The sequence below is a fragment of the Acomys minous genome, assembly GCF_964271855.1.
Source record: "Acomys minous genome assembly, chromosome: 6".
Taxonomy (NCBI): domain Eukaryota; kingdom Metazoa; phylum Chordata; class Mammalia; order Rodentia; family Muridae; genus Acomys; species Acomys minous.
Window position 1 is genome coordinate 105501621 of NC_140487.1, and position 142719 is coordinate 105644339.

The following is a 142719-nucleotide window of genomic DNA, read 5'->3' on the forward strand; positions in this document are numbered from 1 at the left end:
ACTGTTAGGGTAAAAATCACATTTATAACTTCCTTTTTTTCTTCCCAAGACAGGTTTCTCTATGTATTCCTAGCTGTCCTGGACTTGCTTGTAAACCAGGCTGGCCTCCAACTCACAGAGATCCGCCTGCCTCTGCCTCTGTGAGTGCTGGGATTAAATTGCAGCCATTGCTGGCAGCTTTTTCTTCTTGAGATAGGTAGGGACTCCTGTAGCCTAAGATGGCCTTGAACTCATTAGGTAGCCAATAATCTTGAGCACCTGACCTTCTTGGCTCTGTCTTCCCCAGCAAGTGCTGGGGTTATAGGCATATGTTACCATGCCGGCCAAAACTGATTCTCACAGACAAATCTTATTTAGTATTCTTCAGCAGCACTGATCTGGCTTCAACCCTGTCAAGACGACTGACTTCGTGCTTTTCTTTATGGGAGTGCTGGATCTCAAGGTCACACGGCAGAGGTTGATTTGAGAATGCTTGTTGGAAGCCGTGTGACCCAATGCTTTATGACTCCCTTGAGCTTCGGGGATTATCAAGGAGAAACTTTAAAACTTATACCAGGCAGTGGTGGCGCACACCTTTAATCCCAGCACTAGGGAGGCGGAAGTAGGTGGATCCCTGAGTTCGAGGCCAGCCTGGTCTACAGAGTGAGTTCCAGGACAGCCAGGGCTACACAGAGAAACCCTGTCTGGGTAAACAGAAGACTATCCTCTAATAGCCTGATAGACTGTCCCTCTACTGATGACCTAATGCCTTTTCCTGCGAGACATCTTGATCCACCTCCTTTGTCTTTGAGGCAGAGTTTCATATAGAGAGGCTGACCCTGATTTGCAGACTTGCTGTCTCTACAAAGCCAGTGTCTAGCTCACATGACTGAGGGCTGAACCAGGGCTTCATGCATGCCGGGCAAGGACTCTACCATCTCTATCCCGGCTCTCACGTGTACTTCCCAGTCCATGGCCACTCCAAACCAAAGAACACAATTTAGAACTTTGCAACAGGTTTTTATTTTTGCTTTGTATTTGCTATTACAGTGTTTGAACCCTAAAGAAATACATTTTCTCTTCAAATTTGGATGTGTATATAAATATCATTTGTCTGGACTCAGCACACTCAATGCCATGGTTTCTTGGCCTATCTTTGCTCTGAAATCAAGCTTTATTTGTCTACCCAGGGGCCCTGAGAACGTGAAAAAATAGAGTTTACAGTTCTTAGAAAAATAAAAGCAAATGAATTTGGAAAGCAAAACCTGTGAGGATTAAATTCAACTTTCTGGGGTTCTTACCTGGAAACCCAAGCTGTCCTTGGGCGATGTTCAGTCTGCTGGGTAGCTGAGACCTCATACCCACTCCATTTATTTAATAGGTTAAAAAAAAGCATCTTCCAAAAGAGTTGGCTAAAAAAGCCAATACCCACCTCCAGCTTCTGAGGGATCATGGTGTGAACCCCTGACTTAGGTTTCCAGGTAGATTTCCTTCACAGCTCCCTACACATGCTCTGTCACTTTCTTTCCCTAAACGTCAACATTAAAATCAGACTCCCAGAAGCACAGGGGTAGTGGGCGCCATCAGCATGTGCTAGTGTGAGCATTAGAAGTCAGGCTGGCCTACAAGTAGGTAGGTGAGCCCAAGCCCTTGAAGACACATCACACGAGCCTTTCCCCTCTGGGGTTCAGATTCCCCAATTCGTGGCTTTTTTCATAGCCAGCTTTGGTCCTGCACATAGTTCAGGCTTCAAGCAAGATGCTCTCTCAAAAGGAAAGTTAAGTTTTCATTCAGATTCGCTTGGCGCTGACCTTAGAGTCTTCCCTTGCCACGCATGTCTTACTCTGGGGTGGGACTGGGGATAGGCTGGGAGAGTGAATCAGTTATGAAGGCCTTTGGCCGAGGAGCAGCTGGTACCCCACGAGGAGCCTCAGAGGGGCAAATTTTCAGTTTGTTGGCTTAACAAAAGAATAATACAAAAGGTAAAACGGAAAGAAAATACTGGATGAGGTTGGTCTAGAATGTGCCAGAAGTCTGTCTCTTCCCACCTCGCAGGGAACTGCCACTGCTCAGAGTCTCCTAAGGTTCAGTGCACCAAGCCTGGCACCCTTCCCCAGCCTGCTAGGGAAGCTTGCCACCATCTTGTCTCCCTCCTGGCTCTGCAGGGACCTGGAGAAGCTCCACGTTTGCCTCTGAGAAGTTAGCATCTGAGCCTGAAGAATACTGAAAAGGATGGATGCCAAACGAGAGAGCCTGGAGGAGAAGAGGGGAGGTCTGAGCAGAGAGAGCAAGCAGAGGCCTTCAACGAGGATGTGGAGAGGGAGGACGATGGACTGCTAGGTCTGCAGGAGAAGTAGAAACAAGCCCCTCCGTGCAGGAAGTGTGTCTTTTTAGTGGCTTGGTTTCAGAGAAGAAAGAACCTTTTTTCCTCTCCTTCCCATGGTTAGCTTCAGCACACAGGCCTCCTGGGAGGTGACCTCCAAGTGCAGAGGGGAGCAGCAGTGGACACAAGGCCCCAGGTAAAGGGCAACAGCAAAGGTCCCCTACAACAGCCAGATAACCCTCCCCTTCCCTGTAGTACAGGCCCCAGGTCTGAAGCCAGAGAGATTGAGAAAGGGCCGGGAAGCAGGACATTTACACCCCACGCTGAGAACCTGGCTCTAGGTCAGGGCCTTAACTATTGCTTGAGATGGGTGGAGTAGCTCCCACTACAGTGGTCTGCTCTTCGGCCGATGGTGGTGACCGTGTTGTGGCCGGCTTTTCTTTAACTAGGAGCACAGATTGTAACAAAGCTTCAGGCCAGGTAAAACAAGGCCCTGCCCTCGCCTGCCTAGAAGGCCCGGGGCGAATAAGCAGCATCTGACTCACCAACATAGTCCGGTGTTAGCGGTTTCAGTGTCAGCTGGCAACCCTGAACTACCTTTTGAGAACGGATCTAGAGCAGGGCCTCAAAACTAAAGGGGGAGAAGGCGGACAGAAAACCAAAGGCCGACAGCAAGAGCCTGGACTTCACACCTGCAACTGTGGGCCACAGCTTTCCTGTGAGCCAAAGGGCGATGTGTGGGAACAGGAGTAAGAAGGGTGCTGTTCCTGGAGAAGGTGGGACACGTCTGTTTCACCACATGGGGCACCCAGCTCCCACAGCTTGGTTTTGGTGTAAAGTGTAACCAATAAGCATAGGCTGGCCAGCCTGAGACACTGAAGTGGCTTTACTCAGACAGAAGGCACCTGCATAACTGTCACGGGAAAGGGAAATCCAAGCAGGTACAAGGATCCTCAGAAGGGAGATGCTGAAGGTTCTCTTACAACAGGAGAGGCAGCTGTGTCGTGGCTTACGTGGGTAGCAGGGGCTGACACTGAGAAGGCAGGCTGCTCTCTGCTTAGAAGCAAGGACCAGACTTCACTGGGAGGCCCTCCTGGGCTCCCTTCAGGCCAGGGACAATCAGACCCAGCTGATACTTCATAAAGGCTGCAGACGTGAGCGCTAGTCCCAAGTAGGGGCCCAGAGCACAAGTGGAGAAGAGAAGGACCGAGTTCATCCTCTGAGCTGCACGCTTCTACATCTCTTTCTGGTCTTCCTCACAGTATCCCACCCACAGACGGCTGTCCTCCTAAGACCAATCAAGACTGACCTACTTAAAATATAGACTATAAAAAAAATACACAACTTTTGACATTCTCTCCTTTGGAAGTAAAATATACATGATCCAACTATGGCAGAAGGAAGGAGGCAGGCCAAAGGCAGGGATTCACAACTGTCCCGATACGCGACACTAACTCCAGCCTCCTCTGCAACTTAATAGGTCATCAGAGCAAGGACTTTCTCCTCAGGAGAAGGAAGGACCACAGCCCCCCATCTCAAGCTCAGGAGAAAACACAGCCACCTCAGAGGTTCCTTCAACTCTGAGGTGAATTTTCAAGTAAACAAATGAAGTTGGGTCGCACCATTTAGGAGGTGGGGAGGAAACAGGGTCAGTAGCTACACAGGGGAGGGCCTGTCTGAAGGCCCGTGCTCCTCCCTTCCACTCCCACTGGTATACTTACTCCAGGAGAGTGATGTGGGCCTCCCAAACTAAACAGGTCTTAGGCATAGGGTGAGAGGAGGGAGGGGCCTTTGTCTCATGGGTGCCTCCCCATTAGCCTCTATTTCCAGACAATGCTGGCAGCTGGGTTCCTAAAACCAGCTTTTTGAGAAGAACAACCTTAATACAAGAAAAATGTGCAAAAGAAATAATTAAATAATCCAAGCATACAAGATTAATATTAGGTCAGAGCAAGAACACTTTGTTTCTAACTTCACCCCTCCCCTCCCCCTCCCCCCTCTGGAATATTCCATCTGCTCAAGTACCCAAGACTTATACACATCAGGGCAGAGGATTGGGATGGATAAAGAAAGATAATTGGGAAGGAAGTCACCACTAAAGAAAATAAAAGAAAAAAAAATTTTAAAGGTGCAAATTGATTACCTCAGTCCTCCTTTGTCTACCCCTGGGCTCCTGGGTTAAAGACATGTGTGCAGCCAAAATAAAGTGTAAGGAAGAAAAACCCACACGTCCCCTTCTTGTCACAAAACCCAACGTGAGCCTCAGATGGTTCTGTCTGTCCAGAGGGTGCTCCCTCCAGGGAAGGGGACGAGCAGGTCTAGAGCACAGTCTCCAGGGCAGCACGTGTGTGTGGTGCTGGAAGGGTGGCTGTCCCCTGCCCACCAGAAGGCTGCTCCTCTGCTGGCTGGTGGTGCTTCCCGTGCCCTCCCCTCCCCGGAGGCAGACATTATAGCTGGAAGCCCTCCATGGGGGCCTCAGGCTGCTGGAAGATGAACTGCTGATGCGTTTCATCCACCTGAGGCGCCAGGCTGCTATCGTCGTCCTCTACACCAAAGTAGTGCTCAATGAGGTCAAAGGCCTTCTGGTAGATCTCCTGGTTCTCATGGCTCTGGAGAAACTCAATTTTATCCAAGCCTATAGTGGCAAGAAGAAAAACTTAGGTCCTTCTAACTTTCCTGATGTACAAGTTTCCAAACAAAGGTAGCAAGATCATACTAGTCCTTGACTTGAAAAAGGAGTCAAGATCTTTTCCCCAAACCACAGAACTGCAAAAGAAAAGGCATCAAAATGTCCACTGAAACCCTCAAACCGTGAGTATGCTGTCCAGACCCCAAGACCAGGTGCAGTGGCAGTCATTTGTAACCCTAGCAGGGGACGGGGGAGGGTACAGTTGGGACAAACTACGTGGGGCTTGCTGGGTTACTTGGCAGCCTCGCTTACTCAGTGAGCCCCAGGTCTGGGGGAGCAGTGCTCTCTCAGAAAACAAGGTGCACAGCTGTTGAGGGGCAGCACCTGAGGTTGACCTCTGGCCCCCACACACATGTACACATAAAGGGGTTCTCCTTTAAGCTAACTCTGAGAAAATAATCATTTGCCTCCTGTGGGATGGGTTGGTGAAGGCAGTGCAGTATTTGTCCAGAAGAGACTGCTGCAGTGTGTGGCCTCCAGCTCCCGGCAGGGTCAGGTCTGTGCTGCCCCTCCCTGCATCGTACCCTATCTCCTTCTGAGGTAGAGAGAGCCATGAGACCAACTGCCCTATTGCTCCTCTGCGACAAGGAGGCTTGGACACGATGGACTCCTATCTACTAGTCAGTGCATGCCAGTTACTCCCGAGGACAGGTCTGGGACAGGCACTTGTCACTGGCTGTCTAAGCACAGACTCAAGGGCTGCTGAGATGATTCAAGGGGTGAAGGTGCTTCCTGCTAACACCGTTCAATCCTTAAAGCCAACATGGTGGTAGGGCAGTGGTGGCGCACGCCTTTAATCCCAGCACTCGGGAGGTAGAGGCAGGTGGATCTCTGTGAGTTCCAGGCCAGCCTGGTCTATAAAGCGAGTCCAAGCCAGTCAAGGCTACACAGAGAAACCCTGTCTCAAAAAACCAAAAAATAATAAAAGTCCACATGGTGGAGAGAACTGACTCCCCAAGCTGTCCTCTGACCTCCGTACACACACGTGCCATATCACGTGTGCCCACACTCATACATGAATGGATAAATAAATGTAGTTAAAAAGAACAAAATAAATGGGCTGGAGAGATGGCTCAGAGATTAAGAGCATTGGCTGCTCTTCCAGAGGTCCTGAATTCAATTCCCAACAACCACGTGTTGGCTCACAACCATCTATAATGAGACCTGGTGCCCTCTTCTGGTGTGCAGTTGTACATACAGACACAACACTGTATACATAATAAATAAATAAATCTTAAAAAAAAAAAACCAAAATAAACAAAACAGGCCCAACATTCATAAAATGTATGGATGCGCCCCAACATCTTCCCCACTAACAGACATACATGAGGAGAGGGAGGGAACCTACCATAGGCTTCCTCGATGAGGCCGCAGTAGGGATTGACCCCTGAGCCACTGCGCTTGCCCTCTTGCTCTCCAAGCCGCAGTATGTTTTCTAGTCCATTGAGGGCCACTTGCACAATCTTTGAATCCATTACAGTCAGCAAGTCACACAGCGGTTTGATGCAGCCCAGTGACACCAGGTACCTGGGGCAGAGATGAAGCAAACTTCAAATTAACGCAGAACAACTGAAGGGCACCAGGTGCTTGGCCCTGGGGGTCTCCTCATACTCTCCACAGCGCACTCTTCCCAAGCTGGTGATCACCGGCCTGCACCCTCTCTCTGCCACTGATCTAGCTCCCTAATGAACAGAGTCATACTGTCACCTTGGCTACAATGTTATCACCCTGACACATTAAGAAATTCCTCAGGTTCCTTATTTCCCCATCACAACCTCTACTGTATGCTTGTCTACCACCTGGCTCCTACTTCTTTCGTTCCTTTCTGAGGTTATTAAATTGTAGTCAAATTTGTGAGGTTCTCCAGATTTCTGTTTTATTTAACAGACCTCCTATGAAATGCTGTATTTAGTCCCCACGCCCTCTTAAAAGATGGCTTCTCTATATAGCACTAGCTAGCCTGGGATTCTCATGAGCAGGCTGGCCTTGAAATCCTAGACATCTGCCTGTCTTTGCCCCAGATTCCCAGACTTAAGTTGCATCATATCCAGCTTCTATTTTCCTGTAGCGTTTAACTCAACGGCTCTTCCTTTCTCCCGAGGCTTTAGTGTGCATAGACTTTATTCCCCTCAATAGGTCAATTAGAGGGAAAGACACATCTAATTCCCACTGTTTTCCAGGCATGGTGGCGCATGTCTTTAATCTTAGCACTTGGGAGGCAGAGGAAGGATAGGTCAGCTTGTCTCAAGAAAAACAGCACTGTCAACCACACAGCAGTCTATCCCAGAGTCCAGGGCCATTTAGCAGCTTACCAGCCAGACCTTAATACATTAGAGCAGGCCACACCTATCCCATCAAAAGCCCTTTAGAATTATTTGAAAATCATGAACAAAGGATGGTGCAAATGCAGTCAAGATGGGGGAAGGGCTAGGTGGCGGCGACGCAGCCTTTAATCTCAGCACTCAGAAGGCAGAGGCAGGCAGCTCTCTGTGAGGCCAGCCTGGTCTACAAAGTGAGTCCAGGACAGCCAGGGCTGTTACACAGAGAAACCTCCATAAAAGACAAAACAAACCAGCCAAGCAAAAGATGTTGGGAAAGGAATCATACCTGATTTGCTCCGGGGTTCCCCCTGATGTGGCGTTGGTAATGGCCCAGGCTGCTTCTTTCCTTGTACGGAACTCTGCTTTCTGAAGGATTTCGATCAACACGGGGAAGATATTTGCATCTATGACAGCCTAAAAGAAAAAAGAGGAAGGAAGATGGAGGCAGAAAGATACTTTAAGGAGAAAAGTGAAAGGATCAGGCATGGTGACATATGCTTGTGTAACCCAACACCTGAAAGGTGGAGATGGAAGGATCAGGAATCCAAGGGCAGTTGAGGCTAGCCTGGGCTACATGAGACAGTGTCTAAGAGGAAAAGATGAAGAAAGAACAAACCTAGTACAAAATCATGTACTAGACTTTCCCCCGCTAACCCACCTGCAAGCTCTCCTTTGTTCTTCCGGGAAGGAACAAGGAGCCTTTGGCCAGCTGCTCAGGCTGCCTTCAATTGGTTTGGTGTGTTGGGCACTGAATCCTGGCCTTGTATACATTAAGCGAACATCTTATCACTGAGCTCCAATCTACTGAGAAACCAATACTTGTTTCTCTGTGTAGCCATGGCTGTCCCTGAACTCACAGAGATCTGCCTGCCTCTGCCTCCCCAAGTACTGGGATTAAAGGTGTGCGCCTGGCTTTTAAGTTTTGTTTGTTTTTTTGTTGTTGTTGAAACCAATGCTTTTTTTGGACACAAATCTACCTGTATTTGCGCCCTGTTGCCAGCAGTGATGTTTGAAATGGTCCAGCAAGCTTCCTTCCTGATTGATTCCTTAGAGCTGCTCAGCAGGTGGAGGAGGCAAGGGAGGGCTGAACAGTTAAGAATGACCTAGAACACAAAAGCACAAGTGTCAGAAAATTGGGTATTTAGAGTTAATAAATTAAATGGAGATGTGCATCAAGACCCATAACCAGTGCAAAGCAACCCTGCACAATGGGAGAAGCCCTGGCCGAACATGTATTGGTGGGAGTTATTAAGCAGCACATACGAGGAACCCCTATCCCGAGCAACCCAATGGGCTGGAAAGACATTTCTCCAAAAAGAAACACAGATTATCAACTAGCACACAAAGTAGGCTCAACTCAACTTCAGAGAGACAAAAAAGCAAACCATGAAACAGCACTTTATACTCAAGAGTGTGCTGGCTCACTCCTGCATTCCCAGCACTCGGGAGGCAGAGGCAGGTGGATCGCTGTGAGTTGAGACCAGCCTGGTCTACAAAGCAAGTCCAGGACAGCCAAGGCTACACAGAGAGACCCTGTCTCAAAACAAACAAGTAGTGTTATAAGGAAAAAAAAAAAAAAGACAGAAAATGAGATGCCCTGGAAAGAGAGGGAGAACCTGGGACATGGCACAGTGCTGGCAGAGACATAAAATGACCTAGCAGCTAAACCCATTAAAATTAGCATAAATTACCATGTTATCTAATCTTTTGCATATATATGACCAAAAGAAATGAAAGCAGAGACTTAAAAGCAGCATACCAGGATCCATAACAGAATAATTCAGAGTAGCTAAGAAGGAGACCCTTGAAGGCATTATGCTAACTAACTAGATGTAAAGGGCAAATATGATGTGACCCCGTTTATAATGAAGTATCTGTAACAACCAGGAAGTAAAGCTATACACCAACAGCCAGAGAAACTAGAGTGCACAGCAACTCATGGGGAATAAACCACATAGTACTTGACGACACTGGAAAGAAATCGCAGAGCTCTAACTTTTGATCTGGGGAAGCTTTCTGTGCACTCACTGGAGGGACCACTTACTTTATCATCATGTGATCCCGTGTGCTGCTCAGGCTGGTCTCTAGCCCCGAGCCTCCCCAGTAGAGGCAGCACTCTGATGCTGCTTTGTAAGAATTATTATTATTATTATTATTATTTTTTTTTTTTTTAGGAATTATTTTTTATATTTTTGCTTGAGATAGGGTTTTATGTAGTTGAGGATGGCTCTGAACTATGTGACCCTTCTGCCTCTAGCCCCTAAATGCTGCAGGTGTACGTCACATACAGCTACAAAGGTTAACATGATATTACCATGAGGGGATGTCTACGGGACCCTAAAGGTCTAGGTTCCACAGGAACCTAGGTCTCAAAGGGAACAAGGATCAGCCTTCATTCATTACAATGTCCCAGAAAACCCAGACATTCCATTTAGCTTTCTTTTTGTTTCCAATTAGTTTACAAGAGAACGAACTATGGCAATAGAGACTGACAATGCTAAAACACTTTATATATATATTGTGTTTTTTTTTAAAGATTTATTTTATTATGTATACAATGTTCTGTCTGCATGGACACCTGCAGGCCAGAAGAGAGCACCAGATCTCATTATAGATGGCTGTGAGCCACCATGTGGTTGCTGGGAATTGAGCTCAGGACCTTTAAAAGAGTGGTCTTAACCTGAGCCATCTCTCCAGCCCTCAAACATTTTATTTAAAGCTATGCTTTCTCTGCTTGTCCATGCAGCCTCTGTTAGTAGGAAGACTTGTGCACAGCTGATCTAAGATCCTGTCCTTACCTGGGTCTGGATGTCATCCCCAGTGACAATATTACCCACAGCTCTCAAGGCAGGAGACGCCACTTTGTAGTCGTTGTGCCTGCAGAGGAGAACAGCGTCAGCGGGGAAGCAGCACTCGTCATGGTCAGCCCTGCTGAGAGCCAGCGCTGGCAGCTCTCCTCCCACCCAGACCTGGACTGGGTCAGCAACCTGCTGCTGGCCGTAGCTTTTGTGCTTTGTGAGACAATCACTGCAGCCCAGACTGTCTTTGAATTTGTTATTCTCCTGCCTCAGGCTTCCCAAATGCTGGCATTCCAGCTGCTTTGCTTGGAGCTCTCTGAACTTTTACCCTCTTGAGCTAAAGCCACTCACATCAGAAGCTCTACCAGTCTCCGGCAGACTCCAGAGTCTATGACTGCCTGGATCTTCTCATTGGGGCCATCAGACAGGTAAGAGAGGGCCCAGCAGGCATCGGCCAGCAAGTCTGAGTCGCTGCTGAAGAGTAGGCGTGACAATACAGGCAGACAAGGAGAGACCTGTTGGAAGCAGAGAAAGCTCTGATAGCAGGGCCACATCAGCTCTGTCACCAAGCCTATGCTTGCCACCCTTCCCAACATGTAACTCTAGACCCTGGGAATGCCACCAAACCTGCAGCCCCGCCTTCTCACTTTCCTACCCTGGGGTCCACAGTTGCCTACCTCACTGACAATTGCCTTCTAGTGTCACATGACTTGAGACTCTCATGGGTCTTCCCAAACTTAAAAGAAATCCTATGACGGAATCTGGTATCACTTACAGTTAGTAAGTAGCTCTCACCTTTGCGAACTCTGGAGGAGGGTTCTTCCCTCGGCAGAGGTTTGACAGAGCCCAGACTGCATTCCGTGTCATCGTCAGTCTTGTGGACTTAGTAAGGAGTCTGTAATCAACAAAGCTATCATCTGAGCACTGATATTCTACACAGGGCTGTTACCAATAAACCCTAGAGGCTACCCCAGACCCTAAGGCTTTTTGTTCTTGAAAAGGGGTCACTGTGCAGGCCTGGCTAGTCTGAAACTTGCTATGTAGACCAGGCTGGCCTCCCAGTGCTAGGATTAAAGGTGTGCACCTCTACACTGGGCCTTATTTCTTTTGTTGTTGTTGTTCTTTTTTATTGAGACAGGATTTCTCTTTATTATCTTTTCTTTTTGTTTTGTTTTGTGATAGGGTTTCTCTGTGTAGCTTTGGTCATCTTGGCTTTGAACTCAGAAATCCGCTTGCTGAGGACTAAAGGTGTGTGCCACGATGCCTGGCTCAGGGCTGTATTATCTTAAGGGATCAAGTAAACTTCCCCCAATACACTGCCACTTAGCCACCCTACAGATAGATGCCCCAGGTACAAATGATGGCAATTACTCACGTTAACAAAGGATTAAGGATGGAACAATTCAAGACGTAATCTCTGCAAACCGAACTGTCTCCAGCTATGTTTCCCAGCGCCCAGACTGCCTGAAAAGGGGTGACGGGACTGTCATCTACAAAGCCTGGTAGCTTCTGTGATTACTATAATCAGTGCTATACAGTGCTTCATCAGAGCGAGGGCAGTGCTAGCGCTGGACAGCAAGCTCAAGCCATCTCCCTCCTGGAGATCTGGACCCCAGGGTCTAGACTTACTCTTGCTCTTACTATGTAAGCGCGTTTCCCCAGCAGGCCCTGGCTCAGTGGGGAGGACAGGCTGCCATCTGAACTGAAGCCAGAGACACCAAACTATCACTTCCTTATCCCTTCCTTAGAAAGGGAGAAAGAGACCAGAAAATTTAACTCTTTCTCCACCATGGACAAGATCTACATGAGACAAAGGAGAAAAGACCCCACCACCACTCTGCACTTCTGTGTAAGGATCACAGGCTAGCCCATTTTCATCCTTGGGGCATCACGCCTTCTCCATTTCTCCAAGTATGTATTAATTTTTTATTTTTATTTTTATTATTATTTTTATTTATTTTAAAAAATGTTTTTATTATACTATCAGTATACCATCAAAACATTAAATCTTGAGCGTTACCTGTTCTTGTACATCTTCAAAGTCTGAGTTAAGCAGTTCTATAAAAATGGGGACAGCTCCTGCTTCAATGACAATTTTGGTCTGCTGAGAGGTTCCAGAGGCAATGTTTGTTAGAGCCCAGGCAGCTTCAAACTGAAAGTGAGATGATGCCACAACTGAGGTCATGCCAGACAAAGCAGCCACACCTACCGCCTTCCTCAAAACAGTCAATCTCTAGCACGTAAAGAAACCAAAACCAAACACGTCTTCCCACCATCCTTTAAGTGACAGAAGAGCAGTAATGTGTACAATGCATGTGCACACTGCATATGCAAATGCAGACAGACTGCGCTTTAATGATCCAGGAGTTCAGAGCCAGGATGTGGCACCTATGGCTCACTGTCTCATTTCTTGAACCTGGGTTCTTTCAGCTCTGAAACAAGGGTAAGTGTGAGGGTGTGTTCCCCTAGCCAAGGCCTTCCTCTGTGGCCAAGGCTGGCCTTGAGCGTTTGCCTCTGTCCCTTCCAGGCTGGGACTACAGGCACGAATCAGCACACCTGGTGGAGATGGCTCTCAACCTATTCTCTGCTGTGTTCCTGACAAGTGCTGAGGGACCTACTCACTATCCGTCTCTGGGGAAGGGAGACTCGGCCACACTCGGTGATCGCAGCAGGTTGTGTAAGTGAGAGGTGCACCAGATTCCCTGACTTACGATGAAACTATACCACATTCTCCTTCTGCCATGCGTGTCCTGGGTTACGCTGTCAGCCTTCATCTGATGAGCCATTTCATTTGTGTGAGATTTCTTTTCTTTTCTTTTTTTTCTTTTTTAAAAAGGACACTCACTGTATAGACCAGGCTGGCCTCAAACTCAGAGATTTGTTCTCCTTTGCTGGTTGCAAAGGCTGTGCTGCCACACCAGCCCTGAAACTGTTGTTATGAAAGGTTCCTCAGCACTGATGGTTCCCCTTACAGTCCCCTCAGACTACTTCCCATTTCCTTCAGCTATGCCTGCAGACGCAACCCACTGTCCTGTGCAGAGCTTTTACCTGTAACGTACAATTCTCATTCCTCTTCAGAAACTCCACAAACCGATCAACTACTCCTGGAGTGTTAATGACTTCATCTATTGGAGGACTCGGCTCTAGAGGAGACAGGAGAGACATGAAAAGTCAGGAGAAGCTTTGACTGATCCATTCACAATCCTAGATGCTTTGGCCACTCTTACAAACACTCCAAAACTGCCCTTTGCTCATCTACAAACTGCACAATACCCTTGGCATGTCGCAAGCATAAAGGCAATCCTAATTTAGGAATGCTCACCTGGGGCTTGCTAAACATAAACACAGCAGAAAAGGAGAGCGAGAAAAGGCCACGGAGCAACCTTAGCCTATACATTTCCTTTCGGGCAAACATCACTGATCTTGCCGGGCAGTGGCGGGGCACGCCTTTAATACCAGCACTTGGGAGGCAGAGGCAGGCGGATGCTAATTTTTAGGCCGGCCTGGTCTACAGAGGCCAGTATAGTCTACAGAGGGAGTTCCAGGACAGGAGCGCTATACAGAAAACCGCTGTTTCAAAAGCAGCACCCACCCCACCCCACCCCTCCCCACCAAAAAGAAAATCACTGCGGTTTTCGAGAAGAATGAACTCAAGCAAGAGATCCTTCTGTGATCATGTGCCTCATTTTCAGGACTAATAACCAGATGCAGAGCCCTGTGTATCTGGTATATTGGATTTGTATAAGCAACCGTATGCACTGTACAGTTCTAGACACCAAGGACAGAAGAGTGAATAAAGCCCAAAGTCCCTGCACTCACAGAACCCTGCACTGCAGCAGAGAGACAGCTGGGACAAGCAGTGGCAAAGACACTGCTCCCTGTGTGTTTTTCAAGCCAGGGTCTCACTCACAAATCTGCCTGTTCCCGCCTCCACAGTGCTGGGATTAAAGGTGCTCACCACCAAAGCCTGGCTGTAAAGCCAGAACTGGAAAGGTTGAGGCAGAAGGATCTTGAGTTCAAGGACAAGATTATCTTTAAAAAAAATTGAAAAGAAAAAATTCCTGTCTGCAGACTTTCCTCTCTTCCTATTAGTCTATAAACAACACACTATAACAGGCAGGTGTAATCCCAGCACTTGGAGCGAGGCAGCTCCAGGTGTCTCTCCAGGGCTCAGGGCAGGCGCTGCTTTTGCAAAGTTCTGTTCTCAGCACCTGTCCGTGTCAAGTGGCTCACAACACATTATAACTCCAACTGCAGAGGACTGACATCCTCCTGTGGCCTCTGTGGCACACACACTCATGTGACATACATACATAATTAAAAACTCTCTAATTCTAGCACTTGGGCGGCCAAGGCAGGTGGATCGCTGTGAGTTCCAGGCCAACCTGATCTACAAAGTGAATTCCAGGATAGCCAAGGCTACACAGAGAACTTTGTCTCAGAAAATGAAAAGAAAAAGAAAGCCGAAGGAGGTGCTGTTAGATTTTTGGGAGGAGAGGATACTAAAAGGGGGAACACCAAATGTAAAAGTGTGAAATGCTGATTTACTCAGAGAACGCCTGGCCTGGAAGGCTAGCGTAGGGTGAGCAGTGGGGAGTAGTTAAATAAAAGCAGCAAGAGGGTAAACCGCATAGCCCCTCTCTGTGAAGGCCCAAGCTCTCTACCTTTGGAGAGGAGTTTCCGGAACTTCTGTGTGGTTGCTAACTGCAAGTCAGAGTCCTCAGAGAAGAGCATCTCCACCATCTCCCTTGTGATCACGCTCTCCTAGAACATAAAACAGGGTTATGACAGTGCAGATCAGTAATAAAGCCAGATGAGAGCGCATAACCCTGCATGGCACCCTGCTCCTTAGGACCCTCCATGAGAGGATGGCATAAGAGGTCCACGAAGACGGCTGGCCTATCTAACCCATGTCTGTTTGAAAGGATTCTTAGTCTGTGATGCAACTTTCCTAAATGTATGTCCAGGGATCTGCATCAGGGATGACTCCTTGCTGGCTGTCCACAAAGCTCAAAGAAGAGTTTAATATGACTACAAAGACCCGAGCCGGCATGGCCATGTGAGTTCTGCTGACAGCAGCTGTGTCCATGCCTTGAAGGGCTTACCCCAGTTGTAGAGCTCACGTAGGAATCCATCAGCAGACTGTCAAACATGGCAGCTTCTTCATTAATCAGCTCCACATTTCTCCGTTTAAAAAGCTAAAAGCAAAGTGAGGAGACAGAGGGTAACACTACTCACAAGCTGAAGAACAATAAGCTGAAGGTAGGTTATGATATAATGACAAAGAAATATTAGTATGAAAAAATGGGGCCAAATATTAGCAGACATAAAATATATTCAACAGCTTTACTTTCAGTCAGTGCTCTTAACCTCTGAGCCATCTCTATAGCCCCACCAGGCTGGCTTCTAACTCAAGAGATCCATCCACCTGCCTCTGTCTTCTGAGTCCTGGGATTAAAGGCATGTTCCCACCCAGGGGGGCTTGTTCTAGGGGCATTTAACACAGAACAGTCTTTTTTTTTTTTTAAAGATTTATGTTTATTATATCTACAATGTTCTGCCTGCATATGTGCCTGTACACCAGAAGAGGGGACCAGATCTCGTTATAGATGGTTATGAGCCACCATGTGGTTTCTGGGAATTGAACTCAGGACCTCTGGAAGAACAGATGGGGCTCTTAACAGCTGAGCCATCTCTCTAGGCCGACAGAACAGTCTTATGGAACCTGGATTTGGTTCCCAGCTTGAAAGTATTCAATGCCAGGGGATCCAGTGCACTCGTGCATTCCCCCCCCCCCCTTTTCGAGACAGGGTCTCTCTCTGTAGCCTTGGCTGTCCTGGACTCACTTTGTAGACCAGGCTGGCCTCCAACTCACAGTGATCCACCTGCCTCTGCCTCCTGAGTGCTGGGATTAAAGGCCTACGCCACCACCCGGTTTCAGTGCTCTCTTTTGACTGTACGGACAGCAGCATACACGAGGTACATATACATACACAAGACAAAACAGTCACACACATGAAATCAAAGTGCTTTTTTGTTCTGTTTTGGAGACAGTATCCTTCTTTGTAGCCCTGGCTGTTCTAAAACTCTAATTTTTAAAAACAGAAGATAGGGGGGCTGGAGAGATGGCTCAGAGGTTAAGAGCACTGACTGCTCCTCTAGAGGTCCTGAGTTTAATTTCCAGCAACCACATGGTGGCTCACAACCATCTGTAATGTTATCTGATGCCCTCTTCTGGCCTACATGTGCAGGCAGAGCACTGTATACATAATAATAAATTAAAAAATATTTAAAGGACTGGAGAGATGGCTCAGTGGTTAAGAGCACCGCCTGCTCTTCCAAAGGACCCAGGTTCAATTCCCAGCAACCACATGGCAGCTCACAACTGTCTGTAACTCCAAGACCTGACACCCTCACACCAATGGACATAAATTAAAATTAAGTAAAATATTTAAAAAAAAAAAAGCTTAAAAACAGAAGACAGATAGCCCAGAGTGACAGCTAAGCCTCTTATGGCCAAACCCTGACTGCAGTGTGTGCAGTGTGAAGACAAGGGCACAGGGGTGGAGGAAGTGCCATTTTCCCCAGACGGCATGGCCAGGTGACTTCTGCTGACCGAAGTGGTGTAGCCTAGGTACCATTAAATAACCTGCAGGCATGCTTCTGCAAATGACCCTAGTTAAACTCAGTGGGTTACAGAAGAAAAGAAAGAGAGACACGGGAGTAGGAAGACTTACTGGGAAGAAGGAGACTCAGCAGGAATGGCGTAAGAGATGGTACTGGAGGTAACTATGACCAAAACACCTCGCATGTGCATGTGGGATTACCCGAATGGCAGCCCTGGAACTCACTCTGTAAACCAGGCTGGCCTCACACTCAGAGATTTGCCTGTCTCTGCGTGTTGAGTGCTGGAATTAAAGATATGCACTACCGGGGCTGGAGAGATGGCTCAGTGGTTAAGAGCACCGTCTGCTCTTTCAAAGGACCCTGGTTCAATTCCCAGCAACCACATGGCAGCTCACAACTGTCTGTAACTCCAAGATCTGACACCCTCACACCAATGCACATAAATAAAAATTAAATAAAATATAAAAAAAAAAATAAAGATATGCACTACCAATGCCCAGCCAGAATAAAATTTTTAAAGCTTTTAGACTAAAAAAAAAAAAAAAAAAAAAAAAAAAAAAAAAATTTTAAAAAGTACACACATTAAATACACTTGTGTGTGCCCGAGTGAGTTGAGGTATAGCACATGCTTGTAGGAGCCCATAGAAACCAAAAAAGTGCATCAGATCACTTAGAACTAGAGTCATACCTGGCTGTAAACCACTGGGTACAAGTTAGAAACTGAATCTGGGTCCTCTGCAAGAGTAGTAAGCATTCTTAATAGCTGATCCATCTCTCCAGCCCCAAATTTATGTTAAAAGATGAACAAACAGCCAGGTGTGGTGGTGCACGCCTTTAATCTCAGCACTTGGAGGCAGAGGCAGGTTGATCACTGTGAGTTTGAGGCTAGCAGGCTAGCCAAGGCTACACAAAGAAACCCTGTCTCGAAAAACAAAACAAACAAACAAAAAAGAGGGCTAAGAGATGGCCTGGGGGCAAAGCGCTTGCTGAGCAAATGCGAGGACCCTCGTTTGAGTCCCAGCACTCATGTCAGGTAATCCCTGTGTGACCACAGTAAGATGGAAGGCCGCAATGGACAGGCACGCGCAGCAGTGAACAACACAAAACAAGCAAATCAATGAAGGAGACCTAGTCTCAAACAAGATGGAAGGTGAGGACTGAAACTTAGAGGCTGTTCTCTGATTTCCACAAGCATGCCAATACACACACACACACACACACACACACACACACACACACACACACACACACACACACACACACACACCCCTCAAGCAAGCAAGCAAAGAAAACTACAAAGAACAAGAAGCTAGAACTACAATGTAGGATAAAAATGATGCTTGAGTTGGTTTTATGAAAAGGAGGTAAGAAAACTAGTCTTTCCTTTCTCAAACTTTCCAATATTTCTTTAAAAAACCAAAAACCAAAAACCAAAACCAAAAAGCAAAACAAACCCTGGAAGGCTGGGGAGATGGATTAATGAGTAAAGAGCTTGCAAAGCATGAGGGCCTGAGCTCAGATCCCCAGCCCCACAGGGAGGGGAGGTGGAGCAGGGCCGGCCTACAGTCCCAGCCCCACATGGAGGGGAGGTGGAGCAGGGCCGGCCTACAGTCCCAGCCCCACAGGGAGGGGAGGTGGAGCAGGGCCGGCCTACAGTCCCAGCCCCACAGGGAGGGGAGGTGGAGCAGGGCTGGCCTACAGTCCCAGCACTGGGGAGGCAGGGTCTCTGCTCACTGGCTACTCAAGCCAATCAGAGGGTTCTAGGCTTTAAAAAGTTAAGGTGGAAAAGACTAACATCAATTTCTGACCATCGTGTGCACACGCAAACACACACAATTTACAATTTGCACACATACATACCCACCTACAAGCCAACAAAAAATCTGCATGATTAGCCTGCTAATAAATAAGTTACAAGCCGGGCGTGGTGGCGCATGCCTTTAATCCCAGCACTCAGGAGGCAGAGGCAGGCGGATCGCTGTGAGTTCGAGGCCAGCCTGGTCTACAAAGCGAGTCCAGGACAGTCAAGACTACACCGAGGGACCCTGTCTCAAAAAACAAAAACAACAACAACAACAACAACAACAACAACAACAACAAACCCAAAAAGTTACATTTCTCTATGCCAGTGGTTCTCAACCTGTGGGTCAAGACATAGATATTTACATTTTGATTCATAACAGTAACAAAGTTACAGTTATGAAGTAGCATGGAGAAGAATTTTATGGTTGGAGGTGTGAAGAACTGTATTAAAGGATCGCAGCGTCAGGAACGCTGAGAAGCACCGCCCAGGCAGAAGGTGAGGGTAGCTGCAGAAGCTGCAGTCTCCCTGATGGATGCCTCTGACAGCACTCCAGTTAGCTTACCTGCTGCTCTCGCTTCTGCTTCCGGAGCTGGATGCCCTCTTCCTCCCTTCTCCGTCTCATTTCCTCAGGGTTTAAGGCGTTGTTCTTATAGCTCTTCATTCGGTAATTGTCTTTCCCTGGGCTTGCCATGGTCTCTAGAAGGGAAGATATTGTCAGGAGCTGTGAGAACAGCATTTCCTTTTCACACATGAACAAAAAGAGAATATCAATAAAGAGAAAAAATAAGAAGATGGCAAACAAGTTCTGGACCTGAAAAAAATGAAATGAAAAAGCAAAGAAAGTGCCTCTGGCTGATCTCTGTAGGAGTGCCATAGAAGGCCACTTGGCAACCCGGGTGTGGTGGCACGCACCTTTAATCCCAGCACTCGGGAGGCAGAGGCAGGCGGATCTCTGTGAGTTCGAGGCCAGCCTGGTCTACAAAACAAGTCAAAACAGCCAAGGGTAACACAGAGAAACCCTGTCTCAAATAACCAAAACCAACAACGAAAAGAAGTCTACTTGGCAAAGTCCATGCAGATTTATTACTTTAAAGGTGGGGGAAGGGCAGGGCATGGCAGTCCTGGAGAAAGAGCTTAGTACCTAAGAGCATTTGCTGCTCTTGCAGAGAACCCAGGTTCAATTCCCAGAACCCATGTGGTGGCTGACAACTGCCTGTAACTCCAGTTTCAAGGGATCCAGTGCCATCTTCTAACCTCTGAATGTACCAGACACATAAAGTAAAACTAAATAAATCTACAACAAAAAACCTAACAAGAGAAGCTGGAGAGATGATCGATGGCTCAGTGGTTAAGAGCACTGACTGCTCTACCAGCACTGACTGCTCTACCAGAGGTCTCGAGTTCAATCCTGGCAACCACATGTCGTTTACAACCATCAATAATGTGATCTGATGCCCTTCTCTGGCCTGTGTACAAGCAGACAGAGTACTATATACATAATAAGTATACATTAAAATTAAAAAAAAAAAAAAAAGAGCAAGTGCTGCTCTTGTGAGCACGCAGGCTCAGTTTCCAGCACCCACATGGCAGCTCATCACCATCTGTAATTCGAGTTCCAGGGCATCTGATGTCTCTTCTGACCTCTCCAGGTCCCTGCACACATATGGGGCATCAGGTATATATAAACACACATGCACTAAAAATACAAAAATAGCCAGGCGTGGTAATGCACACCTTTAATCCCAGCACTCTGGAGGCAGAGGCAGGTGGATCACTGTGAGTTCGAGGCCAGCATGGTCTACAAAGTGAGTCCAGGACAGCCAAGGCTACACAGAGAAATGCTGTCTTGCAAAAAACCAAATAAAGTAAAATAAACAAAAATAAACAACAGAGCAAGCCATCAAGATGGCTCAGAAAGTAATGGTTCGTGCCTCCAAGCCTAGTGACTTAGTTCTGTCCCCAGGATCCACACAGTTAAAGGAGAGAATCAAACCCCTGCCAGCTGTCCTTTGTCTTCTACACCACACTCACACACTATGCCGAGTGCGCACACATCATAAGGACCTACAGTGGGCCCCCATGGGTTCCTGAACAGGCAGAGGCAGCCTACAAAAGGCCAGCCCCTGTGGAATGCTGTCCTCTATCACCTGACACATAGTTTTTCATGACTGAGCCTGTGCTGTCCCAGAGGCTGTCCTCCCCTTTGAGCACAGTTGACAGTTAAACTGAAATAGGAACCACTTTGCTTCTTTAGTTACCATGGTGATAAGTAACTATCACAAATATCTAGTTATGACTTCACTGGAGAAGCAGGTGAGAAAGAATAGAAGGATGGCCATCTGCAGAAGCACACGAGGAAACCTGTTACTTAGGACGAGTCCACCTCAAAGAGGACCCTCCGTTTGTTCCCTCTTGCTTAAGCATGCCCCACTTCATCCGTCACACCTGATTTGTAGGAACCCATTTTCACAAGGCAAACTTTTCTTTTACAGTAAATTCTCCCTGTAGAGCAAAGTCCAAGCAACAACAAATCTACAGTTAGTGTATGAGTCAACACCTACAACATTAGAACAATCAAATGAAAAATCCCCTAAGTACAAAGTTAGCTATAGTATAGGGACTTGAAGAGTGGGATGGTAGCAGATAACTAAAAAGTCAAAGCTGGTCACCTAAACTTAGTTTACCGTCTCACCAAAGTCAAAACAACCAGGCTGGCCCAGACTTTGTCTTCTGGCTAGTTATTACTATCAGTGAATATATGGTTGATAGCAAATATTTGGTATTATAGCCACGGAGAGCTCTGTGAGGCCCTGTCTCAAAAAGAAGAAAGGGGTTGGTGGGGGTTGAAATTGTGAGAGAGAAAAGGAGGGAACTACAAATGCAAAGATAGAAAGATAAAACTTGTGGAGGTCAGAGACAAATTCATAGAGCCAGGTCTTTCCTTGTACCTTTACATGGGTCCCAGGTCACCAGGCTTTTGTGGCAGTGGATTTACCAACTGAACCATTTTGCCAGCCTCTCGAGAGTAGTTCAAGAGCAGCACTGTCACGGCTCACAAAACCAAACCAAAATGTGTATCACCAAACTATGATGAACAGATGGTTGTGGCTAGAGGTTTCCCTTGAGTGCTAGATCTCAAAGCCAAATGGCAAAAGTTAATGTGAGAACTCCTGTTGGCTGACTTATCTGTCATTCACTATTTTTTATTTTTTCTTTCTTTCTTTCTTTTTTTTTTTTTGAGACAAGGTTTCTCTGTGTAGTGCTGTACACTTACTCTGTAGACCAGACTAGCCTCAAACTCAGAGATCCGCCTGCCTCTGCCTCCCAGCACTAGGATTACGTCTCTACCGCCAGGTTCTGTCATTCACATTTGATCTTCAGTTATTTAAAAAATTTATTGAGTTTGGTAATTATTACTAACAAATGTTTAAAAGGGTGGATGGGGGGAACTGTCACATGCACACACGTGCCATTAAAAAAAGATATACTCAGGCAGGGCGTGGCAGCACACGCATGAAATCCCAGCACTAGGGAGGCAGAGGCAGGTGGATCACTATGAGTTCAAGGCCAGCCTGATCTACAAAGTGAGTCCAGGATAGCCAAGGATACACAGAGAAACCCTGTCTCAAAAAAAAAAACAAAAACAAAAAATATATACTTGGGGCGGGGCTGGAGAGATGGCTCAGTGGTTAAGAGCGCTGGCTAGTCTAACAAAGGACCCAGGGTTAATTCCAGTACCCACATGTGGTTCACAACCCTCTGTGATTTCACAGAGGATCTCCATAGGCACTGCCATGATGCAGAAACATACATACAGACAGACAAAACACTGAAGCACATTAAAAAAGAAAAGAAAAAAACAAAAAACAAACAAAAGAACCAACACCAATAAACCTTAAAAAAAAATTCCTAGAACTGGTGAACCAGAGGCAGGAGATGTTTGTGAGTTCCAGGCTAGCCAGGGCCATGTAGTAAGTAAGGACATTTGATGGGCACAGTGGCTCACGACTGATACCCCAGCATTTGAGGAGACAGAGGCAGGCAGTGCTGAATTAAAGGCTTGCACCACCACCCGGCTTCCCCTACTGGAATTAAAAGCCTGCAGCAGCACTCTCTGTTGCCATTCCTTTAGTCTAATCTCTGCAGAGTCAGGTGCTATTTGTTTATTCTGTGGTTACTAGATATATAGATAAACAGACAAGAAAACCTCATTCCTCTTTACTTCTGTCTTCCCTTGTCTTTGGATGCCCTCCCTTGGAAAGCAGAGACATTCCAGATTGTCTAAATGTAGACACGCCAGTGCTACCATTCCTTCTGTTGCTCAAGCCAACAGCCCTGGAGTCACACCTTATCCTCACCCCTGCCCAGCTGCAGCCACCGCAGGAAACCAAAAGCCCCATGACTCAGATTCTCAACTTGCGTTCCCTTCTATATTGCCGCCCCAGTTCCCGGCCATCATCGTCGTCGTCTCTTCAAGGACCACCATGCTACTTAAGAGAATCTCCCAGTGGCAGGCCACTGAGACAGCACAGCGGGTCAAGGCGCTTACCAGCAAGCACTATACTGGCTGAACACAGTGACACGTGCTTTAAATCCCAGTTCTGGGGAGGTAGAGGCAGATCTATTTGAGTCTGAGGGTAGCCTGGTCTACATAGTGAATTTGAGGCCTGGTAGGATTGCATAGTGAAACCCGATCTCAAAGATGAAAGAAATAAAAAGTCTGCAGAGCTGGGGGTGGGGGATGGCACACACCTTTAATCCCAGTACTCAGGAGGCAGAGGCAGGGAGATCTCAATTAGTTCAGCTACCCTGGTCTACAAAGTGAATTTCAGGACAGCCAGGGCTACACAAAGAAACCCTGTCTTGAAAAACCTTCACAAAGCAACTCAGGAAAGACTGAAGTGACATCATACGGTGTCCAATTGCAATATAGAGAAGAAAAAGAAAAATGAAAAAAAAAAAAAAGCCATCAAAGACAGGTAAGGTTTTCTGCCTAGAGTTTGTGCTGATGTATACTGGGCCAGGAGAGGGGGCTTGATACTAATGAGCACTCACGTGATCGGTGCTCTACTGTCTTCTCTCAGGTAGCTGAATAAAACTAGGAGACTTAAAAAAAAAAAAAACAAAACAGCTGTTCTGGCTTACCTGGCTAGAAGCATTATCAGCTAAAAAGGTTCCATTATTTGCAGCCAAAAGCAAATTAGAAAATTTCATTGTCTTAGCACCAACATAAAGACAATTCAAAAGTTAGTTAATTTGGGGGCTGGAAAAACGGCTCAGAGGCCACTCTCAAGGCCCTAGGTACAATCCCCAGCGCCTACACGATAGATTCCAGGGAATCTGAATCTCTGGCCTCTGTACATGCCAGGAACACAAGAGGTACAGACATTCACACATACATCAAGCAAAGCAGAACACCAGCGCACATTGTAGGTTTTTCTCTTCTTTCCTTTTCTTGGTTTTTCCGAGACAGGGTTTCTCTATGTAGTCCTGGAACTCACTCTGTAGAATGGACTGGCCTCGAACTCACAGAGCTCTGCCTGCCTCTACCTTTCAAGTGCTGGGATTAAAGGCCTGTGCTGCCACCACTCTGCTCTTTGGCAGCTCAAAACATTATGGGGAGAGCTTCTCTCCATTTGTCTTCCGGAGCTAACTCTCGGTCTTATTTTGCCTAGGCTAGCCTTGAGGTTCTGATCTTCCTGCCTCTACCTATGCAACACTGGGATTACAGGTATTTGCCAGTATTTCTGTTTTATGAAATTCTGGGGATCACTTCTGCCAACTGAATGAGCTACAACCCTAACTCTACACTCAAGAACAATATTACATTTGTGTATTCCCATGTATGTGGACTGTGGTTTATGTGCAGAGGTAAAAAACGTGTAGGACTTTGGTATCTCCATCCTCAACGTGGGCTCTTGGACTTGGCAGCAGGTCCATCTTGCTGGGTCTACTCCCACCACCACTCCCCACCCCGCCATCCCCTACCCCCTGACCCCAGCTTTGGCTGTCCTGGACTCACTTTGTAGGCCAGGCTGGCTTTGAACTCACAGATATCCACCTGCCTCTGTCGCCTACCACACTTTTAAGCTATTATTTACAAATTATGCCTGATAATCTTGACATTGCTAATAGCAATTTCAGAGTCAAAAATGGCTTTTTCCAGAGATAGAACAGTGCCCTTAGTAGCCCATATTCTGATAATAATTATACTGATCTATTAATAGTCATAGCAATAGGATATGTCCTGAGAAATGTATCCTAACAGACTGCACCACTGTGTGAACATTGCAGGGTCTGTTTACATGATCCTACTAAGATGGTCTACTTTATTATACATCTAGGTCATATGATATAGCCCATGGCTCATAGGCTACAAAGCATGTTATGGTACAGAATACTACAGTAGGAACAAAGTAATAAGTGTTTACGCATCTAAAAATAAAAACAGGAGCCAGGCATGGTGGCGCACGCCTTTAATCCCAGTACTAGGGATGCAGAGGTAGGCGGAACTCTGTGAGTTCCAAGCCAGCATGGTCTACAAAGTTCCATTGCAGGGCTACACAGAGAAACCCTGTCTTGAAAAAAAAAATACTCCCCCCCCAAAAAATAAAAATAAAATTTAAAAAAAGTAGTATAGGAAAGGGGCTGGAGAGATGACTCAGTGGTTGAGAGCACTGACTGCCCTTCCAGAGGACCGGGTTCAATTCCCAGCACCCACATGGCAGCTCACAACTGTCTATAGCTTCAAGTTCTGACACCCTCACACAGATATGCAGGCAGGCAGAACACCAATGCACATAAAATAAAATTAAAAAAATAGTACAGGAAAATAATGTAGTACAAAGGGCACAGTGTAGTGGACACTCAGACTGACTGGAGACTGCAGTGCTTGCTAGAAGCTACTTGAGGTGAGTTAACAGTGCATGCTGCATCACCATGTGAACGCCTGGGATGCTGATGCTTACTTCCACAGTAAACAACACTATACCCAAACTTATTAAAGCCTTTTTCTTCTTGGCCCCAAAGAGATGTCTCAGGGGTTAAGAGCACTTACTGCTCTTATGGGGGATCCGGGTTTGATTTCCTGGATTTGTACTGGGTGGCTCACAAATGTCTATAAGTCTGTGCTTGGTGCCCTTAGAGGGTAAGTTGTAAGCCACCCATACTGGGAATGGAACCCGGGTCCTCTGCAGAAACAAGTACTCTATACCAGAGCCATCTCTCCAGAGGGAAAATAAAATAAGTCTTTTTCTTTCTTTCTTTTTTTTTTTTTTTTTTTTAAGTTTTTGAGACAGTGTTTCTCTGTGCAGCCCTGGCTGTTCTGGCCTTGCTTTGTAGACCAGGCTGGCCTCAAACTCACAGAGATCTGTTTGTTGAATTAAGTGCTGGTATTAAAGGCACTCCACTGTCTGTCTAATAAAATAAATATTAAGAGGTGCTGGAGATGCTGGGCGGTGGTGGTGCATGTCTTTACTCCCAGCACTTGGGAGGCAGAGGCAAGTGGATCCCTGTGAGTTCGCGGCCAGCCTGGTCTACAGTGCAAGTCCAGGGCAGCCAAGGCTACACAGAGAAACCCTGTCTTGAAAAACAAACAAACAAACAAACAAACAAACCAAAAGAGGTGCTGGAGAACAGGTTCAGCAGTTAAGAGCACTGCCTGCTCTTCCAGAGGTCCTGAGTTCAATTCCCAGCAACCACATGGTGGCTCACAACCATGGTAAACAGGCGTACATACAGATAGGGGACGTATACACAAAATAAATAAATGAAAATTTAAAATCTTAAAAATAATAGATCAAGTTTTCTCATCATTTTCACAGTATAAACTTTATATTTTTTAACAATGTTTTGACTATTTTGCAATAATAGCTTAAAATACAAAGACAGTATACAGTGCCGGGTCGTGGCGCAGAGGCAGGTGGATTTCTGTGAGTTTGAGGTCAGCCTGGTGTACAAAGAGTTCCAGGACAGCCAGGACTCTACAGAAAAACCCTGTCTTGAACAATCAAAACAAACACAGTATTCAGTTGTATAAAAATGTTCCCTTTCGGACTGGCATGGTGGCATGCTCCTTTAATCCAGTACTCAGGAGGCAGAGGCAGGCAGATTGCTGTGAGTTCGAAGCCAGCCTGGTCTACACAGAGAAACCCTGTCTCAAAAAACAACAAACAAAGCCGGGCGTGGTGGCGCACACCTTTAATCCCAGCACTCGGGAGGCAGAGGCAGATGGATCGCTGTGAGTTCGAGGCCAGCCTGGTCTATAAAGCGAGTCTAGGACAGCCAAGGCTAACACAGAGAGACCCTGTCTCAAAAAACCAAAATAAATAAATAAATAAAAAAAATAAAAACAACAACAACAAACAAGGTGAGCATATACAGGGGGAGGTAATCCCCCTCAGGAACAGTCATAGGGGAGGGGAATAAGGGGAAAATGGAAGGGAGGGAAGAATGGGAGGATACAAGGGATGGGATAACCATTGAGATGTAACAAGAATAAATTAATAAAAAAGATAAATTTTAAAAAAAGAGCAACAACAACAACAACAAACCAGCAACAAACAAGGGCTGGAGAGATGGCTCAGCAGTTAAGAGCACTTGCTGCTCTTCCAGAGGTCCTGAGTTCAATTCCCAGCAACCATGTGGTGGCTCACAACCATCTATTATGAGATCTGGTGCCCTCTTCTGGTGTGCAGGTGTGCATGCAGACACAACATTGTATACATAATAAATAAAATCTTAAAAAATAAACAAACAAAAAAGCTTTCTTTATAACCTTACTTTCTCTGAGATATGGCTGCACTGCATAATCCAGGCCAGCCTTGAACTCATGACAATTCTTCTTCAGCTTTCAAATACTGGGATTGTGAGCCGGGTGGTGATGGCACACACCTTTAACCCCAGCACTTGGGAGACAGGGGCAGGCAGATCTCTGTGGGTTTGAGGCCAGCCTGGTCTACATGATCTACAAAGCAAGTCGAGGATAGTCAGGGCTGTTACACAGAGAAACTTTGTCTAGGGGGAAAAAACCCAAAACACTGGGATTGTGGGAAGGAAAAAAAAAAATCAAGCATATACCATCATGCCCCACAATTGTCTCAATTGTTTTCTTTTTATCTGTGTGTGCATCTGTACAGGTATGTGGGTGACCACAGAGGCCTAGAATGTAATGTAGTTACAGGTTGGTGTGAGCTGCCTGAGGTGGGTGCTGGGAACTGAACTTGGATCCTGCACAGTAATAAATGCTGTTAAATTACTGAGCCATCTCTCTAGCCCCAAAAGATGTGTTCATTTTTCAGGAAAGTATGGTGGAGCTTGCCTATAATTCTAGCACAGGGGAATATGAGGTAGAAAGACCGAGTTCCAGGCTACTTGGTGCTACAGTGTAAGGCCTTGTTTCACAAAAAAGCCCAAGATATTAAAGTATCTTTTTTTTTTTAAAGTCGGCTTTTCTTTTTTAAGATGTTTATTTATCTATCATTTATACAGTATTCTGCCTGAATGTGTGCCAAAACACCAAACAAGGGCATCAGATCTCATTATAGATGGGTGTGAGCCACCATGTGGCTGCTGGGAATTGAACTCAGGATCTTTGAAAGAACAGACAGGTACTCTTAGTCTCTGGGCCATCTCTGCAGGCCCTAAAGTCAGCTTTTAAATAAGAAAGGTTGGCCAGGTGTGGTGGTGCACGCCTGTAATCCCAGCACTCGGGAGGCAGAGGCAGGCAGATCTTGAGTTCCAGGCCAGCCTGGTCTACAAAGTGAGTCTAGGACAGCCAAGGCTACACAGAGAAACCCTATCTTGGGGGGTGGGCGGGGAAGAGTACTATTTTCAGCCAGGTGTGGTGGTGCACACGACCTGTAATCAATCCCAGCACTCAGGGAGGCAGAGGCAGGTGGATCTCTGTGAGTTGGAGGCCAGCCTGGTCTACAAAATGAATCCAGGACAGCCAAGGCTACACTTAGAAACCCTGACTCAAAAACAAAAACAAAAACAAAATAGAACACCAAAAACCAAAACAAAACAAAAAGTACCGTTTTCCTTGAAATGTCCATTCACATTTTCTAGAAAGTGGCATTGTAAAGTTGATTCTGTTAAAAAAGTTATAAAGAGTTGAAGAGTGTCAGAAGCCACAGTCGGAGGCCAGCCTTGGCCACCTAAGAGCCATGGAAGAAGGCCGGGAGATGGCTCAGTAGGTAAAGTGCTTACTGTGCCTGAGTGAGGACCAGGCTTGGATCTCCAGCACACACGCAAAAGCCAAAATCAGTGGTGTGTGCCTGTGACCCAGGATGGAGACAGGTGGAGCTGAAAGTTTGGTGAGAGACCTTATCTCAAAAGAAGTAAGAAGTGGAGAGGGACAGAGAAGACACCTGAAGGCGACTTCTACCCCTACTCCTTCAAAAAAATAAATAAGAGGGTGTTGGAGAGCTGGCTCAGAGGTTACAACTACTGTCTGCTCTTCCAGAGGTCCTGAGTTCAATTCCCAGCCACCACATGGTGGTTCACAGCCATCTATAATGAGATCTGGTGCCCTCTTCTGGCCTGCAGGTATACATGCAGGCAGAACACTATATACACGTAATAAATAAATCAATCTTAAAATAATAAATAAATAAATAAGAGCCAGGTAACACAAGGCCAGTTGCTTCCTCTCCCTGTCTCTAGGCTGCAGGGCAGGTGCAGGGCTCCCTACCTCCTCCCCAGCTCTGGTGTCTGATGCCATTTCTCTCTCTCTCTGCAGCCACCTACCAGCCAGAGAGCCCAGGGAAGCAGTCCTTCCTTTACAATGAGGACAACAAATGGGTCCCAGCAATATAGTGACACCACAGGAGCTCATGGACAGGCTCCTCACACCAGCCCCACACCTCCACCCCCGCTCCCCAGGAGAGCCTGCCTTTCCTCTGTCACCCAGCCCAGGGGCACATACTATCTGGAGCTGCCTGGTGGAGACTGGCCCCCAGCCCCACCCCCTCGTCCCTCCCCTAAGAAGGAATGGGCAGAGCTCTCTGGCTACCTCTGCCTCAGCCTCCAAGCTGGTTCTGGTGACTCCCCTCCCCCAGAGTTAAGGGATCCCAGCTTCCTGCTGAGGCTGTGGGAAATTAGAGGGAGTCAGCCAGGGCGCTGAGACAACCAAGGCCACCCAGAGAAACCCTGTCTTGAAAAAGAAAGAAAGAAAGGTTCTTCCAGAAGCTTCCCAGACTTCCCTTCAGACCTAAGGAACCTAAAATCAACAACTGCTGAGGACGAGAGAATTACAGTGATGGCTGGCTTAGAGCTTACTTTAATTAAGACCCGTCCCCTGGATTTGGGGAGAGAATGCCAAATTCCCAGTTAGCAGCAGAGAGGAAACGGTGGCAAGACCGCCAGTACGCACTAGAATTCACTGGGGTGGGGTCTTTGCTAGAGCTGGTTAAGAGTCTGTAGTTGCATCACCAGCACAGGCAGCGGAGTCACCACAGGGGCTGTTAAAGAGAGTGAAGTGTGGCCTAGCAAACCCAGCAGGACACACTGGCCCCGGGAGCACACTGCTGTACCATAACCAGTAGTCAGCACTACTTACCCGGTCTTCTCAAAGCATCAATTTACTGTTGTCATGAGGATTACCCAAACTACCTAGGACTATAGGTTGTGATTAAATATATCCTTATATTAGTTTGATCACTGAAATTGAGTCACCTGACTATATACTAAAAATTCCTTCTAAGACTCTGGTCAGGTCTTGGTCTTGCACTGAGGAACCTTCATCTACAATGTAACAGAAAAACAAAACAAAAAACTAACTTCACTTAATACCTTAATGTTTGTTTTTGTTTTTCAAGACAGTGTTTCTCTGATATCCTGAAACTAGCTCTGTAGACCAGGCTGGCCTCAAACTCTCAGAGATCCGCCTGTCTCTGCTTCCGGGCACTGGGATTAAGGCATGCGCCACCACATCCAACACAAATCCTCCCCTCCCTCTGGTTTTTCCAGACAGGGTTTTTCTTTGTAGCACTGGCTGTCCTGGACTCACTGTGTAGATCAGGCTGGCCTCCAACTCGCAGAGATCCTCCTGCCTCTGCCTCCTTGAGTGCTGGGATTACAGGCGTGTGCCACAGAGCCGGCTTCTAAATCAATCTTCTACTCCCAGAGGATTCTGGGAACTATAGAGTGCTTTAGGGGAAAGAACTGCTATTATCAAAGGTGGGAAGAAAGCGATGTTGTTTACAGCGCTCCTGTCAGGCTCCACACACTCCCTGCCTAAAGATGTGAATGCTCAGAAATGATGATTATACTGTGTGTTGCACCTTGACAGACACCTTCTCTGTGCAGTTCTGTTTGTAAATTAAGTAACTGGAGGTCAGGCATGGGTTCCAGGACAGGCAGGGCTGTTACACAGAGAAACACTGTCTCAAAAAAAAAAAATTTTTTTTTTAAGTAACTGGAGGAGAGGCGTAGGACGTGGCAGGCCAGATGTGATTCTGAAATCACAGGCAGGGAAGATAATTTAGGTTTCCTCAGAATCGGAGATTGTACTGAATTTCAGAAATGCAAGGGCCACTCCTATATCAGATAGGGGTCAGCGATTCCCTCTGAACTTTTTCAGTTTCATTCAGACTAAAGGTTTCCAGCTGGACCCACAACAAAACACACCTTCGCAACTTTATGCAGGGTTAAAACTGTCCCTTTCTTCTTTTAGCCCACCACTAGAGGGCCAGGCCATAAAAGGCAGCAGTTTAATCCTAGGGCTCGGGAGTGAACACCCTGGTTTAATCACTGTGTGACCTTGGATAAGTTACTTGACCACTCTAAAGCCTCAGTTTCCCCATCTGTAAAGCAGGAATAAGAGCAGCAGCTATCTCCCTAGGTTGCGATTAGGTTAAAACAAGACACGCTAAGCATTGACGATAATGCCTGCACGTACAGATGAGCGAATTTAAACAGTTTCTACTTTCCTGATGCCAATAAATTACCAATGCTGGCTTTGTTTCTGAACTGAAAGACCACCATCATGTTCTTTTGGGCAACGGCTTTCGTATCCAGAGTCTCTCTTTTTTTTTTTTTAAAGAGAGATCAACAGGTCTCTCTTTCTCCTAACCAGAGTTGGCCCAGAAACCTCAAGTCTCTGGCCTGTCTATGCCAAGAAGTCTTGGCTCTGGGCTTCCTAACACTACGAAAAGGCTGTCACTGAGTCTTAGCAGAGCCACCCATTTCTGCGCCGACTGGGACTTTTTTTTTTTTTCCTGGCCTTCAGAGGCCCTAGCTCGGCTGGCCCCGGCCTGCCCTTGCTAACTGCTCCGGAGCTGCCCTGCCCTGCGTCTCCTCTCCAGAGGACTCTACCCTCTACGTAGGCAGGTAAGGACTTCAGCTCGTTCCGAAGCGCGTCGGGCCAAACGCCCATGGCAGCGGGCTCCCCGCCGCGGCGGCCAGGCCTGCCGCCCGGAGCCCGGCCCCCAGCAGGGCGAGAGGGCAGGGTGGAAGGGCTCTGTCTCCCCCCCGGGACGCACGAGCTCCGGCCCAGGGCCACCACGTGGGGACACCGGGGGCGCTAGGCATCCGGAACCAGCCCCCGGGGCTGCTCCCCCGTGTGGCCCCTACGCCGGCCCTTAAACTGGTCCGAGGGGCACTCCCGGCCTGATTTCTCCTCCTCCCATACCTATCTGGATGCTTCAGACATCTTCTTCAGACTAGAGGCACGCCCTCGCCAGACCCCGCTCCCCTTACACCTCGGCCCGGGCACCCATCTGCCGAGCCGCCACACTCACCCATCGCGGCTCCGCTCGCTCACACTTGGCGGCGGCCGCAGCGGTAGCTTCAGCGGCAGCTTCGGCAGACAATATGGCGGACCTGCCGGACGGCGGCCTGACGAGGACAAACGTTTTACACCGTACTAAACGCGTTCTTAACTCTCACGCCCCCTTCCCTCGAGGAGGTGACGGAGGACTGGCGCGCGTTTAAAGAGAACGCAGCCACTAAAGGTGACAATTAGGGACAGGCAAGGCTGAGGAGTGACTAGAAGGGATAGGTACTGAAGAAAGTGTGCCAAGTTCTCAGCTGTTTCTGTTTTTATTTCTTCTTTATGGCGAGGACTTCTTTCTCGGAAAGATATCCCTTCTATTTATAATTAAGCCAGTATAGACTGTGAATAAATAATTACCTAGAGAGAGGAAGTGATTCGTTCACCGATATGGAGATACGGAAAAGAAATGAAGGTTAAACTGGTATTTATTTAGTATTATTTTTTTAATTTTTAGTTTTTTGAGACATGGTTTCTGTGTATTCCTGGCTGTCCTGGACTCACTTTGTAGACCAGGCTGGGCTCCAACTCACAGAGATCCTCCTGCCTCTGCCTCCCTAGTGCTGGGATTAAAGGCGTGCCCTCACAGTTTCTTTTTCTTTTTCTTTTTCTTTTTTTTCTTCTTTTTTTGTTCTATACAAGGTCTCGCTATGTAACTCTGGCTAGCCTGAAACTCTACACAGACCAAACAGATCTCAACTTGACAAAGGTTTCACCTACCTGTGCCTCCCAAACGCTCAGACCAAAGGCTCCCAGGCCTTTTGTTTGTTTCTGGGAGGCAAGGTTTCAGGGATCCCAAACTCCAGACCTTGCCGCTTCCACTTCCGGAGTGCTGAGATTACAGGTGTTTGCTATCACACCAAGAGGCGTCTGCACTGATTCTCCAGCAGGAGTGTGTTGGGGGAGGGGCAAAGCCCACTAACCTTTGAATAGCAGGGCTCAGTTCTGCTTTGCATAACACTGTGGCCAACACCTTCCAAAGTCTGGGTTATGGCTATTGACTGAATAAACAAACAAACAAAATTAACAGGTTAATGAGCTCCCTGTTTTTAGCTATGAGGAATTTGAAGCGTGTGCCTTTTCTTTTGTTTTATTTTTTCTTTTCTTCTCTTTTCTTTTTCCGAGACAGAGTAGCCTTGGCTGTCCTGGAGCGTGTGCTTTTTGAATCAAGTTATTCGTGGCTAATACTTAGTAGGCCTTTTTTACATGATGGCGTGCCAATCTTGTCTTTTCACCTCCACACACAGAGCGGGGATTAAGTTCAATCTTTAGTCTCCATCTTTTGGAAGGAGATTGGCCTCAGGGCCTATCACAACAAATTGCCAACTCTACCCAGATGGCTGGCTGAGAAAGCAAATAAATCAGAAGTCACATTCTGTGACTGACTTGAGAAAAGGGACTTCTGTGGTCACCTCCCTTACCACCCTAACCTGCCCATCTCACAGATCTCCAGGCCCAATTTTTCTACTCTGTCTGCCTTTATTTATTTATTTTGGTTTTTCGAGACAAGGTTTCTCTGTGTAGCCTTGGCTGTCCTGGACTCACTTTGTAGACCAGGCTGGCCTCGAACTCACAGCGATCCGCCTGCCTCAGCCTCTCGAGTGCTGGGATTAAAGGTGTGCGCCACCACACCAGGTTTTCCCTGGCTGCGTTTAAAACCACAGACAGGGGGCTGGAGAGATGGCTCAGTGCTTAAGAGCACTGTCTGCTCTTCTAAAGGACCAGGGTTCAATTCCCAGCAACCACATGGAAGCTCACAACTGTCTGTAACTTCAGTTCCAGGTCATCTGACACCCTGGATACCCTCACACCAATGCACATAAAATTAAATAAATTATTACCCACAGGCATTTGAGGGGCAGAGGCAGGCCTGCCTGGTCTACAAAGTGAGTCCAGAGAAACCATGTCTCAAAACCAAAACAGAACAAAAAAGCAAAAATAAAACTCACAGTAAGGACCAGAGAGATGGCTCAGCAGGGAAAAGTGCTTCTGCCAATCTTGGATCCCTGGAATATCTGGTGCATAGAGACTTTTTTTTTTTGGTTTTGGTTTTGGTTTTTTGAGACAGGGTTTCTCTGTGTAGCCGTGGCTGTCCTGCACTCATTTTGTAGACCAGGCTGGCCTCAAACTCAGAGATCTGCCTGCCTCTACCTCCCGAGCGCTGGGATTAAAGGCGTGTGCCACCATGCCCAGCTGCACAGAGACTTTTAACTCCTGAAAGTTGTGTGCTATCTCTGCTCACCTGCTGTGATACAGTATCTGTACACACACACACACACACACACACACACACACACTCAAAAAAAATGAGTGTTTGTGTTAGAGATTTAGCTCAGTAGCAAAGTACTTGCCTAGCAAACATAGGGGCCTGGGTTTAGTCCTGAACTCTGGAAGAAAAAAAATCTGAAGAGAGCAACACAGGCCAGGTGTGATGGTGCACGCCTTTAATCCCAGCACTCGGGAGGCAGAGGCAGGTGGATCGCTTTGAGTTCAAGGCTAGCCTAGTCTAAAAGTGAGTCCAGGACAGCCAGGGCTACACAAAGAAACCCTGTCTCAAAAAAACCAAAAAAAAAAAAAAAAAAAAAAAAAAAAAGGTCAACACAGAAGAAAAGAAAGGCAATGCATACCTTAGTGTCACTCTTTTGCTTAGCAGTTTCCACTGCTGCCTGCTCTTGGGGACTTGGGGATGCCCAAACATCTCAGGCTGGCACCCAGGCTGGCTCTTGGGCCCACTCATCAACAGAAACCTCACACTCCAGCCATGCTTGAGGCACCCCTTTCCCTAAGCGGACTCCCTCTGCTTGGGATCCAGGTCCCTCTGCTTGGGATGCAGGTCCCTGTGCTTGGGATGCAGGTCCCTCTCTAGCCTTGTTTGACCACGTGATAAACTTTTCTCCCAGAGCCAGTTCAATTAACACACCTTCCAAGAAGCCTGTCTTCCTCCCGTCAGGGTATCCGTCCTTTTTGTTCCTTTTTTTTGTTTTTGTTTTTTTGAGACAGGGTTTCTTTCTCTGTGTAGCCCTGTTTTTTGGTTTTTCAAGACAAGAGTTTCTCTGTGTAGCCTTGGTTGTCCTGAAACTCTGTTTGTAGCCCTGGCTGGCCTTGAACTTAGAGATCTGCCTGCCTCTGCTCCCAAATACTAGGATTAAAGGCGTGTGCCCCCATGTCCGGCTCTTCCCCAACTTTGTTATCCCAATGTGTGACACAATGCCTGCTTAACAGAGGCATCAAAACTGTTGAGTCAAGGCGGCACACGCCTGTAATCCCAGCACTCAGGAGGCAGAGGCAGGCGGATCATTGTAAGTTCGAGGCCAGCCTGATCTGCAAAGTAAGTCCAGGAAAGCTAGGGCTACCCAGAGAAACTCTGTCTTGAAAAACAAAAAAAAAATAGGACTGTCAAGTCTGTATCATATTCTCTGGAGCTCATATGTACATCCTGTGGCAAAAACAGAAAGGCTGGCTCAGGTGGGCTTATTCCTTCTCCTCAGAGCACTCTTAACATTGCCTAGAGGGGCCACCTGACCCCCAGCTGACCCTTCGCACAGTTTTGTTTCCATTCAATGACTCAGGAGGCTTAAAATTACATTTCCTCTTATTCAGCCTCTGATTTTTCCAAAGACCATCCATTTTTCCACTGTCATGTGTTGGAACCACATTCTGCTAGCCCTCTCCCAACACACTGGAGCATCTCAGACCTTTGACCCTGCGCTCTCACTGGGATGGCTTTCCTCCGCATGCCCACCTGGTGCCCACTGCAACTACAACTGTGGCGTCAGAAGCACAGAGAGCACCAACAGCATCCCCACTCAAGAAATACAAATGGTAACACTACACTTACTGGGCTGGAGAGTTGACTCAGTGATTCGTAGCACCTGCTGCGTTTGCAGAGGATCAGGGTTTGATTCTTAGCAACTGAGTGGTGGCTCCCAAACCAACTGCAATCCCAGGCTCAGGGGGTTCAACGGCCTCTTCTAACCTCCAAGGGCACCAGGCACACTTACGGAGCATATACTTTATATACAGGTAAATCATTCATATACATAAATAATAAATCTAAAGAGATGTAAACTTACATTTACTTAATGTGTGTGTAGAGTGACGCTAGAGGCCTCTTACGGGAGTTGGCAGGTCTCTCCTTCCACCAAATTGGCCCCAGGGATTGAATTTGAGTTGTCAGGATTGAGGGGAAGTGCCTGGACCCTCTGACCCATCTCATCGGCACTCCCTCCCCAGTGTAGCTGTGCTCTGGCCTGGCGCCATTACCTGGTACAGGGCAGGGTTGCGCTGACTGCATCCTAGGAGAATCATGACATAATCTAGGACAACAGTGTCACCACTTTTCAGAGGGTTTTTACATTTTGTTTTGATGCCAGCTCTACCATTTCACATCTATGTTACCAGGAGCAAGTCACTAGTGCTCTGAGTTTCTGTTCACCTGTGGGAGGGACAACACACACCTTCCCAGGGCTGTGGAAATGAGGAGGAGAAGGCTGGAAGTAGCACCCACAGCAGCATCTGTACACAACTGGCCTCCAGTCAGCAGCAGCAGCCTCAGCGTCTGCCATCTCCTCATCTGCCAGCCCCTGCAGGAGGAGTTGCAGAAGCCACACGTGGAGCTTCCCAGCTCAAGATGCCCACACTTCTGACTCTGCCTGACAGGCAGGGACAAGAGAAAGAATCACAGACACAGGCTGGTTGGGAGTATAAAAATAAGACTTTTCTTCTTCTTATCACATCAATTATCAAAGAACGAAACATTACGTAACAAAAATACAAAGCTCTGGTGGATTTTTTTTGTTTTGTTTTGTTTTTTTGCCCCCACCCCCACCCAACCCCAAGAGCCCTTGGCCAGGAGGCCCCTGGGTCAAGCCCGGATGCTGTCTCCAGGTTCACACCCGAGGCTCAGGAGAACCGGTGGTCCAGGTCCCTCTGGGGGCTGGCCGAGTATGAGTAGGCTTTGCCCAATACCAGCCGGTCCCGGAGCAGCTTGAAGAAGGCGTAGTAGTTGCTGAAGAGGATGAGGGCCAGGGAGATGGTCTGGTGCCACTTTTCCGAGGACATTAAGGAGTACAGCTGGTAGACAATGACAGCGCCCTCCAGCAGCAAGAGGATGTTGAGGATCCTCAGGGGGTTGCTGAAAAAGAACTACCCAGGAGAGGGTAGGCAGAGGCCAGAGGGCATGCTCCAGGAGCCTGGTTCCCGGATCAGCGGGTCTTGGTGCGTGATAAAGGGGACACTCTCTAGGGGCCCCACGTGGCTCTGCCACCTCCTCCGTCTTTGCTAATGGCACTCTATCCTGCCGCTTCCAAACCAGCTATGGAAGCTACTTCTGGGAAGCCTTTTTCTCAGAGGTCTTGCTTGTTCTTTCTGGCCTAAAATCAACTTGTTTTTATCTGTTATTAGCCTGGCCTTGAACTCATAGAGATCAGCATGCTTCTGCCTCTGGAATGCTGAGATTAAAAACTTGCACTACCACACCCCACCCAACTTTTTAAAAACACTATCCTCTGCAGTATCGTGGGCCTGAACAAACTGGAATCTTTCTTTTTTTTTTTTCCCTTTTTTCTTTTTCTTTTCTTTTCTTTCTTTCTTTTTTTTTTTTTAACCCAAGCTTTTGTATATGCAACAGATTTTAGTTCAGCAAATCTTTTTTCTTTTTTTTCCCCCCAGACAGGGTTTCTCTGTGTAGCCTTTGCTGCCCTGGACTCACTTTGTAGACCAGGCTGGCTTTGAACTCACAGCATCTGCCTGCCTCTGTGCTGAGATTATAGGCATGCGCCACCACACCCAGCAAGCTCAGCAAATTTTATGTAATCAGCATGGAAATCCATTTATTTATTTATCTTAAAATATTTGTTATTTATTTATTATGTATACAGTGCTCTGCCTGCATATACACCTGTAGGCCAGAAGAGGGCATCAGATCACATTATAGATGGTTGTGAGCCACCATGTGGTTGTTGAGAATTGAACTCAGGACCTCTGGAAGTGCAGCCAGTGCTCTTAACCTCTGAGCCATCTCTCCAGCCACCCCACCCCCACCCCCGTTTATTTATTTTTAGTTGCTAGGCATCAAGAATCTGGAAAGCTATTATTCTCTACAGCCTGAGTACCTACCTACTACTTGCTCTGTAGCAACACCTCAGTGCTTTCCAAAAAAGAAACAAACAAACAAACAAAAAAGAGTGCAGAACTCAAAAAAAAAAAAAAAGCCGGGCGGTGGTGGCGCATGCCTTTAATCCCAGCACTTGGGAGGCAGAGGCAGGCGGATCGATGTGAGTTCAAGGCCAGCCTGGTCTACAAAGCGAGTCCAGGACAGCCAAGGCTACACAGAGAAACCCTGTCTTAAAAAACCAAAAAAAAAAAAAAAAAAAATCAAAGAAAGAAAAAAGAAACATCTCAGGATCTTAGTGTGCAGGAAAAGCACCTAAAGCTCACGGACTGCTTATAGGATGGGAAGAGGCACTAATAGTGGAGTTAAAGCGACCAGGATGCTGGGCTCAGGCCTGTGCTGAAATGCTGGGGGATGGGGAGCAAGTCTCTTCTCTCTCTGAGAAATGAAGGTAACTGGCCAGATCAACCATCTCCAAAACTGTTACTCTGAGTACCCCAGCTCCACATGGTCCCCAGCTGTGGCAGAGGATTCTAGGAAGGGAATTCAAGCTCCTTTAGAGTATTGCCATGAGGACCCTGTGGAAAGGGGGACTGGAGGCCAGCAGCTTTGCTGACTCACAGCAACCCTTCTCCCCATGCTGACTCAGGCTATCTGCATGCGTTCCCAAGTTTCTCAGTAAGGCACCCTTGAATAAGTTAAAAATACATGGCACACAGCACAGATCATCAGTATTGTCTCCACTGCTAGGATCTGTGTGTGTGTGTGTGTGTGTGTGTGTGTGTGTGTGTGTGTGTCTGTCTGTCTGTCTGTCTCTGTCTCTCTCAGTGCTGGGTTTAAAGGCACGAGCCATCAGGACCTGCAGAACCTCTTCTTTTATCGCCTGACCATCTCTCGTCTTCCCAGTCAGTTCTGCTCGCCTGCGCTGATACCCTTGGGCTGCACCTGCACGTGCACTGTCTCCCTCTGGGTTTTGGCAACAGTGGGAACAGCCACCACCATCCTCCCCGCTAAGGCAACCCACCTGAAGATCGGGCCCCACCCTCCTGCCCAGAAAAGAACACTCACGTGGAAGCGGAAGTGGGAGACATCAGAGGGGATGGCCACGTTGTAGTGGCCCACGGCTTTGTAGACGTTCTTGCTGTGCTTCACCAGCACACCCTGTGGCCACATGCACTCCTCAGTCCACCTGGAAGCACAGCCCAAGAGCATGATTTGTCTCCAGCTCATCTGGTAAAGTGGGTAAAGGACTGGGCCCGGGGCAGTCATTAGCTCTGACACTGTGACTCCTTTTCTGGGTCTCAGCTGCCTCCTCTATAAAATGGGGTAACAGCCATAAGCAAGCCACCACACTGGGATACCTAGATTATGAAGAAAGCACTTTATCTATCTATTTGCCTCAGTTGTAACTCCCGTGGGTTCACCACCCAGTTACCCAGGTGCCCCAGGGGCGTGTGGCTGTGCTGTTTAAAATGTGCTGAAGGCTTGAGTCTCTGTGAATCTGACACGGTTTCTTGAGATCCCATATGACATCCCTTGACTTCCACTACACTGCTCATGTCCCTGCGGAAGCCACGCCCTCTAAACAGACTAGTCTTCCTGATGCACTGTCCGGGCAGGATCTTTCCTTGTCTGGTTTTTGTTTTTGTTTTTCTGAGACAGGGTCTCTCGTGTAGCCCTGGCTGTCCTGGACTCACTTCGTAGACCAGGCTGGCCTTGAACTCACAGCGATCCACCTACCTCTGTTTCCCTAGTGCTGGGATTACAGGCGTGCAGCACCACGCCCAGCTTGTTTCCTTCTCGCTATCCACTCCTTTAGGAGGTGGACAGTATCTATTTCATGCTTGTGTCCTCAGAGTATGCCACAAAACCTGGCACTGAGAGGCTAAATGAACCCAAGGCTATACAGAGAGACCCTGTCTCAAAAAACCAAACTCCTCCCACCCCCCTAAAAAAACAAACAAACAAACAACAACAACAACAACAAAATGAAAAAGGAGAGAGGGAAGGCAAATGAGAGCAGAGAGTTTCCTTCTAAAGTCCTGTAAGATTCCAGGGACTTCAAGATCCGAGGCTAGAAACAGAGCTACAGCCATAAGCATCTCTTGTGTAATCCTATTCCTGCCTCACTGGTTTATTCTCTTAAAAACACACAACCACAAAAATTAACCTCACAGAAATAACACTGAGTGAAAGGAGCTGGACACAGGAGTGGCTATTTATAATTTCATTCATATAAAGTTCTATAATAGGACAAATCAACCTATTGTGAAAGAAAGATAGGGAGGGTATGTGTGTGTGTGTGTGTGTGTGTGTGTGTGTGTGTGTGCGCGCGCGCATATGTAAACTGAAAGAGGTTTACTGGGAAGAACATGAAGATGTTTTAAAATTATTTGTTTTTATTTCATGTACATTGGTGATTTGACTGCATGTATATCTGTGTGAGGTTGTTAGGTCCCCTGGACAGGAGCTGCAGACAGTTGTGAGCTGCAAGGTGGGAACTGAACCTGGGCCCTCTAGAAGAGTAGCCAGTGCTCCTAACGGCTGAGCCATCTCTCCAGCTCTGAGGATATTTCTATGGAGCTAGAAATGTTTTGTTCCCTTCATGTTGGTAGGTTACAAGAATATTCATGCCCTTGTTGGGTGTGGTGGTGCCACACACCTTTAATCCCAGCACTTGGGAGACAGAGGCAGAGTCTAAGGCCAACGTGATCTACATAGTGAGTTCCAGGACAGCCAGGGTTACAAAGAGAAACTCTGTCTCAAAAAAAGAAAGAAAGAAAGAAAGAAAGAAAGAAAGAAAGAAAAAACTTCAAAGACTTATAAAATTTGTAATTTATATAGTATATTTCACTTATGTAAATTTTATGTAAAAAAACTGACAGGGCTAGAGAAATGGCTCAGCAGCTAAGGGCACTAGTTGCTCTTGCAGAGGGCCTGGGTTCAAATCCAGCACCCATTTGATGGCCCCAAGCATCTGTGATTCCAGTTCCAGACAGTGACACCTTCATCTGACCTCTGTGGTCATCAGGCATGCAGGAAAAACACTCATAACCACAAATAAATCAATCTAAACTTTTTTTTTTTTTTTAAAGCCCACAAAACCCAGCCAGGCTCTCTAATGGGAGAGGGAGACAGCTGAGTGCTACACAGGCAAGAGCCATGGTTTCCAGAGGCTTCCAGGCAAGAGACAAAGGAACAGAAGAGAGCATGAGGTGGGTGGGGCACTTAATGGAAAGATCCTTCACAGAGCAGGGCACTTGACTAAGAGAGGATAGAAAGATTTCCCAATGCATCATGGGGAAAGGCTGGACTGGGGAGTGAAGAAAGCATATGAGAGCCCAAAGAGATTTGTCTGGCTGGAGGCAAAGTGCATGTTAGGATGCAGAAAGAAAAGGAAGGGCTCCCAGGCCCCAGCCGACCAGCCAGGAAGCGGTGCGAAGGCCTTGATCTTAGTGAAGGACTTGGATCAGATACAGACGGGCAGCGTTCTTTCCTTCTTTTTTGGTTTTCTTGAGACGGGGTTTCTCTGTGCAGCCTTGGCTGGCCTGAAACTTGCTCTGTCGACCAGGCCGGCTTCGAATTAAAGGTGTGAGGCACCACGCCCAGCGGCACTCCTTCCGTAGGGGCCACTAGTGGCTGATTCAGAAAGGTCAGCAGGTTCTCTCTGACCCTAAACAGAGCTCGAAAAGGCTCCTGCTGACCAGAGCATCAAGCAAGGGCACTTGGCCTCTGAGGTCTCGCCTTGGGCTTTGGCTCTGCTTGGCCTCCCTCTACAAGGCTGTCCTGGAGACTGGGATGTGGGAGCCTTCAATGAGGGGAGATTAGTACAACCAGGACAGGGACTCGCTGACGGCTGTGCGAGTGTCGGGCTGGTGAAGAAGGAGGAGGCTGCAGGAAGATCTGGCCAGCACCTCAGGGCTCCTGCGCAGGCCGACGGGAACTTCTGCTCTGGGAACAGTGTTAGCCTGCAGCTGTGCCTTTTGCCTCACTCATCAGAACTACTTTTTATGTGGTTACCCACCTCCACCCCCAAGCCTGTGAACCCGCTAAAGATTTCAACTGTTGTTTCACCCCTGAAGCTCCCCCTCCCTGGATAGATTTTCCCATGAGCTAGCAGGGAACCGTGTCTTGTTCTGACTGAGGTTCTGAAAAGCACACGCTGGAAAGGGTCTTTCTGCTGTTCACAGTCCTCTAGAACTCTCCTCAGCTTACAGGTTGAAGAGCAAGGGTTCTCTGCTTGACGCACAGGAGCCCGGGCTGTGGTGAGCAGCTACTGAGGGAACAGGCAGTGGAATGGTTGAGGATGTCAGCGAGCAGGTGACAGGAGTAAAGAACGAATGAGTGCACACATGAGCAGTCAGTCAGGGAGGGGACAAACGGGAGAGAGACAGAGATGTCCCTGCATCAGCACCTGGCCCCGCCCACGCCCAGTACACCTGCCAGCTCCCCACGGATGACGAGCAGGACCATCTAGCCCTACCATACTCCACTCTGGACCCAAGTCCACTATATAAGACAATGAATGCGTTAGAGCAAGATGGCGAGTGACCCCACCCCCTGGCCAGGGGACCTGGGGTTGGCTGCGCAAAGCAGGCTGAGTAACTCACGGGTGCTGCAGCACGTTAGAGCACAAAGCCGGATCCACCTTCTGCCAGCAGCCCAGGTGGGCAGCGGCCTTGTGCAGCAGGTCACAGTAGCTGGCAGGGAGCAGGTGCTGCATGAGGATCACAGAGGTGCTGATGGACACCAGCAGGAAGAGCTCGCAGGACCAACGCTTGTCATAGTAATGCGTATTCTGTGGAGAACAGGGGGTGTGCGTGAGGCTCAGGAGATCCATCATGGCCGCTCCGTCTCCCTTCCCCAAGTCCACCTAGAAGCCAGGACAGCACTGTGGAGATTTCAGGACAGCCTGAAACCAACAATGACACACCTCAGCAGGGCATCACAGACGCTGTGCCCACCAGTCAACTTTCTAGGGTGGAAAACTGCTCTGCTGCCCCCTATTGACATGGTGACTCACCTACAACTCCTGTTCCAGGGAATCCAACACCCTTTTCTGGCCTCCGAGGGCGGCAGGTACACAAGTGGTGCACAGACCAATACATGTAGGCAAAGCATGCATATCCATTCAATTAAAAAAGATTCTATGTGATGTGTATGACGTATGACTGTGTACCACGTGCGAGGCGGTGCCTGTCGGGACCAGAGGAAAGCACTGGATCCCCTGGAACTGGAGTTATAGACAGCTGTGAGCTGTCACGTGGGTGCTGCCACCTGACCCCAGGGCCTCTGGAAGAGCAGCCAACGCTCCTAACTACTTAACAATCTCTCCAGCCTCTAACCTCCAACCTTTAAAGTTTACCCTGGGGCCAGAGAGGTGGTTCAGGAGGTAAAGGCACCCGTTCTCAGACCTGATGTGACTTCAATCTCCAGGACCCAGACTGTGGGAGAACCAACTCCCACAAGCTGTCCACTGACTTCCACATACAACCTGAGCGCGCGTGCACACAGTCTCACACACACACACACACACAGACACACACACACACACACCCCGAGTGCGGCATGGGGGGCAAGAAGGGAGACATATAACAGAGTGCATCCTGGAGCACTGTTTCTAGTCTATTACAGCTAAAGACACTTAACGCAGAGAATAAACTGAGGTCGTTCAGCTCTGCTGACTCCTGGTTTCTTTCTTTCAAAATCTATTTCTTATATGTGTATCAGTATTCTGCCTGCATGTACATATGTGTACCACATGAAGCAGTATCTGCAGAGGCCAGAGAGGGCGGCAGAGCCTCTGGAACTGCAGTTACAGTTGTGAAGCACCATATGGGAATTGGGAACCGACCCTGGTCCTCTGCAGGTGCAGCAAGTGCTCTTTTTCTGTGTTTTTTGTTTTGTTTTTCTGAGACAGTGTTTCTCCATGTAGCCTTGGCTGTTCTGGACTCACTCTGTAGTCCAAGCTGGCCTCGAACTCACAGAGATCCACTTGCCTCTGCCTCCCAGAGTACTGGGATTACAGGTGTGCGCCACCCTGCTCAGCTCTGCAACCAGTGCTCTTAATTGCTGAGCCATTTCTCCTGCCCCAGCTCCTGGTTTCTTTATTCAGTGGCAAAGCAGGACACTCAGAGTACTTGGATAGGTCACTCCCTTTCAGGGGACCTTGCCTTCTGTATTCCAGATCTCCAGAGGAGAAACCCTATCAAAGCTGGCAGAGACGAGGCTGGGAGACGACTCAGATGGTGACATGCTTGATCAGACACAAGCATGAGGACCTGCGCTCTACTCCTCAGAGCCTTGGTAATAAGCTGCACGTGCTGGCTTGGTACCTGTATAGCCAGAGCCGGGAAAGCAGACAAAGGAAGATCTGTGGGTCTAGCCAAATCAGCAAGCTCCAGATTCAATGACAGACCAGCTCAAGAAATAAGGTGGAAGGCCAGGCATGGTGGCACACGCCTTTAATCTCAGCACGTGGGAGGCAGAGGCAGGCGGATCACTGAGTTCAAGTTAGCTTGTTCTACAAAATGAAGTCCAAGATAGCCAGGGCTACACAGAGGAACTCTGTCTTGAAAAACCAACAAACACATACATAAACACACAGATACACACATAGACATAGATACACATACCTACAGACACAGATACACACACAGACACTTACACTGACACACAGATATACATACAAACACACCTAGAAAACAAACAAATAACAAAAACCCCAAGAAGGCTGGGGAAGGGGGTGTGCCACTGAGGCACAGGGGGGCAGTGTAGGAGGGGGCAGCAAGCCACTTTGCTTTGTACCTTCACAAACCAAACAGGTACGAAGGCCACATAATAGGCACTGAGCATGGAGCTGACGAGCACTTCCTTCATGCGCCAGTTGAAGTCCATTTTGAGGAACTCCACCTCATTGCGAATGAGGCTTGGTGACAGGCAGCAGGCATGGGTGGGCATGGCTTCGGGGCCATACAGCTGTCGCGTGTGCTGCTTCAAAGTCTCCCGCAGCGTCAGCAGGTAGTCCCGGCTCCTCGCCAGGCCGCTGACTGCCTCTCGGGGCCCCATGGAAGCCACGTGGCTCAAGAGGTTTGTCTTTCGAAGATCATAGTTCAGCTGCAGGAACGGAATGTACATCCCAAACCTGCGGTGGACGACAGCGGTGAGGCCGGGCCGAGGGGCAGCGTCCCAGCCCTCACCCCAGGGTGGGGGGCCGGGTGGGACACGCGGATGTTCCCTCTGGCCTCAGCCCTTCAGGACCCCCCTAAGGGAAAATTTACTCTCCTCCTATCCCTCCACCTCTCCATCCAAGGCAATGGTTGGAAACATGTCTTAGTATGGAGGGCATGCTGGGACAGAGGAAACAGCAGGGGCAAGAGCCTGAGTTCTCTCCTGAATGGTGATAACTGACAATCACCATGGCAACCCGCACGCACTGGGCAGCCTGTGAGGCATGCTAAGTCTTGTACATGCACCCTCTTCTTCCTTAGAAGCATAACAGGCACTAGGTGCTGTGACTTTATCCCTTTCTCAAGGAAGCTGTGGGTCAGAGCAGTGTAGTTAGTTCTCAAAGGTGATACAATTAGTTCAGAAGGAATAGAGCCTAGCTTTAAGACCTAGAACTGGGGCTGGAGAGATGGCTCAGGGGTTAGGAGCACTGTTTGCTCTTCCAGAGGTCCTGAGTTCAATTCCCAGCAACCACATGGTGGCTCACAGCCATCTATAATGTGATCTGATGCCCTCTTCTGGCCTCCAGGTGTACATGCAGGCAGAGCACTGTATATATAATAAGTAAATCTAAAAAAAAAAAAAAGACCTAGAACTGTCTGGGACCAAAGAAATTAATTAAAAACAAATAAAACACAAAACACCTCCAATCAACTAAAAGCATAAGATGGGGAGCAGTCACGATGTGCCTTTGCAGAGGCAGCTGGATCTCTGACTACGAGGCTAGCCTGGTGTGCATAGTGAGTTCCAGGTTAGACAGGGCTATATAGAGAGACCATGTCTCAAAAAACAAAAACAAGCAAACAGGCAAACCTAAGATGAACACAGTGGCATGTGCCAGTAATTTCAGAACATGGGAGGCTAAGGCAGGAAGATCATGAGTTCTAGGCTAGCCTGAACTACATATTGAGACCCATCTCAAACAAGCAGCCCACAATGCCACAAAACAGATCTAGGCTGTATAACTGGGTGCATAGGTAAGGGAATGCTCTTCACTTTGCAGGGGAGAGCGTGCAGGAACAAGTTCTTATTCTGCGTCTATTATGTGCACATGTCCCCTGTTACAGTTATTTTTATAAAACTGTTTTTGTTTTTCAGTTTATCTCTTAACCTGACTATCACACAAATAATTGACTCTTTTATGTTTGTTTAATAATGCTTCACAACACAATAAGTGAGCAGTTATTACTCTATTCTTTTGTTGTTGTTTTTGTTTTTTTGAGACAGGGTTTCTCTGTGTTAGCCTTGGCCGTCCTGGACTCACTTTGTAGACCAGGCTGGCCTCGAACTCACAGCGCTCTGCCCGCCTCTGCCTCCCGAGCGCTGGGATTAAGGCGTGCGCTACCACGCCCAGCTGCTCCTCTATTCTCAACCCTGTAAACTAATCTGGCTTCCTCCCAGCATACATTCCAGAGATACTTGCACTGTGTAGCTTTCCTGTTTCAGCTCCTCTCTCCTTGCTATGTGGACAAATCTCAATATCCCCTGCCTCTGCCTACAATGTGCTCCGGTGTGTGCCACTAAGCCTGGAAGAAATGTTACATTCTCAACAACTGTACTGAATACTAAGCCTATAAAGGTCGTTAGCTGTTTCTTATTGAACATGTATAGTTTTCCCATTGGCATGCATCTCTAAACAATAGTTGGCAACTTTTAACACAGCATTTACACTGTATTAGGTATTAAAGGTAACTAGACAATGAGGTACAGAAAGATGTGTGAACTGTTTACCACTGCTATCCTCTCGTACATACAAGACTAAAGAAGCTGGGCGTGGTGGCGCACGCCTTTAATCCCAGCACTCGGGAGGCAGAGAGCGGCGGATCGCTGTGAGTTCCAGGCCAGCCTGGTCTACAAAGTGAGTCTAGGACAGGCAGGACTACACAGAGAAACCTTGTCTTGGAAAAACAAAAAACAAAAAAACAAAAACAAAACAACAATAAGAAAGAGAGCGAGAGACAGAGGGGAGGGGGGGGGGCGGGGGAAATCACTAAAGAAGCTTCAGATATAAAAAACATGATTACCAGGGGTGGGGATATCTCAAAATACTGAAAAACAAATTTTTGGAAATCTCTCTAAAGGCAAAATAAGAACCAGAGAGGCATATATAAAAGGAAACCATGAGAGAAAATGTAAGGAAAACAGATGATTAATCCACAAGGCCTGCTACCTGCCATCTAACTGATACATGTTCCGGAGAGAATAGAAAAAGCAAGAAATAATAGAAGAAAAATTCCCAGAGCTGGAGCTTAGGATACTGACAGATGAATAATGAAAGTTCTGCACCAGACACTTGTGCAATTGCAAATAATCAAAAGCTAGACTATTCTCAAAAACTCTTAGAAAAAAGCCATCTACAGGGGACCTGGAACCAAACTGTAATTAGACGACACACAAGCCACACTGTACACTAGAGGCAAAGGAATAACAGCCTCAAAACCTTGAGAAAATATGAATCTGAACTTAGAAATTTATATTCAGCCAAACCATCAATCAAGAAAAAGGGTGCAGGGAGCTGAGAGACAGCTCAATAGTTAAGAGTGCTGACTGCAGCTGGGGGGCGGCGGCAGCGGTGGTGGTGGCAGTGGCGGCAGTGTACGCCTTTAATCCCAGCACCCTGGAGGCAGGGGCAGGCAGATCTCTGTTAGTTTGAGGCCAGCCTGGTCTTCAGAATGAATTCCAGGACACCCAAGGCTACACAGAGAAACTTTGTCTCAAAAGAAAAGAAAACAAGACAAAACAAAAACAAAAAACAAATAAGGCCAGGCATGGTGGCACATGCCTTTAATCCCAGCACTCGGGAGGCAGAGGCAGGTGGATTGCAATGAGTTTGTGGCTAGCCTGGTCTACAAAGCCAATCTAGGACAGCCAAGACTACACAGAGAAACCCTGTCTCGAAAAAAACCAAACCAAACCAAATCAATAAACAAAAAAAGCGTGCTTGCTGCTCTTGCAGAGGACCAAATTCAGTTCCCAGCACCCACATGGTGGCTCAGTCACCTGCACATCCTGTTTCAGGAGATCCAATGCCCTCTTCTGGCCTCTGCAGGCTCCCACACACATGTAGCACACACAGATTCATAGGCTTAAACACATACATATAAATAAATGGAAACAAAAAAGATTCCGAAAGGAAAGCAAGAGTAAAGGTAGACTAAAGACATCTTTAGATAAGCGAGGACATAGGATGCATACCTCTCGACAGCCAGTGCAAGGGCCATTAGCTGATAATGCGCTCAGCAAACTAAGGGAGGGATCTAAGAAGGCCTGGGATCCAGGAACGCACGCATCTCGGGAGGGCAGCAAGGGAAGCCCTAGGCTGAGCAATACGGAAACCTACAGAGCAGCCACTCCATTCTAGAGCAGGAGGATGGAGGTCTTAAGGCGGGGTATCTTTGGCCAGGGAGGGAAGACTCCAGGTAACCGGCAGAATGACTGAGGGGCTGGATAACACGAGGATGTGCTGACGGCCCATCGTTCTTCCTTCCTTCCTGTTTTGGTTTTATTTATTTATTCATTTTTGAGACAGGGTTCCTTTGGGTAGCCTTGGCTGTCCTGGATTCACTCTGTAGACCAGGCTGGCCTCCATCTGCCTGCCTCTGCCTCCCGAGTGCTGGGATTAAGTGTGTGCACCACCACCACCTGGCTTGGACCATTATTCTTTTGTCAACAAGAAAAAAGAAACTCTAAGATAACTGAAAAGCCACATAAGGAAGTTATTGTTTAAATATGAAAGACTCTACAATATAGCATGATTTTAAGTAACTGATAGAATTTAAGAGAAACCGCCGGGCGTGATGGCACACACCTTTAATCCCAGCACTCGGGAGGCAGAGGCAGGCGGGTCTCTGTGAGTTTGAGGCCAGCCTGGCCTACAAAGTGGGTCCAGGCCAGCCAAGGCTACACAGAGAAACCCTGTATCAAAAAAACAAAAAAAACAAAAAAAAAACAAAAAAAAAACCCAAAAACAAAACCAAAAAAAAAAAAGAATTTAAGAGAAACCATTTGACGCTGAAACTAGCAATATTCTTTTCATGAGGCTCAAGACCGTCACTCAGAAAGTCTAGCAGTGAATGTTATTTTTCTATACTTACTAAAGCCACACTACTTAGTGGTACTTAAATTTTTAGAATTAGCATCAGAAAAAGGATGGAAAGCTGAAATGTGGTTATTAAAGAGAACGTGGCTGGGTGTGGTGGCACAGGCCTTTAATCCCAGCACTCAGGAGGCAGAGGCAGGTGGATTGCTGTGAGTTTCAAGTCAGCCTGGTCTATAGAGAGAGTCCAGGACAAGCCAGGGCGACACGGAGGAACCGTGTCTTGAAAAACCAATAATAAATAAATAAAATAAATTGTAAATAGAGACTGTGAACACCAACCTTGACAACATAGATGACCGCAGGTGCCAGGAAGTGAGAGGAGGAAAAGAAAGATGCGTCGGTAGGTTCCTAATATTGGGTTTTAATTCAAGAAAACTAATTACATGCGTACAGTTGTGAGCATATGTGAGTATGTGCATGTGTGACTACGGGTACTCCCAGTTTCCAGAAAAGAGCCGTGCCCCTGGAGCAGGAGTTACGGGTAGCTGTCAGCACACCCATGGGTGCTGGGACCTGATCTCCTGTCCTCAGGAGGAAGAATGTGCACTGCTAACTACTGAGCCATCTTCCCAGCTGTGGGTGAAATGAGAAAAACATTCTTTTGCAATGTCTGAGATGGAACATGCTAGAGTTTCATCTAGCAGAATTTTGCACATTTTTGTACAGACAAAAGCTGTACCACAGAGCAAAATATATTAATGACAGAAATAACCAATGATGGGGGGAGGAGCCAGTTATCAAATACTGGGAACAGTGGGGATGAGAGGATGAGCTACATCTATCTACTGCTGGAGGGAACCAGTGAGTGTGCTTACATGGTGTGTGGTGTCCTTGCATGCTGTGTGGATGCATTTGTGCTTGTATGGGTGTGTGCAGTGTGCTTGCACACTGCGTGCTTGCATGCAGTGTATGATGTGCTTGCATGATGCTGTCTGTGGTGTGCTTGCTTGGTGTGTGTGGGGTGCTTGCATGATGCTGTCTGTCATGAGCTTGTACAGGTGGTAATCACCTGTCCAGGATATGTACAAAAGCAGAAAGAGTGCTGAATACTCCTTAAAGGGGAAACCAGATGGCTGGGAGGCAGCAGTCAAGGGTAGGCTTTTCAATTTATGCTTTGACACCTTGTGTCTTTAAAATTTTATTTTTACTTCGTGTGTGCTTTCCCTGCAGGTTTGTCTGTGCACCTTATGCATACAGTGGCCGAGGATGCCAGAAGAGGGTGTTTGGGTCGTCTGCAACTGAAGTCATAGGCGGTTAGCCACTGTGCAAGTGCTGGGAATGGAACCCAGGGCCTCTGGAAGAACAGTTTCAAGTAGTAAACAAAGGGATTTAGTATTTTTATAATTAGCTACATAGGTTTTGCTTGTTTTGGGTTTGGAGTTTATTTTGTTGTTGTTGTTGTTGTTTTTCAGACAGGCTCTCCCTGTAGAGTTAAGAACTCTGGCTGCTTTTCAGGAGACCCATCATGGCCGCTCCTTCTCCCTTCCCTGAGTCTACCTAGAAGCCAGGACAGCACTGCGGGATGTCACGATGGCCTGAAACCAACAAGGACACACCTCAGAAGGGCAGCACAGACACTGTGTCCACCAGCCAACTTCCTATGGTGGAAAACTGCTCTGCTGCCCCTACTCCGAGTCGGAGCATGCTTGGGCATGCAAAGGAGAGGGTCAGTCTTGGCTCTGCAGCATATTAGTTATGTGCGACTTCTGGGAAAGAATTCAACTTGTCTCTTCTTTCCTTCCTCATCAGTTTGGTGAGGGGAAAGGGAACCACAGACAACTTAGGCATTAGAGAGATTGTTTGGTTTGGTTTTTTCTTTTCCTTTTTTTTTTTTTTAAAGATTTATTTATTTATTATGTATACAGTATTCTGCCTGCATGTACACCTGCATGCCAGAAGAGGGCACCAGATTACATTATAGGTGGTTGTGAGCCACCATGTGGGTGCTGGGAATTGAACTCAGGACCTTTGGAAGAGCAGAGAGTGCTCTTAACCACTGAGCCATCTCTCCAGCCCTGGTTTGGTTTTTTTCAAGACAAGGTTCCTCTGTGTTATGGCCATGGCTGTTCTGGACTCACTTTGTAGACCAGGCTGGCCCAGAACTCACAGAGATCTGCCTGCCCCTCCCAAGTGTTGAGGCAGGGTCTAATGCAGCCCCGGCTAACCTCAACTTTGCTGTGTAGCTAATAAAAATCTTCAACTCTTGATGCTCCTGGGTCACAGACATGAGGACAAGTCATAGAGGCTTTGCTTGACAAACTTCCAGAGACCTCAGACTGTCCAGCATGATCTCTAGACATCCAGAACAGCTGTTGAGCTTTGCTGGACAAAGTTCTAGAGACCTCCGGCTGATCACCACTGCCCCTAAATATTATGTATGGTCCAGGTGTAATGTTGTTTAGAAATCTGTTATTTTTCCTAAAACTGTTTTTTCTCTTTATTTTTCAGCCCTAAGGAAAACTTTTTCCCACAGAGAATGTTGAAAGAGAGCATCTGGCCAAAGGCTTGAGACAATGATAGATTTTCTGCTCTGACTGTGAGCACCCAGGCAGAAACTGCATGAGAGAAAGTTAAGACCAGGACATAGCAGTACCTGGCTAGACACTGTTGCCTATAGAAACGTTTCTTTAGAATCTGCTTTGCGAGCAATAGAAGGTGGGCTTGGACCATCATGCTTTACAGATATTTTACAATAGAGGACCCCTTGGCAGTTAGTTAGCCTAGGCTTGGATAGCACCTGTTGGTCTGAGACTGGAAGTCAGTCAAGTTTTTTCTTTAGGGGATATCTAGCTCAGGCTATGTTGCTATGACTATCTTGTAAATACATTGGCTTTAGCCCAGGAAAATTTATGATTAAATTTTCCTGAGTATTGTTTAAAGAGTAATAAGCAGGTAATGCTGACAGGTGTTTGGAAAATAATTGGTTTTTGTTGTATGTTTTGTTGTGGGTTATAGAATTTTTTGTACTTCCTTGTTACTCTGTGGATTTTTGATTGCCCTAGTGATTGTAATGATGAAAAAAAAAATCATGATGTAATCTGTAATGAAAAAAATCTGAACTTCATTTCAATAAAATACTGGGGTTGGCCCATGGAGACAGTTGATTGGACAAACAGACAGCAAGCAAGCACTAAGTTAGTTAGATAGAAAGCAGGGGCAAGCAAGCAAGAGCAAGAGGGACGGACAGAAGGACAATGGCAAAAAGACAAGTAAGTAACAGACACGAGAGAAAGAGAGAGAGAGAGAGAGAGAGAGAGAGAGAGAGAGAGAGAGAGCGCTAGAGTGAGCTGGGGACAGGGAAAGAGAAACAGATAGATGGAGACAAGCAAGCAAGGAGACAGGAAGATGGGTAACAGCAAACTAGATGGGTGGATGGATGGATAGATAGATAGATAGATAGACAGACAGACAGACAGACACACAGAAAGACAGGGAGCTAGTAAGCGAGCAAAGAGCAAGGAGTCAGACAGACAGCAAGTGAGACAGAGACGGAGACAGGTAGAGAAGCTCTCCTGGGCTTTGAGACCTTCAGCTTGTACCGCACATGCCCGAGTCTTCGAGCATGTCCTTTTCCTCCGCTCCTCAACCTCTCCTCAACAACTAGTCCCTTTAGCTAGCTGTTCAACCAACAGTTGGTTTCCCTTTTTTGGGGGGGGGGAGAGGGTTTCCAGACAGGGTCTCTCTGTGTAGCCTTGGCTGCCCTGGACTCACACTATAGACCAGGCTGGTCTCGAACTCACAGTGATCCACCTGTCTCTGCCTCCCAAGTGCTGGGATTAAAGGCGTGCACCACCAAGCCCAGCTGGTTGGTTTCCCTTAACCAGCTGTTCACCACCTGCTCAATTCTCCCTACCGGGGATCCACCTCTCTTCTCTCTTATTTGCCATTCCTGGAGCTGGCCTTGGGGAGCGGCAAGCCTGCCTCCCCCTCCTGGGTGCTGAGATTATAGGAATTACCATGACTCCCAGCTCAGAGACTTGCTTTATAGCTTAGAACTAAAAATCTGGATGGTAGGATTGGAGGCTACCGTTCTATCTTTTGTATTGCACTGTACTGTGTTGTATTTATTTGGAGTAGAGGGAGTGTGGAGAGGGATCCAGGCCCCAGCATCCCTGTGGAGATGAGAGCACAACCTGGAGGCGTTGCTTCTCTCCTTACACCTGTGGTTGTAGGGACCAGGCGGCCAGGCCGGCACCTTCACTCACTGAGCCGTCTCCCTGGCCCCATGTTAACATGGGTAACAAACACGTGGAACGCAGCCTTTGTGCAGCCATTCTATCTCTGGGATGTATTGTAGAGCAATGCTGTAAGTGTACAGAAATGCGTGTTCCTGTTGTAAGGAAAACACAGACTCTCAAAGTCTTACAAAGAATGACAAATCAAACGGTACAAATTCTAGGGCCAGTGAGATGGCTTTGCAGGCACAAGTGCTTGCTGCCAAGTCTGACACCCTAAGTTTGGTTCTGGGAACCCATATAGTAGAAGGAGAAAACCAAGACTTGAAACTTATTTTCTGGCAGACACACATACACTGTGGCACATGCAACATTCTATACATGTAAATAGATAAAATCCTTTTTTTTTTTTAAAAGAACCTCGGTCTGTAGTGAGAATTCTGGATTTCTTTTTAAAAATACAGAAATATTATAAGAATGTGCTTTCATTTTAATCCCAGGTATAGGGATGTGGGGCTGCTTTGGACTGTCTGCAGCAGCTGACTATGGTTTGCCTCGTGCTCTGGCAGAGACATGGTTTTGCCAGCTGCAGAGAGTGTTTGTGATTGTGTAAAGTTTGGAATTCTGGGAACTTTTCAAAGAGTATATAAAGGCTAGAGCCCCCTCGGTGGAGTCGGTGGTTGTTGGTCTTTTAGGGAGTTGGTCTCAGTTTGTTGGTAGTCATTGTCAAAGAAGAAACAAAAAGAAAGAAATTAGATGTAAAGATTTTCCTATTTCCTCTCTACCCTGTCTTCTTGTTTCTCTCCCATCTAGTGTAACGGGGAACAAGGAGATAAAGGGCGGGGAAAAAGAAGAACCCACAAATAGCACAGACCAGCTACCAGGGTCTCTCTTGCCAGGCAGTGATGGCACATGGCTTGAATCCCAGCACTCAGGAGGCAGAAGCAGGTGGAGTTCAAGGCCAGCCTGGTCTACAGAGCCAATTCAGAAGCAGCAGGGTTACATAGGGAAACCCTGTCTCAAACAACAACAACAACAACAGAAAGCATATATGATGAGAGGCACAGTATGAGGCTACTGTCGTATCTACTACCATGAAAACATCTAAGTTATTATTTAAAATTTTTTCAGTTAATGAAAAAAATTAAACTATCATATGAAAAAAGTTCCAGTACGTTATATTAACATCACAGGTACTATGATACGAGTATGTTTTTAAAAAGTGTAGTGATGGGCACGGTGCTCCAGAGGCAGAAGTAAAAACATCACGACTTCAGGGTCACCCCGAGCGATATGGAGCCAGTTTGGACTACTTGAAAGCCTGTTCCGGATAACCAAAACCAAACAAAATCAATACCGCTCTGTGGAGGGAAGGGGATGTAGGTCAGCTGGTGTGTGTGTGTGTGTGTGTGTGTGTGTGTGTGTGTGTAATGCACACACTCTCAGGTCTTATTTCCAGTACCACACAACTAACACAACAACAAAAAGGGGCTCTCACAGAGTCCAGTGGTTCTGTAAGATGTGTGTCAGTCACACAACTACAATCTAGAAAGGATGGGGTACAGTGCTCGCCTGGCATTCAGGGGGCTCTGTTGTGGTCCCCAGTACCACACACATTGGCCACGATGACCAAACCCTGTAATTCAGCACTCCTAAGGAAGAGGCAGGAGGGGCAGACTCAAAGTTAGCCTTGGCTACATAGCAAATTCAAGGCCAGGCTAGTATATAGAAAAACTATTTCTTGAGGAGTAGGGTGATGGTCCTATGGTTCAGAACACCTGTTGCAAGCCGGGGGGTGGTGGCGCACACCTTTAATCCCAGTACTCGGAAGGCAGAGGCAGGTGGATTGCTGTGAGTTTAAGGTCAGCCTGGTCTACAAAGCAAGTCCAGGACAGTCAAGGCTACAGAGAAACCCTGTCTCAAAAAAACCAAAACAAAAACAAAAAAACCAAAACAACATCAACAACAACAAAAGAACACTCGTTGCGGTGCTAGAGAGATGGCTCAGCAGTTAAGAGCACTGACTGCTCTTCCAAAGGCCCCGGGTTCAATTCCCAGCATCCACATGGCAGCTCACAACTGTCTGTAACTCCAAGATCTGACACCCTCACAGAGACATACCATGCATGCAGGCAAAACACCAATGCACATACAATTAAAAAAAATAAAATAAAAGAACACTTGTTGCTCTTTGCAGAGGACTTGGGTTCAGTTTCTTGCAACCACAAGGTAGCTGACCACTCTTCCTGTCTCCAATTGCACTTTATGAAAAATAGTCATACACATAAAGACATATATATGTGTGTGTGTATGTATGCATGTATGTACATATATATACAGCCCCTGAGGCAGGAACTCACTCTGTAGATCAGGCTGGCCTCAAAATCACAGAGGTCTGCCTGTTCCTGCCTCCCGAGTGCTAGGATTCTTGTTTGTTTGTTTGTTTTTGAGACAGGGTTTCTGTTTTAGCCCTAGCTGTTCCTTCTGGAACTCACAATGTAGACTGGGCTGACCTTGAACTCACAGAGATCCACCTGCCTCTGCCTCCTGAATGCTGGGATTAAAGGCGAGTATTACTACCACACAGCTGATAAATATATTTTAAATTCACAAAAAAACCCTACTCTACTACTTATAAGCAGTATGGCAGATCACCCAATCCAGCATATTCTCAGTCCTACAGGGTAGGAAAGCTGAGGCCCAGCTCTGACGCTTTCCAAGAGCCAGAACTGGCCCAGCGTGAGGATGTTCATGAACCAGAAAGGACAAGGTTGGGAGGTAACTGTTCATGACAGGCAGCCAGAAGCCTGCTTGATTCTGGACCAGAAAGGGGCAGTTCTGGGCTCTCCATCTTGAACAACTGAGTCTCTGGTGAGGCAGTGAAGCAAGCTAAGCAGACAGAGACAAACATACATGTCCCAAGACAGACATGTACACACACAGACATGCATAGAGACATGTAAACAAAGACATGGAGAAGCATCACGAAATTTCATAAACACGGAGGGGAGAGGGAGGAAAGGAGAAAGGGAAGAATACAGAGGAAGGCAGCCCAAAAGGGGGGCGGGAGCAAGACAGAGTGAGAGAGCGGCCCCTGCACTTCCATCTACAAACGTTCCCTTGGGTATTCACTCAGATCTGAATCCCATTCTAACCTCTCATTGGTAGAGACGCATGGAGCAGCTTATACCCACTTCAATTTCTTCTGCAAAAAAAAGGCTAATCGTCCTAATCTCGGGAGATGTCACCAGATGCTGCCTGCCTGCCTATGAGTCTTCCAGACACGGAGGCCTGATGACCCAGCCATGCAATGTCCGGCGCTCAGGGTGGGGGAGGGGTACTCACGGATAGCAGAGGAACAGGAGGTTCAGGAAGGAGTAGGTCCTGAAGAGGTGGATGAGGGACCGGCACAGACTCCAGCCTGTTGCCGTGAGAACGGTGAAGCGGGTGAGGAACAGCAGGATGGAGCGAAAGAGGGAGACCTTCCCCCTTTGAGAAGCCTGGGTCGGGGTGAGATACGACAGGACAGGGCCTTGGATGGAGGCCACCGCAGCTATGCCCAAATCCCACCGCACATGGCCTAGAACGCCACCCAGGGACAGGTGCATGGCCAGGAAGAACCCGGGAGGTCCATCTTCCTGGGGCCTAGTGGACTCGGAGAGCCAATGGGATACCATAACGTTCATCAAATAAGCCCAGGAGGAGCTCAGAGAAAATGCCTTTGGGCTAAGGGCAGGTGTGTCTCCATGGCAACCCAGGGGAAAAGGGAGTCCCAAAGCCCCCTGCCAGCCTCGAGACCCAGTCACCTCCTTCACGACGGACCCGATGAAGCGGCGGCCCAGGACAATGGTGGTCACCATGAGCAAGTTGAAGTCGATGAGGTGGAAGTTCTGTCAGGGGGCAGAGGCCTGGGGGTCACACGGGCCCCTTGTCCACACGCAGGCTTTTCCTGTCCCCACGACCTCCCCTGCCCAGTCCTTTCCACAGAGACTGTCCCCATTCTCTGACCTTCGTTGGCCTCCAGCTGACTCAGGCCAGGAAATTACCTAGAGGAGTAGAACAGGACCCAGAGAGGGGAAGGGGGACAGTCCCTGGGGATAAGAGAGTGGCTCTTGCTCTAACACCCGGGTCCCTGTCCCGGAACCTCTTTTTCTGCCGGGGGTTCCACCCCTGAAACATTCATACATCCCTATGACTTATCTCTCAGACAAGACTTGGGATCAAGTCTGTCAGATCCAACCCTGCCATCCTCACGATGGCCAGTAGAGCCCTAAGCACAGTAGAAATGGTTCAGAACTGTCAGTCTCCTGTTCCTTCTACAGCCATTATGCCCAGTATGGAGCCATGTATACAGTAGGCATACAGTGGTGCTTAAGCTATGTAACATACATGCACGCACGCACGCACGCACGCACGCACGCACGCACAGGACGCTTTGTAACACACGTACACGCGCACAAAGCGGACTCTGGTTGAGCACCTACCAGGGAGGTGTGGGAGGGTGGGTGTGAGGGTGGGTACCACCAGACTGTCTTATAGATGTTGATGTAGTGCACGAACAGCGCTATGAGCTGACAGAAGAAGAGCTGGAGCTCAAACAGGACGCTGGCCTGGACCGGCAGCTCGGGGATCTTGCAGTGCTGCAGAGGCACGACTGTCTGCGCGGCCAGCGGAGGGCTGGAGAGGCCTGTCCCAGAACTGGTCCTGGACACGGAGAATAACAACGTCAGGAGCTAACCGGAGAATCTGAGCAGGAAAAGCTCCAGGTGCCCCGGATTGCGCATTACATCAGAGAAGCAGCCCACAAGGATGAATGAAGTCTTCTTTGTGTTGCCTGTGTTGCCTGGTAGACACAAGGTGGGGGGGGGGAGGGCGAAGAGCCTTTCCTCTCCTGATTTTATGCAGGTCTTCCCACACTCCCCAGGAGGGAGTTATGAGGCTTGCTTTACAAATAAGGAAAAGGAGGTCCAGACGTACATGGCAACCTATGCGTAAGTCAGGAATGGAACCCCAACAGCAAATGGCTTGTGCTACCCAATTTCCAAGGAACCATCTACCCTCAGAGCTTGCTTTGATCTTGAAGATGATAAGTGCTGTCTAGCCATATACCCTACAACCCAGGAAGGACCAGCCTGGTCCGGTCCACCCTGCCACAGTTAGTGGGGAGGCACAGACATGGCTTACCTGGTTCGAGAACGGACGCTGGTCACTGATGCACTGGAGGTGTGGCCTCCGCCAGAGGTGCCAGAAGAGCCTGGCTCACAGAGCGGATTCCGACAATAAGATGTCCTGTTGGGACCTCTTCGTCCTCCTGTAGGGCAAATAACAAAGATGACAATAATGCTACCTTGTTAACTGGCACTTCATTTTCTCTTTCTCCTGCTTGTTTTTTGAGGCAGAGTCTCTTTATGTTAGCCTGACTGTCCTGGAACGTGCTAGGTTGGTGAGGCAGGATCACCTCACAGGCTACTGCCTGCCTCTGCATCACCTGCCATTCTCTGTCTCATGTTCCCACTGGACTTTGTGTTCTAGCTAGCAGCTAGGCACACTTGTCACCTCTTGCCTGCACGGTACGTTTTGTATGGAGTGCTCTCCTTTTTGTTTGATGTACTTTTCTTCTTCCAGTGGAGACTTTTGATTTTTAGTTGGTCTTGCTGTGTGTGTGTGTGTGTGTGTGTGTGAGAGAGAGAGAGAGAGAGAGAGAGAGAGAGAGAGAGAGAGAGAGAGAGAGAGAGAGAGAGAGAACGCTACATTGTGTACGTGGAGCTCAAAAGGCAACTTTTGGGAGCTGGGTTCCAGGGATTTAACTCAGGTCAGTAGGTCTGCACAATTCTCTACCTTATCGCTTGCTGCTCTGCTTACTTTCAAACAGGACCTCTCATTGGCCTGGGACTTACCAATTAGGTTAGGCTGGCTGGCCACTAATCCCCAGGAATCCATTTATCTCAATCTCCACAGTGTGGGGGCCGCAAAATCATGCCACCACACCCAACTTCAAAAAAAATATTTATTATGTATACAATGTTATACCTGCATGTACACCTGCACATCATACGAGGGCACCAGATCTCATCAGAGGTGGTTGTGAGCCACCATGTGGTTGCTGGGAATTGAACTCTGGACCCTTGGAAGAGCAGCCAGTGCTCTTAACCTCTGAGCCAGCTCTCCAGCCCCACACACCCAACATTTTAACATGGGTTTTGGATATCCAGCTCAGGTCCTCACACATGTGTGGCAAGCACATTAGGAGTAAGCTGTTTTCCCAACCCTTCTTTTTGATTTTTCTTCTTCTTGTTTTCTTTCTGAGACAGGGTTTCTCTGTGGAGCCCTGGCTGTCCTGGAACTCTCTCTATAGACCATAATGGTCTCAAACTCAGAGCTCCACCTGCCTCTGCCTCCTAAGTGCTGGATTAAAAGTGTGCATCACCACTGCCTGGCTTAAAATTATCCTTAAAAAAAAAACCCAATTTTTAAAATTTATTTTATGGGTATGAATGTTTTGCCTGTATATTTGCGTGTGCAGCACGTGTGCCCAGTGTGTGCAGAGTCAGAAGAGTGCTTCAGGTCCCTGGAGGTTTAAGTAGGGATGGCTTTGAGTCACAATGTGGGTGCTGGGAATTGAACCTCGGGCCTCTGCAAGAGTAACTAACATCTTAATGACCTTATCTGTTATGTTTGCTGTCTCTTGTACTAAAATGGAAGGTCAACAAATTCATGTTTTAAAACGACTCACTAGTAGCACCGGGTAGGTAGCCTCAAATTTACAATCCACCTGCCTCAGCCACAGCTTCCGCCCCCTCCCCACCCCCACCCCCCGCAGTGTGTTTGTCACTGTTTCCCTTTACTTCCAGTTCACTGGGGTCTCCATTGATAAGTGAATGGAGCAATTCATGAACGGCAGGATTTTCAGATTAGTAAACCGAGTTTATACGACCTCAGGGGCAGTAAACAGCAGGCTCCCAATACTGAGCTTCTCAGCTCTGAATTTGCTGTGTTTCTTCTGGATAGGAGTCTCCAGAAACTTATAATCTGGCCAGCTTTGTGACAAGGTTTTCCTCCAAGGCTCTGAGATCAAATTCAATGACTCAAGGTCTGAGCTTAATAACATCAGGATGGCCTCGAGAGTGCCGACGTTGAGAACCCAAAACCTAGATTTTTACAAAAGCTCTATCCCTAAGCTTTAGTGCTCTAGCCTAAGTCCCGAGGCAGCATCTTACACATAGCTCCCAACCCCCTTAATCGACAGCATAACTTGTTCATCTTCCTCATGGCAACAGAGAGAGAATATGAATTATAATGACTTATTCATACACACTGTGCCCAGGCTTCCCTAGCTCTGAAGGTTTTCTGACAGATCTTCAAAGTGCACGGTCCAAACCTCTGACCTTAAGCCCCTAGACGGGAAGCTATATTCACACAATGTTTTATTTGGCATGGAAACCCCCCACACGCTCCCTCAGCCCAGGAACTCTGCCCACGCCCACTCTCTTTTAGAAGCTCTGCACCCACAAAAAGTCCCTCGGCCCAGAAACCCCGCCCACACACAACTGTCAGCCCAAAGACCCCGCCCACAAGCCAGTCAACGCTCTCTAGGACTAGAAGCTTGCCTCAGAATGGGCTTCCTAGGTGGGCTAGGACTCCCTCCAGCCCCACCGCCCTCAGTGTAAGCCACTATAGTCCAGAAGGTTCTCTCCTACGTTGTCGACTACAAGCCTAAGGCCACACCCTTAGCTCGCAGCCCCGCCCACCAGGGTGCCCGGCCCCCGTTTCCAGCTGGGAGAACTGGGTCCCCAGAGGAAGCCCGAGCGAGCCTTGAGCCCCTCGGGGCCCTCTCCGTTTTGGAAGCTCCGCCCACTACGCAGTGACCCGCCCCTTCAGGACCGGAGGGGCGGGGTCCCGCCTGCGCTGTGTCCCTTCCCCTCCCCCAACCCGGGGCTCCGACCCGCGTGGGTCGGCGGTTAGCAGCCAAGACGCCCCTATCCCGCGACCTCGGAAGAGCCCAGCCAGCTCAGCTCACCCATCTCCTTCCCCCGGCGCTCTCCGCTCGCCGCCGCAGCTCCTGCGGGCAATATGTCGGAGGCGACGGCGGCCGGGAGAGGACTAACCACAGCAGCACAGGCCGAGTATCAGCCGCGCGCTCCCGCCGGCTGCTTAATTTGCATACTAGGCGGGCTGGGAGTCGGGAGCGCGCTTCTTAAAGGGGCCGTCTGGACAAAGGCTGTGCTTGCTCTCTTTGTCTTGCCTTCCCCATGCCTTTCCTGCAGCTGCTGCTGAAGAGATGATTCTGGAGCAGGCAAGCCCACCGCCTGTGTTTCTCCACCATGTACTGGCTAAAGGAGGACACCAGAGCGGCCTTCCGCTGAAATCCTATTCTTGAGCAATAGTCACCTCATACTCGGCGCGTACTCTCTGGTTTTATTGTACTTTGACTCACACCCGTCAAAACCTGGGAGTCATGGTCCCTTTCACTTCAAAACTCTGTATCCAGTCTTTGACCTAGTCTTGCTGTCCCTAAATTCTAGGCATTTTTCATGATTATCCCATTGTTCATTTCACTGCCACCACCTTAACTTAGAGCCCTGTGCCTTTTTCTTTCTCTTCCTTTCTTTTTTTTTTCTTTTCTTTTCTCACTTTGTAGGCCAGGCTGGCCTTGAACTCACAGCGATCCGCCTGCCTCTACCTCCCAAGTGCTGTGATTAAGGGCGTGCGCCACCACGCCCAGCTTTTTTCTTTATTATCTGTGTGTGTGTGTGTGTGTGTGTGTGTGTGTGTGTGTGTGTGTATTTTCGAGACAGGGTTTCTCTGTGTAGCCTTGGCTGTCCTGGACTCACTTTGTAGACCAGGCTGGCCTCGAACTCACAGTGATCCACCTGCCTCTGCCTCCCGAGTGCTGAGATTAAAGGTGTGTACCGCCACCGCTCGGCTGTGCCTGCCATTTTCAAGATTTGAAATTATATTCTTGGGTATTAATAATAATCACTTATTAGATTTCCATTTTAACATTTTAAGGTTTGGTGTGCTGGGTCGGGGTGTGCATGCAGTGGAGATGGGAGGACGGACAGCCTGGAGGAGTGGGGTGTGTCTACCATGTAGGTTCCCAGGAATCAATCTAAGGTTGTCGGGCTTGGAAGCAAGAACCGTTACTCGCTGAGCCATTTTGCCAGCCCTTTGACTTTGGTTTTTGAGATGAGGACTCTGATAGCCCAGACAGATGGCCTTGAGCTTGCTATGGATTGGAGGAATACCTTTAATGTGTGAGCCTTCTGCTTCAGAGTGTCAGATTTATTACTCCTGCTATGACAGGTTTATGCAGAGCCGGAAAGCAATCCTAGTGCAAGCACAGTTTACCTCATAGATGTTGAAGGTGAAGTGAGGTAATCCATGTGGTACCTATTTTTTTGTTTGTTGTTGGTGGTGTGTTTTTGTTTTTGTTTTTGTTTTTTTAGACAGGGTTTCTCTATGTAGCCTTGGCTGGCTTGGACTCGCTTTGTAGAACAGGCTGGCCTCGAACTCACAGCGATCCACCTGCCTCTGCCTCCCGAGCTCTGGGATTAAAAGGGTACGCCACCATGCCGGGCCGTAGTACCTGTTTTAATCAGTGTTAGCCATCATTATGTTTTGGCAACATTTAACAGAGGAAGCAAGTCTATAAAGGCCACTCTGTCCCATTTCTTCCCTTGCAAGACTGATAAGCAATACATGGGGGTAGGGTAGGGGCGTTGAAACTAGGGCCAACCACATGCTAGGCGTGTGTTGTATAACTTAGCTCTATGCCCAACCTCATAAGCAACCCCACTCACCCACCCACCCTCACAAGATAGGGTTTCTCTGTGTAGCCTTGACTGTCCTGGACTCGCTTTCTAGACCAGGTTGGCCTTGAACTCATAGAGATCCGACTGCCACACCTCCCCAAATGCTGGGATTATAGGTGTCAGGCATTTGTTTACTTATACAATATTCTGCCTGCATGTATGCCTGCAGGCCAGAAGAGGGCAGCAGATCTCATTATGGATGGTTATAAGCCACCATGTTCAGGACCTTTGGAAGAACAGATGGTGCTCTTAACCTCTGAACCATCTCCAGCCCCTCACAAGCAATCTTTTTTTTGTTTGTTTAATATTTTATTTAGTTTTAATCTGTGTGCACTGGTGTGAAAGTGTCAGATCTTGGAGTTACAGACAGTTGTGAGCTGCCATGTGGGTGCTGGGAATTGAACCCCAGTCCTTTGGAAGAACAGACAGTGTTCTTAACCTCTGAACCATCTCTCCAGCCCCTCACAAGCAATCTTAATCATCTTGTGACTTCACTGGTTATCACAATGGTTGGTACATATTAATAAAATGAATTATAAAATATTAATAGATTTCTACAGAGTTTAAATTATGGGACAAAGTTAGTACATTCTGTAGTATGTTAGAAGAGAATGTTAAACGAAAACCAGGAAAGGGTGTCTGAGTGCAAGTTTATGAGACTAACACACAACCTACTGTGCTAACAGGCTCTTTGGGTGCAAGTTTAAATAGGATGAGCAAAGCAGGTTTCACTGACATGAGTTAGCCAGAGGAAGTATCCAAAGAGAGAGAAGATTCTAGACAGAGGAACAGTGCAAGGGCACTCAGCCTAATGCATTTAAGAGGTAACAAGGAAAGCTGGATGTGATGGCACATGCCTTTAACTGCAGCACTCAGAAGGCAGAGGCAAGTGGATCTCTGTGAGTTTGAGGCCAGCCTGATCTAAAAAGTGAGTCCACGACAGCCAAGGCTACACAGGGAAACCTTGTCTCAAAAGACCAAAGGGAGGGGGACAGAAGCATATATTGCTTTTGCAGAAGACCCATAAGTTCAGCATCCCAGTGTGCACTTGACATAAGCCAGGGTCACATATGAGAAAATGACAATTGCATCCAGCAGATTGGCCCCATAGGCAAGCATGTGGGGCATTTTCTTGATTGATGTGAGAGGGCTCAGACCACTGTGGGCGATACTACCCCTGGGCAGGTAGGTGGTCCTGGGTTGTATAGGGTAGTTCCTGCCCTGATTTCTTTTCATGATGGACTACAATTCTAAGATAAAATAAATCATGTCCTCACCATGCTTTTGGTCATGGTGTTTATCACAGCAACAGAAACCTGACTAGACTAGGATCCAGGAGAGATGATGGGTTTGCACAACTTGGGATTCTTCTAGAAGACCCAGACTCACTTCCCAGCACCCACATCTGTCTGTACCTCCAGTTCTAGGGGATCTATCTGATGGCCTCCTCTGGTCTTCAAGCACCAGGCATGCACTGAAGCCAGGTCATTCCTGGAAATGTGTATGTGTGAGAGACCTGGCAACATTTTTAGTTACTGGTATATGCTGGGGACACAGATGATAATTTGCTACTATTAATGAAGTATAGTTATTGTATAGCATATGTAATTCAGAGGCAGGCAGAGGGTAGTATGGAAACAACTTCATAGAGGGGTCAGACCTGACTTCTGAGAAATAGCCTTGCTACAGCTCAGGGGTTTTGATCGAGGGTCCAGTGCCTCTCTGTTGTGGGTAAGACCCTGAGGTTTTTTTGTTTTTTGTTTTGTTTTTAATTAAATATTTGTTATTTATACAGTACTCTGCCTGCATGTGAGCCAGCAGGCTAGAAGAGGGCACCAGATCTCATTATGGATGGTTATGAGCTACCATGTGGCTGCCGGGAATTGAACTCAAGGCCTTTGGAGGAACAGATGGTACTCTTAACCTCTGAGCCATCTCTCCAGCCTAAGTTTTTGTTTACCCAAGTGTCTTTACTCCTGAATAGTTTAGTAAGGTGGTATGTACTCAGATAGCCCTGACTCCCTGAGGTTTTAATTTTTTCCGCTGAGGTTTTTAATGTGTCCTATATAGCACAAAACTGCCTGAGGAGTTGGTAGGAAAATGCCTTTCTATGAATCTGTAATGTAGAAGATGCTAGACCTTGGCAGTGACTTTCCCAGGAAATATTTACTGAACTGACTTGGCATATGTACAACTCAAGTGTGGGAAAGCAAGGGGACTCAGGACTCCAATTGACTTTGTATGACTGCGCGCTGCATGTCTATTCCTCGTCAGTAAGAAAACTGATTCTCTGCTCCTCAGTGGTGGCACACGCCTTTAACCCCAGCATTCTGTGAGTTCAAGGCCAGCTTGGTCTACAAAGCGAGTCCAGGACCGCCAAGGCCATCACAGGCATGTCCTTTCCTTGAATGTCATTGAGCCAGCTTTCTTGCAATTCCAAGCAGCAATGACTGGCAAATGAAAGCGTGCCAAGATTCCTGCTACTCCAGACAAGTGAGGGAGCTTGTCTGGAATAAGAAGCAGTGACCCAAGGTAAAATGAGGTATTTTCATAGTATATTTGCTAGACTATGAGGAAAGAATCTTGAGATCTCCTTGTGATGGCTTATCAAAGCAAAGGCATTGAAGAAATGTCACCTGGAGCCACCCCAGTTCCCAAGGTCTACTAGAAAGACACTTTCAACCTTGTTTTTTTTTTTTTTTTTTTTAAGATTTATTACATATAGTTTTCTGCCTTCATGTACACCTGTAGGCCAGAAGAGGGCATTAGATCACATTAGAGATGGGTGTGAGCCACCATGTGGTTGCTGGGAATTGAACTCAGGACCTGGAAGAGGAGGCAGTGCTCTTAATTGCTGAGCCATCTCTCCAGCCCTTAGAGCTGACTTCCAATACAAGAACGTTCAGGTCTTCATGTTCGTGCTCTAATCTCTTGCGCCATTTTTGTTCCATGTATAATTAGCCCTTCCATACATCAGCCCTCATGCTTCACGGCCACTATGTTCTTGTCACACTTCACATTTCATATGCGTTAGAGAATACAGCAAGCTACTGGGATTTTTTTTTAAAGATAGAGTTTCAATTTGGAGACCTGGCTGGCCTCCAGCCTCCGAAATACATCTGCCTCTTCTGGGATTAAAGGTACGCGCCAGCATGCCCTGCCCAAACAGAGTCAAGATAAACAAAGGCCTCATATTGTTTTGGTAGGCCTGTCGTCTGCAGTGGGCAAGTAGAGAGCAAAGGTTCTGGCTAAGCTCTGTTCCAAAAGTCTATTAGGCTCCAGAATAATTGTGATTAGTTTTGTCGACCTGACACACAACCTGGAGTAACTGTGGAAGAATCTCAGTGCAGCATTTTCTAGATCAGGTTAGTTTGTAGCGATTGTCTTCATGTTAAGGAATGGGGGGTGGGTGGGTGGGGGTACGGACAACATTTACTCATGCGCTGGGTGTGGGGTCCTGGACTGAAGAGTAAGTGAGGAGGGTAAGCACCCATTCTTTTTGCTGCCGACTGTGGATATGACTAGCTGCTTCAAGTTCCTGATGACTTGATTTTCCTGTGGTCTGTAATCTGGAACTATGTGAGATAAATAAACTCTCTCCCCAACGTGCTTCCTTACATCAATAGGAAACAAATCTGAGATAACTGAAGCTAGAAAACACTGGTAGGATCACCTGAGGACCCTAAACGCCACAAGGAGTTTCAGTTTGAGTCTATGTCTTCAAACCTATCCAATCTGAAAACTAGGATTGATTCCTATTCCTTATTGTGGGGATTAACAGAGAGCAGACAGCAGAGACAGCGTGGTCCCTCAGATTGGTCGCAGTGTCTCATGCCTGTTCTTCCCTCTCCTCTACCTACATCCCACTAGAGGGAGCCACATACAAAGAAACAGGACTTTGCAAGGCAATGAGCGCTGGGAGCTCAGAGCTGTCTGCTTTCTTCTCAGGCTAAGAGGTTGGGAATACTGTCTAAGAGACAACCAGGCGATGTAAGTCTAAAGGCTAGGCGTGTGTGTTTTACAGATTTTTGTATCTTAGGCCATAACACCCATGAACTGTTTCTAAATTCTAGGCCCAACTTGGATCCTGTGTTATCTAGATAGCCTCACTAGACATGAGAACAGAGCTTGGAACAGCCATGGTGGTGGTACATACCTTTGATTCCAACACTTGAGAGGCAGAGGCAGGCAAATCTGAGTACGAGGCTCAGGCCGCGCCAGGCCAGATAGGGATTTTTAATAAGAGCTGGAGCCAGAGCCAGGACTCAAGGCCAGCCTGAACTAAAGTGGGACCCTGTCTCAACAGAACACACACACACACACGCGAGCACATGCTGGAGTTACTGTATGAAGAGGAGAGAGAACATGTCTCTCTGTGGGAGCAGTATTATCCATGGGGCATTAGGATTCTAGCCTCAGCATCAGACAACCAGGACAAGGGCAGCCATGGTGCTAGTGTGTGCCTGCAATCCCAGCAGTCAGGAGGCTGAAGCCAGATGGGATTGTGTCCTCCCTTCCCCAACAAATAAAAAAAGTAATGGGGTTTAGTTCTTCTAATCACGATTTACTAGCAAAGCACAGAATCACAGATTTAGAATCTTTATTTTCCACTTACCTGAACAGATGAAGATTCCGCCACCCCACCTCTAGAGATACTAAAACAAAGGCCCAGAAAAATCCCACAGCTTACCTAAGACCAAAGATGGGCTTGAAAGCAACACAACAGCTAAAGGGCTCAAGGGAAGGCATGCAGGCAGAGAAAGGGCCTTCAGCTCGTAGGCCTGGCTCACAGCCAGGCCTCATCCTCAGCCCTCTAGAGCCGTCCTCCACACTCCCACCCCAGTCCCCTGAGAGTCCATCACCGTGGCAACAGCTACAGAAAGGCCCTTCTCAAATATTTATGGCTCAGAGCAGTCCAGAGGCTTGGGGAAAGCTGATGTCATCCTTCTCAGCTTGCAGGTGACTGACAAGCAGGGCAGCTGGGTGGGTGGGCCAAAACAAAAGATTCCCTAGGGCTCTAAATGGTAATGGGAGGTGTGACAGGACTTCCAAGATTAAGCCTGGAGGACAGAAACTTGAACGCTCAACAGCATTTTGTCCAGACCCAGTTTCTCAGATTTAAAATGCATTTGTTTCTCAGGTCCCATTCAGTGGGGAGGAATTACTTACGGAATAACAGGCCTTGGTAAATACATAAGCAACGAGCTGAAATTTGGGAATCCAGATGTTTGACCTCAGTTCTGAGCTTTCCTGTCAAATTATGATTCCCAAGTGGTCACGTTGTACCTAGAGATTGTGGATGACCTCTCTCAAGAGAAAAATTGAGGACAAAATAGTGGCCCAGGATACCTAGTAAAGGGGGGGGGGGGGGGGGCTTTGCTCTCTCCCAGAGCTGACAGAAGCTATTTGAGTAGAACCACTCACCATTGATCACTTGACCAAGCCTTTATTGAACTCCATGTGCAGAGGCAGACACTTGAGAAATGCAGTACAGGCGAAGCAGAACAGCCCTACCCTTCCAGAACCTCTGGACAAGTACTAACAAAGATAAACACAGGCTCAGAGCTTAAAATAACCTGCCTAACTAATGTATTCTTGACTCTCCTTAGCCTGTTACAGAGAGGGCGACTATCTCTTTGGGGAGTCCTCTGCAACTGCCCCAGACTCCCAGGTGGAAGGTCACAACAAAGGTGTTCTCCAACATGTCCTATGGAGCCGGGAGGGGGGGGGGGTGTGTGGTGGTGGTGGTGGTGGTGCGGGGGGAATCAGAGCCTGGAAACAGCACCAGAGCCGAGTGTGGAGTGTGTTCTAACCTGAAGAGACATGCCAGGGATCTAGTCCCCTTTTGTTTTTTCAAGACAGGGTTTCTGTTTAGTCCTGGCTGTCCTAGAACTTGCTCTGTAGACCAGGCTGGCCTCAAACTCAAGGATCCCCCCTCTGCCTTTGCCTTCCAAGTGCTGGGATTAAAGGTGTGTGCCATTACGCCTGGTTGCATTTCAATTTATTTTTTATTTTTTTAGGTGATGGAAAATGAGCTCAGATCCTGCACAAATACTAGCGAAGTACTGAACCACCAAGTTAAACCCCGCCTCCTACTACAATGTCTTGAATAGGTGGAGCTGTTAGTGATGAGCCCCCTGGAGCTTTAAGGACTCCATCTGGGCCTAAGACTCCTAAGAAGATCCTGGCTGGCTTTTTGTGGGTAAATCAGATCAAGAGGTGGGGAAAACAGAGCTGTTGGTCTCCTCTCCTGGGTTTCTATGTTTCAGCAAGTGTACCAGGCCAGCCTCTATACAGCAGGTAGCTCCTGGTATTCAGGGTCTTCTGATGGCTGCAAAGACACAAAATGGAAAATTAAGACACTCGAGGCTGACACAGGGACTTCCCAGGCTTCACCTGGTCGGGCTTTGTCCCTTACAACCTTCCCTTTCCATAGCTAAGCTCCAGGTGCTGCGTCAGCAGGCAGGTTTCTAGGCACAGAGATGGGCAGAAGACAAGCCCACAGGCTGTGAGCTATCTCTTGCAGCTAGGTTGTCTCAAACCCTGTCACTCTCCTATCCACGCATATGAATGAGGAGAAGGATCTGGGGGAAGAGAAACCAAACTTCTGAGGCTTTAACTCTGCACTCAGGTTTATTATTTTTATTATTACTTGTACTGATGCTTTGTCTGCATTCATGTCTGTGTGAAAGTGTTAGATCTCCTGGAACTGTACTTAACAGACAGTTGTGAGCTGCCATGTTGTTGCTAGGAATTAAATATCAATCTTCTGGGAAGAGCAGCCTCTTAACTGCTGAGCCACCTCTCCAGCCCTCTGTTGATTTTTTTGTTGTCATTGCTGTTTGTTTTTTTGAGACTAAGAGTCTCACTATAAAGCCCAACTGAAACTCACTATGTAGACCAGGCTTGGCCTTGAACTCAGTTATCTGTCTCTACCTCTGCAGTTCTGAGATTAAAGGTATATTCCAACACACTCCAACATTTTCAGTTTTTGATCTTTTTTAAAAAAAATAATTTATTTAATTCTATTTTAGTGTGAGGGTGTTGCCATTGGAACTGGTATTACAGACAGTTAGTTGTGAGCTGCCATGTGGTGGGCTGGGAATTGAAAGAGCAGACAGTGCTCTTAACCACTGAGCCATCTCTCCAGCCCCCATTTTCAGCTTTTGAAAATTGGTTCTCCCAGACATGAAAAATCTTGAGTTTATTAAAACTCTTGGAAAGGAGCCGGGCATGGTGGTGCATGCCTTTAATTCCAGAACTTAGGAGGCAGAGGCAGGCGGATTGCTGTGAGTTCAAGGCCAGCCTGGTCTACGAAGGAAGTCCAGGACAGCCAAGGCTACACAGAGAAACACTGTCTCGAAAAACGGAGGGGGGAAAAAACTCATGGAAAGGAGTAAGAAAGTTCAATTTTAGGTTCAAGAGTCCATATCATCTGAATGTATAAAGGAGTTCAGCCTTGCCCCCCAAGCTCAGGGTTATCTATACAGGACACATCTTATGCCTGGAACATAGGACAACAGCCTGATATCATGCGAAAGCCTACATAAGTAATTATACTTTTGAACAAATATTTATTTATGCAGTATTCTGCCTGCATGTGTGCCTACAAGCCAGAAGAGGGCATCAGATAGTATTATAGATGGTTGTGAGCTAGCTATATAAGGAGGGCCTACCTTGAACATCTATTGCCTCTGCTTCTTTCTTAAGTGCTGGATCGCAGGCATGTACCTATGAAATTCAAGTCCCTGCCAGACCAAGGCTGTCAGCCAGCCAGCCTATCTGACTCTGACTTGCTATGTAGGAAAGCCTGGCCTTTCATCTCCTGCTTCTGTCTACTGAGTGCTAGGGATTACAGCTGTGAGACGACACACAGCCTTTCCCCTGTGGCAGATGCACTTAGCACAGTACTAGATGAGAATACATGCTTGGCCCTAAATATTAAACAACAGGAAAGACACCAGCCCAGGGTATGAAACATTGCTCATTGGGCCCAACTGGTCCAGGGTGCAATGCATACCATTAAACTTTGCTGCTAAAGGGCCTAGAAAAGCCAGTCCTTTTTCTCCAGACCTGGAAACAAAAGAATGGGTAATTAGGCAGCGTAGGGCACTTCCTCCCTTCCCCACAACAGCTGCTGTCTCACAAGGCTGTTTCCAGCCTGTCTGTTCCATGCTATTAAATATTCATCAGATGTGTCCTGGCTTAAAGTATGCGATGATTATTAATCTGCAATGCCAGAGTACGGGTGAGTCTACAAAAGCTGTAAATTTGTAAGAATCAAAATCTTTTAAGTTCCGGAACCTAGAAGCAAGTCACAAACATGAATTCTAAACACCTTTCAGTGGGAGCACTTTCCAGTAAACTGATCTTCTGGCTACCCAAACAATTATAAGAGTCTACAGGCAACAGTTAAGTAGGAGTCTAAGACTTGAATCTGGATTTTTGCCTCTTTAATGCTACAATCCTCTAAATCACTACACATTGGAAGGATGTTCAACTAGGATACAGTGTGGGACGATACATATCAGCAAAACTCCTAGCCTCACATAGTCAGCTGTGACAACTAAGTGGGATGGTGGGATGGCTCCATCAGCAACTAGCATGTAGAATTTAAAATAGACACATGTTGCCCTAGAAGATTGTAAAACATGTGGTAAAGTGAAGACTCTATCCTTACACAGCCCAAATGCTTGGTGAGAGTAATGAGCTTCCTTCCTGTAATACAAAAAGGCAAAAGGCCTTCAGGCAACAAGAGGGCAAGATGGGGGTGGGGTGGGGAGAAAGGAGGATCCATCCCTTTTATTCTCCAGCAAAGAAGTGGTAGTACTTAAGGCCCATTCTTTCCCGTAGTACAACTGTCAAAAATAGATGTGGCTCTAAAAGCTCCTAGTCATAAGACCTTAAAAATTCTCTTAAAATTTTTATTTTTCTTGCTCCTCACCCCAAGCCCCCCAAGACAGGTTTTCTCTGTGTAGCCTTGGCTGTCCAGGATTCACTCCGGAGACCAGGCTGGCCTCCAATTCAAGAGATCTGCCTGTCCCTGCCTTGTGAGTGCTGGGATTAAAGGCGGCTGCTACCACGCCCGGCTTTTTGGTTGTTTTTTGAGACAGAGTTTCTGTGTATCATGGATGTCATGGAACTTGCTCTGTAGGCCAGGCTGGCCTCAAACTTACAGCTCTGCCTGCCCTGTCTCCCTGAGTGCTGGGATTATCAGTGTGTGCCACCATGGTCAGCTATTCAGCTTGCACTCTTTTTTGTTTGTTTGTTTATCCAGGCAGGGTTTCGCTGTGTAGCCTGAACTCATTTTTTTTTTTTTTTGGTAGACCAGGCTGGCCTCCAACTCACAGCAACCCGCCTGCCTCTGCCTCCCAAGTGCTGGGATTAAAGCTGTGCGCCACCACGCCCGGCTCAGCTTGCAATTTTTAATATACATCTTTAATAGACTCTGAGAGTGTTCAGGCGTTCCAGAGAATGGATTCTTGACATGTATCAGTGTTGGTATGCTGCACTGTCAACTTGCTATAGACGCAGTATAAATTATCTTGTCTCTCCCTGTACCAGCTATAAATATAAGTAGACACAGTAGGTACTCAAATTGAGTTCTCTTACCTACTTTTTTGTTTTCTTTTTTGAGACAGGGTTTCTCTGTGTGTAGCTCTGGCTGTCCTGGAACTTGCTTTGTAGAGCAGCCTGGCTTCAAACTCAAGAGATCCGCTTCTCTCTGCCCCCGAGTACTGGGATCAAAGGTGTACGCAACCATACTTTTCTTCCTCTTTTTTCCTTCTTCTACACACTTTCTTCTTTGGACAAAACCTCATAGGCCACAGAGTTCCAAAACTTTTTTTTTTTTTTTTTTTTTGAGACAGGATTTCTTTGTGTAGCCCTGGCTGTCCTGGACTCCCTTTGTATAACAGGCTGGCCTCGAATTTACAGTGATCCGCCTGGCTCTGCCTCCCAAGTGCTGGGATTAAAGGTGTGCGCCACCACACCAGTGAGTTCCAAAAGCTGTAAGTCAGGCATCTCTTACCATGTCTAACTCCCACAACTCCATTTGTTTGGCTCAGGTTCATCCTCCATTCCTATATGAAAGACGCCTGAGTTTTTTTTTTTTTAAAGATATATTTATCCATGTATTTTATGTATATATGGATGAGTGCTCGGTCTTCATGCAAATCAGAAGAGGGAATCGGATTTCATTGCAGAATCTGAATTATAGGCGGTTGTGAGCCAGCATGTGGTTGCTGGGAATTGAACTCAGGACCTCTGGAAGAGCAGCCAGTGCTCTTAACCCCTAAGCCATCTCTCCAGCTACTCTCTTTCAATCAGAAAAGTGTCTGAATTGGCTTTACTGTTGGGAACCATAACAGGCTAGCACTGCTGACGCATTCCTAACTTCAGTGGGCAGCAACTGAGAGCGCAAAACTGAATAAACTCAAAGTTTCTTTCGATATTTGCTGCACCCCCAGACAAGGAAAGGTGTGTCCTGAGTATTGCTTGTCATTGCCTAAAGTCCCTGTACATGCCATATAAATTATGTATGCAAACATTAACTGGGTATGTTGAAAGCTAAAAGTCCTCAACTCAATCAAGGAGTTAAAGCAGAATTAATATTTATTATGTGTAACACTGAGTAGGTTGACATGTATTTTAGTTTCTTTGTACATGGAGCTGTTAACACAGCTAGAACAGCCTCCTTCCTTTAGTAGCATGCAGTGCAGTGCAGTTCACAGGACTCATAACCACTGACCTAACATCTAATACTCTTATCATGTAGAAGCTTTCAGTGATGATAAAATAGCCCAATCAGCTAAATTATTTACCAAGTATGACTCTAGTACCTACTTCAAAAACATTTTAGACAAGATTTTTGTGTGTATGAATGTTTTGCCCACATACACATATGTGCACCATATGTGCATGCCTGATATTGTGGAGGCCAGAAGACTACCATAAAGATTAACATAAAAGTTTTACATTTAATTTTATATTTAAGTGTTTTGTCTGTCTGTGTGTATGCACTGCTTGTGTGATGCCCATGGTGGTCAAGTGTGTCAGATCCCTTGGAGGCATAGTTTCAGATGGCTATGAACTCTATGGTGCTGGGAACCTATGTGCTCTTACCTGCTGAGCCACATCTCTAGCCCCTCAATTCGCCCAATTAGGAATTCCTCATCTAAAGGTCCTGGCCATTCATATGAGAAATATCAAACTTATAACTTCTTCAGGGTGCCCGAACAACACCCAGTATCTGTTGGCTTCTGTAAGCTGATCTCAGAAACTACTGGCACTGAGGTAAGAGTTTGGAAAAAACAGCTCCAAGAAGCCAAACTTCAGCCAGGTATGGTGGTGCATGCCTTTAATCCCAGCACTTGGGAGGCAGACACAGGTGGATCACACAGGCGGATCACTGTGAGTCTGAGGCCAGCCTGTCCAGGACAGCCAAGGCTACACAGAGAAACCTGGTCTGGAAAAACAAAAACAAACAAAAAAAAGCAGACTTCACTCTCCAGGCCATACATGTAGCTTTGGTTTGCCTAGCTAATCTTTCTCTCAGCACCACTCTAAGAAAGCATTTAGAAACAGGGGGGAAATATGGTAGGTAACATCTCAATGACTTCTAGTAAGTAGCAGGAAAGCTAAAAGTCCTCAACTCAACCAAGGAGTTAAAGCAGAATTAATATTTATTATGTGTAACATTGAGTAGGTTGACATGTATTTTAGTTTCTTTGTATATGGAGCTGTTAACACAGGGACTTAACTGACCATACAAATGCTAGGCATGCTGGTGCGTGGCTTTAGTCCCAGCAACCTGGAGGCAGAGACAGCAGGTGCATCTCTGTGTGTTTGAGGCTATCTTGGTCTGAGTTTTGGCACACTAGGGATGTTAAACAGAGAAACCGTCTTGAGCCCCACGTTCCCCACCCTGACTCCAGTGCAACAAAACAAAATAACAATAAAATGCATTCGTTACCTACTCAGCTACACTCCCAGTGCCAGCCTTACATTCTTTCAGAACTCCTTCTTCCTTCAATACTCACTATTTACTATCACCAGCTGCCTTTCCCAGATGGTGAAACAGGTAACTGTTCTGGACAGGTAGATAAACCCAGACAGCTCCTAGGTTTACCAGGCTCCATGTCTAGTCCTCAGTATTTAAAGACAGTGTCTTGTACAGCCAAGGCTGGCCTCAGTCAATCTGCTTTGTAAGGTGAAGAGGACCTTGAACTTCTGATGCTCTAGCCTCTTGTGTTGAGTGGGAATCCCAGGCTTACTAAGTTCCTTCCACCATAATTTCTCTTCAGTGTGACAAATACCATTTCCTTATACACCTTGTGCAATCTGCCAGCAACCAATGCTTGCTTATTAGCATTAAGAAGTTGCTTAAATTCATTACTTCTGTAAAATATAGTAACTGCTACACAGTTGTCTTTTCCTAATAACAACAACTCACCCCCAACCCACTCTTGTTTAGACAAGCTTCCACTCTACAGTCCAGGCTGGTCTTGAACTTGTGGCAATTCCAAAGCCTTGGGACTCTTGAGGGCTGAGGTAACATTCTGATTTCATTTCATTTCTGAGGAATTAATTCTTTCTTAAAAAAGAGTGTTAAAATAAAGGCAGCTAACTCAAGAAAACTCTGAGATTCCTTCTATAGAACTTGAATGTCTGGTGGAAGGGGAAAGAAGCCAAACACAGGGAAGAGCTTACCTTTCTAGTCATCCTGACCAGGGCGTGGTTCAATGACCCGTCCAAAGCAGATCCTCTAGTCTCTGCAGCCTATGCCTCCCTAAACATCCAGTAAATGCACTTTTATTATTTCATTTGTTTATGTTTTTAAATATTGATTTATTTCTCTATTATGTACACAGTATTCTGCCTGCATGCCAGAAGATGGCACCAGATCTCATTATAGATGGCTGTGAGCCACCACGTGGTTGCTGGGAATTCTGGACTTCTGGAAGAGCAAACAGTGCTCTCAACCTCTGAGCCATCTCTCCAGCCCTATTTTTTGGTTTTTTGAGACAGGGTTTCTTTGTGTAGGCCTGGCTGTCCTGGACTCGCTTTGTAGACCAGGCTGGCCTGGACCTCAACAGCCTTCCGCCTGCCTCTGCCTCCCAAGTACTGGGATGGAAAGAGTGCACCACCACGCCTTGTTCTTTTTTTTATTTTATTATTATTATTTCTATTAGCCACTTTGTTGCTTGCCAACAATCAACACCAGATTAAACACTGCTTCAGTGGATTACCGGTAGAATAAGGCACACTTCAGATGTAAGTTGACACTAGCTGCTATAACTATTACACATAAACTTAATACTCAATGTAAATTGACACAGAAGTGTGATTAAACAGGGTAAAAGTGAGTTTAGGGTCAACTAGCCTGTTAACCACCTCCTAGCACTACTGCTTTACCATCAGGACACATCTATGTCCTTAACGGAAACTACCTTAACATACCTGACATGGGTCTTCAATACCCATTCTATTCCAGGAAAAGCCTCAGGAGTTTTCAGTCACCTGAAAATTGAGAAATAAGCAATGAGTCTTTGGAAGAAACTTTAAAGACAAACAAAATAAGATAGAGAGATTCTGCATGCAATTACACATTACAGGAAAGAAACATGCAACTTTTCAGAAAATTCAAAAACATTGCATTGTGAGTATCAATACGTTGTCTCGGGGGGCTCGTCCTTGTACATTTTAAAACAGCTGAGCAGAAAGCTCTACTCTGGGGTGCAGCAGGTCTTCTTGTCTACAGCCACGGAAATTTTACAGTGTGTCATCTAAGGTCAGACTTTGTGCCCAGGTTACGTTACAGCTCAGTCGTGATGGGCAGGATTATTAAGAGTTATGGATCATTTATGCGGCAGCATATGGATTTTTTTTACAGCTATTTTTATTAAACCAGTTTTGCAAAGTTTTAACATTAAAATTAACAACTAAAGAATTGTTTATGCAAGTTGCTGTCACAGTTTATATAAAAAGAGAAATATGTGCTATTAAAATCAGACATTTAGGTTACCTTTGGTTTTTTGCGATGCATGTTAGCTTTACACATCCTGATTCTCTTGCGATAATTTTCCTTTAAAAAGGGGGGTATACAGTGATCTCTTTTCATCAAAACAAGACATAATGCCCTGAAAGCTGACTTCAAACCATGGTTGAAAATTCAGTTATTTACACTTTATCACAATCTATAAATACATTTTTTGTTGGTGTGTTTTAAAAAGAAAAAAAAATGCCCATCATGCACTGCTACAAGCAGCTTGGCACTTCACACAAGAGGATTTTTCACCCCCGAGCAGTTTAGGTGGCTCTTAGGGAAGGAATGAGGTCCCTGGGAATTAAGAGTGGAAATAAGGCCAACCAATTCCCTTGCTTTCTCGGGAGGAAGTTCAGGACCAGCCTACCATACCAGCGCCTGCCCCGGGCCAGCTCAATCTTTAGACTTGTACGGGGAAACCTTCAAGGGCACTCAGGTTTTGCTGAATTGTGGTTTCTGAACACCAGTGAAATCAATGACTGAGCCCACAGATTTGGTGCTACTCTTTACAGCTACCTAGGGGCTCTACAGAGGGTGCAGGCTAGCGTGGCTGGCACTGGAGGTACCTATACCTTCACATGAAATGCAATCTGTGTTTTAGTCAGTTGGGTTTTTCTTTCTGAAAATTACAAATTTTTTTGATAGGACAGAATAAAACTGCTTTCAACAACTTCCAGGGGGTGAAAAAGCTTTGGTTCTTTTTAACTAAAACTTAACAACTCATAAACTTTTTTTTGGTAAACTTAAAATAAAACCCCCACCACCACTTTTAAGAATGTCTCCAAACTTTTAACAAGCCCATTAACTTTAGAGTTAATTTAAGTTTATGTGAAAGAGAAAACTATTTTATTGTCCACCCCCAAAAATGACAATTCATCACATTTACTTTGATTAAAAAAGGACTAAACTTTATTGACAAACTGCTGCAGACATTTTGACATAAGTTTAAGCTACCTATTTAGGCAGACTTACACATGTAGCATTTAATCTTCCGAGAACAAAATGGGAGGACGGTACAAATCCATTAGGACTTTAACTTATGTACAAAGTGGATTTTGATTCCTTTTTCATTCAGCTGCAGTGTCCCTTTTTATATCATGCTAGTGTTGAGACATACTTGACTACCTTGGGAATAGCCCAAAATTGACAATGGTCAAGTTAATGAACATCATCAGCTTTTGGCCCCAGTGTCCAAGTGAGTTTTTCATGGAGTGCAGAATCTCAGATGGACAAATACTTTTACATTTTAAATACTGAAAATTTGATTACTAGTACTATAACTGAGACGATTACGGCTAAAAGTACTCCATCAAATTCCATTTAGGTGGCCAGTTTCTCTCTGCCATCAGTCTTATTCAAACCCCACCCCACCCCACTAAGTATCTCTCAACACTGTATGTCTGGGGCTAGATTTCAAAACCCACATAATGAAAAAGTCAGTTTTACAAACCTAATTTTGCTGTTGTTTTAAGTCAATTAACGTTAAAAATTGCATCAACTATTTAATTCATGAGGATCTTTCATATTAAAATTTAACCTTAAGATTCAACCGCCATGTGCTTTTAAAGGAAATGTTTTTAGAGACATCTGAGCTTACTTTTACATGGTGGCACCTACTGCCGTTAACATTGTGATTTTACATCTTAAGCAGCCCTGAATTTTGAAATGTAGCCTAGTTTGGGATTCTGCAACTATGACTTTACGGGGTGCCTCAAATCAAAACTAAGAAAAAGTTAACAAGCCTTTACTTCAGAACCTTTAAGCAAGCAATGCCACTTTTGAAACTAACATGTTTGTGGTTTTTTTCAACTTTTTTTATTATAAAAGGTACACTGTTTATATTTAAACAACAAAGAAAAAAAAGCATCTACACACTTAAAAAATTAATTCGATACTCCTAAATCTATTTGAACTCATTTTAAAATACTACATACAGAAGCCAGAATGCAGAGTTAAGAATGGAGGAAGGTGGGGGAAAAGAAAGGGACCACGAAGAAAAACACTTAGACAATTACTTGTCTGTTGTGGGTAAAGCAACAGGAATCCTGGGGTACAAGAAATCAGTAACAACTTTGTCATAACTGCTATTTTCCCCTCCTGTCTTTTTAATAACGTCCATATGGGTGCTCTCTGTAGGCTCCCTTCACTGGCCTAGCTGGGGGGGCCTTCAGTGATGGCCTGGTCCCATTCCAGTCATCTTGTCCTGTGGGAAAAGCAGAAGTTCATAAACCATGTGCCAGTGTTTCTTTGGGACAATCATGGATGGACAACATCAAGTGTATGTCACCAACAATACTATTTATCTTCTTGATACATTGCAATCTTGATACATTGCAAGTGTTCCTCGCTTTCCTCTATCTTTGGCCCTCCTTGATCAGCGTGAGTAAATCTCCCACAATTTTGAGTAGAAGACAAAAGGGAACAATTCAGAACTGAACAATTCTCTTGAGCAGCAACAGTCTCCATAAGCAGCATGACTGATACCCAGTACCAAAACCTGGATAAATCAACACCTTGCTTGAAGCAGGGAGTCTACATTTGCTATCAGCCTCAGCTAGGATGGCAAACATCTTTTAAGTTTTTCACTTTGCAGGTAGCCTCTTTTAAGGCAAGAGCAAGTGGAAAAATGTGTTCTGTTCTCTAGAAACAAAGGCCAAATTAAACGAGACCTTCCACCATAACATGGTACTCAAACCATAAAGGATAAAAGTATACTCAAATGCTGCATTATGTAAGTGTTGAGAATTTCTTAGTTCCATTCTCATGGCGACAGCCCTAACAAGCCAGCTAGCACTCTCAAAAGGTTTTCTTTTATGACAGCAAAGCCTGAGATGATCATTTAATTCTACAGATGACCTCTTAGGAAGATAAACTGGGCTTAAAACTTACTCTTCCCACTAATTCCCACCATCACCATTGGTAAATTCATGCCTCCCTTAGATACTAGCTACCACTACCACAAGTCTCACTAGTACAATATGCAAGGCCCACCCACTTCTCAAGATGCTCCTGGATACCAAAAAAGTTTACTTTTCTAATTCTCTTTAGAAAGGCAGATACAGCTGGGCGGTGGTGGCACACCCCTTTAATCCCAGCACTCGGGAGGCAGAGGCAGGTGGATAGCTGAGTTCGAGGACAGCCTGGTCTACAAAGTGAGTCCAGGACAGCCAAGGCTACACAGAGAAACCCTGGCTCGAAAAACAAAAACAAAACAAAAACAAAAAACTAAAAAACAAAAAGAGAGAGAGAGAGAAAGAAAGGCAGATACCAGAACATACTGATAATGGCAACAGTACACCAGGAACACAATTAATAGCCCTGCCCTCTGTTTCTGGAAGTAGGGGCTCATTGTGTGTCTCAACTTAGCATAGACCTGAACTCAGTATGTAGCTTAACCTGGTTTCAAACTCATAATCTTATTACTACCTTAATCTGCATCTCTTTCTTTTTTTGAATCAGGATCTCTTGTAGCTTATGCTGCTCTCAAATTCAGATCTTCCTGTCTCCATTTTCAAAGTGGTACAATGCGTATTTTTCCAGAAAAACAGAAATGCAGTTTTGCCAAACACATAGAGAAACTCTTGTGTCATGCCTCACTGACAGAGGGAAGTGCTGAACTACAACCACCGCTCCTTCTAAACACTGACACATGAATGGAGAGCTGCAATGTTACTATGGCAACACTGCAGTACTATTTAGCTAAAACTAATTGGGTGCGTGTGTGTCAAGAGCTGATTGGCTGTATCATGCCAATGGGTTATGCTTAGTTTCTTATGGTAGGACCCATTGGATTCCTTTTCTAACTCTCTCTGTAGAATATCTTAAGACGAACTGTTAACAGCAGGGAACTCCTCAGGGATGCTGAACACCTATGTTTAAAACAGCTACTCTCTCTGCATGCAGGGTTACATGACATACCCTCAGAGAGCCATTAACAGAAACCATACTTAGCTCCTAAGGACACACCTGAGCAATGTGTTTTGAATCAGGGAAGGCAGCTGGGTTTTGCTACTTTCCAAGCCTAAGCTACTTTATGAGATAAATAACTGCTGAGGATTGGGGAAGAGTACTTGTCTAGTAGACAAGCAGTCCCGAGCTCTATCCCTAGGTACCACATAAAACCGGACATGCTGTAATCCTAGAAGAAATCAGAAAACCAAAGCCATCACCAGCTGTATAGTTCAGACCAACCTGAGGTATGTGAAACACAGTAAGAATAAAACTTGTTCTGGGTGTCCTGGAACTCACTCTGTAGACTAGGCTGGCATCAAACACAAAGAGATCTTCTGCCTGCCTCTGCCTCCTGAGTGCTGGGATTAAAGGTGTGCACCACCACCACCTGGCTAGAATAAAACTTTTTAAAAAGGAAGAAACTTGACTTGAGGTGTCTCCCAACTAGAAAGGAGCTTGGTGCTACTACTGAAGGCTTTGATTTGATTCTAACAGGTACTATTTTTACCTTCTATCAACTGTAATAAGCTGCTTTCAGAAGACTTTTTTTTTCCTGCAATGATATTGTTTTTAGTGACTTCCAATTTTTTTTTACCTTTAAATAAGGGAGGGATACAGCTAGACAAGTAAGCTCTTACTATCTACCAACATGGCCAACCTATCAGTAGCAAAAGGTCCAAACCAGCTGTGGGACTAGGCATGTGCTGCCCAACAGAACCAATCAGCATCACCTGAGAAGTGCCCCCAGTCCAGGTAGGCAGGCCCTGAGCCCTGGAGACACATACGCCATAGGGTTTAAGAGCAGAACTCTCAAAGTTACATCTATCAGCACAGCAGTCTTCTGAAGGCTTCTCCTCAGGTATGTGACTGCCTGGTTTCCAAGAATCCATCAACCAGTATTTTTCCAGACGTTAACTTGCACATTTTACCCCACCATAGAAATAAAAACATACCATAGGCTTCATAAGAATCTTGAACCTCCCCATGTCCATAGTCATAATATTCTGACTCCCTGGAAAGCAAAAAATAGAACATTAAAAAGCATTAGTTTTACCATTCCTTCAATATTCTACATCTCAGACATTTTATTATTTATAAAATAGGAGAAATATTTGTTCTGTTCATTCCCTAATCACCCCAAGAGTTTCAAAACATGTATAAACCATATATTTACTAAGAAGTCTGATTAAGTATAGCAAGGGGGGAAAAAACAACAACCCCCAAAAAAACAACAAAACAAGTATCATACAATGGGGGAAACCACAATCTAAATTGAGATATATATATATTTTTTTTTTTAAAATCTTTTTAAAAGGTTTCGAGAAAGGGTTTCTCTGTGTAACAGCTCTGGCTGTCCTTGAACTCACAGTGATCCACCTGCCTCTGCCTCTCAAGTGCTGGGATTAAAGGCGTGTGCCACCATGCCCAGCCCTAAATTGAGGTTCTTAAACTATAATTATTATATATATATATATATATATTCATATAGCTCACCAGAAGAGAACAAACAGGAAAAGACATGTTTTGTGCCTATTACAAATATCTGAGACTCTTTTACAAGCGTGTGCATTCGCAAACACACACACACACACACAAATACATAGACACAGTCAAAGCTACTTTAAGATAAATTAAAAAACAAACGAACAAACAAACTAGGTTAAGCTTCTAGTATGTTCTTAAAATCACAGGCATCTCCAATGTGATGGGATGAGTTGACTGAATGCCATGAGAGAAAGCCTCCTTGTGTCTACAGCTGTTCTTGAACTCCTGATCCCTTGCTGAGATCAAACTCAGGACTTCATGAAAGCTAGGCAAGCACTCTACTAACTTATGATACTTCCTCCAAGACCTGAGCAAGGTTATTCATAGCTCAGGGATTTTTCAAAAATTAGCCTCAGACCTAAATTATAATATAAAATTCAGTTATCCAAATTTTCAGGCCCATGGATATGCCTGCAAGTCATGAAAAGCAGAGCAGATACCTTAAAAATGTTAAGTCAGACTCCTTAGGTTGGTGTTTGCCCTCCACGTCCATCTCCCATCCATCTAGGACACTACACAGTACATGACTCACCCTTGGCTCTGGCTGTAATAGCCTTCATACCCTTCATAACTCTGCTCTGCATATGTATCATCATATCCCTGGAACAGACAAGTTAGAAGGTCAGAACTGCATAGAATAGTAAATGCAACCCATGGGGGGCATCATGGGCTTCTCAATAAACAGGACATGAAAACTTTCTCAGAAATATTAATACCCACTGTAGAACAGTGAATAAAGATAAATATCAAGTATGTTTTAGTATTAGAAGCTTAGTACAATTCTGTATGTTGAACTACAGCTTACTTTTCATTTAAATAATACAGAGATAGTAATAATGCCTTAAAACAGAAGAAAAATCATCTCATAGTCAAAATCAACTGAACAAGAATGCAGACTCCAAATCTTTTTTTGTTGTTGTTGTTGTTGTTATTTTGAGACAGGGCTTTTCTTTGTGTTAGCAGCCTTGGCCATCCTGGACTCACTCTGTAGACTAGGCTGGTCTCACAGAGATCTATCTGCTTTGTGTTGAAAATAATAGCATGAGTTACTGTGCCTGGCCTCAGCTTCCAAATCCTCCTCCTCCTCTTTTTTTTTTTTTTTTTTTTGACAGAAACCGTTTCTCTGTGTAGCTTTGGCTGTCCTGGACTCGCTTTGTAGACCAGGCTGGCCTCATAAACTCACACTGATCTGCCCACATGCCCAGCCAGATTCCAAACTTTAAAGTAACATTTTCTACCTACACCCAGCAATAAGACTCTTTTCACTCAACTTTCTGTGGCAACCTAGGTATGGAAGAAATGATACATTGTTCAAAACGTTCTTACATAATCTTCATATGTTTCTGGTGCAGGTGGTGGAGGCAAAGGTATTCTCTGGATGCCTGCTGTCCGGGTTCTGGGTGTTGGAGCACCCCTCACAGTTGGTGGGGGTGGCACTCCTCGAGTCACAGTGGCACCTCTGGTAATAGAGCCTCTCACTGGGGTTCCACGAACCAAAGCCCCTCGAGGAGGTCCAACACCACGACCTCTACAAAAAGAAAATTTATACAGAGATCTTAATAATACATCTATATGCATGCTAAGGGTTGTTCATAAATTCTGAAGCTAGAATCATTTTATATTTTTCAAGTACTTACTTTTTTGAGACAAGGACCCCCTGTGTAGCTCTAGTGGCTTGGAACTCATAAAAATCCACATGCCACTGCCTCTGCTCACATGTTGGGGTTAAAGGTATCTACCACCACACCCAGCTAATCTTAACTTTGTTTTTTGGGGAGTTTGTTTGTTTTCAAGACAGGGTTTCTGTCCTGGAACCAGGGTGGCCTCAAACTCACAAAGATCCACCTGACTCTGTCTCCTGAATGCTGGGATTAAAGGCATATGCCATCTGTATCCCTACATTTAATTTAAAAAAGTTCAGTGTATATGCATGTATAGTTTTTGTTTTGTTAAGATTAAAAAAATATTTGTTTATTATGTATATAGTATTCCGCCTGCATACCAGAAGAGGGCACCAGATTCTCATTATAGATGGTTATATGTCACCATGTGGTTGCTGGGAATTGAACTCTGAACCTTTGGAAAAACAGGCAGTGCTCTTAACCTCTGAGGCATCTCTCCAGCCCCTTGTTAGGATTTTTTATTTTATGTATATGGGTATTTTGTATGCACACGTCTCTGTGTACTATGTGTGCTTGTGCCCAGAGGCCAGAAGGTGTCGTTGGGTCCTCCAGAACTGGAATCACAGATGATTGTGAACCATAATATAGTTGCTAGGAATTTAATTCAGGTCCTCTGGAATAGCAGTCAGTGTTTTTAACCACTGAGCCATCTCCTCTCTAGCCCCTGTCTTTTTGTTGGTATCCTCGTTTTTTTGTGTGTGTTTGTTTTGTTTTTTCCAAGATAAATTTTCTCTGTGTAGCCTTGGCTATCCTGGTATTCACTTTGTAGGCCAGGCTGGCCTGGAATTTACAGAAGTCCTCCTGCCTCTACCTGAGTGCTGAGATTAAAGGCATGAGCTACCATGCCCAGCTAAAGTCTATACTGCTTGCCCTTTTTGGTTTTTTTGTTTGTTTGTTTGTTTTTTAAAGACAGGGGTTCATAAAACCTAGTCTGGTCTTGTTTTGTTTTTCCTCTGAGACAAGGTTTCTCTGTGTACCCTTGGCTGTCCTTGAACTCACAATGATCCACCTGCCTCTGCCTCCTGAGTGCTAGGATTAAAAGTGTGCGCCACCAAGCCTGGCTCTCAGTCTGGCCTTGAACTCACTATGTAGCCAAGGATAACCTTGTACATCAAGCCTTTACTTTCTAAGTTCTTAGATTATAATTATGTGTCACAATACACTGGTTTGTGCAGTGCAAGCATCAAACCCAGGAGTTTATACGTGCTAGGCAAGCACTCTTACCAATTGAGGCACATCTCTAATCCTAAAACAGACTTTAAAGCACAGAATAATATCCATATAAGGGACGTCAACTAGGAGATTCTCTTGGCTCAACTAAGGATCAGAGCACCTCAGGCAGGTCTAGGCTGTCTGAATATTACATGAATGTTAACCACAAAAGCTAAAATTCTGAAGTCATACCATATAGCCAAGCTTGATGGCTTATGACTTTAGTAACAGCACTTGGGAGGCAGTAGCAGGTGGATCTCTTTTGAGTTTGAGACTGAACTGGTCTATGTAACAAGTTCTAGGTCATTCAGGGCTACATACATAGTGAGTGATAGATACTCTTTTTTTAAAAAAGCAAGCATAAGGGCTGGAGAGATGGCTCAGAGGTTAAGAGCACTGACTGCGCTTCCAGAGGGCCTGAGTTTAATTCCCAGCAACCACATGGTGGCTCACGACCACCTATAATGAGATCTAGTGTCCTCTTCTGGCGTGCAGGTGTACATGCAAGCAGAGCACTGTATGCAGAGTAAATAAATAAATATTAAAAAAAAAAAAAAAAAAGACACCCAGGAGGTCAATGAGATGGTTTAGTGGGTAAACACACAAGCTGATTGGGCCCAACAATCTGAGTTCCTACCATATTGTCCTTCAAAATGCATGCATGCATGTGTGTGCAGGGAGTGTGGGTGAACACCCACCCACCAAAGCTCACAAATAAATAATTTTTTTAAAAATGCTAGAATCATCCATAATTAAAAGCTTCAAAGTTTCAGTAGGAAACACTTGACTAGAATTCTCTACTTGATATATCATACAAACCCTCAGATTACTCTTGAGTTAGAGGTAATAGACACCAGCAGTCAAATTTATTTCTCCTTTCAACTAATTTTTTACCTGGGAACAGGTGGCGGAGGTGGGGCAGCTCCTCGTCCTCTCACAGGTACCCCACGACCCCGGGAGGGTTCAGGAACTCCATTCAAGTAGGACAATTCTAGAAATTGCTCCTGGCAGATATCATCCATCATATCCTGGGAATTAAAAACGACAAAGAATATGTGTAACATCTTTGTTTTCTAAAATTCACATGATCTTAAAGAACAGCCTTGAAGCTGGGAATAGTGGCACATATCTTTGATCCCAACACCCCTGGAAACAGACACAAGCAGATCTCTGTGAGACTGAGGCCAGCCTGGTCTACATAGTTTTGAGTTCTACAATAGCCAGAGCTACACAGGTGAGATGAGACGCTGTCTCAAAATACCACTCCCAAAAAGAACAGCCTCGAAGACCTAGATGATGTCTCAAGCCAAGTAACTGAGGACTGAACCCAGGTTATTCAGCTTCTGTGTCAAATGCTTTTTACCCACTTACAGGGCATGCACTCCTCCCATTTCCCACAAGAAACATCAATCTGATGTAATTTTAGTTATAAAGTGTTTAATAAATATAAATGAATTTTGGGGAGCTGGAGACATAGCTTAAATGATAGGATGTTTGCTTAATATGTATGAACAAGCCCTGGGTTGGATCCCTAACAATACATTGTATCAGGTGTGGCAGTGCATGCCTTTAATAACAGCAACTGAGGGGCATGAGGATCAATGAATTTAAGGCCACGCTGGACAACTTGAAAGTTTCAACAAAACAAAGTGTTTTATGTAGGCTGCAGTCCCAGACTCCAGATACCTTATTATATATTTGGAAAAACTCCAAAATCTGGAGGGAGGATGATTCCCAAACATTTCAGAACAGTTAAGATAACTGATATATAACCTGTTCTATAGTGAGAATTACACAGTATTTTCTAGGCATGGTGGAACCCATCTCTAATCCTAGCAGTTGGGAGGAAGAGGTAGACAGACCTCTGCAAGCTGGAGACCAGCCTGGTTTACATATTGAGTTCCAGGCCAAGCATGGATATATAGTGAGACCCTGTCTCAAAAGAACAAAAAGAAAAAAAGAAAATTACATGTCATCAGTAGTCAGTCTGTAGCACACACCTCTTAGAAATCAGACTCTGAATAAAAACTCTATCACAAGAACCCTTCTGTGTGCCACATTAGAAATTAATTTAGTGAGGCTGGAGAGATAGCTCAGCTGTTAAGAGCACTGTCTGCTCTTCTGGAGGTCCTGAACCTCCAGCAACCTCGAGGTTTCCAGCAACCACATGGTGGCTCACGGCCATCTATAATGTGATCTGGTGCCCTCTTCTGGTGTACAGGCATGCATACATGTAGGCAAACCACTGTATGTTATAAATAAATCTTTAAAAAAAAAAAAAAAAAAGCAAGGGAATTACAATCAGGATGTAATGTGAGTAAGTTATAATAAAAAAAAATTTTAATTTCTCAACACTGGATGCTGTAAACTTTCCCATGTCAACTCTAGATCCAAGAAGTCTAGCTAGCATACAAACTCTTTAAGTGCAGACTTGCCTTAAGTAATTTCCTCCCTCCCTCCCTCTCTCTCTCTCTGGTTTTTTGAGACAGGGTCTTTCTGTATTAGCTCTGGCTGTCCTGCACTCCCTTTGTAGAACAGGCTGGGCTTGAACTCACAGTGATCCACCTGCCTCTGCCTCCCAAGTATTGGGTTAAAGGCACATGCCACCACGCCCAGCTTTAAGTAACTTTCTTAATACTACTTCCTAGATCCAGAGTAGTACCAGAATACTGAACTGAATGAAGATGTCATTAAATCTTGGGTAACACATCAGAGATGCAGGAGACTGATGACAGCACATACTAGCGCACATTAATGAAGCCACATTCAGCAAGGACACCTTGGAGTACAGTGCTTTGAGAATGAGGTGTAAGTAGTGGGAAACTTTGGAAAAATGAACAAAGCACAGACTCTAGTCAAGAATTCTAGCCTTTACAACCATACTCTTTCCCTTGCATAGATGAAAAAAAAAATATGTATTTCCTTACTGGTACTAGGAATTTCTTGACTTCCTCCATGGCGTGGGCCATAAGGGCATAAGCCTCACATGGGGGTCCAAAGACTTCAATGAAGACATGCAGATCCATATTCAAATGGGCATATTTCGGGTCTCCACCCTTGCGCAACTCTTCCTCCTATGAGAGAATGCAAAGAACACCATATCATATACAGACTAAAAGAAAGCAATACTGTTACCTCTAGGCCAAAAGGAGAGCAAGAAGTAAATTTTTTAAAATGAATCCCTTCTCTCCCACCCACCCCCCAACCCATTTTTTGAGACAAGGTTTCTCTGTGTGGCCTTGGCTGTCCTGGATTCACTTTGTAGACCAAGCTGGGCTCAAACTCCGAGATCCACATGCCTCTGCTGGGATTAAAGGCCTGTGCCACCATGGTTGGCTAAAAAAATGAACTCTTAAGGGAAGTAAACCAAGTCCTAGAAACTAACTTATACTTCCCACTTAAACTATATTTGGTTAACTGTTCCCTTAAACTACTGGAGCATTTCACTGCAGTGACTTAGGAACAGCATGTTACAGCTTAGTTTTAGAATCTATTCAGATTAACAGTTGTTTGCTCAGTACTTAGTGTATACATGCATTAGTTTTTCAATCTGTTAGAGCTCTATTTCCACCAGCCCTGTTCATGTGTTTTTACTGTCCAGGAGTTCCAAGGGAGGAACAGAGTTAGGACAGCGAAGAAAATCGCTTAGAAATCTCATTAACTAAAACAACAGATTTCAGATTCATTCTGTGCATCTAGTGAAAAATGTTAAAAGACAAAAGAAAAAGACTAAGAAAACAAGATCTAACACTTAAACTACCTAGTTAGACCCTCAAAAGACAAATTTCTAGATTTATCAGGTAAGTCTTATCTAAAAAGCTGAAAAAACCATTATGTGTAGTTAAGAAGTTTCTTGTGAACTAATAGCACACTATGTAAGATGCTATGGAATGCAAGACGGGGTGGGGCTTAGATAGGTTCTATTTGTCCGGATGAGTCATGTTTCCTTTTGGAATCTACTCTTTTAGCAGGTCTTGCATTCCTGTTGGCTAGAAATCAAATGATCTAACCCCAAACTCATCAACACTAACATCAATGGTCTCATTATTTCCTGTCACTGGAAAATTGGGTATGCTGTTCACATTTTAGTGTCTTCAATCTGGTTAAGTTTAGTATACCCAGTTCTCATTTCAGGTTTTCAGAGGTAAGTTTATCAAAGTAACAATGTTAGTTATATCATAATATAACACAGGCAAAATGGGGGGAGGGGGAAAATCAGGCTGGACAGATAGCTTAGCAGTTAAAAGCTCTGGCTGTTCTTCCAGAGGTCCTGAGCTCAAATCCCCGTACCCACATAGTAGCTCCTAACTGTCTATTAACTGTAGTCCTATAGGATCTGTTGCCCTCTTTCAGTATGCAGAGGGCATACACATAAAATAAACACATATCTTTTTATAAATAAAAAGGAAAAAAAATATCATTAGGATATACCTAAGTTCTTCCCAACAGTACCAGTGAGTGCTTCGATGCAATGAAAGCATACAACAGTCATATTTTGAATGCTGGAAGGGCAAAGATAGTACATATCTTTAATCCTAGCATGTGGGAGACAGAGACAGGCAGATCTTTGAGATCAACCTGGCTTACATAGCACGTTCCAGGCCAGTCAAAGCTACACAATGAGACACTGACTCAACCCCCTTCCAACCCCGCCCCTTAACAAGCCCCAAAATGTTTGCTTGCATAAAGCACTTGTATCAGACCCTAGGCAAGTAGAAAGCACTAGGACTTTATTTTGCCCATTATGAACTTACCTTGGCTTTGTCTCTCATTGAACCTTTCCCCAAGACAGAGATCTTTGCACCAGTCTCTTCCTGCAGTCTTTTGATTGTATTTCCTTGCGGTCCAAGAATCTTCCCCACAAAATTGAACTGACAGAAAATTTAAAGTCAGAATTCTAAATAAATATTTGATCTTCAACAACCCTATAGAGTAAGAATCTTTATATATAAACATATATGAAATCCCCATTTTACTCGGGGGCAGAGCTGGAAGGGCTGAGACAGAGCCTCGCCGTGCATGCTAACTAGAAGGGGCGGTTCCTAGACTGAACTTGGGTGGCTGATAACCCTGGTACTCCTTGTACAAATCATTGCAACTCTTTTTCCGCCTGAGACAGGACTTCTCTGTGTAGGCCTGGCAGTCCTCAAAATCAGACATCTAGCTACCTGCCTTTGTCTCTAGAAGTAGCTTTTTTGGTTTGTTTTGGTTTTGGTTTTTCAAGACAGGGCTTCTCTGTGTAGCCCTGATTGTCCTGGACTCTCTTTGTAGACCAGGCTGGCCTTGAACTCACAGCGATCCACCTGCCTCTGCCTCCCAAATGCTGGGATTACAGGCGTGCGCCACAACCGCCCAGCTTTTTCTTTTTTCAAAGAATTTATTTATTTATTATTTATACAGTACTCTGACCCCATGTGTGCCTGCAGGCCAGAAGAGGGCACCAGATCTCATTATAGATGGTTGTGAGCCACCATGTGGTTGCTGGGAGTTGAACTCAGGACCTTTGGAAGAACAGACAGTGCTCTTAACCTCTGAGCCATCTCTCCAGCCCCTAGAAGGGGTTTTTTAAAAAGCAAATTCTAAAAGGCTAGAGAGATGGCTCGGGGTTAAAAACACTTATAACCATCTGTGATTCCAGTTCCGATGGATCCTACACCCTTCTTCTGCCTTTCTCAGGAACTGTCCACACATGTTGCACATACACACATTCAGACAAAATATTCACATGCATTAAATTAAAATAAAATCAAGTTCATCCCATTTGAGAACATGTGTTATATTTTATTTGTCATACATTTTAAGTCAGGGGCAGAAAAATGACTCGTGGTTAAAATTACTTGCTGCTCTTGCAGAAGACGTAGGTTCTGTCCCCAGCACCCACAGAGCAGTTCACAACTGTCTGCAGCCCCAGTCCCAGGGAGACCTGATACACTCTTCTGGCTTCCTTAAGCACAAAGCATGCGAATGGTGCACATACGATATACATGCAGGCCTCACACATACACATAAAGTAAGTCCTAAGTCAATCTTTAGACAAAGAGCAATGCTTCAGGGATCCAGAATAATACTTTGGGCCTAGTGCCTGAGCAAAACATATGAAAAAGAAATTAATTTTGATTACTATAAGTACCTGTGTTTCCTTCTTGACTAAAACTGTGCTATTAGTTCTGGACTTTGAGATTGTAACTTCCAGAAACAGGTACGTCAAACACAGAGAAGCTTTACAGGTAGATGCACGCACGGCCACTGCACGGCCTCATCACAGCCACCATTCCCCAACCCACAACAGTAACTCACAGAACCGAGCCACTTTCACACTTACCTTTGGATACTGCTTGACCGGTATTAGTACCCGCTCTTTCAGCTTCATGTTCTTATGAGAAAATAAATCCAAGTAATTCTCCTCATCGTCTTTTTTTGAATCTCCTTTCTGAATCTTCTCAATTTCTGAATAAGAAAAACAGAACTTAATTTTTGTACTTTTAAATAAAGGCATTTGGCAAGACTGCTTAAAGCAGTATTGTAGAGTACTGTGTTTAAAAAAAAAAAAAAAAAAAAAGACCAAACAGTTCAGATGAATGTGCTAATTTTAGGTATTCTGGGTGAGGCACCCAGAGCTTTAAGAGGTTGACTGTGGAACCAGAATCCTGTTTCCCACCCTCATCTGAAGTGTCTATGACATCCGTTCACATGTTTCTTTACTTAAGAGTACATGCAAGCCAGGCGTGGTGGCCCATGTCTTTAATCCTAGCACTCTGAGGCAGAGGCAGGAGGATCCCTGTGAGTTCGAGGTCAGCCTGCTCTAAAAAAGCAAGTCCAGGACAGCCAGGACTGTTACACAGAGAAACCCTTCTCAAAAAACCTAAAAACAAAGAACAAAACAAAAATTAGAACAAATCAAAATCTTCAGGAAGGAAAAAAATAGAAAGGGAATTAGAGAGATGTCTCAGCCATGAGGAGCCCACACTGCACTGAGAAGTCTTAAGCTCAGGACCCGGTACAGAGTGACTTTCAAGCACCTCTAATACTCCAGGATTCAAAGCAGTCTTCTGGACTCCATAGGTACTGATAAATACATATGAAAATTAAAACTAAAACAAGACAAAAGTTTTTTTTCCATAAAGGCTGGGCACAGCGGTTGTTTCCAGCTAACCGATCACAACTAATTACAGATGTTTCGTCTCTACTCCCACTGTTTCACCTGACCAGCTAAAGAAAGAGAAGTCTACCAATAAAGAAACAAAAATTAGGACGGCAGAGATGGCTCTGAGGTTAAAACCACCAGCTACTCTTTCAAAGATCCTGAGTTCAATTCCCAGCAACCACATGGTGGCTCACAACCATCTATAATGAGATCTGGTGCCCTTTTCTGGTGTGCAGGCGTACATTCAGGTGGAACACTGTACACATAATAAATAATTTTTTTAAAAAAGAAACAAACATTAAAACAAAGCAAAAAACAAGAGCCGGCGTGTAGGTACATGCCTTTAATCCCAGCACTCAGGAGGCAGAGGCTGTGAGTTCAAGGCCAGCCTGATCTACAAAGTGAGTCCAGGACAGCCAAGAAAAAGAATATATATATATATATGTTTAAGTATAACAGACAGCTTAATTGCCATTTTATTATAGCAATAAATAATGTTTTTGTTTTCCTTTCAAACTTAAAGAGTTTGAAAGATCATGGTTTTGTTAGTTTGTTTTGTCTTTTTTTGTTTTTCCAAGACAGGGTTTCTCTGTGTACCCCTGGCTGTCCTGGAACTCTCTGTATAGACCAGGCTGGCTTCGAACTCAAAAAGATCCACCTGTCTCAACCTCCAGAGTACTGGGATTAAAGATGTCCTCTACCACTGCCCAGCGAATGCTCTTCTTCTTGTTCTGTCATATATCAGTAGTTGTCAACTTAGAAAGTCATTTAACTGTTCTGCATATTTGTTTTCCCATCCAGGAGGATCATTAGCATTTGAAAATAGCTTTGGGATAAGCCAGGCATGGTGGTACACTCAGGGAGGCAGAGGCAGGAGGATCTCTGTGAGTTCAAGGCCAGCCTGGTCTACAAATCGAGTCCAGGATAGGCAAGAAAAAGAAAGAAAAGGGAAAAAGAAAAAAGAAAAAGGAAAAAGGAAAGAAAGAAAGAAAAGAAATAGCCTGGGATAAATGAGATCTTTTCTAAAATAAACAAACCAAAGCCAAACCAACTAAAAAGACAAAATAATATGTATTCAAGATCAAAGTTCTTAGTACGTGGGTAATACATAGTTATTATCTAGACGAAACTCAATGTCGAAAACAAGAAACACAAACAGTAATTTAAAAATAACTACAGGGAGGGCTGGAATGATACCTCTGTGGTTTAGAGCACTTGCCACTCTTGTAAAGAACCCGAAAAGATCATTTCCCAGCACCCACATGGTGGTTCACAACCATCTGTAAATCTAGTTTGAGGAGACTCTAAATGCGCTCTTCTGGTCTCCTCAGCTAAATCTATACACATAGGCAAAACACTTACATCCATACATTTAGGAAAACTTGTCTGGGACAAAAATACTATACATAGTATATACAATAAGAAGCCTACAGATAACATACAACCCCGACACCACCATAGCCCCAAGGCCACAGACATAATCATCAGAACTAGGTACTTTTTGAATTTGCAGTTTCATCAAGAAGGGAACTCCTGCCCCCTCTCGTTTTACAAGACAGGGTTTCTCTGTGTAGCCTTGACTGTCCTGGACTTGGATTACGGGGTGTGCACTACCACCACCCCACTGAGATGGGAATTCCTGATCCTCCTGTTTACCATCCCTTAAACCCAGGACCCCTCTGTATTTCTTAACTACTGAGATAGCTAGGCCCTTCAACTGTAGCTTATACCACTTAGCAGAAACTTTATTTTACTAGTACAAGAAAGCTTTGTTTATACGCAATGTAATGTAACCCAAAAATGTAGGGCCTCCCTATGACACAGAATTACTCTGCTGCATTTTGAACTAGTTATAGGATCTTAGAATCCTTTTCCTACTGTTCCACAATTTTTAAAATAGTATAAAGCAGCCAGGCATGGTTGCGCATGCCTTTAATCCCAGCACTCGGGAGGCAGAGGCAGGCGGATTGCTCTGAGTTCGAGGCCAGCCTGGTCTACAAAGTGAATTCAGGACAGCCAAGGCTACAGAGAAACCCTGTCTCAAAAAACCAAAAGTAAATAAATAAATAATGTAAAGCATTTTAGAAAATTCAAATAGTGACTGATGAAATAAAACTTCAACTTGGAGTAGAGCTGGGGAGATGTCTCAGTCATCTGTACTTGCTGAACAAACAAAGATGGCAATATGAACACAACCCCCCCACCCCCACACAAACGCACAGTCCAAGTGCCACCTGTAACCTAGACTTTGGGATTATTGAGACAGGAGGATCCTGAGCTTGCTGGCCAGAAGTCTGAATCAGTGAGCTCCAGATTCAATGAAAGACTATCTTAAGAAATAAGGCAGCAGGCTGGAGAGGTGGCTCAGAGGTTAAGAGCACTGGCTACTCTTCCAGAGGTCCTGAATTCAATGGCTTACAACCATAATGAGATCTGGCCAGCATGTGTACATGCAGGCAGACTGTATACATAAAAAAAAAAAAATCTTATTTAAAAAAGAAAAAGAAGCTGGGCAGTGTTGGCACATGCCTTTAATCCTAGCTCTTGAGAGGCAGAGGCAGGAGGATCTCTGTGAGTTCGAGGCCAGCCTGGTCTAGAGAGAGTTCCAGTACAGCGAGAACTCTTACACAGAGAAACCCCATCTTGAAAAACCAAAAACAAACAAACAAACAAACAAACAAACAAACAAAAACAACACTGACTTTCACACGAACTCTGGTGCCCCATATTTGACCACGTCCCCTGGATGGGGAAGCCTGGTGGCACTCAGAGGAAGGATAGCAGGCTACCAAGAAGAGACTTGATACCCTATGAGCATATACAGGGGGAAGAGGTCCCCCTCAGTCACAGTCATAGGAGAGGGGAGTAGGGGGAAAATGGGAGGGAGGGAGGAATGGGAGGACACAAGGGATGGGATAGCAACTGAGGTGCAGTATGAATAAATTAATAAAATATATTTAAAACAAACAATAAGGTAGCAAGTAAAATAAAACAAATAATAAACAGGGTAGAGAAGAGCTGAGGAAGACAGCAGACGTTGGCTTTGGTTTCCATACATACGTGCAAAGGAGTCTGAATAGCCTAGGAAGCAAAGGTAGCAAACAGCCTGAGCCCTCACCATATTTAGAATTAGAAGGAATTGAACATGTATTCAAAAACCATAACAAATATTACATAATTCTCCCTCAGAACAGTTCAGTAGAATTGTTGGTATGCACCCCCATTTTAAAAGTGAGAAACTGAAAACAGCAGAGGTTAATTACTTTTAGGTCACAAACTGCTAAAGTACCAGAAAACAGACTAAAACCTAGACTTCAGGCTGGAGATACAGCTCAGGGGTTAAGAATATTCATTGCTCTTGTACAGAACACTGCTTCAGTTCCCAGTGCCCACATGACAGCTCATAATCATCTTTAACTCCAGTTCCAAAGGACCCAGATGCTCTTTTGGTCTCCATGAGCACCAGGCAAACACACGATGCACATATATACCTGTAGGCCTAACACTCATACACATAAAATAAAAACAAATCTTTTGTGGGGGTGTCTTTTTTTGTTTTGTTTTTTGTTTTTGTTTTTTTTTTTTTGGTTTTTTGGGACAGGGTTTCTCTGTATAGCCTTGCCTGTCCTGGAGTCACGTTGTAGACCAGGCTGGCCTCGAACTCACAGCGATCCACCTGCCTCTGCCTCCCGAGTGCTGGGATTACAGGTGTGTGCCACCACGCCCGGCTTTGTTTTGTTTTTAAGACAGAGTTTCTCTGTGTAGCCTTGAACTCACAAAGATCCAAGCGCGTCTGCCCCCGTGTGCTGGAAATAAAGGAATGTGCCACCACAGCCTGGCCATAAAAATAAATCTTAACAAACAAAGGGGCTGGAGAGATAGTTCAGAGGTTAAAAGCACTGCTGCTTTCCCAAAGGTCCTGAGTTCAATTCCCAATAACCACATAGTGGCTCACAGGCTTCTATAATGAGATTTGGTGCCCTCTTCTGGTGTGCAGATACACATGCAAGCAGAACACTGTATACATATTAAACACACACACAAACACACAGACACGCCAGGCATAGGTAAGCATATCGCTGTGAGTTGTGAGTTCAAGGCCAGCCTAGTCTACAAGGTGAGTTTAGGACAGCCAAGGCTATGTAAGAGAAACCCTGTTTCAAAAAACAGGAACAAAAACCACTGGACATTTTCTTGTGTTCTCTTAGTGGACAACAGAGGACACTTTAGTAATGAAGCGCTAACTTTTACAACGCTTTACAGACTATAATTTATACCTGTGTGTGGGAACAAACCCTTAATCTCAGCACTTGGAAAGCTGAGGCAGGAGGATTACATAGTGAGTTCTAGGCACACAGTTTTGCCCCTCCCCCAAAGAAAAAAAAATAATCTGAAAAGGAAGCTTGCCTGGCTTACCCTAAACCAAATGCATATGCCTGTGATCCTAGCACTCAAGAGGACTTCTGTGAGTTTAAAGCCAATCTGAGATACATTAGGAACTTGTTTAAAATTTAAAAAAAAAAAAAAAGAGTCTCGATGTCTGTGTGTGTGTCTCTCTGTCTGTGTCTCTGTCTCTCTCTTTCTCTGGTACCCCTCCCTCCTTTCCTTTAATGGTCATTTAATAAACACCTCTACAACATTAAAAAAAGAAAAGAAAAGAAAGAAGGAAAGAAAGAAGGAAAGAAAGAAAGAGGAAAGAACAACAACTAAAAAGATGTCTTACCCTCAGGCACTTTCTAAACAACATTTCTAAAACCGACTCCTTCAGATGATGTTCACATGGGCCTCTGGAGATCTTTGATGTCCCAAGAGCCAAAGGAAGAAAAGCTAAGGTATAAACAACACAGAGATGTGCCCCATCTGTTTGTTGGCCTAGCAATTATAACATCTTATCCAGTGGCTTTGATTTGTCAGGAGTTTTGGATTACTCATTATAACCAATACTATCCCAATTTAACAGGCAAAAAAACTTGAAGTGTTATGGAAAATTTCCACCAAACTAATGACAGAATACTTGCACCAACTCATTGTTTTTGCCATAGTAAATTGAATTAACTTATGACTTTTTTTTTCTTTTTTGAGTTTTTTCGAGACAGGGTTTCTCTTTTAGAACTGGCTGTCCTGGACTAGATTTTGTAGACCAGGTTGACCTCGAACTCACAGAGATCAGCCTGCTTCTGCGTCTCCAGTGCTGGGACTAAAGGTGTGTGTTACCATGCCCAGCAAACTTATGGCTTTATATAAATTTTTTTTTTTTTCAGTCAGGCATGGTGGTGCAGGCTTTTAACCCTAGCACTTGGGAGGCAGAGGCAGGCAGATCAGAGGCCAGATTGGTCTACAAAGGAGTCCAGGATAGCCAAGGCTACACAGAGAAGCCCTGTCTCAAAAAAGCCTGGCATTGGTGGCGCACGCCTTTAATCTCAGCACTTGGGAGGCAGAGGCAGGTGGATCACTGTGAGTTCCAGGCCAGACTGGTCTGCAAAGTGAGTCCAGGACAGCCAGGGCTACACAGAGAAACCCTGTCTCAAAAACCGAAAACAACAAAATAAAGAACAACAACAACAACAAAAATTTATTTACTTTACGTATATGAGTGGAATATCTATATGCACACCTGCATGCCAGAAGAGGACATCAGAACCCAGATGGCTGTGAGTCACCATGTGGTTGCTGGGAATTGAACTCAGGATCTCTGGAAGAGCAGACAGTGCTCTTAACTGCTGAGCCATCTCTCCAGCCCCAGTAACTTTCTTTTTAAGTTAATATTTTTGCTGGGTGGTGGTGGCGCACACCTTTAATCCCAGCACTCGGGAGGCAGAGGCTGGTGGATCGCTGTGCGTTTGAGGCCAGCCTGGTCTACAAGGTGAGTCCAGGACAGCCCAGGCTAACACAGAGAGACCCTGTCACAAAAAACAAAACCAAAACAAACAAACAACAAAACAAAAACACCCAAAAATAAATTAATATTTTTAAAGGAAAAAAATCTGTTATTTATATGGGCTCTTTCTTTTCAAAAATGTTTTATTTTATGTGTATAGGTGTTTTACATGAATGCATATCTATGCACCACGTGTATGCCTGGGGACAGTGTATACCAGAAAAGAGCATCAGATCCCCTGGAACTTGAGTTACAAACAGCTATGAGCCACCATATGGGTGCTTACAACTGAACTCAGGTCCTTTGGAAAGGTAACCAACCAATGCTCAATTAGTTACCCAGATACTGCTCCAACCACATTCTGCCCGCCTGTGTCTATGTATATCTCACACAAGCCTAGTATTCAGGGAAACCAGAAGAAGGCATCATCAGATGCTCTGCAACTATAGTTACAGGCAGTTATGAGCAAAACATTGATGCTTCGAACTAACCAAAGTGCTCTCTAAAAACAGTAAGTGCTTTTAAATGCTGGGCAATCTTTCAATCCCATTGTTACCCAATTTAAAGGTTTCATCATCACTTTCTTCCCTAACCATCAAATAAACACCAATCTGTTTTCCATCCTTACTGTTTTTCCCCCAAGAATACTAGAGTCAAATATGGTACTACTCAAGAGACTTAGCACATTAAATTCACAAGTTCAAGGCCAGCCCAAGCAAAAATTGGGCTGGAGAGATGGCTTAGAGGATAAGAGCCCTGGCTGTTCTCCCAAAGGTCCTGAGTTCAACTCCCAACAACCACATGGTGGCTCATAACCATCTATAAAATCTGTTGCCCTCTTCTGGCCCGCAGGCACACATGCAGGCAGAATACTGTATAAATAATAAATCAATCCTAAGAAAGAAAGGAAAAAGTAAATGCTGCACGGTAGCACACATGCCTTTAGGCTCAGCTCATTTTCATTTTGAGACAAGGTCTCACTAAATTCCCAAGTTGGCCCTGCACTCTGTAGCTCTAGCACGCCTTGAATTTGAGATTTATTTTCCTTGGCCTTCTGAGTACCTGGGATTACAGGCTTGTATGAACAGGCTGAGTTTTGTTGCTGAGCTTTAAGGAATTTGAGTGTTCCGCTTCCAAATGAAATGTCAAACTGTTATCCAGAATGCTTGTGCCAATTACCAGCAATGTGTGGAAACTCCTTCTAACACAGGGTCTCAGCCCCATTTCCTGGCCTTAAACCTGTCCACGCATCGCACCTTTACTGCCTTCCTGACTCTAAAGGCTTTTAGCCATTTGCATTCATTTACTCTTTGAGCTACTTTATACTCAACTTATCTAGGCAAAAAATTTTTCTCCCCTTCTAACACCCAAAAATCCTTTGCACTGCATCAAACCTAGGCTCTTCCACATGTCAAACAAGCCTTCTGCAACAGACTACACTCCAGGCCTTCAAGATGGAAAACTAAATCTAGTTGGAATTAGTTTACAAAATCCAAGAAACAGGTTAATAAAAGTCTTTGCTATAGCTTTAGTCTCCCTCCTCTCCGAGGACATGGCACACAAATCTTCTACTACATGTAAGTGCTAACAGAAGAGTATTTTTATATAAATTTCCCTGTCTCAAAAAGTCTAACATGGCTAGGAGACTGTCTTTGCGTAGCTGCACTGTATCATCACAGTCCAACATCAATTTGGCCAAAAGCAGTGAGTCTATGTAGAAAATCTATATTCCTTCTTAAAAAACAAACAAACCAAGCCCTACTCTCCTCAGAATCCTGTCAGTATCTTCCCATCAAAGTAACTTATAACAATGTATTAGGCCATTCTGGAAAGCACCCTTCCAAGACAGAGGAATACGATGGTGGAAAAAAAAAAAAGAGACAAAAGATCATTGCAAAGCCAGGGGGTTGGGGTGGGGTGGGGGAGTGTTGAGGTGGTGGTGGTGGTACAGGCTTTTAATCTCAGCACTTAGGAGGCAGAGGCAGGCAGATCGCTGTGAGTTCGAGGCCAGCCTGGTCTACAAAAGGAAGCTAGGCCAGGACAGCCAAGGTTACACAAAGAAACCCTGTCTCGAAATTAAAAAACAACAACAAAAAAGAAAAGATCACTGCAAATTGTGGATCTGACAACATAGCCATGAAGAAGGGGGATGCTCAACAAAGACAGAATTATAGCCAGGCATGGTGCCTAACCCAACTCATGAGACGAGGCAGGTGATCTCTTTTGAGTTTGAGGCCGGCCTGGTCTACACAGTTAGTTCCAGGACACCTAGCACTATGCAAAGACAGACCCTGTCTCATACCACCCCAAGTACATACACATATACACAGCGTACATAGTGCACCAGAAGATAATAAATACAAAATAACCTGGGCAAGGGTTAGGGAGGGCTGTATGGTGGTACCGGGAATGGCGGTCTGGATCTCATGCACTCTTCAGGAAATGGACGGAGATGCAGAGAAAAGGCTGAGTGTCGGGCTCTCATCTCCAGTGTTCGTTATTTCAGCTTCTTCATCTTCACTTCTGTACTAACGCTCTAGACTTTACCGTGCCTTTTTTATTTCATCCAATTAGATTTTACTTTTTAAAAGTTCAATTTGTAGCAGGCAGTATATAATGAAGGACAGAGGGGAAAACTTTTAGCTGTTGGACAGAAAAAGTCTAGTGTGTGAATCAAATGCAGACTGAATGTAAATCCCGTTTATGTTGCTAATTTTGTTAGCTAAGCCAACATTTATCTGTGTGCCTTGATCTCAACTCTGATGGTAATAAGATTATCTGCCCCCAGGCAGAGGCAGGCAGATCTGAGTTCAGGGAAAACCTGGTCTTATAGATCAAGTTCCAGGACAGCCAGGACCACAAGAGAAGCCCTGCCTCCGGAAAAAGAAATAAATAAAAATTTGTAATATATTAGTGTTTTGCTTGCATGTATGCCTGGTACTCAGAATTCAGAAAAGGGAGTTGGATTTCCTACAACTCAAGTTACCAGTGGCTGAGTCACCATGTGGGTACTGGGCATCCAACCTAGGTCCTCTGCAACCACTGGGTCATCTCTCCAGCCCCTACACCAGCATGGTAGAGGAAATGACACCCCTTTGTTGTCCTCTGACTTCCATAGGCCCATCATGGCATGCCCCTTTCCCTCACACAAACAAATATAAGAAGAAATTTTGTTGTTTTGAGTTTTTTGTTTTGTTTTGTTTCTCTGTGTATCAGCTCCAGCCGTCCCGGGACTTGCTCTGTAGACCAGGCTGGTCTTGAACTCACCTGCCTCTGCCTCCCAAGTACTGGGATTAAAAGGCGTGCGCCACCACAGCCCACTTGTTTTGAGTTTTTGAGACAGGGTCGCACTCTGTAGACCTGGTGTGGGGAGCTAAATTCTGCCATGCCAGAAATCCCGTGCTTAGGCTGCACACTGTGACCTTACAGTTGCTGAGCTTTGACGACCAAGTCTTTGTGTTCCAGGCTATCCTTGGACTATTTACCTCTGAAAGAAGTAGAGAAATCCCTACTGAGAGACACCCAGAGAATTCAGGAAGTTCCTACAGAGAGCTACTCAGGCTATTGTGGTCTTCTTGCCTGGGACCTAGGGAGAATAGATCATATTGACCTTACTTGTCACTTGACTCATTTCTTGCATCTCTGTACCCTACTTTCAATCCCCATTCCCTCTTTCAGGTGAACCCTGATTCGAATTGTCCCACGGGCCAGGACACGTCACCTGGCTGGTCTGGAACTCAAAGATCTGCCTCAAGAGTGCTGGGATTAAAGGTATGTACTACCATGATTCACCTGGGGGGGAAAAAGTTAAAAAGCAAGGTAGCGTGGTAGAGTGGTGGCTCAGCATGCACAAGACACAAAACCCAACATTCAGTCACCAGCTAAGGGGAGAAGAATGGACATAATTGAAAAATCTGAGCCAAACTGGGCAGCTGTGGTGCATGCCTTTAATCCCAGCTCACAGGAGGCAGAGACAGGTGGCTCTTTGTGACTTCCAAGGCTAGCTTTGTCAGCAGAACCCCGGGACAGCAAGGTCTATACAGAGAAACCCTGTCTCAAAAACCCGAAAAAGAAAAATTGAGCCAGGATTAGTGCTATAAGCAATTGGGGACATATAGCAATTTCAAGGCCAGACAGGGCCATATGGCAAAACCCTGTCTTAAAGTTAATTACAATTCATACTAAGAAAGATCTCCACACATCCCAATTCTGGTTGCCTCAGCGAGGCAACATTTACCATGATCCCCTTTCTCCAGTGGAAACGGTTGTGCACAAATGTAATTCTAGCACTAGGGAAATAGATCATGTCAAGGTCCATACAGAGTTGGAAGCCAACCTGGGTTATCTGAGACCCTGCCTCAAAAAGCCAAAGGAAGGGGGCTGGGGAAATGGCTCACCAGAAGACCCAGGTTCAATTCTCAGCACCCAGAAGGCAGCATATGACACCCATAACTTTAGTTCCAGTTTCCAGGAAAACTGATGCTCTCTCTACTGGGCACCCCCAGGCCACAGGCCCACAAGCCAGAGCACATAGGCAAAACACCCCATATACAGAAAGTAAAACCATTTTTAAGGAAAAAAGAAAAACAGCGAAAGGGCATGGCAGATCCCTGTGAGTTCAAGGCCAGCCTGGTTGGTCTACACAGTGAGACCACAGCACAAAATAAAATTTAAAAACTTAAAAAAAAAAAAAAAAATTAAAGTTGCTGGGCGGCGGTGGTGCACGCCTTAATCCCAGCACTTGGGAGGAAGAGGCAGGTGGATTGCTGTGAGTTGGAGGCCAGCCTGGTCTACAAAGTGAGTTCAGCACAGCCAGGACTACATAAAGAAACCCTGTCTCGAAAAACCAAAACAAACAAATAAAAACAAAAAGAAAAGGAAAAAAAAAACCTAAAGTGTTCTCTCTTAGTAACCACACAAAAATTAAACTGGGACTGCAAAGTTAAAAGTAACATTTAGAAATAAAAGGAAAAAAAAAAGTTTAAAATTTTGGTTAACTCAGAAAACCATCTTTTAAAAGAGGATGATCACCAGCACTTGAAGTTAGAAAAGCCAAAATATACCTTGTGTATACAGGACTTTTTAAAAAAACATATTTTATTAATTTATTCATTACAGGACTTTTTTTTTTCTTTTTTTGAGACAAGGTTTCTCTGTGTAGCCTTGGCTGTCCTGGAACTCAGAGATCTGCCTGCCACTGTATACAGAACTTTATAACCAGAAGAAAATTGTGGTGAGTATAGGTCAAAGGAAGCTGGTTGATTTTCCATAACTCAGTCCTCACACCAGTTTACAGGTAAAGCTGCTGAGATTTATTTTGTTTTGTTTCTTGGTTTTGTTTTTGTTTTGTTTTTCAAGACAAGGTTTCTCTGTGTAGTCTTAGCTGTCCTGGACTCAATTTGTAGACCAGGCTGGTCTTGAACTTACAGAGATCCTCCTGCCTCTGCCTCCCAAGTGCTGGGATTAAAGGCGTGCGCCACCATGCCTGACTAAATTGCTGAGATTTAACGTTTCACAAGATCAAGTATCTAGTTAAGGGCCAGTTTCCAAAGTTAACATCTTAAAACTGGTATTAATGCTCCTGCAATTAATTTGACATGTTATAAAGATTTGAGGAATAAAAATAATACTACCTTATGTACAAAAATAAAATATTTTTTTAAAAAAAGAAATAATACTACCAAGTAAGCCTTTACCATAGTGACAGTCTTTAGTCTGCAAGTTCTCAGTCAACGGAACATTGGCGTTTGGTATTTGCAAGCCATAATGAGATAAATATAAAAGACAATGACCTGAAGATGTACATCAGTTACTACAGTATTATGTTTGATCCTAGGCGCTGTACAAACTGAGTGTGGTGGAGCACACCTCCAAACTCTGGAGGTAGGGAAAGGAGGAATAGAAGTTCAAGGTCATCACTGGGCCACAACGAGTGCCAACCCTGCCTCAGCTACTTGAGACCTGTCTCAAATTTAAAAAAAAAAAAAAAAAGGAAATTAAAATCTTTACCAGCGAATAAGTTGTCAGAACATAATGAACAAAACCATAAGCCTCTAAGTATGCTCTTAGGACTAAGCTGAAATGCAAACTATTGATATTTGTATTTACTGGCCACAGGTCTTGTTTACTGTGCTTTAAGACCCTTACTTGCTGTGTTTATATCTAACTATAAAGAAAACCATTTTTATGTCATTCTTCTCCCCCCCGGAGGCAGGGCTTTTCTCTGGTGAGAAGACTGTGGGGTCTTACATGCTTAAGATTTAGATACCATAAAAATATTTATTAAAACCATGTTTTATACAGGTGCAGTGGCACATGCTTGTAAAAATGAAGGCAGAGGCAGGCAGATTTCTTTGAGCTCGAGGCCAGCCCAGTCTAGAGTGCAAGACTGCCACGGGTACATAGAGAAACCCTGTCTCAAAAAAAAAAAAACAAAAAAAACAAAAAAAACAAAACCAAAACACCATGTTAACTACAAGTGAGGGTCAAACACACGGTTTGAATTAGAAAACTAATTCACTAAAGAAAAGAGTTGACAGTCTACAAGCGGAGAACAAAGGCTACCATTCTTAAACTATCTCTACTCAAGCAGAAACGAACACAAAAAGACTTAATTTCTCGTTCATCTCACCCAAAAGAACCTGCAGCCCCTTACCTCCCTCTAATATTTCCACGGCCTCCTGGGCTAACTTTCCCCTACTTTTGCCTAATTGCAAAGGCACATTCTAAAATAACGGAGAAAACCCAAACGGGTCTGCAGCAATGCTTACTCGACATGCCGAAATGGGGAAAAACTCGGCTTGAGAAAAACCTCAGCTCCCTCGCTGCCACCTCTGAGTAACTTAAATCCGAGTTCCCGCTAAATCCCGCATCGTTCCGGAGAGGCGCCGCGCGCGGCCGGCGTTCTGGCAGTCTTTTTACCTCTTACACTCCGAATCTCTACCACCCGCGATCCAAAAATAAATAAATAAATAAGCAAACAAAAATAGATGCTTTCTCTTTGGGAAAGCTGGGAGAGAGAGAGAGATAGGTCCATTTCTGGAAAGAGCTGGTCCTCGGCGCGCGGGGGAAGGAGGAGGAGACATGGTCGGTAAGGGGGCGGGAGCACGGTACTATCCATCAACCGCTCCGTGCTCGGAGATCGCGACTCCTCTCCGAGCCCTTTCCGGGGCTCAGAAATCTTCCCCTACACCCCGAGCCGGGGTGGAACTGTGGGTGCAGGTCCTCGGAGGTCAGGCCGAGACGAGAACTCTCGAAGCCCGGGCTCCGAGGGGGCGGGAGCAAGAGGAACAAAGCGGCGGCCACCCCACTGCCAGTTACCGAGACCCGGAGGTACGCCCGGCCCCGCTTACCTACGGACAGCAGCTGCATGGCGTGAGTAAAGGACGGATCGAGCGAGTCCTTCTCGGCCATGAGTTCAGGCAGGTACTTATTCTCCGGCTCCATCTTGGCCGCGGCGGTGGCCGACGGGGGCAGCAGCGGGGTCGGCGCGGAACCCACCACGGACCCGTCGGGACCTGTGGCCGACGGAGGCAGCAGCGGCGGCGGCTGCGTGGCTGGCGAGGCCCGAGCGCCCCCTTTGGGCCCACCTCCGCCTCCCCGGGACCGGTGAGGCAGCGGCAACGGCCGAGACAGGGTCTGACGCACCGAGGGCTGGACACCTGACGGGTCCATGGAGCCGCTGCGGCCCGAGGACCGGGTGAGGCGCACGGCAGGGTCGTCCCGGCGCTGCATCGGGGAGGATGTGTGGCGAGCGAGCGAGGATGCGACGAGGCGGCAGCGGAGGCCCAAGCGGCGGTTGGCGGGGGTGGAAGAGCGGGAGCGGGAGCGACCGAAGCCGACCCGAGCGACCCAGCGAGAGAGCACCGGAAATGAGGCGGCGCGCATGCGCAGGCGTCTACCGGCACCGCCCTTGAGTTTCTCCGCGGAGAACAAAGTCCCCCAGTCGGGCCACGGCGCCTGCGCCGACTAAAGTCCTTGCCCCCCCTAGCTTGGGCTCCGAGTTTATTGCGCCTGCGCAGGTGCCCGCCGCCTTCGATCTTTTTTTTTTTTCTTTTCCACGTGACTCGGAGCTAGCGGTACACGTGTCCCCGCCCTCCCCCTGCCTGCCCCCCCCCATTTCAGGCGGAGTGCGCGGAGAGGCCAGCGCTGTGGAATGTCTTTGTCTGCGCGCGGGCCCGCGGAGTGTGGGGCAGGGGACCTGTTATTCACGGGCCACGCCTCCTCCAACGGCCGAGCCTCTGGAGGTCCCGAGAGAGAGAGAGGTGCTGAGTGGAATGGGGGGGAAGTGGGGGGCAGGATGCAAGGGCGGGCGCCGCCTCTCCAGCCAGGAAATGAAAGGAACGCTTCTCCTGGAGACCTGGAGAGGGAAAGGAGGGTTACAGCAATGTGAGGCTGGAAAAGAGGGATAGACTGCGCGAACCGGACGGCGAGATGGGAGCACTGGGAAAGGCTGACCCAGACATAAGTGGTGGGTGTGAGTAAGACAGAGTCTGGAGGGAGAAAGAGAAGACTAAATGCTCTTTTATTACAGGGCCGAAGCTCAGAAAGGTCTATCAGAGGACAGAAGAAAAGGGCTCCAGACTCAAGTAGGGCATCCAGGAAGTCAGATACCAAGACTTCCATTAGAGCAGGTTCAAAATTTGTGAGAAAATTTGTTTTTTGAAAGATAGGTTTGGGGGCGGATCAGCAGGTAACACTGCTTGTCACCTGAGTTCTAGCCCCAGGCCCTAAATAGTGGAAGGCGAGAACCTGCTCTGACAAGTTGTCTGACCTCTAGATGCACGCAGTGGCATTCCTGTGGTCCCATAACGGTGGGGGTGGGGTGGGGCACGGTTAAGAGGCATCGTTGTGCAGTGAGGAGGAAGAAACAGGAGAATTACTACAAGTTTGAGACAAGCCTAGTCTACATAGGGAGCTCCGGGCAACCTAGGGTATTCAAGAGACACCCTGTCCCCCCAAAACAAACCAAGAGGCATTTTAGTTAGAATAAGTAAATGGCAGTCCTAACACTGGTGAGACAGGCATTTTAGCTTATACATTTTGTTACTTTCTGTTGGCTCTGTTTCTTAACAATTAAACTTTATTATACAACCTGACTATCTTACACAAGAAGGAAAAAAGGTTAAAGGGAAACAAGAGTGAACCTTCTGGTATCCGTTCCTCGGGTCGGGTCCCTAGGTGTCTCTGGCTTGCGTGCAGGGAGCTATTTTCCCCTTTCATACTATGACAAAATAATGATTTTTAAGAGTGTAGATACCTGCCCCACGTTGGGCACCATTATTGTTTTTTTAATTACATGTATTATCTGTAGGCCCGGCTAGCAGTCAATCAAGACACAGACACTTGTTATATTTTAAAATAGCCTTAGTTAACCTGGGGCAGGGCAGATATCAATTCTCTAAACTACCTCCCATAGTGGGGCAGGCATGGGATCCCTGCCTCAATCCCATGCCATCTGCTTCTAATAACTTCTATCAAGCTACCTCCCACCCATAATCCCAAATACTTGCTAATGTCCTTCATCTGGGCCGGATTCTCCATCCACGCCTGCCATGTGCTTCTCCTCCATCTAACCGTTGGTGGCCTTCCCCTCGTCCTTCCGGTCTCCTTTCTCCTCTTGACAGTCCTCTCTTCCCAGAGTTCCTCTCTCTCTTAGCCCCACCTATCTCCTTTGCCCTGCACAGGTGGGATGGCTTTTTAATAAGCAAAAGATTGGTCACAGTGACAGTAAGCAGTAATTAGCATCAAAATACACCAGACCATCTCCCAACAATTTTATTCCATTTATTCTGTAAAATGGTGACTACAGGCCCAGTCCTTAATCCATGTTGGCCTTGTAGGTCTCATGGCTCCTGCTGCTGGTATGGATGCTGGTCCAGCAGCTGTTGGGTCCTTCACTTTGCACTAGAAAAGACAGCCTTTTTTGGTTTTTTTTTTTCCCTTAACATATTTTTGCTGAAGAGTCTTGGCTGGCCTGGTATTCCCTCTGTAGGCCAGGGTGGCTTTGAACTCATAGCAATTCAGTCTTAATCTTCAGAATACTGGGATAGCAGACATGAATTACCATGAGTCAGACACCTAATAATGCAATAAAGACCAGGGCATATAGTGTCCAAGGCAATCCCTTCATCCTGAAGTGCTACATGCAGATGGAGCCCAAATCTCTCCCATTAATAATCTGGGGCAGAGATGTCAAGATGGCTAAGCTCCTTAGCTTCTTGTCAGGCCTGATGATCTGAGTTCAATCTCCAAGACACATGGTGGAAAGAGAAAACTTGACTCTCAAAGGTTGTCCACATGTGTGCTGTGACACAAGAGCTTATATACACACACACATACAAATAAGATCTAAGCAAAATTTGCAATTTTTATAAATAAATCACTTAATACAGTTTTCAGATGTCAACTTACTATAAAGTCGGAGGCTTTCTTTTTCTGGCTTGGATTTTGATTTTTTTCTTTTGCCATTGTTTTTGAGGCAGTCTTACTATGTAGCCCTGGCTAGCCTGGACTTGATATGTAGGCCAGTCCAACCTCCAACTCTCAGAAATCCACATGCCTTTGCCCCTCTGCCCCTGCCTCTGCCAGGATTAAAGGCATGTGCTACCATAGTAACCTGCAACAGATTGATAAAACATTAATTTGTATTTTTTTTCAACATCCAAAGCTTTTTAATAACAGATCCAGGGTTAGTTCTTGTAGCCTCGGCTGGCCCTTCGGCCTCTGGCACACTCGAATTTCCAGCCCTTGGAGTGGACATACGGTTTGGTGTGGCTGTGTGGGGTCCCTGGGGCCTTGCCAAAATGCCGGTACACTTCTCGGCCCTTCCGAGGACCAGACAGGAGCACGGTGCCTCGGCCTTTGGGAGACCCCAGGGCCAGCTGGTCGAAGGTGAGGATTTTACCCCCAGCCTTGAGGATGCGACTTCGGGCCCGGTTGCTCACCCACAGCGCACACACCTTCAGCTTGGGCGCTTCCAGGATCCTCACGTCATCCGTGACTGTCCCCACAACCACAGTGGTTTTGTTTTCTCGGCCAGGAAGCTTCATCTTTCAGATCATGCGTGACAGGGACAGAGGTGGCCGGTTGGTGCGACTCATGAATAACCTCTTCAGCACAACCTGATTGAAAGTGGAATTGGTTCGTCTGGCCAGAAACCTGTACAGCTTGACTAGCAGCCGCAGGTAGATGTCCTGGCTCTTGGGCTCCTTGCGGCGAACCTTTCGGTCCTTATTGTGACGAATTTCAACACCCATGATGGCGCCTCCAGCTCGGCCAGGTCCAGAAAGCTCTTTTTGTTTTTTTGAGACAGGGTTTCTCTGTGTAGGTTGGCTGTCCTGAACTCGATTTATAGACCAGGCTGGCCTAGAACTCAAAAAGATCCACCCACCTCTGCCCCCTGAGTGCTGGAATTAAAGGTGTACATCACCATGCCTGGCTAATTTGTAAATTTTTATCTCATTTATAGTCACTTAATTACTTGTCTTTAGCATGTGCTTGAATCACTCATTAAAGCTAGCAGCCAGTGAAAGCATTCAAAAAAGGCCACCCCCAAATATTTTGTTTTGATATATTGATTACAAATAGGCGATTGGAGCTGGGTGTGGTGGTGTAAGACTTTGATCCCAGCACTGGGGAGGCAGACGCAGGTGAATCTCTATGATTTCAAGTTTAGCCTGGTCTACAAAGTGAATCCAGGAGAGCCAGGGCTACACAGAGAAATCTTGTCTTGAAAACAGACAGACAGACAAATAGGCAATTGGTAGGGCTGGAGAGATGGCTCGGCGGTTACGAGCACTAGCTGATTTTCCAGAAGTCCTGAGTTCAATTCCCAGCAACCACATGGTGGCTCACAGCCATCTTTAATGAGATCTGATGCCCTCATGCCCTGGTGTGCATGAAGACAGTGTACTCATATACATAAAATAAATAAATATTTTTCAAAAAATAGGCAGTTGGTTTAATACTTTATGAATTTCCCTTATCTGTCAAAAGACAAATCCTTCAATAAGAACTCCCTTGTCATCAACTCTCTTCCCCAGGAGTTCTACCAGGAACTTTTATCATAGGAGGAGGGACTTCCCCACACAGAGACAAACTTTTTTTTTCTAGACAGGGCTTCATTTGTCCCAGGCAGGTCTTCAATGCACTATGTAGCCAAGGATGATCTTGAATCTTCTGTCTCCCATCTGCATAGATAGGATTACACTCCTGCATGACCACAGCTTGCTTTGGTGGTACTGGGAATCTTTGGGCTTAATATTTATCTTTGTGTGTGTGAGAGAGACAGAGACAAGGAGAGGTACAGGTGCCTGGGAAACCAGAAGAAGGTAACATCAGGACCCTCTGGAGCTGGAGTTAGATTGTGAAAGAGACTGTGAGCTGCTCAAAGTTCACGCTAGGAAAGGAAGTCAGGTTCTCTGGAAGAACAGCAAGTACTCTAGACCACTACGCCGTATCTCCAAATCCGGTTTTAGTTTTTGAGACAGAACCTCACTGCAAGATCCTGCTGGCCATGAACCTGCCTTCCTGCCAGTGTGTCCCGAGTACAAGGATAATATGCACAAGTCGCCCCCTGGCCTTTACTCACTCTTCTAGGCACCCCCAAGTTCTTCCCCCCAAATCATTGATGCTACCACTTTACCCTTTAACCATAATAGCCACTTGTTTTAGAGTTTTATTGCTATGAAGAGACACTATGACCAAGGCAACTCTTATAAAGGAAAACAATTAATTTGGGCTGCCTTAGAGTTCAGAGGTTTAGTCCATTATCATCGGCAGACAGGAAGAAAGAGTGACGCTGGACCTGGCTTCAGCACCTGAAACCTCAAAGCCACCCCAGTGACATACTTTCTCCAACAAGGCCACTCCTTACGGCCAGCCATTCAAACATGAGTGGTGGGGGCCACTCCTACTGAGACCATACCATCCCTGCACCTGTAAGTCAAGGGAGCCTTTTTTTTTTTTTTTTTTAGGATTTATTATGTATACAGTGTTCTGCCTGCATGTACACCTGCAGGCCAGAAGAGGGCACCAGATCATATTATAGATGGTTGTGAGCTACCATGTGGTTGCAGGGAATTGAACTCCAGACCTCAGCAAGAGCAGCCAGTGCTCTTAACCTCTGAGCCATCTCACCAATAACTGACACAGAGTCTGAAACGTACTTTAAAGCTGCCAGCACTACACTAGGCAGAATCTAAGCTGATTCTAATCTACTTGTAAAATAAACCACTCCAAACCTCATAACATACATATATCCCAAGCACTTGGCAATCTGATGCTTGGATGCTTCTTTCTTCCTCCTTTCCTGCCAACTGTCAACTGTCAGTGGTTTCCTCCCCCTCTCCAGGAAGTCCTACCTTCCACTTCCTATCCTTCTGCCCAGCTGATTGGCTAAACAGCGCTTTATTGACAGTTGTTACATCCACTTAAGACATTCCTCCACAATTTTCCCTTTTTAGTCTAATAATAAAATAAAAAACCTTTTACTTATACATTTATATTATTACACCAACGTACAATATACATACACAAGAACCACTAGACAATCTCAGTACTTGGGAGGTAGAGGGTTGCTGTGAGTTCGAGGCCAGGCTGATCTACAAAGTGAGTCCAGGACAGTCAAGGCTACACAGAGAGACCCTGTCTCGGGGAAAAAAACCCACAAAACAGTTATTATATTTATGTTATACTCATAATGTTTTGTTGTCTTCAACCCCATCAGAGACTTGAGAAGGAATAAAATTAATTACCTGAGTAAATAGGAAGTACAGGTTAGCTGCTTCCAAAATGAAAAAACGACAGGACACTTTGCTGCCTGAACAGTCACTCAGAACTCTCTAACACATTGGAACATCATCTTCAGCCTTCTGGCTCAATATATCTGACAGACATGTTTGTGAAGCAGGGACTATTGAGGACTTGCCTACCCTGTCGTGGCAGAGCTAGGCCATCAACTCCACCTACATCCAGGCCTGCCCATTTCAGGGAGAATTCTGTCTGTGACAGAAAACAAGGACATTTTTTCCCAGTGGCTGGTTTGCCACATCTGAAGCCATCTCCATAAGGAAGTTCCTCGATGACTCATTACCTTCTTTGAGGCAGGCTGGCTGTTGCCTGGAGTCAACCTGTCTCATTTTCAAAGAATCCTCAAAACAATAAAAAATTCTCTAAATTCCATATTCTGTAGGTCTCTGAGGTTTTTGAAGACCTTATCTGAATAATTTTACCTTACCTATCTATTGAACCTATGATGTATATTCTTGTGATAAAATTGAACAGTACAATAAATTAGAAATAAACTTATTTTATATCAATATATAATTCTATACCAATTAGTTAAAAATAGCTATGTGAGTAACAATTAAGGCCTTAAGTTGAAAGCCAGGAGTGGTGGCACATGCCTTTAATCCCAGCACTCAGGAGGAGAGACAGAGGCAGGCAGATCACTGTGAGTTCCATGCCAGCCTGGTCTACAAAGTGAGTCCAGGACCGCTAAGGCTACACAGAGAGACCTCATCTTGAAAAACAAACAAACAAACAAACAAACAAACATAAAAGCCTTAAGTTGAAGAGTAGATTCAATAATCTACCTTTTGTCCTATCATTCCTATATATTTCTATATTCTCAGAGAAAAATCCATGAGTCCAATCTTGTTCTCTCTCTGAGTAAGACCAATAATAACATAACCAATTCCCAGTGAAAATAAACATCCATAGCCCAAAACCTTACCCAACCCCCCTTTAAGGGAAATGGGATGGTGTTCTCTTTTTAAGGCTTCTTTTTTGTTGTTGTTGTTTGTTTGTTTTTTCGAGACAAGGTCTCTCTGTGTAGCCTTGGCTGTCCTAGAGTCACTTTGTAGACCAGGCTGGCCTTGAACTCACACCAGTCTGCCTGCCTCTGCCTCCCAAGTGCTGAAATTACAGGCGTGCGTCACCACGCCCAGCTTTTTTAAGGCTTCTTTAAGCTGATTTGGGATGAATAATACCTATGTAGGGGCCCAAATAAAACTGGGAAAATGGTTGAACAAGCTAGAGATAGCATTTGTGGTCCAGTCTCTAGATGTTGAGAAATTCAGGCTTAATAAAAGTCTGTGTGGAACAGTCTGAAATGCTGGACCAATTGGAATCAGGAGCTTTCTTCAAAGCTGTCCTGGGAGAGGTTCTGTTCTGATGAGAACAGCAACCGAAGCACTTGTGGATGGAACATGAGGAACACAGGATGTCAGCATCTCAGCATGCTGGAGGATGAATCCTGTCAGGTCTGATCCAGCATCAGTGTCTGGTACTTTTGTTCTGAAAAAATATAATTTCTCACGAGCATTATACAGATCTAAATCTATAAATGCAGGAGGTGTGCAGGATGCCCAGAACAATCGAGGCTGGTTCTGTAGTTTGAGTTCATGTACGTACAGACTGATTTCAGTCAGCAGTCTCCCTTTCATCCGGGTCTGTTTCATGTTGACCTCTTTCAAAGAGGAAGTAAATATTACCATTACTAAAGAATATGCAATCATTATTTAATTGAAATCAAAACAGGATTGTATAGTTCTAAATGTCCTTCTCCCAAGAAGAGACTTGATACCCTATGAGCATATACAGGGAGAGGAAATCCCCCTCAGGAACAGTCATAGGGAAGGGGAATAAGGGGAAAATGGGAGGGAGGGAAGAATGAGAGGATACAAGGGATGGGATAACCATTGAGATGTAACAAGAATAAATTAATAAAAAATTTTTTTAAATATGTCCTTCTCTAGGCTCTGTGGCACCTGATGTATGGCCAGGCCGCTACCTGTCTCCCAAGAAAACGTATCCCGTTTTAGAGACAAGCCTGTTGCCTGAGCAAAAGAAGAGGCATTAAGCCTTAAATAACCTTATGCACACCCTAGGCATCTTGTACCTGGGTTTTTACATTTGTTGCAGGTGTTTCTGTCTCACCTCCTCTCCATAGGGGTGGACACTCCCACCTTTTAAACCATCCTTCTCTAGGCTCTGTGGCGCCTGATGTATAGGCCAGGCCGACACCTGTCTCCTGAGAAAATGTATCCCGTTTTAGAGACAAGTCTGTTGCCCTGAGCAAAGAAAAGGCACTAAGGTTACCCTTTTAATTATATGAAGTTTAGTCTTTGAGTTTTGGGACCTAACTAGGCTGACATGTGCTTTGTCACCTGTAAGTCTTCGGTGTCTTTTTGCATCTGGTGTGACTCCCACCTGTCCCCCATGAAAATAGCTCACGTTTAGAAGGATAAGCCGGCTGCCAGAGCAGTGACACCTCAACTCAGCATACAAAAGCTTTTCCACATGGGAGGCGTGCAGCTTGCGTGTCTGTCTCCTGCCCAACCATGGTCCTAACATAGACCAACAGACTATGTCTCCTAGGCCAATTACCCTTTGGCACCAGTCCTCCCAATGGAAGCTCCACTTTAAAGAAGATTGGCTGGCCTTTTTAGAGCAGTGACATTTTCCTTACATAAACCTGAGGTTGACGTGTAATCCATCCTTTAGATTAGTAAGGACAAATAATCCATTGTTAAGACAAAGGAGCATACTTAGTAAATTTAAGGAAAAGTTTTCAGTTTAAATCCTAGGCTGTCTCTGCAAGTAACTTATCAGTAGGGGGTCATCCCCTGACTTACTGTGGAGACCAGGCTGGTCTAGAACTCACAGAGATCCACCTGTCTTTTTCTCCGTTGTGTTAAGATTAAGGGTGTGTGCCACCACCGCCCTGCACAAATATTTCATCTCAATTCCAGTCAAAATCTACAAAAATCTCAAGTAATATTCAAGAGTTAACAAAAAATTCTAAAGTCTTGGGTCAGTTGCACCAATTTAGGCTTCAGTAAGTGAAGCCCTGTCCACCGTTCTTCTGATTTTAGCTGTTGCTAATTCCCATAAGTGGACCCTTTCCAGAGAGCTGACAAACACCTTGCAGCTAATAAGCTCTGAATTTCAGCCACTATCAACTCTATGGAAAGGAGTTTGGTACCTTCTTCCCTTCTCATTGTTGGTAACTCAGCCTGGCATCTCTCAGCTTTCTGCCTTTCTCCCTGAACAACAAAAGCAAAAAAAAAAAAAAAACCAAAAAAACAAAACAAAAAAAAAAACCCAAAAATGATCCAGGAGGCTTCTGCCATAGAGACTTAGCTCCACAGGAGCTATTCTCCCCCCTACCCCCCCTGCAAACCATAACAAAAGTATCCTTTTTTTAAGGGTGTGGATATCCTAAATATGTTGGGTGCCAATTTGTTACAGTAAATTGTATCGGTTTGGCCTAGGAAGCCAATGACAGACACAGAGTCTGAAACTACTTTAAAGCTGCCAGCAGTACCCCGGGCAGAATCTAAACTGATTTTAATCTACTCGTAAACTAAAATAAACTATTCTAAACCTCATAACATACATACATCCCAATCACTTGCCAATCTGATCCTCCAACGCGTCTTCCTCCTTTCCTATTAACTGTCAACCATCCTCTCTCCCTGCCAACTGTCAATTCTACGCTCCTCCCACTCTCCAGGAAGTCCCGCTTTCCACTTCCTGTCCTTCTGCCCATCTGACTGGCTAAATACCGCTTTTTAAATTTTTTAATTTTTTGAGACAGGCTTTCTCTGTGTAGCCTTGGCTGTACTAGACTCACTCTGTAGCTCAGGCTGGCCTCGAACTCACAGCGATCTGCCTGCCTCTGCCTCCCGAGTTCTGGCATTAAAGGCGAGCGCCACCACGCCTGGCCTAACAGGGCTCTATTGACAGTTGTTACATCCACTCAAGACATGCCTCCACAAACCCACGTGATAAGCACCTTTAATCCCAGGATTCTAGAGGTGGAGACAAGCGGATCTCTATGAGTTCGAGGCCAACCTGGTCTACATGGTGAGTTCCAGGACAGCCAAGGCTTCATAGATCCTATCTAAAAAAAGAAGAATCTATTTTATTGTATGTGTGTACATGTATATGCACAAGTGCCCCTAGAGTCCAGAAGGGGTCATCTGAGTCCTTGGAGCTGGAGTCAACGGCATTTGGGAGCCGCTCACCGTGGGTTCTGGGATCTGAACTCCTGTTGTCTGATAGAGCAGGAAGCCCTCTCAACACTGAGGTATCTCTCCAGGCCTGTGAATGTTTTCCTTTTTTTTTTTTTTTTTTTTTTTTTTTGTTTGTTTGTTTTTCGAGACAGGGTTTCTCTGTGTAGCCTTGGCTGTCCTGGACTTGCTCTGTAGACCAGGCTGGCCTCGAACTCACAGCGATCCACCTGCCTCTGCCTCCCGAGTGTGAATGTTTTCATGAGGCTGACTGGGGATGTTTTTGTGCACTTTGTGTTCAAATGCTGATTTCTGTACCTGGAGAGCATCCTGCCTTCGTATTTTATGAACATTGTTCTTACTGCCTTCTGGGTGCTTAAATGAAGAGCTGATCAGCCAGAAGCCGGGCAGGAGAAGATAAGGCTGGACTTGTGGGGGGTGGGGTGGGGGGTGGGGTGGGGGGTGGGGTGGGGGGTAGGGAGGTGAGGAGTTGGGGGGGAAGTGAGGGGTCTCAGATGGAGAGCTGTTATCAGTACTCAAATGAAGAAAGAACAGCTAGGCTAAGATGGCAGACAACAGGCCATGTGGCCAGGCCACTGTTGGCGGGTAAGAATAGCTAAGTGTCTGCCGAGCTACAGTGCCTGGAGCTGATAATAAAATTAAAAGGTCTCCCGTGTCGTCATTCAGAGCAAGGACAGGTATGGAAAAACCTTGCATCTTACAGCTGATGGCTGACGTATGCTAAGTCCCCCATGTCCAGCTCATCCTCCACGCAAGGGTCGCTGTTGAGCACTCTCATGCATCTCAACGTCTGGCCTGCACCGGTCAGGCTGTAGCTTCTGCTCTCTGAGAGCTCTTGGCCTTCTAGCCAATATTGTCCCCTAGGAAGAGGAAACAAAGAGGGGCTGGAAATAGAGCTCAGGGGAGAGTGCTTGAATTCGTGCTTCCATCCTAGCCCTGGGTTCTATGCCCAGCACGTCAAAAAGAGCGCCGGAGTTCTCATGCTCTTCACTGCCGCTGTCAGCCTGGATCGCCACTAGTTGGCTGGCCGGACAAACGGTTCCCTATGAGACCCTGTAGTAGCCACATTTCTGTCTTGACTGCTTTTTTGTTTTTGTTTTTGTTTTTTTGTTTGTTTTTTTAGGCTGGGTCTCACTCTATAGCCCTACCTTGCTTGGAACTTGCAATGTAGACCAGATTGGTTTAGAACTCACACAGATCAGCCTGCCTCTGCCTCTCAGGTGTTGGAACTAAAAGTGTATGCCACCACATCCAGCTTAAATAATATATTTTTAATTTGTTGTTTTTAATCATGTGTGTGTGTGTGTCAGTGTGTAGCTTTGAGCACATAAATACAGTGCCCTCAGAGGCCAGAAGAGGGAGTGGGAGCCCCTGGAGTTAGAGTTAGAAGCTGCCCTGTGTGTAAGGCGCCCTATGTGGGTTCTGGGAACTGAATTTGGGTCTTCTGCAAGAACAGTGTATGGCCAGACGTGGTGGTGCTCACCTCTAATACCAGCAGAGGCAGAGGCAGGTGGATCTCTGAGTTCGAGGCCAGCCTGGCCTATAAAGCGAGGCAGGACAGCCAGGACTGCAGGAGAAAGCCTGTCTCGAAAAACCAAAATAAATAAATAAAACAAAACAAAATAAAAAACAGTATGTGTTCTTAATGGCTGAGACATCTCTCCAGCCCCTAAGATCTATTTTTTTATTTTAATAATGTATGCATATGTGGGGGTGCCTTTGGAAATATAAGACTCTAAATTGGCTTTTATTTGTGGTCCTAGAGTCAGGCAACACCTTATTCCATATAATAGAATGAGTGCTCCCTTCTAAAAGAGTGGTTTCTGATAATTTTAATAAAGAATGTATTGTGACAAGTGCCAAAACGTAGGTGAAAATTAATTGCTATTGGGGTTCAAAGCAGAAGGTAGATTTTCATCAGAGGAGAATAAGATCTGGAGAGAGGAGCTGTGAATAAGTGAGCAGAGGTGAAATGTAAGAGTTGCTGTCAGGGAACGGGAGGGATCCAGTTTCAGAGCAGAGGATTGGTAAGTAGGTTGAGAGAGCAAATCCAGGAGGAGGGGAAAGCGAGAGGAGGATTTATGGGCCCCTTGCAATTCCTGCTTGCCTCCGTCCATGACAGTCCGGCTCCGGTGCTGCAGTTACAGATGGCTGGAGTGTCCTTGCTCTATAATGAGATGCCCAGATAGAGGAACCTTGAGCTGAGGCTGATGAAACTGTTGATAAAGACGTGGCTGGGAAGGAGCTGAGCGGAGCTGTCTGTGGGTTTTCAAGGCTGGCATCGCTAGTTATCGCATATGGAAATCAGAACACCATGCAGTGCGTTCAAATGTATACAGTTAAGAGAAAAACTAAGACACGGCCCAGGTGTCTTTACTTTATGCCATGTCTTTACTTTGAGAGTAGAATCGAGGGGGCCACAAGAGGTCTTTTTCTGAGCAAGAACACAAACTTAAATCACTCAGAACCCGGGGGAGGGGGGGGTGCAGAGGCACTGTGAGTTCCAGGCCAGCCTGGTCTACAAAGCGAGTACAGGACAGTCAAGGCTACACAGAGAAACCCTGTCTTGAAAAACCAAAAACAGAAAGAAAACCTAAATAAATGCTAAAACAAACAAAAAACCAACACTAAAGAAACTCTTCCTCACCAGGCATGGTGGCGCATTCCTGTAATCCCAGCACTCGGGAGTCAGAGACAGGTGGAACGCAATGAGTTCCAGGCTAGCCTGGTCCACAAAGTGAGTCCAGGCCAGCCAAGATAATACAGAGAAGCCCTGTCTCAAAAAACTAAAGAAGCTGGGCGGTGGTGGCGCAGGCATTTAATCCCAGCACTTGGGAGGCAGAGACAGGCAGATCGCTGTGAGTTCGAGGCCAGCCTGGTCTACAAAGTGAGTCCAGGACAGTCAAGGCTACACAGAGAAACTGTGTCTCAAAAAACAAACAACAAAAACAAAACAAAACAAAAAACTAAAAGAAAGAAAGAAACTTTTCCTCCTCTAAGTTGCCTTTGTCGTGGTGGTGTATCACAGCCATAGAAAAATCACCAATGCTTCTGCCCACATATACTGTTAGAGCCCAATGAAGCGTCCAGGGAGCTTCATGTTGCTTGTGGGTGGACAAGCCTGTAGCCTCCATCTTTTTCACTGGTTTTAAATTAGGCTGTGCTTTAGAGGTGGGGATGTTCTAAGAAGCCCGTTTTTTGTTTGTTTGTTTTGTTTAATTTTTTTCATTTAATTTTAATTTATGTGCATTGGTGTGAGGGTGTCAGATCTTGGAGTTACAGACAGTTGTGAGCTGCCATGTGGGTGCTGGGAATTGAACCCAGGTCCTTTGGAAGAGCAAGCAGTGCTCTTAACGACTGAGCCATCTCCCCAGCCCCCGTTTTTGTTTTTTGTTTTGTTTTGTTTTGCCTTGCTTTGTCTGGCTTCTATCCTATTTCCTCCTCAGAGGTGGAATACAGTGAGACAGAGAGCATGGATATTGGGATGGAATCAGGGCCTGCTGCTTGTCTGCTGGGTGAATCCACGCATTATTTATTTGTTTGCTTGGTTTTTGAGACAGGATTTCTCTGTGTAACCATGGCTGTCCTGGAACAGACTCTGTAGACCAGGCTGGCTTCAGACTCACAGAGATCCACCCGCCTTTGCCTCTCAAGTGCTAGCATCAAAGGTGTGCACCACTGCCTCCTCCTCTGCCTCCACCGCTGCCACTGCCCCCTCCCCCACTCCCCCCTCCCCCCCCCCCCCACATTCCGAGCAGACTTTACCTTTCTCTTGGGTCCTTACTGTTCACCATAATTGCTTGACCTCTGCGATCTTCCTGGTGGTGGGGGTGTGTGCCCTGTTACTTCCTCTTCTTTTCAGCAAGTTCCTGAGACAGAAACGGCTCTACAGAAGTTCTCTTCCAATGGAGGCCTTCCTCTGTTCAGTCTTCAGTGTCTCCGTGGTGTCAAATCTGCGGCATGAGAAGGCAGGGGACATGGAAAGTGGACATTGATTTAAGAGAAGCCCTGTCCTCACAGAGGAGACAGACTGTAAACCACGCCAGGCATGGCGCTCGCATTTGTGATCTCAGCGCTCTGGAAGCTGAAACGGGAAGATTGAAAGTTTCAGGACAGCTAAGTTTACCTAGTGAGTTGCAGGCTAACCTGAGCTACGTAGCAAAGTCTAAAACAACAAAAATGAGTAAGCAAAATATAAAAATGAAATAAAAAGTGGGGGCGGACAGGGGATACGGACAAGTGACAGAAGACTTGCCCACCGTGCTTAAGACCCCAGGGCTTGTTTTGAGCACTACAGCAGGGTGAGGGGCAATGGGGGGGGTGTTATGGGGGGGGGGACATTAGACTGTAGACAGCCTCTCTACCCCGGCTAGTTCCAAATAATTGAGACAGAGACCTCAGATTTATAAGAGCTTTAAAGCACAGGAACTGGGCAGGCGTCAACTAGCCAGGTGTAGCTATTTCCCAGCTACACACCGTGTGTCACTTACCTTAATTGCGCCTGTCAATCAGCACAGCCCTCATAGCCACATGCTCACACTTCACACCGCCCCACGGGGATTTCCCTCTCCCCAGCTTCCTCTCCCCCTCCCCCCCATCCCCACCCGCACCCCCACCCCCGACCTTGTGGTTCCTCTCTGACCCCAAGCCTGGGAACTGAAGCCCTGTCTCCTCACTTAAAGCTGCAAACTTCTAGCTATTAATCGATTAACCTTCAGTTAGGTAGAGCAAAGTTTGCACAGCCAAGACTAGTGTAGGTGAGGGCAGCAGTCAGATCTAGGAGGTCGGTAATTAGCGTTAGAATACATAGCACTAGGCCAACATCCCAACAGGGCAGTACTGATAAAGGTGTACAGCGAGAGCTGTGAGACCACAAAGGGAGGAGGGGCCAACCAAACTCTGCCTAGAAGTTAGGGAACTTGCCAGGTAGGAGAGGGAAGGGCATTTCCCTGTTTTGTTTGGTTGGTTGCTTTGTTTTTTGGTTTTTTTTGTTGTTGTTGTTGTTTTTTCTTGAGACAGTGTTTCTCTGTGTAGCCCTGGCTGTCCTGGACTTACTTAGTAGACCAGGCTGGCCTCAAACTCACAGCAATCCACCTGCATCCACCTGCCTCTGCCTCCCGAGTGCTGGGATCAAAGGCTTGTGCCACCACACCTGGCACGTTTTCATATTTTGCCTCCAGCATAGTTCGGTCCCATACTAGGTTCCCTTGGGGGCGCTGTCAGCTCTGGAATTTATATCCCTAGCTCAAATTTTAGGAATCCCAAACCCAGAAGCCAGTTGTATCCCTGTCATCGGGTGTCTCAGGAGCCCTTGAGACTCAGTTTCCCCAGGAGAACACCAACTCTAGTGACTAGCAGTGCTTTTTCAGGGCACAGATAATTTCCTGGAGTTTTACTGTGAAGTTTTTCCAGTACCAGGCCTGCTGCAGTGTCTCATCTAAGGAGAGTGCGTGCTGAGCCAGCTCACCTTCAGGGCCTGCTCCTTGCTTGTCTCCCTGAGTCCTCACCGAAGCCAGCCTTGACAGGAGCAGTGGGCAGAGGCAGCAGAGAAGAGATGAAAGGTGTGTGCCACCATGTCTGGCCTCAGTGTTTATATAAGTTAAAATCCGGAACTTTGACCTGGGTGTGTACCCCAGAAGGCTGAAGCAGGTGCGTCTCTGTGGAGTGAGAAGCCAGCCTGCTCCTACGTATCTGGTTCCAGGCCATTAAGGTTACATAGTGAGGCTGACAAAACACAAAATAAACAAGTGGAACTATTAGTGTGTGGTCATATAATAAGTTAGGGCTGGGCTGTTGCAGTTCCCAGCACCCACATTGGATAGCTTACAACTGTAGCTCTGGCTCCAGGGGATTTTACACTCTCTTCTGAGCTCAGTGGGTACCTACTCTTGTGTGGACACACAAACCCACACATTTTTTTAAAAAATTAAATCTTTAGCCAGGCGTGATGGTACACACCTTTAATCCCAGCACCAGGAAGGCAGAGGCAGGTGGATCACTTTGAGTTCGAGGCCAACCTGGTCTACAAGTGAGTCTAGGACAGCCAGAACTACAAAAGAAACCCTGTCTTGAAAAACCAAAAATAAATAAACAAATAATTAAATCTTTAGCCAGGCATGATGGTACACACCTTTAATACCAGCGGTAGGGAGGCAGAAGCAAGTGGATCTCTGTGAGTTTCAGGCCAGCCTGGTCTACAAAGTGAGTCCAGGACAGCCAAGGCTACACAGAGAAACCCTGTCTCGAAAAACAAAACAACAACAACAAAAACCAAAAACCTTTTAAAATGACAATAATAAATTACATTAAACCTTTAATCCATGTTATGGTTATATTTCTTTTCTTTTAAAAAAATAATTAATTTATTATTATATATACAGTACTCTGCCTGCATGTGCACCTGCAGGCCAGAAGAGGGCATCAGATCACATTGTAGATGGTTGTGAGCCACCATGTGGTTGCTGGGAATTGAACTCAAGACCTCTGGAAGAGCAGTCAGTGCTCTTAACCTCTGAACCATCTCGATAGCTCCATGGTTATATTTCTTTTGTTTTGTTTTTTGTTTTTTGTTTGTTTGTTTTGAGACAGGGTTTCTCTGTGTAGCCTTGACTATGCTGGACTTGCTTTATGGACCAGGCTGGCCTCAAACTCACAGCAATCCGCCTGCCTCTGCCTCCCGGGTGCTGGGTGCTGGGATTAAAAGCATGCGCCACCATGCCTGGCTCCATGGTTATATTTCTAATAAGAGTTGGAAATTCTAATATACGGTCACTAAAATTCTAAGTAATATATGACCATGGTGCCTCTATCGCATGCATTCACAGATCCTTAGACAACCCCTAAGTACTTAAAGGGACATTGCAGCATCAAGAGCTAAGGACACTAAAGAACAATGTTTATGTGGCTTTGCTGGAACCTATAGACCTCTGGGGCCTGCATGATAGCTGAGTTATTTCGCTTTGCTTTTGTGACAGACCCCTGTCTGTCTTTTTTTTTTTTTTTTTTTTTTTTTGGTTTTTCGAGACAGGGTCTCTCTGTGTAGCCTTGGCTGTCCTGGACTCACTTTGTAGACCAGGCTGGCCTCGAACTCACAGTGATCCACCTGCCTCTGCCTCCCGAGTGCTGGGACTAAAGGCGTGCGCCACCACGCCCGGCTGACCCCTGTCTGTCTTAAACATGTAACCCTTCCACCTCAGCTGTCTGAGGGTTATTATTACACGTATGATCCTATTGCTGCACATGTGCCTGACAGGGACAATACTTCCAATCCACTGCACATGTTGCAAACCTGAGTTGTCCTGACATTTTTCCACACCTCACCATTTCACCAACTCTAGACCTGGCAAGCCTCCAATTCCCAGAAATCCTCCTGCCTCTGCCTTTGCAGAGATTAAAAGCATATACTACCACACCCTGGCTACCCCCTTAGTCTTTTGTTTTGTTTTTTGAGACAGTGTTTCATTATGTAGCCTTGGCTGTCCTGGAACTCACTAAATAGAACAGGCTGGCCTTGAACTCACAGAGATGCACCTGCCTCTGCCTCCTGAGTGCTGGAATCAAAGGCATGTGCCACTTTGCCCAGCCCTACCCCTATAGTATTAAACCCTATTGTTGACCCCATAGTATGATAAATCCCACTCAGATTTCGGTCTCTATTTGAGGAGCCGTTATTTAGGTCTCTAAGTCTCTAGCCATTTCCCACTCTTTGTTCATTATTCTCAGCCCAGAATTTAGCACACTGTTTTCAAAGTGCAAGTCTGAGAATTGGGCCTATTAGCTCACACATGTAAGTCTAGCACTTAGGAGGCTAAGACAGGAGTTTAGACCTGCATTTAAATTCCGGGATAGCCTGGGCTGCAAAGTAGGACCCTGGTTTAAAACAAAACAAAAATATTTGTTTCAGCTCAGGTTACTATTGCTGTGATAAAACATCATGAGCAAAAGCAACTGGGGGAAGAAAAGGTTTATTTGGTTTACATATCCTGAGTCACAGTCCACTGAGGGAAGCCAGAGCAGGAACTTCAATGAAGCGGGAATCTGGAGGCAGGGGCTGATGCAGAGCGCACAGAGGAGTGCTGCTTACTGCCTCGCTCCTCGTGGCTTTCTCAGCCTACTTGCTTTTCTTTCTTTCTTTCTTTCTTTCTTTCTTTTTTTTTTTTTTTTTGGTTTTTCGAGACAGGGTTTCTCTGTGTAGCCTTGACTGTCCTGGACTCACTTTGTAGACCAGGCTGGCCTCGAACTCACAGCGATCCGCCTGCCTCTGCCTCCCGAGTGCTGGGATTAAAGGCGTGCGCCACCACGCCCGGCTTCTTTCTTTCTTTCTTTCTTTCTTTCTTTCTTTCTTTCTTTCTTTCTTTCTTTCTTTCTCTCAAGACAGGGTTTCTCTGTGTAACAGTTCTGGCTGTCCTGGAACTCGCTCTGTAGACCAGGCTGGCCTCAAACTCACAGAGATCCGCCTGCATCTGCCTCCCAAGTCCTGGGATTAAAGGCATGTGCCACCACTGCCCAGCCTACTTTCTTATAGAACCCAGGACCACCAGCCCAGGGATGTGCCTACCTACAGTGGGTTGGGGCCCTCCCGCACCATTTACTAATGAAGAAAATTTTCTATAGGCTCGCCTACCACCTGACCTTACAGATCATGTTTGGTTTGGTTTGTTTGTTTTTCAGCTAAGGTTCCCTTCTCTCAGATAACTTTAGCTTGGGTCAAACTGACACAAAACTAGCCAGAACAATATTCAAAATGCACACCCGATTATATCTTTCACTCTCCTTAGTGTGTGTGTGTGTGTGTATGTGTTTGCATGTGTGTGCATGTGTTTGCAGGTGTGTGTGTGTGTGTGTGCGTGCACGCGCGACAGAAGACAGCATTGTCTCTGTCCTCCTCAATTGTTCCCTCCTAATTTGCTGAGATAATAGATAATGTCTCTCACTGAACCTGGAGCTCCGGGGCTGGCTGGACTGGCTGTCCACTAAGCCCCAGGGATCCTCCTGCCCCTTCCTCTGAGAGCTGGGGACCAGACATGTGTCCCTGTGCTTGACATTTTGTGTGGGTGCTAGGGATCTGAACTCGGGTGCTCGTGCTCACATGGGAAGCACTGAACCATTTTTCCCAACTGAACCATTTTCCCACCCCTTCAGTTCTGTTTCTCTCTCTCTCTCTCTCTCTCTCTCTCTCTCTCTCTCTCTCTCTTCCTTTTCCTGGCATAACGTGTTTGATCTTGTTCAGCCAGCATGGCTGCCCCTGCCTACCTTGCTTACTTCCTGCCAGTAAGCTTCTCAGTTGCCTTGTTCCGCAACCCTGGCTTTTTTTCACTTCCTTAATCAGGCCAGCCACCTGCCTGCCTCAGACTGCACACACACTGGCTCCCTAGCCTAAAACCCAGTCTCTCTCTTCCCTTCCCCATCCAACTCAGCCCTGCCCTGGTACTCATCCTGCCCTTCAGACACACACACACACACACACACACACACACACACACACACACACACACACACACCCCTCTTCTCCGGGAGGGGTTCCTCATACATCCAAGGGCAGGGCAGCTCAGCACATTGTTATGTGTGCTCATAGCCCTCCCTGTGCTAAGCAAAGCTCTCTGCTACGGACCTGCGTTCTCACCTACTGCTTTTTCTTTTCAATTCTTTGACAGTTTCATCCATATCTAAGTGAATTTTGTTTTTACGTACCCCCATCATCCTTTCTTATCCCCTTCCGCTCCCACAACAAAGTCTAGTAGTTTTTCTTGAAGGTTAGGAAACACTGGGGCCTACTATACACCTTAGGCCTGTGGATGGCAACTGTCTCCAGTTCACCAGACCATCTCATGATCAAACTATGTCCTTAAGCATTTGAATTAGTGACCCTGTTCTAGAGGGACCATTCTAATATGGGATCAAAAAAAGAGACTGGAAGAGGATGCAAGCTAAAGGCAGTGGCAACCAGAGCACCTAGAAAGAAAAAAGGAGTTCATATTCAAGGTGAAGACACCTAGACACTGCCTTTGGGTTTGCTCAGCCTGGCCTCAGGCAGCCAGCCTTACGATCAGTGGATGGGACCCATCTTCTGCCATTAGAACTTTTATTTGGGCTCCATGAGAAGAGCAAAAGCCAGGCGTGGTGGCACACACCTTTAATGCCAGCACCCAGGAGGCAGAGGCAGGCGGATCGCTGTGAGTTCAAGGCCATCCTGGTCTACAAAGTGAGTCCAGGACAGTCAAGGCTACACAGAGAAACGTTGTCTCAGAAACAAAAAACAAAAACAAAGAAGAAGAAGAAGAAGAGGAGGAGGAGGAAGAAGAAGAGCAAAGTAGGAAATCCGACTGGAATTTAAATAAGATAATTCTTTCTGGGCCCAGCCCACCCCCATCTTTCTGTTATGCCTCAGAAAGATAAAAATGACACTGCTGTATTTTCTACATAGGAAATGGAGTCCAGGAATAACTTTTTGCTTGAGAGAGTGAAAGGAAAATTTTTTAATTAGCATTAAGGCAACCAGAACAGCAGAGCTCTCTAACTCATAAGTGCAGGTCTACAGGTATGCTAGCCCAAGGTCCCAGATGATAAGTCACAAAGAATGCGGAGATAGGAGACAAAGGCCTACTGAGTGTTCCAGGGACCGGCTGGCCATAAAAGATAGGGAGAATACACAAGGACAAATTCCTGAGAGAAACAGGTACCGGACATGGTCGAGTGAGTAATGAGCCAAGACCCCTCATCCGATCTTATGGTGTCTGCTTAATCCCCCCCTTGAGGCCCGCACACAATGTTCCAGGTTTGAGTTTAACCAGATGTGTCATTAGCTCAGATAAACATCTACCCTCGGGTTCCAAGAAAGACAGGAACCAAGGACTGTACCCATGTGATTAAGTCTGACCTTACCCCAGATCTGCCTATGCAATTTGCTGATGTTCAAATGTTTGAAACAACCAATCGTGTGTGGCCGTGCCAAAACTTCCCACTCCCCCCGACCCTTGCCCATATAAACCCCTAACCCCTGGGCTTCTGGGTCGACCCCTCTGTCTCCTGCGTGAGATACGTGTCGACCCGGAGCTCCGCCAATAAACTGCCTCATGTGTTTACAGCAAGACGGTCTTTTGTGTGTCTTTGGGTGCGTGCCATCCCGAGGCTTGAGTGAGGGTCTCCCTTCTGGGATCTTTCAAGAGGGTCTCACTGTGTAGCCCCAGCTGGTCTAGAACTTTCTTTTCAGACCAGGCCAGCCTCGAATTCACAGATATCCTTTTGTCTCTGCTTCCAAAATGCTGGCTTTAAATACACAGGCTACCGTGCCCAGCTCATTTATTTACTTTGAAACTGGGTCTCACACTGTAGCTAATGGTGGCCTGGAACCCTGCTGGCCAGTCTGTGAGTCCTGGGATTACAGGTACGAATATTTACACCGAGGTTGGAGCAAGGGAGGCCATTGAAATAATTTAGGCAATTTTTAAAAAGATTTATTTATTTATTTATTTATTACTTATACAATATTTGGCCTGCATTTGAGCCAACAGGCCAGAAGAGCACATCAGATCTTATTGTAGATGGTTGTGAGCCACCATGTGGTTGCTGGGAATTGAACTCAGGACCTTTGGAAGAGCAAACAGTGCTCTTAACCTCTGAGCCATCTCTTCAGCCCAACTTAGGCAATTTAATGGAGGAAAAAAAATGTAGTAATTACAGTGGGAAATAGTTTAATTTGTTTCTTGTTTGTTTTTGTTTTTTTTCAAAGTAGGGTTTCTCTGTTTAGCCCTGGCTGTCCTAGACTGGCTTTGTAGACCAGACTGGCCTCAAACTCACAGTGATCCACCTGCCTCTGCCTCCCAAGTGCTGGGATGAAAGGTATGCACCATCACATCTGGCAGGAAATATCATTTTAAATACTATGTGGCAGACACTGCACTGGGAACTGGGAATATGGTCACAAAGAAGACTGACAGACAGTCTGGTCGGAGCTCACAGAATGGCCTCCAACTCAGTACGCACCAGAAGCTTTGAATCTAAATCCCTCCAGCCTCAGCCTTCAAAGTGCTGGGGTTACAAACACAGCATGGATGTTCTTTCTAAAGGATGAGATTCCAAAGTACTTCTGAGCAATGGTGACACTGTCAGGACAAAACTGGGCACAGCTACCCACAGAACTAGCACTTGGTGTTTCCCATGTTCACACATATGTGTCCTTCAATACATATTCCTTGAACACTTCCCTAAACAGGTGTGTGTTCAGGATGTTTCTGTGACTTGTGCTGTTTTCTCTGCAGGGGGAAAAAAAAAATCCAACTCCAAGTAAACAAACAGGGTAAAAGCTTCAGAAAGACAATAAAGCAGGAAACGGTTGGGGAGCGCCTGAGAAGAGGTGGGACTGCCTAGCTTCCGCAGCTGGTCCAGGAAAGCCTCCGAGGGGCCCTGCTGGAGCAGCTTCCAGCCGTCACAGGTGCTAGTGGAAAGACAGGCTGAAGAAAAGCAATAGTGTATACAAGAGCTCTGAATCGGGAGCTGGTTAAGTGAATTAGAAGTGGGGAAATATAAGGACTGGAGAGGTGGCTCAGTTCAATCCCCAGCAGGGTGCAGTAATCTGTAACTCCATTTCCAGAGCATTTGATGTCGTCTTCTGGCCTCTGGGAACCAGGCATGAACATGGTATATAGATACAAGAAAAATATGGGAGAGAGAGAGAGAGAGAGAGAGAGAGAGAGAGAGAGAGAGAGAGAGAAACACGCAGCTGAGAATTCAGTGAGCAAAGGGGGTGCTGGCAGCAATGAGGTAGAGGAGACAAATAAAGAGACTCTGTGTGGCCATGTAAGCTGTGTGAAGGCGAAGAAGCTGAGTCCTGAAGATCAACTAGGAGGCTGTTATAATAAGATGTTTACTGAGTATATCATATGTTCCACAAGTGTGCTACATGCTACAAATACAATGGTGAAACTAAACACTCTACGGGTTTCTGATGGCCGCACTATGTGGGATAGTAGTATCCAGGCTACTGATGGCGATGGGGACACACGTAAGTAACCCCGCAACTGTGAATTACTCAGTATGGTATGTGCCAGAGTGAAAATCAGGAATAGGGGCCCGGGGAGATGACTCAGCTCTTAGGAACACTTGATGGGTCACAGGAACACAGAGGACACACAGAGGACACAAGGGGAGTTCCCAGCTCCCAAATGATTATGACCTAACCCAGTCCTCAGGATCCAGACGTGCTCCCTGGAGAAAGCTTGCCAGCCAGGCATGGCGGCACAGGCCTCCTGCCATCCCAGCACCTGGCACGATGAAGCGTAAGGCCTGCCTGGACTACACAGGGAGTACACAGCCAGCCCAAGCAACTTAGCAAGACCTTGCTCGCAAACAAAAAGTAGAGAGGCTGGTGAGGCGAAGGTCCCGGCCACCAAGCTGGACAACCTGAGTTTGAGTGTCAGAACCCACGGGGTAGAGGGAGAGAACTGACTCGCACAAGTTGTCCTGTAGCTTCCACGTGCACGTGACAGCACTCGTGCCCTCGCACAAATACATAATAAATAAGCATATGTAACTTAAAGGTCGGAGGCGCTGGGAAGATGACTGGGTCGGTAATGTTTTCTCTGTGATAGTGAGGACCTGAGTTCAAGCCCCAGCATCCTTGCAAAAGCTCAGCGCTGTGAAGTACGCCTGTCATTTTAGTACTGGGGAGGCGGGGCAGGAGGATCCTGGGGGCTGGCCAGGTGGTCTGTGCAGCTCTATGAGCCTCAGATTCACTAAGAGACTATGTCTAGCCGGGCATGGTGGCACTCGCCTGTAATCCCAGCCCTCGGGAGGCAGAGGCTGGTGGGTCTCTGTGAGTTCAAGGCCAGCCTGGTCTACAAAGCAAGTCCAGGACAGCCAAGCCTACACAGAGAAACCCTGTCTCAAACAAAACAAAACAAAACAAAACAACCCCCCCCCAAAAAATAGGTGGAGAAGAATAGAGGGAGACACCCAGTGTGAACCTCTATAGTCCCCACACCTGCATGCACACGCTTGGGTGCACACCCACTCCTACACGTTCCCACACTGGCACGTGAACAGAGTACATATGAAACACACTCATGCATACAGAAACACACATGGGTACATACAAAATGGACAAAGGAAACAAGGCCTGGGAACGCAGTCAGTGGTAGCGGTGGCATGTGTGAGGCTGTTGGCTTCATTCCTAGCACTAAAGGGGGAGAAATGGAAGAGATAAAAGAGAGCGGGACTAAAGAGAGGAGAGAAGGCGGCCAGCGAGAGGACTCAGGCGTACCACAGCGTGTCAGGATCTGAGGGATAGCCCTTCGATTTAAAAGGAAATCCGTTTAAGTTGATTTGACTTTATTTTTATAAGCCTCTTGAGCGTGCACGGGAAAGGCGTTCAAAGGTTTCTCGGCAGCCGAATGATGGTTCAGGGCCTGCCCAACTCTCAGCTGCATCTCCCTAACCTCCTCAGGTCAGTCGTCATCTCGGAACCCCAAGCCTGACACACCAGACTCAGGGTGTAAAAAAGCAAAACGCACTGGCTCACCATCTCCATTCTCCCTAACGCAATGAAGGGCGCACAGGAGGGGAAATGAAGATGTGAATGTTCAGTGTTGGAAGCGGCCTGCCTGAAAAGCCCCCTGCGTCTCCTGAGAGCCACTGAAGATCCAGGCCCGCAGTGCTGGGGGATGGTAAGGGAAAGCTTTTAAAAACAAACACACTCAGTTATACGCATGCGCATGTTCTGGCATCTCGGTATGCATGTAGCAGTCAGAGGACAACTTGCGAGAGTTGTTTCTACCCTCCCAGCATGTAGGTTTCGGGTACTGGACTCAATCATCAGCCTTGACAACAAACGCCTTTACCCAGTGACCAATCTTGACAGCCCTCGAGAATTTTAATTGGACTTTCAGAGTATCTGTTTGACAAAGGATGGGACTGGCTGGTTGATTCCACCCTGACCTCCAGGGACACGCAGTCACAAGGGCTAGCTTATCGGCAACGGGTTGTGTTTCTTGGGTTTCACTGCGTTTTCCCAAGACAAGCTCATTAGGACACTAGGGATTCTGAGATATGTGTGTCTCCCCCTCTCTGCCCCCCCCCATGCCCCTAAGGTATTGATCCTATTTTATTGTCTGACTGGAAAACTAGATGGATGCACAGACCAAAGAAGGGAGGAATGGGCTGACGCCTCCCTATTATATCAATGGTCCCTCGACATCCCTGGTTCATCATCACGGTGTTTCCTCTGCAGGAGACCTGGGCAGCCACCCACGTATGAAGAGCAAAGGGAGGAGTCAGTTCACTTCCTGCTACACAGCAGACAAGGAAGGGCTTTGGCTCGACACCTGCCCTGATCCTGGTGCTTCAGCACACAGGTGTGGTGGATGCTGCATGCGCACGGTCAAACACAGCTAGAAGACCCCATCTTGCTTCACAGTGGCCCCTTCCAGCCCCACATGAGGCCACTGAATCTGAGGATTGTGACTTCAAATATGCTCTGGGTACCAGCGTCCCCCAGCTTCCTTTGGATACCGGCCAGACTGAGCCAGCAGAGCACTCATCTGTTCGAGAGTCTGCACTCCTTTTAGGCAGGATTTCCCTCGGGGCCTCTGTGGAGTCACACAGGTTTTTATAACAATCTCAGCTGGGGTCCACGCCCCTGGTGCTCATTTCTGAGATACTGTATGGTTGGTTATGGACAGGGTCTCTCTGTGTAACTAGCTATGTAGACCAGGCTAGCCTGGAACTCATGGAGATCTGCCTCTTCTGTGCAGGGATTAAAGGCACAGACCACCACAGTCTCATGATTTTTTTATACAATACTTTCAATATCCTATGAAATATAATCACAATTCATAAAAACTCAAGTCAAGCCGGGCGGTGGTGGGGCACGCCTTTAATCCCAGCACTTGGGAGGCAGAGGCAGGTGGATCGCTGTGAGTTTGAAGCCAGCCTGGTCTACAAAGCAAGTCCAGGACAGCCAAGGCTACACAGAGAGACCCTGTCTCAAAAAAACAAAAACAAAAACAAAACAAAACAAAAACTCAAGTCAGCTTTAATGAGCTGATTAATTCTGAAACTATTAACTTATATGCTAGAGTTCAAATCAAGCAATTAATACTTCTTTCTTGGGGGCTGGAGGGTTGACTCATGGTTTAAGAGCACTGTTTGTTCTTCCAGAGGTCCTGAGTTCAATTCCCAGCAACCACATGGTGGCTCACAGCCATCTCTATACTTGGATCTGATGTCCTCTTCTGGCCTGCAGGCATGCATACAGATAGAGCACTCATATAGTGGAGAAAAAGACTTCTTTCTTGACTGGTGATGATGGTGGTCCATTCCTTAAATCCCAGCACTCAGAAGGCAGAGGCTGGTGAATGTCTGAGTTCTAGGGTAGCCTGGTTGAGAGAGAGAGAGAGAGAGAGAGAGAGAGAGAGAGAGAGAGAGAGAGAGAGAACTCTGCAATCAAAGCTATATAGATAAACCCTGTCTTGAAAAACCAACTAAGCAGTGCTGGGCATGGTGGTGCATGCCTTTAATCCCAGCACTCAGGAGGCAGAGGCAGGTGGAGCCTGTCTCAAAAAAAAAAAAAAAAGAAAAGAAAAAGAAAGAAAAAGAAAAACCAAACAAGCAGTTGAGCATAGTGGTACATGCCTTTAATCCCAGCACTTGAGAGGCAGAGACAGGCTGATCGATGTGAGTTCAAGGCCAGCCTGGTCTATAAAGTGAGTTCAGGACAGTCAAGGCTACACATAGAAACTCTGTCTCAAAAAACAAACAACAAACACAACAAAAAAGTCTGTGAAAATTGCTGAAATAGTATGGCAGACACACTGTACACTGTACTGGTCAAAGCAGAGAGAGAAAAAATATGAATGAAAGTGGCATGCTGGATAACATGGGAAAATGCAAACACACTGTCCTGGACCAAGGCTTGCCTGTATAACCTGAAAAAAAAATTACAGAAGGAAAGAGACTTCATACTTTTCTTGGTTTGGGTGGTGAAAACGAAAGATGGGGCTTAGAAAGATGGCTTAGTGCTTAAGAGCATGTGCTGCTCTTTCAGAAGCTCTGTTCCTAACGCCCAGCACTTCACAATCACCTGTACCTCCAAAGGGCTTTGACGCCCCCTTCTTTTCCAGACAGGGTTTTCTGTCCTTGCAACTTTCTGTTTAGTGGGTTGAAGAGCCTATTTCCCAAAGGAGCAATGCTTCCTTCAGGAAACAACACATATTAAATTGGTCCTGTCTGTTTTACAAGCTCAGCTTCCCCCTGGTTATCTCGGGCTTGTCTACTCTTGAGTCGATGGTAGAAAAGGAGTTTACAATATTAGCCAGAGTGATTGGTCCTCATCATCACGTGGAAATTAGATTGCAATTACCAGAAGGGACACAGAGAACCGTCTGTTTCCACCGAATTCACCAGGGAGCCTCTCTGTGTTCCCATTCTAATAACTGTTGGTGTAAAGCTGTAGCAAAGCAATAAAAACGGGGCCCAATAACAGCTTGAATCTTGTGGAAATGAAGGTTGGGTTATCTTAACCAAGCAAAGAATCACCCATGGCAATGCGTTGGCAGTGGCAAAGGGAACATGGGCTCGATATTGGAAATAAGTTCAATTTCCTCATTATCACCATTCACAGAGACAGGGTGGAGAGTTCTTCAGATGTCCTTCAATGGTTTCCCTCTTCATTTCTATGTATGCATATATGTATGTATGTATGTATGTATGTATGTATGTATGTATGTATTTAGAGATGGTTTTGTTTTTTAAAAAGATTTATTTATTATATGTAAATGTTCTGCTTGCATGTACACCTGCACACCAGAAAAGGGCACCAGATCTCATTATAGATGGTTGTGAGCCGCCACGTGGTTGCTGGGAATTGAACTCAGGACCTCTGGAAGAGCAGACAGTGCTCTTAACTACTGAGCCATCTCTCCAGCCCCCAGAGATGGGTTTTAGTATGTAGCCCATGTTGGCCTTGGACAGTCAATCCTCCCACCTCAGCCTCCTATATCCTGGGATTACAAGTAAGTGTAAGCTATAACATTTTTTTAAAAGATTTATTTATTTATTTATTATGAATACAATCTCCTGCCTGTACATGTGCCTTCCTGCCAGAAAAGGGCACCAGATCTCATTATAGATGGTTGTGAGCCACCATGTGTTTGCTGGGAATTGAACTCAGGACCTCTGGAAGAGCAGCCAGTGCTCTTAACCTCTGAACCATCTCTCCAGCCCAAGCCACAACACTTGCCAATTCTTGCCATATTCGTTGACTTATTTTTTCTATCTCCACAATGTTCCTGCTACTGATATGAAAAACACTAGCGGTGATTAGTTTTACTGTTTAGATCCAGTGGAAAGATAACTATACTGAAATCTCTTGGCTTTGATGTAGTTGATAGTTGGTACCCCAAGACTTTATGCACCCCTATGTTACCACCCCTGTAATGAAGTTTTGGTTTCTTTAAAACCTCAGTGAACATGTTTTTGTTTTAATCCCAAGTGTGGGATTTAGTTTGTCCACAGCTGGTAACTGCCTTGTGTGGGTCATGGTCTTTGCCAGCTGGTAATGGCCTACCTCCTGTGGCATGGAGAGGGATGTCGTCTTTCCCTGCTGCAGTTAGTTTAATTCTGAGGACTGAGATGGTATAAATACAAGAGCCCAGAGAGAGAGAAAGTGTGGCGGCTTGGAGAGGACAGATGGAGAGAGGACTGTGAGAGGAACATTTGGAGGACGGTGCTCCCAAAGATAGAGAGATGCCTCAGTTGACCCTAAACAGCCCGGAGAAGTTGAGTGGTTTATGCTCCTTCTCCCCACTAACCTTCTCTCTCTCTTACCTAGGATTAAGGAGTTGGTGGAATGGAGGTAGAGGCTTAACTGCCCCAAATAAAATAGCGTTAAAAACTAGCATCAAGCTGGGCAGTGGTGGCGCACGCCTTTAATCCCAGCACTCGGGAGGCAGAGGCAGGTGGATCGCTGTGAGTCTGAGGCCAGCCTGGTCTACAAAGCGAGTCGAGGATAGCCAGGGCTACACAGAGAGACCTTGTCTCAAAAAAACAATACATAAATAAATAAGCCAACCAGGGCGTGGTGGCACACGCCTTTAATCCCAGCACTCGGGAGGCAGAGGTAGGTGGATCGATGTGAGTTCGAGACCAGCCTGGTCTACAAAGTGAGTCCAGGACGGCCAAGGCTACACAGAGACACCGTCTCGAAAAACCAAAAAAAAAACAAAAAAACAACAAAAAAAAAAACCCAAAATAAATAAATAAGCCAAGGCTACACAGAGAAACCCTGTCTTGAAAAGATTATTCTCTCTCTTTAAAAATACTATTTTCATATTCAGTCTTCTTTTTTGTTTTTTCAGAACAGCGTCTCTCTGTGTAGCCTTGGCTGTCCTGGGCTCACTTTGTAGACCAGGCTGGCCTTGAACTCACATCGATCCGCCTGCCTCTGCCTCCCGAGTTCATATCCAGTCTTTCCATAAGATAATTCCCAGTGTAACAGAGAAAGGTGCGTAGGGAAGCCTACAAACATGTTTGAAGTTGTTACCTCTGACAAGTGGGAATGAAGTGAAAAAACTCACCGTGCCAGGCATGGCTACATTACTTACACCTCATTTCAACGTCTAGTGTAAGAGCTGTGGTAAATTCCCATGCAATGCCACGCATAGCAGAAATGAGGGAAGTAACCCGATGGCCGGCTTCGGAATTGTAGCACTGCTTGCATGGCGCAGAGGGAGAGCAGGGACGTCTACAAGAACAGAGGAGCATGTCCTCTTCTCACCCTGTCACACCTCTTCACACTTGTCCCTGTAAATCTGTTGATGAAATCTTTTCAGAAACACTGCGCTGTGTTAACATCATAGACACCAAGACAGTGTCGGGCATTTATGGTTCCCATGGGGAGTCCAGACATCCTCAGGACAGTTGGAGCTGGCCCATGGTTAAGTGCCAATGGGTTTGGCCCAGGAAATAACAGAAGGAAAAAAAAAAGAGTCTTTTGCCAAGGTTTGTGCCTGGGAGCCTTGGAACAGTGATGCCATTTATAAAAAATGGAACTTTGGGAGAAGAGAGCTGTTTTAGAAGCGGATAGAGTGAACTATAACAGTCTATGCAAATCACCGCTTGGCTATGCAGAAAGAATGCCACGGACTAGAGTAATCTCTACCTTTTATTGAACACGGACCACGTGCTGGGTGCTGGGTGATGTAGTTCGCATATCTTATCATTTGATCTCTGTGCCCCTGTGACGCCTTGGTGACCCCCTGTTTTCCACGTGAGGAAAAAGGAGACTTGGAGAAGCGGCCAAGGCCGCGCGACCAGAGAGAAAGTGACAGCTAGGAACGGAGCACGAGTCATCTCTAAATCACCGTGCTCTGTCACCCAGGAGGAGGCAGGAGATGCTGCCTCTGCCATCAGGTAGAAGCGGAAGGCCACAGCACATGTGCCAACAGGCATTAGCATCGTTTATTTCTGTCTTCCCCGCACCTTCAGCATGAACTCAGCGGGAGTGGGCACTGCCAACTGGGATGGACAGAGAGGGCTGAAGGAGTTGAGTCCTGAGCCAGGCTGTGGAGGGCAGGTTTGAGGGAGAGGGAAAACGGACAAGAGGTCGCTAGCACAAAAGATAAAGAACGGAAGATGAGTGGAGAGTGGGGGAGTATGGACCGGAGACTAAGGGTGGAGCCTGATGGGGAAAAAAAAAAAAGATAAAAAATGAGAGGATAGATGAAGGAGAATGTCCTATTTGCTTCATGTGGTCTTCCCAGTGTTAATGTACACCATGCCTCCCCACCTAGTTAATTAATTAATCAATTAATTAATGTAAAACAAACAAACAACTGTAATTTAGCAGGGCAGTGGTGGTGTCCACCTATAATTCCAGCACTCTAGAGGCAGAGGCAGAGGCACAGGCAGAGTCACAGGCAGAGGCAAGCAGATCTCTGATTTCCAGGACAGCCTTGGCTACACAGAAAACCCTGTCTCAAAAAGCAAACAAACAAACAAACAAACAAACAAAATGTAATTTAAAATGTTTTAATAAAGCCGGCCGTAGTGGTGCACGCCTTCAATCCCTTCAATGCACTTCAATGCACTCGGGAAGCAGAGGCAGGCTGATCTCTGAGGCAAGGCTATCCTGGTCTACAAAGTGAGTCCAGGATAGCCAAGGCTACACAGAGAAACCCTGTCTCAAAAAAGCAAAACAAAACAAAACAAACAAACAAACAAAAAAAGCAGGGGGGGTGGGAAGGCTGGCTGGCTGATCCAGAGGTTGAAAATACTGACTGCTTTTTAAAAGTAGTTGAGGGGGCTGGAGAGATGGCTCAGAGGTTAGGAGCACTAGCTTCACTTCCAAAGGTCCTGAGTTCAATAATCAGCAACCACATTGTGGCTCACAACCATCTGGTGCCCTCTTCTGGTATGCAGGCATTACATGCAGGCAGAACATTGTATACATAATAAATAAATAAGTCTTTTTTAAAATATGTATGTATTTATTTATTATTTATTCAATAGTCTGCCTCCATGCCAGAAGAGGGCACCAGATCTCATGTTGTGAGCCACCATGTGCTTTCTGGGAATTGAACTCAGGACCTTTGGAAGAACAGCCAGCGCTCTTAATCTCTGACCCATCTCTCCAGCCCCATAAATAAGTCTTTAAAAAAAGAAAAAGAAGAGCCGGGGGTGAGGGTGGTGGTGGTGGTGGCGGCGGCGGCGGCGGTGGCAGCACACACCTTCAATCCCAGCACTCAGGAGGCAGAGGCAGGCGGATCGCTGTGAGTTCGAGGCCAGCCTGGTCTACAAAGTGAGTCCAGGACAGCCAAGGGTAACACAGAGAGACCTTGTCTCGAAAAACCAAAAAAAAAAAAAAAAAAAAAAAAGAAAAGAAAAAAAGAAAAAAAAAGAACCTCACTTCCTCATCTGGCCTCCAGAGGCTCCTATATGCATGTGATGGTACATATCCTCCACACAGGCTCACAGACACTACATGTACTTTTAAAAAATATAAGGTTTTGGGGCTGGAGAGATGGCTCGGAGGTTAAGAACACTGCCTGCTCTTCCAGAGGCCCTGAGCTCAATTCCCAGCAACCACATGACGGCTCACAGCCATCTATAATGAGTTCTGGTGCCCTCTTCTCACGTGCAGACATACATTCAGGCAAAACACTGTATACTTAACAATAAATAAATCTTTAAAAAAATATATATATAAGGGAGCTGGTAGTGGTGGCGCACGCCTTTAATCCCAGTACTTGGGTTGCAGAGGCAGGCGGATCACTGTGAGTTGGAGGCCAGCCTGGTCTACAAAGTGAGTCTAGGACAGCCAAGGCTACCCAGAGAAACCCTGTCTCGAACCCCCCACCCACCCAAAAAAATACATAGCCTTGGCTATCCTAGACTTTCTTTGTAGACCAGGCTGGCCTCGAATGCACAGTGATCCGCCTGCCTCTGCAACCCAAGTACTGGGATTAAAGGTGCGCGCCACCACACCCGGCGAGACGGGCTTTCTTTGTGTAGCCTCTTTCTCCCAAGTGTTGTGATTACAGGCATGTGCCACCACCAACCAGCAATATAATGTCTTTAAAAATAAGTAAATGAACGAGGGCTGCCCCTTTTGCAAAAATCCAGCTGAAGCTGGAAGCAAAAATCAGCACAATTAACATATTCTCAAGGCCTTTCTCCCTTCCCAGGTCCAAGCCTGCAGCCTTCTAGGAATCTCACAAAGGAACCCCATTTCCTCGGGGGTGGGGGTGGGGGTGGGACGTGCACTAAACCGCATGTACAACTCGAACGACATACTGTTCTACCTTATTAGATTATAATTCTATCCAAGACATCGCTGGAACCACCCAGCAATCTTATTGAAAAGAGAGAGAGAGAAAGATTAAAAAAAAAAATTCTTGGCAACCTTTACCCTTATTCTTTCTAAACTAATTGTTTTAGAGTGGAGACTATCACACGTGCATATCATGTGTTTTGATGAAATCCACCCACTCCCTCCCCTCCAGCTCCGCCCCTCTCTCTTAATTACTTTCTCCTCCCAACTTCAGGTGCTTAGGTTTTTAGCCCTAGAGTGCTTGCCTGTGTGTGCATGGGTGCAGGACCGTCTGCTGCATGTGCAGCCTCTCGGGTCACATTCCTGAGGAATGTGAGGCTCTTGCACCACCAGCCATCAATTAATTGCCATCAGCTTCTTGGGCAGGGGTAAGGCTTCATGAACCTCCCCCGACTCCTCTCACAGGGTGTCTCTGTGAAACAGCCGTGGCTCACGCTGAAGACAAGGCTGGCCTCGAACTCACAGGAGCTCTGCCTACCTCTGCCTCCCAAGTGCTGGAATCAAAAGTGTATGCCGCCTCTGCCCAGAGGATATTTATTCTTTCTTAATTTGGGGGACATGGTCTTACTTAGTTATTATTTTGGTTATTACTTTGGTCTACTTTGTAGACCAAGCTGACTTCAAACTCACAGTGATCCACCTGCCTCTGCCTCCTCAGTGCTGGGATTAAAGGCATGCACCACCACTACCCGGTTTCCCCAGGATTTCGTGGGGTTTTTTGTTTGTTTGTTTTTTGCTTTTTGAGACAGGGTCTCTCTATGTAGCCCTGACTGTCCTGGACTCACTATATAGACCAGGCTGGCCTCGAACTCACAGTGATCTGCCTGCCTCTGTCTCCCAAGTGCTGGGATTAAAGGTGTGCGCCACCGAGGCTGGCCTTGTTTGTTGGTTTGTTTGTTTCCCCAGGATTTCTTTTTAAAATATTCTTTTTTGTATGTGGGATCTGGAAGGTGACTAGTGAGTGCCCTGGAGTTTTCTAAGTCATCAGTCATTAAACCAGCATTACAGGTGCCCTGTGTGGGTGTTCCCAGTGACTGGGATGCTGACCTTCTGGGTACCATTGAAGTCTGAGCTATTGAATTGCATAGCTTCCTCTTTAGTGCAGTCCTGGCTTCGCCCCTGGGGTTAGGGACAGTGTGGCTTTGAAGCTTCCTTCTCATCAGGGATGGGGAGAGTTCATCCACCGCCTTCATCGTCAGTGTCCAGGCTGAATCAGGGCCACGTGGCTGGTCAGTGTCTCTCCCTGGTAGTTCCCATGGCTGGTATTACTTTTCTCGTCTGAACTCGGCAGGGAGAGGCTGACTGAGTCAGCAGCAGGCAGCCACCTGACAGTTGGGGACCTGGGCGACAAGCTCCAGTTCTCTCCCAGCAGCCTTAGCTGTGGCCTGGGCAAGACCTAGTGAAGGCACAGGTCTTAGTGACAGCAGCCTGGGTAGAGAGGAGACTGGCACAGACCTGTGGGGTTCTGGGTAGAAACAAGAGGGCGCTCTTACAGGCTATGTGTGATCGGTAGGGCAGAGTGAGGAGGAGAGTGAGGCCAAATGCCTTGCTTTGCCTGGGCTGTTTAGTCAGAGAGCCTCAGGGAAAATGTCAGCCATCCTGATCTGATATAATTTCAAACCCCCTGCTGGATAACTGGGCCATTTTCTGTGCACACGGTCAGCAGCAGGTTTTGTTTTTTTTTTCTCAAGGTGAAAGCAATTAGGCCTTCATTTCTCCCCTCCCCCCACCCTTTCCCAGCTGCTAAAAGAAAAGATGGAAGTGAAAGAGTCTCAGTCTGCCAATGTCAGCCAGGGTGCCTGGGAGGCTGCAGTAATTGGTCCGCCACCTGCTCACACGTCCTCTCAGGTTGTTGGTGTCCCTCAGGGCTGAGCTATAGGAGGAGGGCAAGGGCAGTTGTCTCCAGAACAAGAAAAGGCAGCTCACCCAGCCCTAGGCAGGGGAATTAGCAGGAATGTTGCAAGTGGGGACCCGGGCAGGACTCAAGGGTGGTGCTGCACAGATGTTCCCTTAGGCGGGAGAATATTCTGGAAAGGTGAAAGAATTCACTGATTGAGAGTTCACGTGGCACACTTTGTCAGGAGGTCCTGGTCCCTGTAGTTTGGCAACTGAAGGGAGCAACAGGGGTGGGTGCAGGGTGTGGGGCAGGAGGGGGACGGCAGTGGGAAGGCCACTTACAGAGGTGCAGAGTCACAGAGGAGAAGGGCAGGGCCGGATGCCAAGGAAGCCGGATCTACCACAGACAGGCCAGGCCACTGGGAGGGAAACACTAAAAAGAGGATGAAAATCTCACAGTAGATGCTTGTAAATCAGTAGGCTGAATGGAAAACAGACCCTCGGAATTGCTCCACCGGCCAGAGCTGGTGTGGTTTTAGGTACTTTTATAGCTGTGTGATTTGTTGTATGTGTGTGCCGTGTGCCCACGGAGGTCAGAAGAGGACATTGGATCCCCTGGAATTGGACATGTGGGTGCTGGGTATTGAACCTAGGACCTCTGCAAAAGCAACAAGTGCTTTTTTTTTTTTTTGAGACAGGGTTTCTCTGTGTAGCCTTGGCTGTCCTGGATTCAACTTGTACACCAGGCTGGCCTCAAACTCAAAATGATCTGCCTGCCTCTGTCTCCCGAGTGCTGGTATCAAAGGTGTGTGCCACCACTC

At 46.1% G+C, this 142719-nt stretch overlaps 4 protein-coding genes and 1 long non-coding RNA gene across 13 annotated transcripts; all 5 read right to left on the reverse strand.

Moving 5' to 3' along the window:
* Positions 1 to 978: 978 nt before the first annotated feature.
* Positions 979 to 33303, reverse strand: KPNA6 (karyopherin subunit alpha 6). Of its 9 annotated transcripts, none has more exons than XM_084787168.1 (14): positions 33239 to 33303; positions 19104 to 19237; positions 15216 to 15308; positions 14775 to 14874; positions 13159 to 13253; positions 12131 to 12262; positions 11486 to 11574; positions 10906 to 11005; positions 10462 to 10625; positions 10111 to 10189; positions 8290 to 8415; positions 7599 to 7726; positions 6340 to 6518; positions 979 to 4937 (listed from the first exon to the last, which is right to left on the reverse strand). In XM_084787168.1, exons 2-14 carry the CDS (start codon positions 19230 to 19232, stop codon positions 4750 to 4752), a joined length of 1602 nt encoding a protein of 533 aa, XP_084643294.1. In that variant the 5' UTR covers positions 19233 to 19237; positions 33239 to 33303; the 3' UTR covers positions 979 to 4749. The 9 variants fall into 9 exon arrangements, with proteins under 9 accessions (XP_084643294.1, XP_084643295.1, XP_084643292.1 ...); XM_084787169.1 differs by lacking the exon at positions 33239 to 33303 and adding an exon at positions 33036 to 33161; XM_084787166.1 differs by lacking the exon at positions 33239 to 33303 and adding an exon at positions 32284 to 32415.
* A 3706-nt stretch (positions 33304 to 37009) lies between these two features.
* On the reverse strand, positions 37010 to 62095 carry TMEM39B (transmembrane protein 39B). Its single transcript, XM_084787184.1, has 9 exons — positions 61946 to 62095; positions 59113 to 59239; positions 58413 to 58632; positions 57735 to 57818; positions 57274 to 57428; positions 45235 to 45571; positions 43038 to 43225; positions 39496 to 39616; positions 37010 to 37460 (listed from the first exon to the last, which is right to left on the reverse strand). The coding sequence occupies exons 1-9, from the start codon at positions 61947 to 61949 to the stop codon at positions 37218 to 37220; spliced, it is 1479 nt and encodes a 492-aa protein (XP_084643310.1). The 5' UTR covers positions 61950 to 62095; the 3' UTR covers positions 37010 to 37217.
* A 7075-nt stretch (positions 62096 to 69170) lies between these two features.
* On the reverse strand, positions 69171 to 77195 carry LOC311600466. The gene is made up of 3 exons (XR_014780257.1): positions 76452 to 77195; positions 71761 to 71813; positions 69171 to 70071 (listed from the first exon to the last, which is right to left on the reverse strand). It is a non-coding gene; the product is annotated as an uncharacterized lncRNA (long non-coding RNA).
* Positions 77196 to 78668: 1473 nt separating this feature from the next.
* Positions 78669 to 107089, reverse strand: KHDRBS1 (KH RNA binding domain containing, signal transduction associated 1). Its single transcript, XM_084787183.1, has 9 exons — positions 106552 to 107089; positions 92500 to 92624; positions 90932 to 91048; positions 89105 to 89251; positions 87072 to 87205; positions 84610 to 84811; positions 83816 to 83883; positions 82692 to 82750; positions 78669 to 79990 (listed from the first exon to the last, which is right to left on the reverse strand). Exons 1-9 carry the CDS (start codon positions 107084 to 107086, stop codon positions 79893 to 79895), a joined length of 1485 nt encoding a protein of 494 aa, XP_084643309.1. The 5' UTR covers positions 107087 to 107089; the 3' UTR covers positions 78669 to 79892.
* Positions 107090 to 109842: 2753 nt separating this feature from the next.
* On the reverse strand, positions 109843 to 110486 carry LOC311600465 (large ribosomal subunit protein eL18-like). Its single transcript, XM_084787193.1, has one exon. The coding sequence runs from the start codon at positions 110248 to 110250 to the stop codon at positions 109891 to 109893; it is 360 nt and encodes a 119-aa protein (XP_084643319.1). The 5' UTR covers positions 110251 to 110486; the 3' UTR covers positions 109843 to 109890.
* Between the last annotated feature and the right edge of the window lie 32233 nt (positions 110487 to 142719).

Excerpts from the sequence above, each read along its gene's own strand:
- TMEM39B (XM_084787184.1), bottom strand. Across the intron at positions 58,633-59,112 it reads AGCGTCCGTTCTCGAACCAG|GACCAGTTCTGGGACAGGCC; the intron begins GTAAGCCATGTC and ends CTCCGTGTCCAG. Across the intron at positions 57,429-57,734 it reads TCGGGTCCGTCGTGAAGGAG|GCTTCTCAAAGGGGGAAGGT; the intron begins GTGACTGGGTCT and ends ACCCCGACCCAG.
- KHDRBS1 (XM_084787183.1), bottom strand. The coding sequence starts at position 107,086 with ATGCGCGCCGCCTCATTTCCGGTGCTCTCTCGCTGGGTCGCTCGGGTC. Across the intron at positions 92,625-106,551 it reads CATGCAGCTGCTGTCCGTAG|AAATTGAGAAGATTCAGAAA; the intron begins GTAAGCGGGGCC and ends TTTCTTATTCAG. Across the intron at positions 84,812-87,071 it reads CCTCCGCCACCTGTTCCCAG|AGGTCGTGGTGTTGGACCTC; the intron begins GTAAAAAATTAG and ends TTCTTTTTGTAG.
- LOC311600465 (XM_084787193.1), bottom strand. The coding sequence starts at position 110,250 with ATGAAGCTTCCTGGCCGAGAAAACAAAACCACTGTGGTTGTGGGGACA.
- KPNA6 (XM_084787165.1), bottom strand. Across the intron at positions 14,875-15,215 it reads ACGTGAGCTCTACAACTGGG|GAGAGCGTGATCACAAGGGA; the intron begins GTAAGCCCTTCA and ends TTTATGTTCTAG. Across the intron at positions 11,006-11,485 it reads ATCCTTAATCCTTTGTTAAC|ACTCCTTACTAAGTCCACAA; the intron begins GTGAGTAATTGC and ends TGTTGATTACAG.